This window comes from Spinacia oleracea, chromosome 1 (genome assembly GCF_020520425.1).
Source record: "Spinacia oleracea cultivar Varoflay chromosome 1, BTI_SOV_V1, whole genome shotgun sequence".
Taxonomy (NCBI): Eukaryota; Viridiplantae; Streptophyta; class Magnoliopsida; order Caryophyllales; family Amaranthaceae; genus Spinacia; species Spinacia oleracea.
This window is the reverse complement of record NC_079487.1, coordinates 136,276,431-136,420,609: the sequence shown is the minus strand read 5'-3', so window position 1 is coordinate 136,420,609 and position 144,179 is coordinate 136,276,431. Positions and strand designations below refer to the sequence as shown.

Genomic DNA, 144,179 nt, shown 5'->3' with positions numbered 1-144,179 from the left:
ATCAATGACGATGATACAAAGCATCAAATTTCCCTAATTCTTATGGGAAAGCTCCTAACAAATAAGCCTTTTAATATGGAGGCAATGAAGAGGTCCTTAATCTCAATTTGAAGGTCGAAGGAGAACATATTCATTCGAATGATCGAACTCAACTTGTTCATATTCCAATTCGTTTCTGACGTTGATAAAGAACGAGTTATTGATGGGTCACCGTGGTTCTTTGATAATAAGTTGTTATTGTCGAAGGAAATCCAAGGGAATGAACAACCCTTTGAAGTAGTGGTCACGCATACTCTTTTCTGAGTGCAATTGAATGATGTTCCTTTTAATAGGAGGAACTCGGTTGTGGCATATGATGTCGGAGAAAGTATGGGTGGTTTCATAGATTTTGATGATGCAGACCCGTTGGGTTGGGACGAGGTGATGAGAATAAAAGTTATGCTTGACCTAAATAAGCCCCTTAGGCGAAGGGTGAAAATAGTGACCAGTAAGACGTCTTTCAAAGGAGTAGGAGTTCAATACTAACACCTAGCTGACTTTTGTTTCTATTGTGGTCGCTTGGGTCATGTAGACAGGGACTGCCAATTTTTCAAACCAAGCAATGACAACCAGGCGCAAATGGTGTATAAGTACGGGTCGTGGCTCCATGGCTCGCCGATCAAACGTTCCCGTATGTCTTATGCGGAGAGGGAAAAGGAGAAAGCAAACTTAGACAAGCTGAAAGGGAAGCGTATGTACCGCCCTCCGGGCTACAATGATCCTTACGTCGTGAAACTTGGCCCTCCAAGTGTTGCTCGCAAGCTGCTATTTGGTACCCCAAAATCGTCTTTTAAAAAGCTCATCCAGGAGGAGGATGGGCCACAATTAATTGAGGTGCATACGGATCAAGACGGGTGTAACACCCCGACTTTTCGGCTCCTTAATTATCGGTAATAAACCGCACTTAATTGATCATTAGCAGCGAAATTAGGCTTAATTAATCCTGGGACCTGTGGGTATGGGCCCACAAACAAAATAATCCTTAATAAAATTCCATAAATAATACAACTTTCCCAAAAATAAATATAAATCAATATTCTTATAACAACCTCAGTAACAGGATTTCCATAATAAATAATTTCTCATATCGATGTCTCCATAGTAAAATATTGACTAGTAATAACTTTCGTCTTGAGTAACTCTAGCTCCTTAACTGAACCTGTACATCATCATAAAAATAGAAAACAGTAAAAACATAGAAAAATAAAAAAAATGAGTGGAAAACTCAGTAATATTACTCCAGCCCGTCAAAACGGTTTTATTTTCAAAAATCATTTGACACATATAACTCATTAGCATTTATTGTTCGGAAATAACTAATTTAATCTCGTTATCTTAAAAACTGTGTCGGCAAGGAATCATTTCCTTTACAGCTCATTGGCAAGTACAAGCTTTGGCGGGACTTTTCTTACATCTTTTCAGGGGGGAAATGTTTCCCAAACTTCAACTTTGATTTTAACTTGCCTCCACCTGTAACTTGCCCATTTACTAGTTCAGTTCACTTTTCCAGGCCGACAAAAGCAACATCGTCTTTCTTTTAAAATAACTTTATAAATATCATTGTTATTTCCGAACAACGTCTTTAACATCATAACAACATGATCATAATCATAAACATATATCATATCATTTATCACATAAAACACATAATAAACATATAATAAACATATAATCACATAATAGTCACACATTTCATATACGGGCATATAAACTTAAGTGCTGAACATGAAAATTACAATAACATAATATAATACTTTTATATAAATATAATTGCTGGACATAAGTATTACCTCAATAGCTTAACCAATCAGCTTAATCCTTAAATATCATCATGACAAAATTTCCAAATGCATCGTACTTGGGCTCATTCTCCATGATCAACCATAATAAACCCAACATTAGACATGTAATACTCTTTAAAAATAATACTCGAACTTAGAACCAAGTTAACAAAATATGGAGTACTTACTTTTCCCATAAAATTATTGCCTCAAATAGCAAAACACACGGTCAACCATTGTAATTGATGCTAATGCCCCTAAAAAAAAAACCACTCATATTGGCCCACTTATATTTAGGAAATTCAAATCATCTTTGGTCAACAAATCAGTAAGAAAATAAAGGAGAAGCTGTATCATTTCAAGTGAGGAGTACAGCGGAAGCAGAGTAGCAGCTTTGACAATCGAGACAACGGGCGGTGCGGTAGGGAAGGCCGAGAAGGGTGGCTGGCTAGGCGGAAAGGGGTGGCGGCAGAAGCAAGATGACGGAATCCGGTAGTGGCGTGATGGCCAGAAAAGTTGTGGCGCGATGGTCGAAACAGAGATTTAATGGAGGAGAAAGCTTTGAGCTATAACAATGGAGTTTTATCTCATGTTTGAGCTTGGTTTTGGTGTTGCAAACAACCCAACAAAATAAACTATTTATAGGGGTTAATGATATGCGTGTTTTATATAGTGTTTTACCCCTGTCCCTTAGTACTTTTATGTGTCAAATGAGCTCTTAGGAGCCATTTTTAGTACTAATATGCGTTATTGAGTGTGCCTTGAATTTCAGGTTTGATTATGAGAAATTGGTCTTTTTAGACCCGTTTCATGGTGATTTAGGCCACTACACGAGCCCGAGGAAGTTCGGGACCTTTATCGTCGACTTTCGGGAGCCTTAGATGCTTATGGTTGAGCCCCGAGAGTTAGACTCGGTGATATGGGCGAAGGATATTGAAGATTGCAAATCGCCCTGTGAGCTGAGGGAGAAACGCGACCATCGGGCGGAAGGACGAAGAATTGAAGCCATCCATACGCGCCCGATCGGGCGCACTTCGCCGGTTCGGATCGGGCGGCCAAACAAAGACGTATTCTGGGTTTTCGCAAACTACTCCCACAATTCACGGCTCTCCTTTATTTTCTCTCCCCTTTATTCGCTCTCCTCTTCTATTTTTACAACTCCTCTACCCTCCTTTATTCTCTCTCCTCGATGATTGTGTTGTTTTGATTCATCTACAAATTGTATTACTTTGATTTGTCCTCTATGATCTAGAGAATTTGGATTTGTGACTTTCTCAAGCAAAAAGATTAACGGATATGATCTCGGCAGTCGTCAAATTACCGTCAACGAGGCCCATCTCGCAGCGACGGAGGCGACGGTGGACACCAGAGGACAATTGAGCCTAGTAAGCAGATCTATAGATTTGTGGTTAAGATTACTTTGATTTTTTTTTTTTTTTGGGATTTGAGGACATAATTCAGATTACGAACATATGAGTTATTTTTTCTTTTGAGTTTTGTATTTTTCTTTTTTCTTCTTGGTGTAATTTGAAGGAAATAATGCCCTTGGTCCAAGTATGCATTCAATGTTAAGTCTAATAAATGCGGTTCAGTATTAATTAACAAGTGAATAATTCAGTGAGATCAAGTGAGCTGAATGCCTAGCTAGAGGCCGCTTCAGTTCAAGTGGAATTAATGATATTAATCCACAGCTTACTCTTGACTGAACCCGTAGGGTCACACGAATAGTACGTAAACGGATCAAGTATTTAATGGCATTAAATACTCCATCTATGGATATTCGAAATCGACGGATCTTGGTTTCAGTGGGAGCTGAGATCGTCACAGGCAAGAAATGAATACTCCGGAAACGATGATATTGTCGGAAACGGAAATATGGATCGTATCAGGAAATATAAATATTATCCAAGTCGTAGATGTTGCCGGAAACGGAAACATGGTACGTATCGGAAAATATTATCGGAAATGGAAATATTGCCGGAATCGGAAATATTGTCAGAATCGGAAATATTGCCGGAAACGGAAATATTGTCAGAATCGGAAATCTTATCGGAATCGGAAAATAATTCCGGAAACGGAAATATTAAATATTTGTTCGAAACGGAAATTGATTCCGGAATCGGAAATGTTGAATATTGTTCGTATCGGAAATGAATTCCGGAATCGGGAAATTAATCGGAAGCGTATCGTACGAATTAGCATCGGACGAGGCCTGCCAGACGAAGGCCCAGCACGAAGCCGGGCCATCGCCCAGCAAGCCAGCGTGCCACAAACGCACCAGCCAAGGCTGCGCCAGGCCCACCGCAAGGCAGGCTCAGCGCGCGCCAAGGCTACGGCAGCGAGTGGGCTTGCGGCAGTGGGCTGCGAGCTCGCGGGCTGCGCACGAGCGCATGGCGCCCCTCGTGGGCTGCTGCGCGTGCGTGTGTGTTTGTGTGCTACTCGAATCCTAAAGCTACCGGGATTTGTCATATGATTAAATCTAATCCTAAAAGATTTAGTTTATTTAATTAGAGTCCTAGTAGGATTATAATTAAATAAATTAGTATCCTAATAGGATTCCAAATCCTTTTCCATAACTCTATAAATAGGTGCCTAGGGTCACATATTTACATAGAGCATTCAAGTATTCAAAGTGAGTTTTTGAGAGCAAAATTCAGTCATACAATTGCCTATAAAGTGCCGAAAATTCAGAGTACCTTAAGGGCGATTCTAGTTGGTCAATCTTAAGGCGGATCCGGACGTGCTGTGGACTATCTACGGAGGGACGACACTTGGAGTCCTAAAGACTTGTTTTTGTTCGGTTCGGGCGCAACTAGGGAAGGCACGCAACAAAGAGTATGCATCTAAACTATGCTAAATGATTATGTGTAAATAATATGTTTTCCTGGCTTTATGGTTTTTCCGCATGATTTATGAATTGTCATATGTATCATAACCTAACAGTGGTATCACGAGCCTCTTATTATTTTCATAATCTAAAATTGCATGAACATGGTTAAATATTACAAATTTGCAAGAATTAAAAGGGGTGATTAATTTTCGTAATTGTTAATTAATTGCAAATTGCGTTTATTTAATTATACGTACGCAGTTTTTCGGCAGTTTCTTCGTTACTCATCCAAATCGAGTGATTTTTGTGTCAATTCCGCATGTAAAAGGCATTCTAAAATTTTGACAAAAAGAGTATTTTTCTGCCGAACCCAGAATTCTCAAATTCGAAGCCTAACTATGACTTTTCGGAGGTTTTAGTTTTTCGAATGCAAAATTTCGTAAATTTAAGATGTTAAATTAAATATTTGCGATTCTTGTTGATAAATCTTGAATTTTTGATTGACCTACTGTATATGTTTAACAAGTTTGAATGCCTAGCCTTGTTAATTATGCAATCTAATTTGTAATTATGATTAATTTGTTGAAAATTAGAATAATTTAGAATTAATTTGATTTTCATAATTAATTATAATTTAATTAGATACCTATGATTAAAAACCACCATAAAAATTGTAAATTTATGTTAAATTTTAAATATTTATGACCTAGACTTGAATCCATGTTAATCGGAAATCAATTGAATAATAAATTTTCGATTTTTTCGCCCTAAAATTATGAAATTAATATTATTTATTAATTTGTCATTAATTTTAAATATAAATTTTTTAAATTTTATGCGATTCGCTCATATAACTTGCACGCACAAAGCAATGGACACTACGTTTTACCCTTAAGGGGTGTTGTATAGTGCGGGCATGTGACGACGAGCAAGGGAGCTCGTCGCCCATGCGGCACGAATGCAATGAGCAAGGCCATGGTGCACGAGCACAAGGCAGCAGCCCTGCCTTGTGTCGTGGGCTGTGAGCAATGGACGAATGGGCGAGGGCGAAAGCAAGGCACAGCAGTCGCGTGTGGGCAGCAAGCGAGCTGCGCCACAGCGCGCACTGCCTCGCGCGCAGCGAGCGCAAGCTCGCGTGCCACGGGTGCTACGCCCAGCGTCGATGCCTCGCGCAGCGAGCGATGGCTCGCAGGATCGAGCGCAGGCAAGCGCGCGCAGCGAGCGCTGGCGAGCGCGCGCAGCGAGCAATGGCCCGCATAAAGCGAGCGCTGGCGAGCGCGCGCATCGAGCGCTAGCTCGCATGAAGCGAGCGCTGGCGAGCGAGCGCTGGCGAGCGAGCGCAGCGAGCGATGGCTCGCGTGCATCGTGTGCTGGCGCGCGCAGCGAGCACCAGCTCGTGTAATGCCTTGCGAAGGGAAGCAGCAGCAGCGATGCGACGCAGCGCATGGGCTGCACGCACATGGCCAGCGATGGCTGTGTGCGTGTGGCCCATGGGCGTACGTTGCGTGGGGTTGTTGCGTTGCGATTAGATCGTTTTGAAATTTTAATTTGAAATTTTTAGTTTACGTAATTTTAATTAATTTTAAAATTAATAATTTAAATTATTTTCTTGGATTTTAATTTTGAATATTGTAATTATAATAAATTTTATTTATTCTAATTATTTTACTAAAATTAAAATCATGAATTAATTTAAATACGACTGAAATTAAATTAAACTTTTTGGATTCAATTATAAATTTATATGAGCTTTAAATTTTAATTAAATTTGTATGTTTCCGGTTAGACTAGAAATACATTTTTATGTTTAAAATTAGTAAAGCATATGAATTTATTGGTTTAAGTGGGAGCCCTTTTAGTCATAAACTCTTGATTAGGTCTACAAATCCTTAAGGTTAAAACAACTTGATTACAATTAATAAGGACTGAATAATTGGTAGATTATTGGTGCCCTTGATTAATTGCTGCAAATGTTTACGTGATGCATAATGTGTTTTACTAACCAGCTATGTGGGCCATTCATGATAATGAATGGGTGAATGGTATATATTGTATATGTACTGTTTTGCAGGTTATGAAGTGACTAGTATGGCCCAAATAGGATAGAAAATATGGTCTGCGTACCATTAATTTGAATGTAATTGGTCTAAAGTACCAAAGTTGTTTTTCAATTCAAATATGGTCTGCGTACCATCAAATAGTTGTAATTAGTTTTAATTATAGCTTATTCTATTTGAAGAAAATGGTGCCTCCCACGGAGATTTTCAAGACGGACTTTGAAGTTAAAGCTTCAAGATGAAGTCGGGCCATACTAGATCACATTTATCTTATGCATGTTTTAAGTTATTTATTGCTTTTAAATATGTCTTAAAATGCATGAGATCAAAAGCTTGATTATGTTGCATGATTAAGGATTTTAGTTCACTTAAAATCTAACCAACATAGTAAGAGCCTTAAGTTCCAAACTTAAAAATTAAGTTAAAAGGTGCCATGCCAAAATATACACTTGCTTGGATATCCTTTACATCATTCTAGTAATAGTTTTAGCTCAGCGAGGTGTTACTTATTGGTCCTAAAGGGGCAAGGTACACAAATAATTGTGAGTACATGTTAGTTTTGGTGAAACTCAACGATATAAGTAAGGAGTCCTTTTATGTCGTGGAAAAATCGATAGGTTTACCTAATAAGTTCTTAGACGTACCTATCAACCAAGAATAGTTTCTAGACTATTAGCAAAAGGCTTTTGCTTACCTAAGATGTTTTAGGATTACGTCGACAAACTGTGCTTAGTTCTTCAATGATTTTAGGATCTTGGAATCATTTTATTCACACCTGCCGGAACACATAACTTGAATAAAATGCTTAATAAACATTGAATTATGCATGTATGCTAGAATTTAAGTTTATTAAGAGAAACTGTGAATGGTTATTTATTTGTTTATTCTTTTCGATTGTAGTTTTTAAATATGGCAAACAACAATCAAAACATCATCATAGGTTCTGAGCTTATGGTCAAGCTGAACCTGGCAAATTTTCTTGAATGGGAAGCTAAGCTAGTTGAAATAGTCAAACTCAATGGACTTGAGTATGTACTGTCACATCCCATGCCAAGCTACTATGCCAGAGACATGACCCCTGAGAGATTTTACGCCTGGGATGCGGATCTCAAAAAGGTTATGAGTCTCATGCTGAACAATATCCCTGATGATTGGGCTAGAAGGTTTGTAGCCTATGAACCTTTTACGCTCATCAAGAATCTGAGGGATATCTGTCGTGGAAGCACGGAGGACAGGGACCTGAACGTCCATGAGTTGATTGAATCAATGTCTGGTCTAAAGGTTAGTTCTCCCAACAGGTGTTATAGGATGGAGGTCCAAGAAACACATGTTCAGCTCCTTCGCACTAAACAGAGGGTAGGCGTCCCACTGAGGTTTCATGTGGATCTTATGCGTTCATACTTTGATCTCCTAAGTCTACTAGGAACACCAATAAGCGAAAGGATGGCAGTCTCTATCTTGCTCAATTCACTACACAGTGGGTTTGGTCGCTTCAAGCAACTATACCTAAGTGAACCAAGAGAAGAAACAGTTGCAGAATTTGTTCACCTTGTCAGAAAGGCTGAAATAATACTGGACTGTGAAGCCAAAGATTTACTCAAGGCTAGAAGGAGACCGTTCAAGAAAGGTGGAAAGTCCAAGGGCAATGCTAAATCAAAGCAGGACAAGTCCACATCAAGCTGTCTTTATTGTGATGGAATAGGCCATTACACACTACTACAAAAATGGGCAAAGAGACCCGTCCAAAATAGCCGAAGAGACCTCCTTAAAGGGGGTCTCTAGATGGGGGGGTCTCTTTTTAAAAGAGACCCCCTCTCCTAGAGGGGGTCTGTTTGTTAAAAGCTAGAGACCCCTTACGTAAGAAAAGGGGTCTCTTATATAAAGTTTGTCAAAAATATTTTAGAGGGGAAAGAGACCCCTTTTTAGAGATATGGGATCTTTTTGTTAAAAATATTCAGACCCCATAGGTAAGATAGGGGGTCTCTTTGAATTTCTTTAATTTTTTTATTCACGAATTAAGACCCCATATCTCAGATATGGGGTCTCTTTGAAATTTTTTAGTATTATAACTAGAGAGCTCTTTTTATACATAACGGGTCTTTTTTCATTTATATTTTTTAAAAACACATTAGATAATAGCAGGTATAAACCTGTAGTTTACTTAAACCTGATGCTATTAAACTTTAAACCTGCTGTTAAACGTGTTTACACCTGCTGCATTCAGAAGTCGTGTTAAACTTGTAACTTACACCTGCTGCTATACCATTTCGTATTAATTCATTAACAATTCCATAATAATCCATATTATTACCAAAAATATATTTCCAATAAATAATGTTCAAAACGCAAAAGTTTTACATTAACTGTAGTTTCCATAAACGTAAAAGCTTGACATCATAATTTCCAAAAACGTAAAACAAAAGGTTCTAAAATCTAATCATTCACACCAATTTACCAATAACTGGAATCGAAACTCATGGAGTTATTTCCATACCAACATCTTTGTTTTCTTCGTCTTCGTCTTCATCTTGCTTGAGAAAATACTCGACCCACACGTCTCTAACCTCATCCACATTTTCCGATGAATAAGTTTCTTGAGAAAACTGTAAATAAGTAAAAATAATTAGTACTATTATTTAAGCAAATGCATAGTTAGTATTTGTTTGAAACTATATCAAATATATAATTTTTACAGTCTGATAATAATCTTAATCATATATTGCGCATTGAGCTAACACAGTTTAATAGAAAATTGAGTTAAACCATTAATTAAGTGATTAGAAGCTAGCTACAAGCGCAAACTTAGTCAAATTTGACAAAATACAGTTTAGTGCAATGAAGTCGGACTACTGATATAAGAAGAAGAAGAAGAAGAAACACCAGAGATAGCGCAAGTGAGGAGAGGAAGTGGAATAGAAGAATTTTATAATTCAAACTTATCAAACACTAAAAAATAATATGAATACAAAGTACATTATTTAAAACACAAAAAAATTGCAATAGGGTATTAAAATAAACCTATGATAAGAAAATATGTTATGCTGAAATCTTGGATTATAGTATATAGCTTAAGATTGGTCTCTATATAAGATTGTAAAGGGATGAGATGAGAACAAAATAGACAAGTCTTTGGGTTTTGACTACAAAGTATTCAGTGAGCAGATAAAACCAACACATAAACTGGACGACAAAATAATAAGCGAGAGAATAAGTGAAGCTTTCGAGGTGAAAGAACGTCGTGGTGAGTGTAAGTGTATCTCACCTTTATGTGTTTGGAAGGGAGCAAAATTTGGTGTCTTGTCTTTGTGTTTACTTGGATTTGGTGTCTCGTCTTGTCTTCTGTATCCTTTGTAGCTGCTGAGTAAGTTAATTTGCTCATTCAGCTTATCAAAAGAAAGAAAATACGTCTTTGGATGATGAGGTATGGTGTTTGCCACACATCACAAAGAATGGACAGTCTTACAAGAAGTTGAAGGGAAAGGAATCAAGTATGTGAAGTGTACCATGCTGCAGATGCAATTCACTTAAACAAGTGAGAAAAAACCTTCTCTTATCAGGAGCTTACATTGTATCAGATCTAATGATGCATGATGATCTCACTAAATTGTTGTTGGTTTAAACACTTTTCCTCAACCTAATCCATATCCGGCTCCCACAAACTAAAAGTGGATAGCTGATCAGATGCAAGGAGATCAGAAGTAAAAATACCTGGAAGATCCCAAGGGTGAATCACAGAAGATGACTTCTCCACTATTGAAGGGATTTCACTCTCCACAAAATAGATAGCAGTAGAAACAGGAACTTGCACAACCTGTGAAACAAGACTTGAGCAATCAATCAACCACAACACAAACATACAAATACTAATAAACAACTATGACCAATAACTAAAGGGCTAAAATATTATAACCTTGTCTTCTCCACGGCTGCCGATCTTATTCTTTGAAGTACCATGCCCACCCCATCGTCCATTTTGCAAATTAGCCACAAGGATATCATCTATAATGAATGAATTAATTGTTCCATGACCTAACACTACTACAAAAAAGGGCAAAGAGACCCTTCCAAAATGGCTTAAGAGATCTCCTTTCAAGGGGTCTCTATCTCACAGGTCTCTTTGATAAAGAGACCCCCTCATCGAGAGGGGGTCTGTTTGTTAAAATCTAGAGACCCCCCACGTAAGAAAGAGGGTCTCTTATGTAAAAGCTGGTGAAAATAATTTAGAAGGGAAAGAGACCTCTTATTAGAGATGGGAGATCTGTTTTTTAAATTGTTCAGACCCCATAAGTAGGATAGGAGGTCTCTTTGAATATTTTTATTTTTGTTTATTAAAGCAGTTAAGACCTCATATATAGATAGGGGGTCTCTTTGTTATTTTTTTTTTTTTTTTTTTACAAACTAAGACCTAATATCTTAGATATGGGGTCTCTTTGAATTTTTTATTATTATAACTAGAGAGCCTTTATTACACCTGACGGGTCTCTTTGCAACCCCCTTTTTTTTTTTTAAATAGAAAAACGATAATAGTTAATTACCACAGCAATTGATTACACCTCTAAAACCAGCAGGCACCGATTAATATATACAATACACCTGCGTTTACACCTCTGTAAGTACCGGCCAGCCGACATCAAACGCACAAAACCACACCTGCTATAATAAATAATTTGTAATAATTCGAGAACAACTCCATAATCCATATATTACAAAAAAAAAAAATTTCCAACAAGTAATGCTCAAAACGCAAGCTTTACATAAACTGTGATTTGCATAAGCGTCAAACTTTACATCGCAATTTCCAAAAACGTAAAACAAAAATCAATTCCCAAATATAATCATTCACCTCAATTTACCAACAATTAGAACCGAAACTCATGGAGTAATTTCCATACCATCAACTTTGTTTTCTTGATCCGCTTTTTGCTTGAGCAAATATTCGACCCACATGTCTCTAACCTCATCCACATTTTCCGATGAATAAGTTTCTTCAGAAAACTGTAATAAGTAGCATAATTATGAATTAGTAGTTAAACAAAGCAAAACAAAAACAAAAACAAATCATACTAATTATTCCATTAAGCACTTAACCAAAAACAAAATAATCAAACTACAATCAATCACACCAGGAAAAGCAACTCAAATGCAATGGCATTACCCATGTAAGACATTAATTCAATGACATTCCATTGCGTATGTTAATCCAATATGATATGTTAGCCTATAGTAACAACAGAAAAATAGTGATAAACATTTGATGGCATCTGCATAACTCAACTGCGCACAACTCAACTGCGCACACTCAATCGATCACCTTTATTTTGCTTATCTGCTCAGAGAAAACAAATCATAACCAGCCCCTTTAGCTAGACTGCACTCTTCGTACTCCATATAGCTTAGTATTCCTACGAGCCCCTTTAGCTAGACTGCACTCTTCGTTCTTCTAGTCATGGCTAGGATAAAGTAGCATATTGGAATTTCAGGTTATATGCAGCACACCAAAGGAAGCCACCACTGCTGTATACGTATGCAAGAAGGAGAAGGCAACCAACAACAGCAGGGGGCAGCACACCACAAGTTAGTGGGTAGCTACATCAAGTCCAAGAATATTTTGGCAGAGTGTGACAGTAATCTGCCAGCCTGTAGGAAGCAATTAAAGAGTGTACTGTGAGAATTGTAAATAAAAGAGGGAAGGGTGTGTAGTAGTAATTTATGTTTGAAGTCTAAAGTGAAATACTTGGGAGAGAGAGAGCACTCTCGAATTGTTCTCATTTGTATTGCTGTTCAAGCTCCAAGCTTTATTTATCCAAAAAAACCAACCTCTCTCTATTTGTGTCTGTTTATATAATTTCTGGGTTAGCTGTGTGTTGGTTGCTGATTTCAGGTGTGCTGCATTATACTGGGTTAAGCTTTGGATAACTAGAGCTAGGGTGGAAGCTTTAACCAAGATATTTCAGATGGTTATACTGGGTTAAGTTTTCCAGTTTTATATGTCTTTCACTATTGAGTTTAATTTTGTGGTTAATTAAATTAGGTTGGTGATTGCAATTAGGATGCGGATTTTGCAATTTGTACTACGGAGTAGTAAAAATCAAGATGGCAGAAGGTGACTTGAAAACGGAGGAGTGTTGTTTAGAGAACATACAATCAGCTGCTGCTTCGAGTTCATCAGTTACTGAGTATTAAGGCACCAAGAAAACTCGAAAAAAAACAGCAGGAGATAATACAAAACCAACACTCGAGAACACATCATTTAGCAATTACCACCAGGAGTAGTGACTTAGTATTTAGAACCCATGGACACCACAATATATCATCAACAATACGCCTAAACCCAACAATGCAACGAAGCAAACAGGGATATTACAGAAAAAATCTGACAGTTTGTTACCAGTACATCCAACAACACCAACCAACTGAAATTCGGCAAGAGAGTAATCTGGGAATAAAAGCAAGAAATGCATACAATTTGCTAGTATTGATAAATGATACCTGTTCAGGAATCCATAATTCTCTTTTTTCTAAAATCTCGATCATATAGCGGCAGACATAGTATCCAGAGTCGTTGATATTTTGAGGTTGACGAGGACACTACAACATGAGTAATTAAAGAAATACAACATCAGTTAAGTCAATCAAAGACGCTTTTTACTTCAACCAGGCACTTATTCAGAGACTGCTCACTACAACATGAGTACAAATGAAATACCTGTGGTTGCTTCCACCCAATTTTTGGATTCTTTTTTATTTTCTTAAGATCTGTTCGATAGATTTTGCTAAATTTTTTAATTGCCCTGCATAAATTTTGACAATGTTAGATAATAAATAAAGTAAATTTGTCAAAAAAAACCTTACTTTTCAATCTTACTATCACAAAAAAAAAAAAATTGATATGAGGAAGGTACATAGACAGACACGGAAGGTATGGGGTTATGTCAGACGCTAAGGAAAATGAAAATACTTAGGTTTTATACATACTCATTGATGACCGTTTTAGTGAACTCGGGGATCTCCTTCCCTGCTCCGGCCGGATCCAACCAATAAACTACTGCTTTCCAAGGGCTAATGGCTGCTAACATCCAGTTGCGACTACACACAAATAATAAGACAAAATAATAACATATCGATAAAATTCAACAACTTCAACTATCTTCAAGATCCAAAGAAAAGAAAATTAGAAAACACACAGTGCACCTACTTCTCATTATAAGGTGCAAAGAATAGTTGATTACGATTCTTTCCCTCATTGCACCCGAATACACGAACTAAATATTCAGATCTATCTTCCTCTTCCACTGTTGGATTGAGCCGGGATAGAACATTACTATCACAAAATCCATACATACCGGAAACTCCTTCGTCTTGACATCGTTCTTTCAAGTGTCTTACCACATCAAAAATCGAACATAAAACAAGTTAATCAACAAAGAAATTCTAAACAAAAGTAGAAACTTAAAAAAGAAAATGCACTTACTTCATGAAAATATTCAAGTGGGCTGCTCCAATCTCTTTTTGGAAACACCAATCAAGCATGTCTTCATAGTCTAGTGAAACATCTACAGCATGTTCATTAAGAAATACACTTTTTGGGATACTCAAGTAGACGGATTCACCCTTTTTTCTCATTCCCATAGCTTGATCTTTCAAAATTTGCAACCATCTAGTAGATACCTTTTCAAGATCATCGGCAGTGATAATATACTTATGAGTAGTTGATGCTTGGGATGATGCCGATCGTGGCGATGGAATGGTCACCTCTCTTTCTGGTTGCACATTGGCCTTTTTCATATGAACAAAATATATCAAATGAATAAATGAGATATGCCCATATAGATAGCCACAAAAGACAATAGTCATACATCAGTAATTATAAGGTTAGTAAAAGTTAATACCTTTTTTGGAAGAATCAAGTGAGCTGGCCAAACAGTAAAACTCTTCACAGCTTGGCAGACAAATTCTAATTCATCGTTTGCACATGGCAAGCGAGCAGTCGGCACAATACTTTCTGTGATAGTGACTCGATGATGACCAGGGGGAGCTATTTGTCCATGATTATTGATCACTTCTGTTGTCTTTTGTATGAAGACCTGCCCATTAGCAACAATTACAAGCCCTTTGTCTTCACCCACAATAGCCAGACAGCAATCACTCCAACCCTCGGGAAAAGTATGTTCGCTTGTGATATCCAAATGACTATTCTGATGCGCATGGCTTGTTGTACGCCCAGGTTGACTAGTAGGCTGATTATCAGGTTCATTAATATGGTGTGTCTGAACAATGTACGGCTCGGGCTCGGGCTCGGGCTCGACCTGTACTCTTTGGAGATGAACCTGTTGCACGTGTTGACTTGTTGTTTGTTTAGCTTGTTGAGATTGAGCCTCTGAAGAAAGGTGGGTGAACCCTTGTCCTCCAACACCTCCAGTTAACAGTTGTGTCAATGAACAATTGAGTAATTCCTGATCATCTAAGTTATTTAATTGGGCAGCACTTAACATATTTCCACCAAGAACACCAACAGACCCATTGCCATCAAGACCACCAGACCCATTGCAACGAACACCAACAGAAACAGCTTGATCAGACCCATTACAACGAACACCAACAGAAACAGCTTGATCAGACCCATTGCTACCTAAACTAATCTGACCCTGCCCACCATTATCATAACCTTGACTTCCCTGCCCACCAAAACCACCAAAACCACCAAACTGCCCACCAAAACCATGACCAAACTGCCCACCAAAACCATGACCAAACTGCCCACCAAAACTACCAAATGGAAACGACTTCAGTTGCTCCGGGGTTAAGAATGACATCATGAAAGACATAAATAAATTTTGATTATTTTTCATAGTCCCCATCTCTGATCTCATTCTGTTCATTTCAGCGTGCAATTGGCTGGGTGCAGTTGGTTTGTTAAACCCAAAGTACTCTTTGTTTGTGATGCCTGATCCAACGGCCCTCACTGAACCACCATGTTCAGGCTTATTCAATGCTCTTGCTAATATATCATCTCGACCATTAGCAACGATTTCACCTCTTTGAACTTGAGCTTCCAATGTCATCTGCAATTTGAGAATTGAACGAGTTTTATGAGGCATTCCAGGAATTATTCGAAAAATAAGCAGGTTTTGGAAGTCTTAAGTTAGATATCTTACTATTGTGTCATAAATTTCCTTATCGATTGGATTATCGAAAGTTACAACTCCATCTTTTTCATGGGAATGAGCTTTAATCCAAGTGAGATGTCGAGGCACGTGCGACACATGGACTCCCTGCTTTTCAAGATCTTTTTCCTAACATTGTAGAAAATTAATTTAGATTTTTGTTGTTAGTATCTGGTGAGAAAGTTGAACACCCCAAAATATATTCTTAGTAATATATACCATATAAAATAAACTTACTATCTGTTCTTCAAAATGTTGATAGCCAAGTCGACCTCCTCGATACTTTGAGGTCTTCTTCTTTGCCTTCTCACGATTCATTTCACTCAAAGCCTACAAATTTAATCAACAATTAAAGTTATTACATATGCATAAATGCAATATATTATTACCTTAACATTTTTTAAAAGATATCGATTGGATTATCATTTTTTTGCAGAAAATACTATAGAAGTTTCATTATCCTTAATATGGTTGTGGTCTTTAGTTATGGTCATTATCCTTAATACTATAGAAGTTTCATTATCCTTAATATGTTACTGGATCAAAAAAGGATCAACCAGACGCTTCCAAGGATCAAAAAAGGATCATAGTCAAAAAGTTTTTAGTTGTAGTTGCAAGCTTATTGTGGCTGACTGTTAAGGCAAGTGTTTGCACTCAGAATTCGAAGCTTATTGTGGCTGACTGTTAAGGGAAGTATTTTATATTGGGAATTTGAAAATTTTCTCGATATGTTTATTTTGTGACAGAGGTTATGAACTCGTATATTTCCTGCCTGAAAAAGAATCTAATGTTTTTCCGAACATCTTTTCGTCAAAAATTAAAATCAACACAATCCAAGGCCTACATAACTAGAAAAATAAGATGGTTGGAATATCTGAAAGCACTAAATGATGGAAGTATTATGTTCAAGTGAAGACCCACTGGGGATAATCAGCAGCTAGCACTACGTAGTGAAGGTTTTATGAGAGAGCACCTTAACAGTTTCTGAAAACTGGAAAATTTATTCCAAACATCATGTTCTATAGAATGAAAGACAATATGGTTAGAAAGTGATGAAACAATATTACCTTGAACTCCTCAGAAGTGCAGTAGTCCACGAACTTATCCCAATCAGGTTTAAGTATCCAAGAATATTTCCATGGTGGTTGTTGTCTTATCGTTCCATCTTCTAAATACATCCATTGAAGTCTTAATCTAGTCTTAAAAGCTTTCCATCGCTTTGCAGCTTTTGAAAGTACCCAACCTTTGCGATTCTCAATGACAAAAAAACCCCTCTGCATTGATACAAAAGAAAATTAGCTTTAGACTGTTTTTACTACATTGGTAACATCACAATAGCAAATTAGCAGTCATGGATTATCCCAGTACCAGAAGCTTCAGTACAGATTGGAGGAGGACTACAGCTTCACTACCTACTTCACAGATCAAACACAAACTACAGAATATTTTAAGTTTATTAATCAAGCATGCACTCGTTATATCCGGTTTTCACCTGATATGTTCAGTACAAAAGACACAAGCAACTCAGTTCGGTGCAAAGACTATATCAACCAAATAAACGGATTCAATATAAGCTTATACAGCTTAAGCATTAGTGAAATAATAGTCTAATAGAGCAGCAGTAATAGCAAATAAACATCAAACAACACACAAAGATACGAACCAATACACAAGCATTTCAAGCTACTCAGAGTCTTGATTCTCTCTGGGACCAGAATTAGAGCTCTTCCGGAACAAGTAGGGGAACTGATGTTTCTGACATACCTAGGATTAAGGGCCACAAATGTAAAAGCAATTCCAGAAACCATCAGAAACCTGCAAAAGTGATCTGGAGACTGTGTTGAAATGGCTAAACCTAGAGCCTAAACAACTTGTTTGTGGTTTGGTGCATAGGCCAAGTGAAAGAATCGCACATGGATGCGACACAAGGCATCTCAGCAACTATAAGATGACTGAGACAAGTCACTGGAGTTCCAAAACTACTCCAGGGATTAAAAAACAGACCGAAACAAGCAATTCATTATGAAACTAGGAATTCTGGTGACAAGAACTGTATTAAAATCAACACATTGCATATTAGAAGATCACATATGTTTCATAAGATTCGATTAAAACTAATAACATCATACCCTAATGATCTCTGGACAACTTAACTAAAAACAATAATATCGTACCAAATAAAACTTCAATCATGCTGCAAAACTAATTCAGAAATGTATATACTACTGGTTTGTGGTTTAGTGCGTATGCCAAGTGAGTACAAAGACCGATTCATGCTGCAAGGTTCAGAATTTATAGCTCATACAGAAGGCAAGTCACTGGAGTTTCCCTGGTGAAGTGTGTAACAAAGATGAGTGTGTTTGCTTACCGTGATAGAATTGTACAATTCATCTAGGAGTCCTTTTGGAACTTCAGACCACTCCTTATAGGTGATGTTAACTCTTTCACGCACAACAACACCAATGTAGGTAGAAAAATGAGATCGGTGAACTCCAATAGGAAGTCTTTTTACTGGATGCCATTCCAAACGGAGTTTGCTGCCAGCCATTATTGCTTTTCCCACCAGATTAAGTACAGTACGACCCCTCTCATCCTCACGCCTCGTTTTCTCAGAATTTTCAGGATCCAATGAGGCATCATCATTGGATGGACATACTTGCTTTTTCTTTCTGGCCATCAACCTACAAAAAAATCCATAAATTAAACTCAGTTGGTTAATTTAAAAGGAAAAACGGAAACTTAAAGGGAAAAACAGAAACTTAAAGGGAAAAACAGAAAGAAAAAAAAACAAACAAAAAATATATTGTATATGCATTATATTTACATGTTTACTAGAACGCTTCCGCTTGACTCCCTTTTTTTTCGTTTTTCCTTCAACCCATGTACCCTCATTATGGTCATCTCTCACATACACCGAGGAATCATCAACATTATCATCATCCTGAACTTGTACCTTTCTTGTCAAAGAACTAGCCTCCAACATAGTATCATCAAAATAGTCATCAGTGGCATCGATGCCAAGTCGAGACCTTGGTGTTATAACTGCTGACCTTCTCTTATCAGAGGGGTCAGTGATATAAAAAATTTGTTTAGATTGATTAGCTAGTATAAAAGGATCCTCCATGTGACCGGTCTTTTTAAGATTAACCAATATTTGCCCTAAGTTAGTTTCTTCAACTCCTTTACTGTCAACCCATTGGCATTTGAAAACAGGAATAAAGAACCTAGAGTAATGCAACTCGCAAATCTCCTCAATGACTCCATAGTATCGCATAGTAGCACACACCGGATTATTATCTTTCGCACTAGCAAAATGAATAGCTTCAGCTTCCAAAGTAACCCCACTGTTTTGCATAGTACTAATTTCATCTTGGAACCTCGTGTAAAAAGTGCAACCATTAATAACATATCCAGAATAATAAGTTGCACTGAAGCTGGGTCCATATGCTAAACTCTTAAGTCGATCAGAAATTATTGTTGAAGGGTCTTCAAGTTCCCTGGTTACTTCATCTTGGAACCAAGAAATGAATGACTTGCTGTGTTTTTCGGCTAATGCTTTTTGGTTCGCCCGTGGATTATACTTCTTCAAGTATCTCATGTGTCTTTCAACATATGGTGCAACTTCATCCTCATTATGCAGAATATATGAATGTGCCTTGTGCCAGTTTTCATAAGACATATCAAGTTGTTTACGACCTAGGGTCCCCTGACCATCCAATCTTCCACTATGCCGAGATACTGGGAGTCCTATCTTCATTGCATTTACCACAAATTCACTAGCATACGCGAGTACTTCTTCATAAAAAAGTCGTTCTGCAATACAACCTTCAGGTCGATAAGCATTTGTGACATATCCCTGGTATGTTCTCATTTGCCTTTCAAAAGCCCATTGAGCTCTCAAATATACCGGACCACAAAACCTTATCTCTCTTACTAAGTGAACTGTCAAATGAACCATGATATCGAAAAACGATGGAGGAAAGTACATCTCTAATTGGCATAGAATTATAATAATTTCATCCTCCAAAGCTTTCAAATCTTTAGGATCAATAACTTTACTATAAATCGCATTAAAAAATAAACACAGTCTGATAATGGCATGTCGAACATTTTTAGGCAGAATTGAACGAATAGCCACAGGTAATAATTGTTGCATTAAGACATGACAATCATGAGACTTAAGGCCCACAAGCTTCAAGGTTTCCATGTTTACAAGGTTGCGAATGTTAGAAGAATACCCCTGTGGCACTTTAACTCCCGCCAAGCTCTCACATAACTCGATTTTCTCTTTCCTGGACAGTGTATAGGCAGCAGGAGGCAAGTATTTCCGACCCCTCTCCTTCTCAACAACATGGAGTTCCTCTCTGATCCCCAAGTTCTTTAAGTCAGCTCTAGCTTTTGGTCCATCTTTAGTCTTCCCAGGGATGTTCAATAATGTACCAATTATACTATCACACACATTCTTCTCAATATGCATCACATCAAGCGAGTGCCTCACAAAAAGATATCTCCAATATGGCAAGCTCCACAATTTTGAACACTTCTTAAACCCCTGCTTAGGAAGAAATTTTCGATGTTTCTTCCCAAATATGATCTGGATATCTTTTATCTTTTCAAACACCTCTAAACCGGACATGATCTTAGGACGCCCTCTAAATTCTTGTTCCCCATTGAAGGCCTTTTTCATGTTTCGATAGTGATGATCACATGGCAGAAATACACGATTTTTATCAAACACATGTTTTCCTGATCCGTACAACCATTGTCCCTTGAATTGCTCCATGCATATGGGGCATGCTGCTTCCCCGTAAACTGTATAACCAGAAAGATTACCATATGCTGGAAAATCTTGAATTGTGCAGAACAACATTGCTTTCAAGTTGAATTTCTCATTTCGATGTGCATCGAACACTTCTACACCTGTTTCCCAGAGCATCTTCAAATCATCGATTAGAGGAGCCAAATACACGTCGATATCATTACCAGGCTGCCTTGGACCAGAAATCAACAATGATAACATCATATACCTTCTTTTCATGCAAAGTGTGGGAGATAAGTTGTAGGTAATCAAAACAACAGGCCAAGTACTGTAAGTGCTACTCAAGGAGCCAAATGGATTGAACCCATCAGTAGACAAAGCAAGGCGTAGATTACGCTTTTCTTTGGCAAACTCGGGGAATTTCCCATCAATAAACTTCCATTGTGGGGAGTCAGCTGGGTGTTTAAGCATTCCATCATCTTCTAGACCATCAAAATGCCATGTCAACTTCTCGGCATCTCCAGCATTAGAAAATAGCCTTTTAAACTTGGGTATTAATGGAAAATACCACAATACCTTTGCCGGGACCCGTCCTTCCTCTTTCTTGTACCTCGAGGCATTACAAACTGAGCAACAATGTAACGACTCATTCTCATTTCTATACAACATGCAATCGTTAGGGCAAGCATGAATTTTCTCATAAGGTAAACCCATAATGCTTAAGGACTTTTTTGCCTCATATGTACGACATGGAAGGACGTTATCATCCGGAAGCATATCTTTGAACACGTCCAATATCATATCAAAGCTTACATCAGTCAACCCATTACCAGCTTTCACGTTATACAACCTAATTAATGCAGACAACTTCGTATACTTAGTGCAACCTTTATACAAAGGTTTTTCAGAGTCATTTAGCAAACTCTCAAATTTGGAAGGATCTTCATCAAAATTTTCCTCGGCCAAATGGAGCATTTCCTCTAACCTATCTCCCTCACTACGACCTTCACAAACATTAGTCGCAGAGTTACCGACAGAAGCTTTATCCTGGCATTCGCCGTGCCAAACCCAACATGTATATGTTTTATCAAATCCCCATCTATCTAAATGATTCAGTATCTCCTCGGGTCTCTTATGCATGAAATTATGGCACATGAAACAAGGACAAGGTAGCTTGGAGCGGCCTCCGCCATTCTTAACTGCAAACTTAATGAATTCCCTTACACCTGCCTGATATTCTGGGTCACCCGGATTTTTCATTGATATCCAACTCCGGTCCATTTCTATTTACTACACACCAACAAATGGAATTGAAAACATATTGCATAAAATATTCATAAATGTTGACTAGCTCAAAAAAACACACTTATTGTACCGTACTAGGTGAACAGAAAATTCAAAAAGTAATTTGGCACATAAAACAATTTGTGAAACTACAAAAGGTATTAAATATATAATCTAGAAACTCACACATAAGAAAGTGATATTAAATTAGAATGGAAGAGGAGAATGACAGTCGGGAGATTATGCTCACCTAGTAGAAGAATTCACGCCTTGATAGGATAAATGGATGATTTGATTCTTGAAACTAGCAATACCAGCAAACTAAAAGGGGACCTGAAAACAAAAACAAACAAAATCGATTAATTAATAAATATTATTGCTGCAAACAAGTTCAACAAAAAAATGTCAGATTATACAAATAAAATTAACATAAACAAATACATAATCCAAAAAAACAAAAGAGACGTAACTTCATCGTGAACAAGACTGTTTCACAAATTGAACAAAAAATTTATAAATATTTTAGCTTTAAGAACTACAAATACATGCAACCAAAATTTTCGATGAGATCCCAATCGAAACTGGGTCCCTTCTGCGAGCACGCATGGAAGAAACATGGGCTGCAATATCTGGCAGTGATGTACAAAACACGCTGCAATACAGCACTAGACCAGCTAGGCGGGAGGTTTACATCTGTTGGCTCGCTCCACCACTAAATTGGATTACTTTGAATACAGATGGGGCTGCCAAAGGAACCCCGGGGGAAGCTGGTGACAGTAGGGGTGTATTCATCAGGGGATTTGCAGCCAACCTGGGAGTGTGCAATGCATACAAGGCTGAATTGTTGGCGGAAGAATTGGGACTAGAGATGGCAGTTAACTGGGGCATTCAAAAGCTAATTCTACAGATGGACAATCAGGCCTGTTTTGAAGGTATGAAGAATACAATACACAGTAACACAAAAACCCATTCTGAGAATTTGGTGATGACCAGATTTGGTGTTCCAATTTCTCATCACAATCTGAAGTTCATTCTCCCAAGACTCAGGCCTTCTGCGTATACCCAACCATCTCAACAGAAAAAGCCACACACTGCTAGAAAATTCACACTTCAAAAACATGTGACTAATGGTCTCGTTCTCCTTCTGACACAAGGCACATAATTGGTCACAATGAATACCAATTTTTAGGAGATTATCACAAGTGACCAATCTTCCCAGAATAGTCAACCAAACAATGAAATTTTTTGCAAAGAACAAAATTGGAAAAATTGCCACTCAAGAAAACCATTTTCCCAGAAAAACTCAAAAAAAAACAAACTTATGGCCATTTTGCAGAGTAGAAAAACTCAAAAAAAAACTCAAAAAAAAACTCAAACTTATGGCCATTTTGCAGAGTAGAAAACCATTTTGCAGAGTAGAAAAACTCAAAAAAAAACAAACTTATGTTTCTCTTCGCATTTACCCAGAAATTTTATCGAAACTTATGGCCACCAAAGTCCCCAAATTTTGGGAGAATTCAACATGATTAAGGATAAACTTATGGCCACCAAAATCTCACAGCAGAGGCTCAAACACCATTAAACATCAATACTAGCTTAATTAAAATTGAAAATTTCAGAAAAAAAACTTACTTTCTAGCAGATATTACAAATTAACTCGAAAAAACCCACAAGAAATTCAGAAATTCAAAACAAAAATTAAAGAAAAGAAAGAGTCGTGATGAGAATAAATACCTGTTTGTAGTTCGCTAGTCGTGACCTCGCCGTTGGTAGAGAACGCTGGTGGTTAGGTCGCCGTTGATGGTGAACGCTGGTGGTGAGGTCGCCGTTGATGGTGAACGCTGGTGGTGAGGTCGCCGTTGATGGTGAACGTCAATGGAACAGAACCCTAACCTTTAACGAGGAAGAAGAAAGAAGCAGAGTGAATGGTATGTTACGTGGGGGAGCGCGGGATAAAACAGGAAATTGGAGACCTGTTATTTTAAACAACGGATCTCTAGCTTGCATGAATTAATTATTTTTTCAGAAAATGTGGCGGGCCATGACACATGTGAGAGACCCGGTTAGTTAAACAAAGGTCTTTTTTTCTCTTATTTTATTTTGTACGGGAAATAAAGTGGGCTTTTTTAACAACCTAGAGACCCGTTAATTTAAATATTGGATCTCTTTTTTTTTCCCTCCAAATTTAAAGTGGGTCATTTAATACATAAGAGATCTGTTATCTCTAATAAGAGATCTTTTTCATTAAAGAGACCCATTATGTCGATCAAAGGGTCTTTTCTTAGAGATCTCTTTGGCCATTTTTGTAGTAGTGTAAAATACAGCAATAGCAGATACATAGAATACGATGTTAATCACATCACCGCCTTTTCACCTGTAAAATAAGGGGAATATAGATTGTGTTATCGGTAAAACTATGATTCCTATTAGAAGGTGATCACCATTAAAAGTGAAATCACTAATCATTCTGAAATCAAGTTAGAGTCAAACCCACCATCAGGCTTGCCATACCGATCAGTTCAACTACGTCACAAACTTCCATTCCCACTTCCACTGTCACCTCCCTTAACATGCAATCTAAACCGGTCAGCCATTCTACGCTCTTGAAATAAAATTATAGTAAATTAGAATGAAAGAGGAGAACGAAGGTCAGAAGATTTTGCTCACCTAAGCTAGTTAAAGAAATCACACCTTGATAGGTAAAATGGATGATTGGATTCAAGAAACTAGCAATACCAGCAAACTGAAAGGATCCTAACAACAAAACAAACTCAATATGAAATCTGAGCCTGAGAGAGTTTCTTCATAGCCATAATATAATGATGTAGTGCTTCATGTTATATGTGAATGAATAAATTAAACAAGTCCCTGTTGGTATCCTTGCGATATACTTCATATGAAGTATTGAGCATCCGGAAGAAAAACAAAAACCTTGAGAAAAATACATTTGACATAGAAAAGGAAAAAGAATTTCAAACATAATAGGGAAATACATCGAGCAAGCTCTGTTTTCAATCTAGGAAAGCCTCCAAGTAGTACTCATCTCCAAATGATTCAAATTTACAGCAAAGCGCAAACAAGAACGTAAGAATAAAGATAACAATACTATTTTAAATATGATCTGAGAATCCAACAAGCAGCTTATATGTGGAAAAGAAACACGAAGCACATAAGACAGTTAAATATCATACGATTTAACTACTAGAGCTAAGCCTTGCATTATTCCACAGATTCCTCCAAGCTTTTTGCCACTGGACACATTAGTCCTCAAAAACCTATTCATGCAATTAACTCCTAAGCAAGCTAAATCAACAAACAACAACATCAGGTAAAGATGTTCTTTCTTAATCTAAATTTCATTTTAGGATCTTCTTACACTTAAACGTCACAACTCACAACATAAATATATAGCAAATCTTATATTTTAACAAGTTTTGAAACACAGGAATGGACCTCCTGAGCTTGTTCATTTAAATTCAATTTCATATGCATATAACAAATAGAATTATATCACCAATTAACTCAGCTAAGAGGGGTTTATAGATCAGTGAAATGCACACTGAAGGGAAGAATTTTATACTTTGTCAACGACTCAACGTCGAAAAGCCTATCACCACATTCATCTACATTACATCCATCTAAAGCAGGCACTACTCTAGCCACACATCACACGCTAATCACCCTTATTGGCAGCCAATTCTTCTTAGATAAGTAAAAGAAACAATCTGCAAGTTTCTCAAACAACAAGAAACTACCTTATGATTGTAGCCTTTTGCCGAACGAGACAGATTGGTACTATCTTCTGTTGTCAGCGCCTTTTAAGATTTTCTCATATTCAGCCTTTTCTATTGAAGTAACCTGAGTATGATAGGAAAAATATAAGTTATATATCAAGCAACCATGGAAACGGAAAACAAACACATAGCAGAGAGACTATCAACTGCCTATATTAGTAAGAAGCAACAATGGGAACACAAATACGTAGCAGTGTTATTATCGACTGCCTATAATGCAGCAACAACGGAAACACTTCCAGAATACAAACACATAGCAGATCTACTATCGACTACTCATAACAGTAAGCAGCAACCAAGGAAATTAAAACAGATCCAATGGTATTAACCTACACTTGTCCCCACATCTCAATCATACATATTTCAAGTTATATTTTCATTTTCATAATGAGCCAAAAAAGAAGATAACTCCAGGGGAAAGGATGAGAAAAGAAGATAGCCTCACTGTGTCACATGTATATGCTTGTCAGTACAGAGTCCATATGATAGATTACAATCGGAAAAAGTCATAAACTGCAAAATTACATAAACAGAATGCCAAAGAACAAAACTTTGATCTGACAACAGCTGAAAAATAGACACAAGAAAAGGTTTAACTGAACTTCAAAGACAGTGTTCGAACTTTTTTTTTAAGGGAATGACAGTGTTTGAACTTAGCAATGCCAAAATTTCTTCCTGGCACATTTCAACAGAAAAACACAGTAGCAAACAACTAAACTCAAATCATACAACACATTTGAACCAATTAGATCAAAATGGACATGGAATTGCATCTCAACAATGAACACATATTATTGGCCACTGCCACAACAATAGACTATCAGATCAGGTCGAAGAAGACAAATTAAAATCAACAAAGTTCAATGTTGTAAAAAAAAGAAAAGAAAAGAAGGAAGACAGGGCTCTATGCTGAAACTCTCAACCCCGAGCTCTATGCTTTTTTTCCTAAAAGATAAAAGACGAGTATGTTTTCTTACCGTAATAGAATCATACAATTAATCTAGGTTTACACATGTTGAAGCCATATTATTGTTTTTCAAAGGGAAAATACAATAGATAATGTAATTTGGAGAAAACATAAGAACTTATTCAGTCTATCAACTGCAATACTCTTTCTCATTCGACTCTTTTTTTTAATCTTACTGGGAAAAGGAGAAGAGGAACAGAACAAGCATTCTGCAGTCTGTACAACAAAAGCATTTTCCCAGAAACATATTGCTGATCAAAATGTCCCCGTGTAGAACAAGTATGTAAACATGACAAGGTGGAAATCATATTTTCCCGTGAAACTGGAAAAATCCTAACCCACAATTGCAATTACATGAACATTTAAACACAAAATTTCAGGAATTGAAATTTCACAAATTCAGGGGGGGAAAACCCAACTTCGTAGGAGAAATTGAAGTTGAAAAATTCAGAAGAAAAAAACCCCAATCTTGTAGCAGAAATTACAAATTGAAATCGAAAATCGAATAAACCCACAAGGTATTCAGAAATTCAAAAAATAAAATTAAAGAGAAGAAGAGAATGAAGAGAGTGTTGAGAAAAAAAAAACCTAAATTTGTAGTTCGCTAGCAACGATGGTGAGGTCGCCGATGGTACGGTAGTTCTCCGGTGGTAGTGCAATTCGCCGGTGGTGGTGAGTTCGTCCATGAGTTCGCCAATGGTTGTCTTTCCTGAAACCTAGCTCTTGAATCTAAGGAAGAAGAAAGAGGCAAACACAATAGGGTGAATTTTGGTTTAGCAGTTTAGCGAAGGTTTGGGGGGCAAATGAATGAAAGTGGAGACCCGTTGGATTAAACGACGGGTCTTTCCGCATTTTACTTTTTTTTTTAATTATTATTTTACTTTAATTTGTATGGGAGGTGGGTCATATGATATATAAGAGACCCATTTTGTTAAATCAAGGGTCTCTGGTGTTTTTCATTTTTTTTTCACGTAAAAAAAGGACCTTTTTTATACATTAGAGACCCATTAATTCAGATGACGGGTCTCTTTATTTTTCCCTCTAATTTTAAGTGGGCCCTTTAACTCATAAGAGACCCGTTATATATAATATTAGATCTCTCATATTAAAAAGACCCGTTATGTCGATCAACGGGTCTTTTGCTAAGGGTCTCTTTGCCCATTTTTGTAGTAGTGACAAAAGAGAATGTCCAAAGCTAAAGGAAGATCAGAAGAACGGAACAGTCGTTCCATCTTCAAGTATTTTCGTTATAGACTGTATACTTGCTAATTCAACTTCTTGGGTATTAGATACAGGTTGTGGCTCACACTTATGTTCCAATCCACAGGGACTAAGAAGAAGTAGAAAGTTAAGCAAGGGTGAAGTCGACCTACGAGTGGGAAATGGAGCACGGATTGCTGCATTAGCTGTAGGAACTTACTATTTGTCGTTGCCCTCCGGGCTAGTTTTGGAACTGGAAGAATGTTTCCATGTTCCAAGTCTTACTAAAAACATCATTTCAGTTTCTTGCTTAGATGCTAAGGGATTTTCCTTTTTAATAAAAGACAATAGTTGTTCGTTTTATTTTAAAGAGATGTTTTATGGATCTGCTAGATTAGTCAATGGACTTTATTTATTAGATCACGACAAACAAGTATATAACATAAATACCAAAAGGGCCAAAAAGGATGATTCAGATCTCACCTATCTGTGGCATTGTCGATTAGGCCATATAAACTTGAAACGCTTAGAAAGACTTCAAAAGGAAGGAATTCTAGAACCATTTAACTTAGAGGATTATGGTAAATGCGAATCATGTTTACTTGGCAAAATGACAAAGCAACCTTTCTCTAAAGTTGGAGAAAGAGCAAATGAACTATTGGGTTTAATCCATTCAGATGTATGTGGACCAATGAGTACAAATGCTAGAGGTGGTTTCAGCTACTTTATCACTTTCACTGATGACTTCAGTAGATATGGTTATGTCTACCTAATGAAGCATAAGTCTGAATCCTTTGACAAATTCAAGGAATTTCAGAGTGAAGTAGAGAATCAATTAGGCAAGAAGATTAAGGCACTGCGGTCTGATAGAGGCGGTGAATATCTGAGCTATGAATTTGATGACCATCTGAAAGAATGTGGAATTCTATCAGAATTGACTCCTCCTGGAACACCACAATGGAACGGTGTGTCGGAACGGAGGAATAGAACCTTGCTAGACATGGTCAGGTCAATGATGGGTCAGGCCAAACTTCCATTAGAATTTTGGGGACATGCACTAAATACAGCTGCACTCACTATAAATAGAGCTCCGTCTAAAGCTGTCGAAAAGACTCCATATGAATTATGGTTTGGAAAGCCTCCAAATGTGTCTTTTCTGAAGATTTGGGGATGTGAAGTATACGTCAAACGATTGATTTCAGACAAACTTCATCCAAAATCTGACAAATGTATCCTTGTGGGCTATCCAAAGGAAACAAAGGGGTATTACTTCTACAATACATCTGAGAACAAGGTGTTTGTTGCTCGAGATGGTGTCTTTTTGGAGAAAGATCACATTTCCAAAATGACAAGTGGGAGAAAAGTAGACCTCGAAGAAATTCGAGTCGAACAACAAACTCTAGAGAATGCTCAAGATGACATTCAGGATGAAACTCAGAGATCTTTAGAAGAATCTGGTGAGAATCATGGTCAAACTAGAAATGTTACCCCGCGTAGATCGCAAAGATATAGATCTCAACCGGAAAGGTACTTAGGTATTTTGACGAACGAGAGCTATGACGTTCTATTACTTGAAAGTGATGAACCTGCGACTTACAAACAAGCTATGACGAGCCCTAGCTCCAAGCAATGGCAAGAAGCCATGCAATCTGAATTAGACTCCATGTCTGAAAACCAAGTATGGGATTTGGTCGATTTGCCAGATGGCTACCAAGCCATTGGAAGCAAATGGGTTTTCAAACTGAAAAAGGACAAAGATGGGAAACTTGAAGTTTTCAAAGCTAGATTGGTTGCAAAAGGTTACAGGCAAGTCCACGGTGTGGATTACGATGAAACCTTTTCACCAGTTGCAATGCTAAAGTCTATTCGGGTAATGTTAGCAATCGCTGCATATTACGATTACGAAATATGGCAGATGGATGTCAAAACTGCTTTCTTAAACGGCATTTTAACAGAAACTGTGTTTATGACACAGCCTGAAGGTTTTGAGGATCCAAAGAATGCTAAAAAGGTATGCAAGCTAAAGAAGTCAATCTACGGATTGAAGCAGGCATCCAGGAGCTGGAATATACGTTTTGATGAAGCAGTCAGTGACTTTGGTTTCATCAAGAACGCAGACGAATCTTGTGTATACAAGAAGGTCAGTGGGAGAAAAATTGCTTTCCTAGTATTATATGTCGACGACATATTACTTATCGGAAATGACATTCCTATGTTGAACTCTGTCAAGATTTGGCTTGGGAAATATTTTTCGATGAAAGATCTAGGAGAAGCACAGTACATATTGGGCATCAAGATTTACAGAGATAGATCTAAAAGGATGATTGGACTTAGTCAAAGCACTTATATCAATAAGGTGCTTGATAGGTTCAAGATGGCGGACTCCAAGCGAGGCTACCTACCCATGTCTCATGGAATGACTCTAAGCAAGAATCAGTGCCCAAAAACACTTGATGAGCGTAGACGAATGAATGGGATTCCATATGCATCATTGATTGGTTCAATAATGTATGCTATGATATGTACACGCCCGGATGTTGCGTACGCACTCAGTGCTACGAGCAGATACCAGTCAGACCCAGGAGAGGCGCATTGGACTGCTGCCAAGAATATTCTGAAGTACCTGAAAAGGCACAAAGATGACTTCCTGGTCTATGGTGGAGATGATGAATTAATTGTTAAAGGCTATACGGACGCAAGTTTCCAAACCGACAAAGATGATTTCAGATCACAGTCTGGGTTTGTCTTCTGCCTCAACGGAGGTGCAGTAAGCTGGAAAAGTGCTAAGCAAAGCACCATTGCGGATTCTACAACTGAAGCGGAGTACATTGCTGCACATGAAGCAGCAAAGGAAACAATATGGCTAAGGAAGTTCATAGGTGAACTTGGTGTAGTCCCCTCCATTAAAGGACCAATAGCCCTGTATTGTGATAATAACGGAGCTATTGCACAGGCAAAGGAGCCTAGACACCACCAGAGAGTCAAGCATGTACTTCGTAGATTTCACCTTCTACGAGAGTTCGTTGAAAGAAAAGAAGTCGAGATAAACAAGATTGGAACTGATGACAACATATCAGATCCATTGACTAAACCTCTGCCGCAGGCGAAGCACAACTCGCACACTGCAGCTATGGGAATCAAGCATATTGGAGAATGGCTTTGATATCCCTGTTTAATGTTTTAAAGTTTTAGAGTTTAAATCTTTGTAAAACATTATTGGTTAATCATTCACAATAAATGAAAGAATTCATTTTTCCATTTAATTTGTGGTTTATTAAATGATGAGTCCCTTCAATTTGACGATATATTCAAGATAGACTGTCAGGACTAAGAAATGTCTATCAAGTGAACTTGAATGTCAAAGGTTGAAAATGGTCCCTAGTCGGAGTTTTCTATAAAATTGGACGCATAGAAAACGTTAGACGACTAGAATGCAAGATGACTAGTAGTTCTGTTTCTTGAACTATGTGGACATGGCAATGTCATAATCATTTGCATAGATACTTACTTTGGGAAGACTAGTATCGGACAAGACCTATGAAACTTTACTGTAAGAGATGAAAATCTGTCATAAGTAAATTTCATTAAAATTATTAGACACTAAATCCTCAATACCTGAGTGATTTGAGATTACTTGTTTGAGAACTGGTTGCTTTGACGTTGACCAACCGTCGCACCGTAAAAGGAGGCTATAAAGGCAACGCTCAGGTAATCACCTATCAAACGAAGTTTAATCTCAAGATCGCAAGATTGGGATTGTCCTCCCATAAATTGGGATGAGATGCTTAAAAGTTGTACAAGGCCACTCGGAGAGCTAGAAACTGTGAAATGCATGGCCGTGCTCAGATGAATCATAGGCTATGATTATCTGTTTATTTGATCAGTTGAACTCTGAAACCGAGGAACACCTCTGGACATAATAAGGATGACAACTCTTACCTTATGTTCAAGAGCAAGCATCGAGCGACAAAGGAATTAGGAAATGCACACTTGTCCCTAAGGACAAGTGGGAGACTGAAGGAAATAATGCCCTTGGTCCAAGTATGCATTCAATGTTAAGTCTAATAAATGCGGTTCAAAGCTATGCTTTTGGATTGAGAGGCGGTCAATCGGGGCCAAATTGGCGTATTACCAAACCATGGGCCACCATTCTCTTTCTTTCTTCAATCGTTCCGGCCCTGGATGGGGGTGTTGGCATTTAGATCGGTCAACCCGGCTAGTATGGATCGTACATGGATAGTAGTTGGAGTCGGCGGGAAGTTTCGCCAGAAGCAAGCAAGACGAGGTCGCTCTGCTCGGAATTTTAGCACCGATTAGCAAAGGACCCGAGCGGGGGTCGCTAGGTCAGAAAAGCGAGAACTATAAATTCTCCCCCACTCTATAGGGCTCGTTGACTTGAGCTTGGTTTTCTCGAAGCCTCTTGCTCATATCTCTCATCAAAAGGCATCGGGCAACAGCGGTTCTGCCTGACCCTACTAAAGCAACTAAATTAATTAACAAGTTAATAATTCAGTGAGATCAAGTGAGCTGAATGCCTAGCTAGAGGCCGCTTCAGTTCAAGTGGAATTAATGATATTAATCCACAGCTTACTCTTGACTGAACCCGTAGGGTCACACGAATAGTACGTAAACGGATCAAGTATTTAATGGCATTAAATACTCCATCTATGGATATTCGGAATCGACGGATCTTGGTTTCAGTGGGAGCTGAGATCGTCACAGGCAAGAAATGAATACTCCGGAAACGATGATATTACCGGAAACGGAAATATGGATCGTATCAGGAAATATAAATATTATCCAAGTCGTAGATGTTGCCGGAAACGGAAACATGGTACGTATCGGAAAATATTATCGGAAATGGAAATATTGGCGGAATCGGAAATATTGCCGGAAACGGAAATATTGTCAGAATCGGAAATATTGCCGGAAACGGAAATATTGTCAGAATCGGAAATATTATCGGAATCGGAAAATAATTCCGGAAACGGAAATATTAAATATTTGTTCGAAACGGAAATTGATTCCGGAATCGGAAATGTTGAATATTGTTCGTATCGGAAATGAATTCCGGAATCGGGAAATTAATCGGAAGCGTATCGTACGAATTAGCATCGGACGAGGCCTGCCAGACGAAGGCCCAACACGAAGCCGGGCCATCGCCCAGCAAGCCAGCGCGCCACAAACGCACCAGCCAAGGCTGCGCCAGGCCCACCGCAAGGCAGGCCCAGCGCGCGCCAAGGCTACGGCAGCGAGTGGGCTTGCGGCAGTGGGCTGCGAGCTCGCGGGCTGCGCGCGCGCGCATGGCGCCCCTCGTGGGCTGCTGTGCGTGCGTGTGTGTTTGTGTGCTACTCGAATCCTAAAGCTACCGGGATTTGTCATATGATTAAATCTAATCCTAAAAGATTTAGTTTATTTAATTAGAGTCCTAGTAGGATTATAATTAAATAAATTAGTATCCTAATAGGATTCCAAATCCTTTTCCATAACTCTATAAATAGGTGCCTAGGGTCACATATTTACATAGAGCATTCAAGTATTCAAAGTGAGTTTTTGAGAGCAAAATTCAGTCATACAATTGCCTATAAAGTGCCGAAAATTCAGAGTACCTTAAGGGCGATTCTAGTTGGTCAATCTTAAGGCGGATCCGGACGTGCTGTGGACTATCTACGGAGGGACGATACTTGGAGTCCTAAAGACTTGTTCTTGTTCGGTTCGGGCGCAGCTAGGGAAGGCACGCAACAAAGAGTATGCATCTAAACTATGCTAAATGATTATGTGTAAATAATATGTTTTCCTGGCTTTATGGTTTTTCCGCATGATTTATGAATTGTCATATGTATCATAACCTAACATAATTATTTATTTTCAGTTTCAATGTTGTAATTTTTTTGTTTTTTTGTTGGTTATGTAAGATTTAAATGGTTGGAAATTATTATGACGAAGGAAATCAAATTTTTTTTTGAGATGAACTGCAATACTTGATAAACAGGTCCAACCGGACAAAATCCGGTATGGTTCGGAATAATCAGGACCGGGCCGGTCTTGTCCGGAATTATTCCGGTCCGGTCTCCGGATCAGGAAAAAGTTGAATTCCGGTTCCGGTCCATTCCGGTTCCGGTTTTGGACCGGTGTACACCCCTAGTGGTCAGGTTTAAAATGTAGTAGTAGCGCCAAAGTTAGTTGAGGATGGAAACAACAAGGTGGTTACGAAGAATGGTGTAGTGGATGAAGGATCTATTATTGTAAGTTCTCTACACGTTTCGAATAAAGGGTGTGAAGCAAATGTAATCTCTTCTACGGAGAAGGCTGGAAGGGCGGGACAAACTACACAATGTCATGTGGGTAAAGGAAAAGGCATGGAGGAGAAGGGGTGGAAGGGAATGGCTAGAAAAGGGGGAACATACTGTGTGGAGATGAGGATGGAGGAAGTAAATGTTATGGGGTCAGTAAGGGTGGGAGGGAACAAGAGAAGTGGGGGAGATGATATAGTGATGGGTGAACATGAGAAACGTACCAAGGTGATAGAAATTCCTGCTACAGGTGACTGTTTAAATCAAGTAGGTGGTAGTGGCCGATGCCATACCACCGAACAACAATGAAAATTATGAGTTGGAACTGTCAGGGACTTGGCAATCCCTGGACAGTAAGATCCCTCTGCGACTGGTGTTGGAGGGGAACGACCAGATATAGTCTTTATAATGGAGACTATGATTGAGAGTAGTATCTTGGAGAAGATTAAGGGTAGGTGTGGTTTTGTTAATGGGATGTGTTTTAGTAGTGTTGGTAACTCGGGAGGGATGGATTTTTGGTGGAGAGATGTATCTGTGGCTACGGTGTCGTATTCAACTCACCACTTTGCCGCAGATATTCTAGATCATGAGGGGAGACCGATCTGGAGATCTATAGGCATGTATGGATGGCTGGAGGCCACTAATAAACATAAAACATGGGAGATTTTATGCTCACTTAAGGCTGCATGTGTGTTACCGTGTACTGTGTTTGGTGATTTTAATGAGATTTTAAGTCAATCGGAAAAGGAGGGTGAAGCAGCTCGGAATGAAAGATGTACGATGCGTTCATGGAAGCTATTGATAAATGTGGTCTTCGTGATTTGGGATGCAAAGGGAGCACCTTTACTTGGCATAGGGGTAAGTCACCTTCAACTTACGTTCGAGAAAGGTTGGATCGCTTTCTTGCGGACGATGGATGGTGCTTATAACTGCCAAATTATTCAATTCGTCATTTTCCTATTTATAACTCATACTCCCTCTGTCCCAGAATAGTTGTTACACTTTTCTGGGCACACAGTTTAATGCGATAAGTAGTAGTGTGGTTATCAATTATTATTTTATTAAAAAAGTAGATGTGATAGAAGTTAGTGGGATATTTTTTTAATTGAATGAGAGAGGGTGTGGGGACAAAAAAAGATTTAGTGGGAAGAGAGAGACAATATAATAATTGTGGGGCCATTCCTAATTTAGAAGTGTAACAACTAATTTGGGACGCACGAAAAAGGAAAGTGTAACAACTAATATGGGACGGAGGGAGTACCATGCTCCTCTCCTTTTAGAAGCTGTAAAGACCTTTGAGAGGGGTCGGAGGGACCATTTATTTCGTTTTGAGGCCTTATGGTTGTCAAGTGATGAGTGTGGGGAGGTGGTCAATAAGGCGTGGAATGAGAGGGCTGGGGTTGAGCCTCACATTCGCATTGCAGGCTGCGCAGAGGACTTACCGAAATAGGCACCATCAACATTTGGGTGTATATAAAAAAAAGTAAGGTGACGGAGAAGGCTCTAAAAGAGGCACAAATAGGTAGAACTCCCACAAAGGTCTAGAGAGGGAACCACATTAGATTTTATCATTTGGGCGTCGTCCTTGGGAATTTTGACAGTTTATTCGGTAATAAAGAAAGACCTTTTTTATAAATAAACAAAATTGTGGAATTTTTTTTTAAGAAAAATTGCGGAAGTACAAAAAAGAGAAAGAAAACAACAAAGATAATGAATGAAAATCTTTTTGTAATTTTAGATTTTTTTTTTGGAAAAACAGGAAAAGGAAAAAGTAAGAACAAAAATTAAGAAAAATAAAACTCTAATGGTGAAAATCTGTTAGTCAATTTGGATTTTGAGAATTGGGAGCGATCAACCACCAAGGACATCAATCAAGCATAAACTAATCACCACAAACATAAATGATATGTTAATATTTTATAGTGTGTTTACCCCCGCCCCTTAGTACTTTTTGATCTCAAATGAGCTCTTCGGAGCGATTTTTAGTACTAATGTGCTCCTTGTAGTGTGTTTGTAGTTTCAGGTTCATCATTGTAGGAATTAGCATATTTTTGTGCATTTCCTACTCATTTGAATCAATAAAAGAGATTATGTACTTTCGAGAGCACACACATTGAGTTGGAAGAGTTTTCGAGCAAAGCGGATAGTGAAAGAAGTAGAAAACCGACACTCGTCTACTATTTTGATCATAACTTACGTTATACAACTCCAAATTAAGTGATTTCAATTGGGTTGGATTCTAGACTTCAATAGCTTTCCAACGAGTGGTCACTCGCCTAATTCCGACAAATAACAAAGGAGATATGGCGTTTTAAAGATAGAGGATCGTGCAGTTTGTACGCGCGCCCGGCGGGCGAATGGCTGCCCGACGGGCGAACGTCTGCCCGACGGGCGGGAGCTGCCCGATCGGGCGTGTGCCGATGATTTCCAGAATTTCTCCCTCCGCCCGGCGGGCAGACCTGCGCCCGACGGGCGGGTTACGAGCTGGTCGCCCGACGGGCGGAAGGCTGCCCGACCGGGCGACGACAACCCAGGAGCCTTTTAGCGCGCGGTTTACTTTAGTATTTCCGGTTTTTGTTGGGCTTTTTGGGAAAAACTATAAATATAGCCCTTAGTTAATTTAGTTGGACTTCATTATCTCATATCCTAGTGTTAAAATACTTAGTTTTATTTCTCTAAGCTTAATTTTCTCTCTCTAATTTGTTCTAAACACTTAGTTTATTTTCAATAAAAAAATCGAAGCTTTCATTTGCCATTGTTCTTCAATTAGGTATTATTCCTTATTTCAATTCTTTGTTTAAGCTTTAATTATGTTTTCAATCATGCCAATTGCTTTGCTTATTGTTAATATGTGTGAGTAGTTGATTTTCTAGGGTTTTGGGAATCCATGAACGAATGTGAAAGGATGATTAATTGTTGTTGATTGTTGGTTTAGCTGTTAATTCCTATTGATTGCCCTTATCTACTTTGCAATTAGATTTGCGCAGGTTTGATTGTATTAGTTTCGCAATATCAAATTAAGATTCGAGAGATGCAATTTGATGTTTAGGCTTGTTTCAATAGGTAGAATTGGGATTAATACGTAGCGAGAGCCCGTTAATTCTAAGTCTATGATTAGTATCGATTCGATAGAGCATGCTAGTCTAATTAACTGTTTTATTGATTATTATCGATTGTTGTCATCCTGGAATGTTGTTCATCGGTGAACCTGTGCCCTAGACCTTTTAATATCTGATTTTTCCCTATTTTATTATCATCCTAGTTTCATTATACAAATCAACCTATATTCTTGTTTCCCAATAGTCTAGAATTGCCGATTAATAGTAGAAATAACATTGTTTCCCTGTGGATACGATCCTTGCTTCCCTTGCTATATTTTTAGTTGGTGAACGTTAGGTTTATCTTTGATAGGAGTGCGATTTAGCCTGTCAATAAACCTACCATACTCATGACAAGTAACACCGACAACCATCAACAAACTCCAACGAGCAACACCGATAACCAACAACCAACACCAGCAACCATCAACAAACACCAACAAACAATAACAACAACCAACAACCGCTATCCCTTCCAACCCACCACATGCTCCCAAATCAACCTTCCCCCAAGACAACCCTTTGCTCGTCCTCGAGCAACATAATCTAATCAAGGCACAAATATGGGGGGGGGGAGGGCTCAAGCATCGTCCATACGGTCCTCACTTTCCTCTTGCGAAGGAGGTTGGTAAGGATAAAAGATGCCCGAGGGATCATATGGACTAACATAATCGGACGGGGTGGGGGTGAAATTGTATTGGCCATCTACATCGGACCCGGAGGTGGTGGTGTAGAGTGGCCAATCATATCTAGGGGCGGTGGGACAAACCGTCATTGATGGTGCTTGGTATGTTCCCCAACATGCCCCCCAATTTTCAGAACGGGGAGGATAAGCATCGGGGCATGCCAGGTCATACGCAAAGTCCGCACCGCCCGGCCTAGTCCAATCATAGGGAGGGGGAGGGGCAATTCTCTCATCGGGGGGAACATGACCACTATAATATTGTAACACCTTGATAATTCCTTATATTTATAATTCCTTTTTCCGACTAATATAAAAGAATTACAAGGATATTACCGCCACCGTGATAACGGCTAAGGTTATTTACCAGAATTACGCAGCGAAAATAACTAACTTTCAAATCATAATAAATATAGTTAATGGTGTGACTACAAAGTCGGATCCGTTACGCCAAAACAAAAAACGTTAAAATCCAGTAACTAATGATTAAATAATTTGCTTAGTCATGACTATAAATTAAAATAGAGTTTATAACATACGGAAGTAGGAAAACATAAACTCTCATCACAATCCCATGATAACTTCTTCCACAAGTTATCTCTAACAACCTGTTTATTCGAAATCTACTCCCCAACAATGCAAACGCAATGGTGGATCATCATAGGGTCATTAAGGCGAAGGCCATGACCGAAAGACATGAAGCACGAAGTCAGCAAAAGCTGAGTACGAACAACCTAGAATAACATTCTATCCTAACATGATTCACTCGAATTAATAACAATAATCCCATGCAAAAGCAATTTAATAGACAAGTAATCATGGAGACAAGACTAGACACTTGACACGACTCTTGACTCACAGATTAATAAGAATTAGCTTCGAACGGGTAAAAGAAAATATCCACAAAGGGAAAGATAAAGGTGTTGGGAGCCCTCCAAACACCAAATAAATAAAAGTCGGACTTTTTACCGACAGTCAGGCCATACCGACGGAATTCCAGTGCATAAAAGCATAAAAATAAAAAGAATGAAACAACGTCTTGTATCATTCAAGGATTACAAGTTTTCCGGCAAGACTCCCCCCATTGTTCATACTCAAGGTATATACGTTCCAAGAGTTTTGAAGCTCATTCGGTTTACACTTTACGTTAATTAATATGTTATGTTCAAGCCGACTCAAGATTCAACACAAAGCATCACATACAAACAATTAAACAACGACACTTTAATTTAATCCTTTAAGACTTGTGATCAAACATAGGACTCAAGTGATATTACTCCCATTGTTCTTTCTCAAACACCGTTGAGATAACTCGACATTGCCAGTTAACAAGCGGGGTGTGCCCATAGCACGAATAGTCCTTAGTTCAATTCACATAAACTTCCTAAACATATTCTCCTCGGCGGTAGAATACATAATGCACTGCGGCATATCCACTAGACTCAAAGTATGCTAACTAGACATCCCGTACAATAGCATAACCATAAAAACTTGCATGTGAAAAGGTAATAGTATGCTAGTTAGAAAAGGTCATTTTAATTGGTATCGAGTATGTTTTAATCATAAAACTAATGATTGTTAGGTGGATAAGAGATGACACTAATGTATTTGATTATTATTTTTGTTGGGTTTGGATGGTTAAACCATCAAATAAATATGATGATCTTGCTTTATTTTTATGCAAATGGATTTTCTGAAACAGTTTTTTTCGTGATGCAAATTGTTTTAATATTCTTTTTCTTTTGAAAAATTGGGGTCAAACAAATAAACGGATGAGATTCAATCTTTATCATCGAACGGTTTAGATTTAATATAACTATAGTGATTAAATGACTACCACTTTATTATAGTCATTGAAAAGTCTTCGGTGGGGGTATATATTTGTTGTTTTGCTCTAAAATGCCAAAAATGACCCTATTCAACTTTGACGTGAATTGATCTGTACTCCGTATTAGGAATGGAAAGGTGATGTCAAACATTTTCTTTCTTATTACCGAGTTTCAATCAAGTAAGCGGGGTAGGTGAAAAGAAAGTCAGCATTGCGTGTATCTGCGGTGATGGCACTCCGAAATGCGAGTCTGTTCTCCAAATCGGCGTCAGTGCCGTTGGCGGATAATCGATTCCAAGTAAAATTGGATGCTTGTTCTCCCTGCCGCTTCTCTTTTCCGGCAAAAGTCTTATCTTTTCCGGTAAAAGTGGGTTACAAGCAGAGGCAGTTAGCGGTGAGAGCTGTAGATCACAAGAGCAACGGCGGTGGCGGAGATGCCAAGAAGGGTGCAGTCCCCAACTCTAATTACGTGGTACCACTCGATAAATCTGCATCCTGCATCACTCGTCCACTTGCCGAGATCCTCCGAGATCTCAACAAGAGAATTCCTGATAACATCCTCAAACCCAACTCCAAAATTATTCCATGGTCTGCTAATTCCCTCTCCACCTTTTGTGTTACGGATGTACTTCATATTTAGATCTGCTTATTGATTTCATATTGTTAACATGCTGTCATCAGGTACCACGCTAATCGAATGTTGAGTTTCTATGCTCCAGGTGCCGTACCCTAATACTTTCTAGTTTCTCATTTTGTTATTTACCATTTTGTTCATACCATTATTATAGTATAGTACTGGGATTAGGATATTATTATTAGGAAAATATATTACTACTTTGTTTGTAATCTAGATGTCTTGCTTATGATGTGATATAATGTGTGTTAGTTTGATTACTAATAAGCTCAGATAAGTATGGTAAGCTTAGGTTAGAGATAAATCTTTTGGGAATAAGGTTTTTCATTTAAAGCGTATGGAACATTACAATAAGAATGGCTGAGCTGGTAAGGGCTACCAAGTTCATTTCACATGTAATTATCGATTCATTTCAGCCCATTCAGTTAAAGGTCTAATAAGGGGTTGAAATGAAGGAAGCCTTCGTACATAGGAATTAGGCTATTGTTTTTCTTTTTCAAGTATACAAAAGTAGTTCAATGCAAAATTATAAAAAAAAGAGAGCAATGGGGTGATGAAAAACAAACTTCAACTTAACCATATGTTGTCAGTGTCACTAGGATGAAACTTTGCATTCCCTAAATGTATAAAAAAAGGGCGGAGGGGGATACGAAAAACAAACTTCAACTTCACCATATGTTCTCACTACGATGAACTTTGCATTCAATGCAAAATTATAATAAAAAAGAACAAGGGGGAGACGAAAAACAAACTTCAACTTAACCATATGTTGTCACTAGGATGAAACTTTGCATTCCCCAAATGTATAAAAAAGGGCGGAGGGGGGATACGAAAATCAAACTTCAACTTAACCACATGTTGTCACTACGATAAACTTTGCATTCCCCAAAATATATGAGTTGGTTTCCATATAGGAATAACAAGCATTTTTAGCTGGCCTCCTCCAATTACCACATTACATTCACTACCATCGCTACCACTTTTGTATGTACCACCTAGTGGCTCATTTTTTTGGTAATTATATACCCCTCAGTATTTGTATTGGTTTTGGATGATCTCCCCTTGTCTTCCTACATATCTTAGCCTCACCATGTGTACAATCCTAACGTTCAGTGAAACTAGATCTCTTTCACTTCATCTGATCAATCTATGTCTTTCTCTATTTTATTTTTCTTCCCTTACTAGTTAGGGGTGTGCACGGTCCAGTCCGGTCCGGACCGAAAATTTGACCGAAAATTGGACCGGAACCAGACCTGAATAGGACAGGACCGGACCGAACCAAATCAATGGGTTCCGGTCCTCAGTCCTTGAAAATATGCGATTCCATTCTGGTCCGGTCAAAACCCGAAATTTCCGGTTTGGCCCGGTGACCCAAAATATAATTTTAAAAATAAAAATTTAGATCGAAGAGCCTAACTTGTAGCCCACGTACATTAATCTCCCTAACACAAAAAAAGAATTTGGATATTTTTTATATTTCCGTTTCTTCTCATGAGATAACGATTGTAACACCCCCACAAATTTTGGACCTTTTTGTGCAATCAACAATGTCTGTTTTTATTTCATAAACCATTGTCCAAACCTTTGGAGTGGCTCTGCATAGAAAATAAATGCAAAGAAAAATAACCATTTAAAAACCATTAACGTCAAATTAACTTAGTTGTCTTAAAGGTGGCCAATAAGAGATTACCCCCAATTCCCATAACTAAAATAACAAAATCCAACTTATACTGAAATAGAAATTGTTTCTTGACTAAGTGATTATTCTAAGCTCCTCTTCACCCGGAGCCACGTCCCATTACCCACCATCTAAAATAAAGAGAGACAAACTCCCTCCCAAAATCAGATAAACTGAGTATTTTCAATTCCATCTTGTAACTTGAAAACATTTTTGAGCACATAAGACATGTACGCATGAAGAAACCCAAATTAATAGTTTCATTATTATTAATGACCATAACAAATCACCTAAATTATTATACGGCAGAACTATACGGGAGAACTGGGGAAGAGAGAGGAAGAGAACGACAATAGGTTTTTGTATGTGCACCCTACTTATATTGGTAGTTACCCTAAGAAATTGTCATGAATCAAATTTACAAAGTGTCCCTTGTGTCCATAAGAGGAAGATTAAACAGAAAGTTGAAAGAACTACTAGAAGCCTATTGGGCTTAAACATTAGTGCACTTATAGAACAACATCTAGCTGAGAGTTGAAATAGATAACCTAGCCTACTAGAAACCTATCGGGTCTTTACAAAAGTGCACCGATAAAACAATATCTAGGAGGGTAACCTAGTAGTACAAAAACAATCCCAAAAACATAGTCCATTATTAATTTACTACAATCCATTGGTCATCAGTCTTTAACTCTACACACGACTTACTCATAGGACATACGAGCTATCCAATGCTATGTTACTCAAACTCGGACACCCATATCGGGCACGGGTACGTGTTCGTGTGTCCGACACAACTATTTTATGGAAATTTGCATGATTTTGGTCCAAAATGAAGTGTCGAAGTATCCATACCCATGTCCGAGTGTCGAAGTTTCGACAAGTGTATTTGAGCTAGAATGAAGAGTCCGGGTAATAGAGATCCTATGGTCTAACATGATACATTAATACCAATACCATAATACCAACATTAAGATTAACCATCCTATTTATAAAACCAAATCACTTTCATGTAGTATCAAAAATATACTCCCTCCGCCCAATTTAATTGTCGCACTAAGTTTTTCACGGAGTTTTATGCGATAAGTTGTTGTAGGCTTATCAATTATAGTTTAATAGAAAAGTAGGTGTAGTGGGAGATAGTGGAAGAACTTTTTAATTGAATGTGAGAGGAAATAGGGTCATAATTTTGGGTAGTGGAAAGAGAGATAATAAAATATTAGTGGGTCTATGCCATAAAAGAAATTGTGACAATTAAATTGGGACGGACGTAAATGGAAAGTGTGACAATTACATTGGGACGGAGGGAGTATTTCTTTTGTAAAATATACATAACAGACATAAGCGAGGAGTGTGACCGCATAGGGTCAAGTCTGGGAGGGGGCCCAAATCGGCAAAATGCTGACTTATCCACTAAATAATTCTTATACATATATTATAAAACGCGAAATTATCAATGGGAGATTAACTTGGTGTAGTGGTTAATGTTGCGCGCTCACCTGTATTCATCGCGGCTTCGAACCTTATTAACAACAAAGTTTTTATTTACTTTTTTATCTTTTAATTTCGTTGTGTTTCTTTTTTTAAAGAAAATTTCTTTCTGTTTCTACCCAGAAGATAAGGTGTGTTATAATTAATTCTCATTTTATGTGAATGTCTTCTATTAACACATGGTATTTAATTTATTTTCTAGTGAGCTGATTTCAATATCAAAATATGTACTAGTAGTAGTAGTAAATATTTTCTTGAACAAAATATCGTGATTACATTAGTTGTTTACACTTTTAACCTTAATAGGATTGTATTAATTGAAGAGATTCATATAGTATAAGAGTAAGTTGATTGTAAAAATAAAATAAATTTATATGAGTAGCATATTTTTTTTGTAAATAGTACTTCGTACTCCCTATTATTTGGTTGATTAACGTAATTAAACATAGTATGCATATCTTTATTGGAAAATAAATTAAAAATTAGGGAAATCTTGTTGGTAGTAATGAACTCTTGCAAATTCTCGGTGATTGAATTTTTTTAGATAGGGGCCTTTCCTTCTTGTTTTGCCTAGGGCCCAAAAAATATCAGGACCGGGCCTGATACATAATAGTTAAAAAAGTCAATAATGGTATCACGTAATATTCATCCAATCACATATAAATAGTATTGTAAGTCACATACCACATCAAAATATTTTTGTAACGGGATTCCAAAAGCTACGGTGCTACGGGGTTCCTATGTGATCCAAGCATGCCCCAAAGATTGAAGGGAAAATTTTACCGCACGACTATTCGTCCGTCTTTGTTATACGACACAGAATGCTGGGCAGTGAAACATTGTCACGTGCTTAAGTTGAATGTGGCGGAGATGCGCATGTTACGTTGGATGTGTGGGCATACAAGAAAGGATCGTTTGAGGAATGAGATTATTAGGAAGAAAGTAGGGGTTGCATCGATTGAGTTTAAGATGATGGAAAATGGTTTAAGATGCTTTGGACATGTAAGTAGAAGATCAAGTGATGCCTCGGTTAGGAGGATAGAAGGGTGGCAAAGTGGTAGAATTGCAAGGGGTAGGAAAAGACCTAAGAAAACTTGGAGGAAGGTGATTGAACATGATATGAGCTTTCTTGGTTTTGAGGAAAATATGGCGTTGGATAGGACAGAGTGGAGGGAAAGAATATACATTGATGACTTCATTTGACTTATACAACTTCCATTTTTCTGTTTCTTTTTATTTATTTTTCTTTTTTTAATTCTTTAATTTTTTAAATTAAATAAATAAATTTTACATGCTATTTTAAAATGTACTTATTTTACTTATTCATTTATTTTAAACTTTACTTATTTTTATTATCTCTTATAATATTTTTTCTATAATATATATATATACACACACACACATTTCCCTTTTATCTTACTTTCATCAATTCCACTTTCTCTTGTTTTTTATTTTTTAACTCCCCGCTCCTTTTTGGTTTAATTGGTGACAATGGCGATCTCCTACGACGATTCATGTTAGCTGACCCTAAAACATTTTTGGACTAAGGCTTTGTTGTTGTTGTATTCCAAAAGCTATGGACATTTAAAACTACATTGCGCGCGGGTACTCGAAACTAGTAGTTTTCTTGTGTGTTCCCTTTGTATCCCTCGTCTACAAATAATCGTATAAATAAATCCAAAATTAGTCTATGGTAGTCACAATCACATAATTATTACATAATTATTAGAGATTAGATCTGTCAAATGGGTCGGTCGGGTTGGATTATGAAAAAATGCTTTCGGGTTAATTCCGGTAAGTCACTTTTGGGTTCGGGTTTACAAATACTTGAAGACCCATAACTTTCGGGTTCGGGTCGACCCAACGGGTTTGAGAGATTTTAAAACGCGTATTATATTTTCATTGATTTGGGTAATAAAAATATAAAATATGCGCAAAAATTAACAAATTTTCATACACAAGTTTATATTTAGTAAAATTCAACCGTAAAATGGGATATAATTCAAATCAAAATCATGTTACACTCTAACAATAGTAACAACAACGTGTCGTTTATTATGCTTAAAATTCCTCACAATTTCATTTATTACTGTAAATACAAAGATTTTCAATCGGTCGGGTAAAAAACGGGTACAATCGAGTTTTGACACATTTTTTTTTCGGGTTGTTCGGGTTCAGATGAAATCGGGTTACGGGTCACAAACTCAATATTTTCTGGTCGGCTTCGAGTCGGGTCGATTTTTGTCAGGTCTAGTAGAGATCATTCATTATCATTACCCTATTGCCTCAAAGAGGCTCCCAAAAGAAGCGGGGTAAGGGGGGGTCGAGTGTACGCAACCTTACCCCTGCAATTCAGAGAGGTTGTTTCCAATTGACCCAAAAGCGATAACGGGACGACAACGGGACGACCATCTTCTACTTCATGGAAAGGAAGCAAAGAGGTTTTAAGAGCCATTTTGATTTAGTCCATTACATCCCACATCCAAAAGAACAAATGAATCTTTGACTCCATCGGAAATAGACCTTAGGTCTAGTAGAGATATATACAACAAATGCTCTACTTCTATTTGCAAGGCCGAATTGCAGTGAACTAAGTCAAAGTTTTCTTTTCTAAAGTAAAATAACATGTATTAGAGCACCATTGGTCCTTTGCAAAACCATAACCATTCATATGCAAATTAAGTCCCTGTAAGTTCAACAAGGAGAGCGAAATAAACAATTCGTAGTGGAAACAAGAACAAAGGAGTATAGTGTTGTTGGCTAGGTCCGGGAGAAGGAGTCGACATCCTAGCATTACGGTTCATTTTGGTAGGAATTGCGACAGCGGTTTACAAGATAATCTCATTTGGTATGGATGGAGGTGGCATTATTTGGCATGCGACCAATATATATATGGGGAAATTAATCTAAAATTTAGACCTACTTTTATGACAAATAAACTAAACTAAAAAAACCATATAATTGAATAATGAGCCAAGATAGCCCGTTAATTAACTAACACAACTTGGGAATTCAAGACCCCATAACTAATAATATATGTAAAAAATTAAAAGATAATAAAACTTGATGAAGTTGTTGAGTGCTAATAAAAATAACCCAACTAAGCAACTAAGAATAACCAATTCAATAGTGTGAATAATTATCATATTCTAACTAATGTAAGTGAAGAAAATCATGGATTAAAAGCACCTAGACACCTAGAGCTAAGTGTCACCACTAGCATGGAATGGCTTATGTGAAGAAAAATCTCTACCCAAGTAAATGTTCACAAGGAAAGATACCACCTAGATAATAAAGCTTGTTCCTATGGGATCATGCAATTCAAAGACATTAAACACATAACAATCCGTTCCGCGTATTCCCATGGAGAAATTCATGTCCTCAATTGTAACATCTAAAACATTAAGATGTAATTTCCATTGCATTTGAAACACACAGATTCATACAAATTGTCCCTAATCTAGTATCGGTAATTAGTGCAATTAAATTAAGTAAAAACAAAACATTCTAATAGAAAAGGGGGTTCGGGGATGAATCACACGTTGATCATGACTAGGGTTTCACTCGATCATAAATTAACGGAATGCTCACTCATATCTAAAGTAATAAAGCAAATAATTGAATTAGTAAAAGACATTGTAATAATAATTAAAGAGATATAGAGGAGAAAGGAAGTTGTAAATAAAATCCTCATTAGCATTCAAAACTTCTAGAATTTAGTAGCTCTTGCTTTGTGAAAACGGGGGTGGCACGGATGTGGCGTGAGTGGGTTGAGATGAGTTTACCAATTCAGTGGCTACTGATCTTGGAAAATGGTGGTAACACCTCAGGTATCAACTTCCAAAATCATATCCGAAGCTGCTGATGTAGTAAAAATGGCAGAGATGTGCTCCATACGCAATTACAAATCAGAAGTAAACCAGTGGCTTCTGCCTCCAAAAAGAGGGTCCTACACGGACATGCTTCCTAACTGCTTCCAAATCCTTTTGTAATTCCTTGCGCTGGGCCTTTTTGCAAACCTGTGGTGCATCTTAATCATCATCAACAACAATATGTGAAGCATCAATGGGACTCAAGTAAGCCCAAAACATGCATAAAATTCCTGATTGCTCCAAAACTACGTTAAATGAGACTAGAATTGCATTTAAATCTAAAATATGTTCAGATTATGAATCATCAAAACTCACTAGTATAACCCCTACTTTTAAGAGTAAGGTAAACCCAAGACAACTCCTAAATAAAGCAGCAAATATACTTTGTAGTAATAAGAAGGGGTCTTCATATGTGTCAGGATGACAATAAATACCTTAGCGAATCTGGTATTTCTAGTGATTATCATATAACTTGGGACACCTAACACTATATGATTGGTTCTACGTGTATTGGGGCTTTTTCGGCCGCAACATGATCTTAGGGCTTTGACCTCTTTTCAAAATGCGCGGGGCCCTTACGACTCTACCTTTCCATATGTTATTTGCAAGCTTCATGCATTCCACTGTTGCACTTTTCTTGTTCCCTTACACGGACTGATATCAAATTCTATCTACTCGTTACAGCCCTCTTTCACCTATAACCTTGTTTTCTAGATTTCCTTAGCTCATCTCTCGGTGGATTCAGATCAATATGCAAAGGCCAATAAAAGATTACAAATCAACATTTGCCGATGATTTCTCCTTTGGCCGATGATTTTTTCCATTTGCTTGGCCTTATTAATTATTGTTCCAATCACATCATCCAAGACCCCACTTTCTATGTCTGAGGTGAAGTGAGAGTACAAAACACTAATATGTTTAGTATATTAATTTCCTAGAATTATATTATATTAGGGCTCTAGATCTCCCAAATGTAACATTCATCCTTTCTCTAGCATCTTCTCTGTAGATCATGATCATGATCACTGGTGGTTTATAATTTTCAACTGAGTCATTATCCTTCACATGATTGACTTACTCAGTTGCACCAAGATAGTAAGGTATTTAAGGGGCACAAAACTAATGTGTGATTTATACTATCCTTCAGTAGTTTAGATTTTTTGACCACTAACATCCTCTCCAGAGATCAAAAAGCATTATACCAGCCTCCAATTATTTCATACTAACATCCAGAGAAGTAATGGGTTTTCAAATATATTTCTCTAATTGTTCCATTATTATCGAGTATCCATATTAGACTAGTTAATCAATTGGACTTAATTCAATATGTGGTTTGTTTTTGTCCAAGATGTCATTTGAACAATTTGGCATGAAGTGCATGCAAAATAGAAAAATGAAGAATTTCAACACTATTAAATTTTAAGTCATGGTGTAAATTCCGCAGGAAAAATAATGAATCTAAGAGTTCTTTTGTATATTATCAAAGAAGTATAGAACATAACAATCGTTCTTAAGGCCGTGATGTGAAGTTTCCCCTATTGTAGGGAGGATAGTAATCTTCTGAGGTTCGTGTCTTTCTGGAGAGAGAAGAGGTATAAAGAATTTTCTTGGTCTGATTGTGAATGTTATTTAGAGTTTTTTTTTTATAATCATTCTGGAATATGACTTTAGGAGTTCCTTCCTTTGAGAATGCATGGTTACCATCTGAATTTGTGCATGAGAAACTTACAAATTTACAGTAACTATCACCTTGTGTTGATTGAATTGGTTATGATAGTAGGATCAGGAACGAAGCATACACTCTTTTTCTCCACAATCTCCCCCCCCCCCCTCCTTTTCTCATATATGCATGTTCAACCAATTTCTTTATATTATATTTTTCTCCTCTCATCATTTTAGCATTTTATTGGTTGGTTCTTACTTGTTGGTTACCCTCCTCAATATAATAAGTCCACTAAGTTGTTTTTCGTAGGCCGAAAGGAGTGACTTTAATGGTTGATCACCCATTTTTCTTGTGACATGTCAAATTGGCTATTAGTCCAGCAATGAATAGTCGGTTATCATGGAGATCATGAAAATGACAAGGCTGATTTAAAAGGTCCTTAATATGCTCTTAAAGCATGCAGAGTCCTAGGGTATCTTACTGTTTCTAGTTGATGGATGGAGCTCACCATTAGCATGACTGAAGATTGTTGTTGCCTACAGGTCTTCTACAATTTTCTTCTTGGGATAATTTATGAAATAGTATGCCTTTTGTTGTCTCCAGGTCCTCTACTAGTTTCTGTGGTTCTTCTAGTTCATGAAATAGGGTGCTTTTCTTTGACCGACGATAGTATGAAATAATTGGAGGCTGTATAATGCTTTTTGATGCTGCTAATATGGCCGTATTTTAGTGAAAGGTGCTAATGGGTTTTGGATTTTTATTTTATTAATGAGATTTTAGCTTTATGGCTTGTTTGCGTTCATATTTGCATAGATATTCTGCTTTGATTATATAACTTGCTTTTGAGCCTGTTCATTATATAGTGGTTGTTAAGTGGGAATATATGATTATATAAAGGTGAAATATGAAAGTTAAAAAAATATACATAAATTAGATTGGTGAATTAATATTGAATGTTAAAGAGTAGGATGGAGTGGAAGAGGTTGAATGAATATGAATTAAATGGTGAATTGATATATGTTGATGAGGAAGATGAAGTGGAAGAGGTGTTGAACCTGTAAAATAATCCATATAACAAACAACAAAAGGAAAAAAAATTGAAAAAAACAAAACAAAAACAAATGTGTAGAGGAAAGATGGGGTGACACATGTCATCTAATCAGCTATGGTTTTCTTTTTTAAATATTAGGTATAGACTAGGTATAGATTTCTTACATTATATAGGTATTTAGGCAATGAGTGAGGAAAGGTATATTAATGCTGCATATGCTTCTGTTCTTTTTTTTACCAGTATAATTCTTTTAGTTTAGGATGGCTTAGTCTGAGCAGAAAGTCCTTTGGTTTGCCTATTATACCTTTCAATTCAGTTCATTTCTTGCAGTCTGATGCTTGATTTTACTGCTTTTATTTTTCTCGTTCTCCATTATATAAGATTTTCTACAGATTATTTGCAGGCAGTAACTTTAGTTTCTTTGGTGCAGTCAATTAATATTTCCTCTGTACAAAAATAAAAGCAACAATTTGACTTTCACACATGTCGACTCACGATGTTGATCATCAATATCTTATTTGTACGGAGTATGTTAGTAAAAAATATAAAAAATTGATATTTTTAAGATCGAAAATGATAAAGGTCGCAACATGCGACATTTAAGCCGTGTTACAATGATGACATGACATGCTTATGTGTCATGATTTAAATTGAAAACTAAAATATTTAACTTATATAACTTATTATATATGTTTCAAAAAAGGTAGGAAATCTTAATATTCTAATTTGTTTATTTCTTTATAACTACTACCTTATTTACATATTTTCATAGTAAAAATATTGCATTGATAGTAAAAATATTCCGATGACGCATAGCCTACGTGGCGGCTATATATAACAATTAAACTCCGACATATAAGCTTGCGGCAACTAAATATTGTCGCAACTTGCGACCTTTATCATCACCCAAAATCGAAAATATACTCCGTACTTATATACATAAAGACTAATCGAACTACATTTTACATCACAACACTTCTTTTGATATATTATTAAAAAATAAGGTCAAAGTTAGTGTATGAATAGTGTAAAAATCAAATGGTTGCATTTATTTTGGAACCGAGGAAGTAGTTTCTTTTTGTACATTTGGTAAAATTAGTAATCAACTAGGAGAAGATGATTTGACTCTTAGTATGACTAATGACCAGAGAATGTCAAAATAATCAAAGATCATGTGAATATGTGATAACAGGCTTAAACCTTTTTGTTGATTCGTAGAACCGACGACTCTGTAAATGACTTGAGATTGGTATTATCTTGAAGTCCTCGTGTTAAATAACCTGAGTATTCTAGTTTGTAGAGGACTCAATGCTTGACAAGAGTAATATTATTCCAATGTCTTTAAAGAGGCTTCTGTCCACATGCAAGGAGCTCAGTTGAATGCTACTTTACCCTTGTGAGGAATGAAAGGTTGTTTCCATTAGTTCCTTGTTCAGAAATGCAAAGACCTTCACTACTTGGTAATAAATAGTGTAGATTATTTAAGGAAAATCTATCGTTTATAATCCAACCTTTATCCATTCTTCTAAAAACAGTGCCAAGTTTGAGTTATTCGGGAATAGTCCAACATTTAGGGGTGTCACACTGTAATTGGGCTAAAATTGATTTTATATTTTACTTTTAATTTATAAAAAACCCTCCCTTTCTCTCTCCTCCCCTCCAACAGCCTTCATGCCCCTTTGTCTCTCCACTCATCTACCGTCCGTTCTCTCTCATCCTCTCTTCCTTCACTGTTCTACTAACCCACTCAACAACGCTTTGCAGACTTTGCTGGGAAAACGTATTATGAGCAAGGTTGGGGTCTAGGGAGTTTCCAACCAAGATTGTTGGGGTTGGGATCCTAATTTGGTCCAATAAGGGTTTAATATCAGATGACCGTTGACCCCTATTAGACAACATTTGTCAAATAATGCTAAGATTTCTAACAAAAGTATGATACAAGACACATCAAGAAAGGATAAAGTTCAAACTTAACAATATGATGTTATTACTAAGTAACTAAAATACATCACTTTGAAACATCTGTACCAAATACAGGAACAAGAACGCATAAACCTTTCTGAAATCTTATGATTCTTGTCATACTATTATAATCCTTCGGAGAATCCAGTCATTGTTCAGTACTTGATCTAGATTTAAATCCATTATGCCACTTAAAATCCTTTGGGGTCCCAATAACTATTTCCCCCAATCAAATCATTCAACATGTAAGAGCATGTAGATGAAAGGGATAGGTCTTCACAGATTTCACCGTTGCGGATGGTGGAGGAGAGGTGGAGTGGGTCTTGTTTGTCGGAGGTAGAGGAGTGGTAGTTGTCTGTTGGAGATATTGTCCGATGACTTTTGTTTGATTGCATGGTGGTAGCGGTGGTGGAGAGAGAAAGTAAATTGGGAGAGGAGAGAGAGAGGGGGAAATGGTGTAGATAAATTCGACAAAGAGTGGAGAGAAAGTGGAGATAAAATTAAAATCAGATAAATTTAGACCAATAAGAAATGGCATTTGTTATATTTACTTATTATTCCGGTTACCAACAGGTCAATGCCTATTTTGGGAAGATACCCCTAAACGTTGGATTGTTCCTATAACTCAAAGGTGAGACTGTTTTTAAACGGACAAAGATTGGATTCTAAACGACAAATTTTCCATTACTTAATGAGTCATTTAGATTTAGTCCCAATATAATCCAAAGCTAAAGAATATCTTTTGGCTTCAATAAGAATGAATTTGCCTCAATGCTATATGCTGAAGTAAATATGACTGAAATCTTGAAACTGCTTGTAGGAAGTGTTCCCTAACATAAGATTTTTAGTTTCCCACTCAACCCCTTGTCTCCATCAAAGTTGATGTTCATAGTTATGTGTAGGCTGGTGTGGAGAAGTACGTGATGCTATCTTCTCTGATGATGGAAGTGTAACAGTTGTCTACCGTGTCACTATAAGAGGATCTGATGGAGAGGTGGGTTTCTATCCTTGTTGTGCTGCATTTTCTTTGTTTACTCATTCATAATCGTGCAAGTTCAAGGTTCTTTTCATATATATTTATCCTATCGGCTCTTGGCATTTCTATATGGGTAATATCGGATATGATGTACTGATTCTGACTGCATTTTGTGCATGGTACTGATTCTTTACCTACTTTGGTGGACCAGAATAAATGTTAACCTTCTTCTATTGTCCTTGTTGCATATGGAGCTTTATAGCTATAAAAATGATTAAGTTGCTGGGGAAAACTTAGGATAACAGGCTTAAAAGTTTTTATTATCAGGTTCTGGTAGAATTATTTCCAACGAAGAAATCTTTTGTGTTTTTCAATTTTTGCTGTTTCCTTTTGTTTCAATTTCTTCTTGAAAAATGGATTTCTCCGTATGACATTACTTGTTTTTTCCTAATGTCTTTCTCGCCAAGCCGAAACTCATTTCCTTGGTTTTCTACTCACTCTATGCTAATTCATTATAGGAGACCTTATGGGGATTGCATAAGAATGTGTTATCTTTTTGCTCTTAATATCACTTGTGTCCACTAAGTTTAATGGTCTTCTCATGACTGGCTTCTTGCTGGTACCTTTACATAATTACATGGCCTGTTTGATTATTTCCCAACACTAAAAGCTATCTAAGCACATTGCTAGTAGTTTATTGATGTTTCTTGTCCAAGTGTTTTAGGCTGATTCACCAGTTGTTCTGATTATGATTTTTCTGTGTTTATACTAGGCATATCGTGAAGCTACTGGAACAATATTGTCTAATGACCCAAGTACTGCCGACCCAGTTGCTGCCGCAGAAGAGATTGCTTTTGTCAGGGCCTGTGCTCGTTTTGGGCTTGGCTTGTATTTATATCACGAGGAGTAAAATCCATTCTCCCCCTGTCTATTTTGGATTTTGATGTACATACAATCATGTCTACGTAAGGACCTGCACATGACATATTATTCGTGTGGACATTGAATGAGTATCAGGTTAACGCTTGATGCCTTTGAAAGTAAAGCCAAGCAATGAGTTCATGATAAGTACAAGTTAGTTAGTATTCCCGTTTTTGGGAGATATCAGAGGTTATATTGTCAAATGACATTTTCGGAAGTAGTTTGGTTGGATAGACTTACCCTTGTTTATTTAAAAACTTGTTTTCTTCCCCTAAACTACCGCAGTATTTATTTTCGAGCACCAAATTGCCAATATGAACTTTAACTAAAAAATAATCGTAGCCTTAAATAATACTTCCTCCGTTCTTTTTTAAATGACACAATTATTTAGACACGTTTGTCAATATACGATTTCAAACACTAATATCTTCAATTATGGATAAGAAAAAATTATAAAAAGTTGATATTTAAAAAATATTTATTGAGACGAATCTAATAAGATCGTGACTATGTTTTTTCTTAAGTATAAATCACAAAATGAAGTCAAAGGCGCTTGTATGAATAGTGTCAATAACCCAATTGGGTCATGTAAATAAGAACAGAGGAAGTAGATTTTAATTGCATATAAATATATACCACCAACAACAATAATAATAATAATAATAATAATAATAATAATAATAAACATAGTGTCTGTAACGTTTTGGTGTTTTCCCATAATAATAATAATAATAATAATAATAATAATAATAATAATCCTGATCTAATTTGATTTGAACTTATTTTTTCTGATCTGATCTAATATGAACTTATTTTTTCTGATCTGATTAAATCTGAAATAAGTAATAAGGTCCTGAAATAAGGTGAACTAAACAGGACCTTTAACTGAAATCCAAATTTGTTACGTTATTAATTGTACCCCAATAACCCTGCTAAGCCAATAAACTAAGCTAATACAAGTATACAACAATAAACATTATTAAAGCAAATATAAAAGATAGAAAATGAGGTTTAAACTTTTAGAAGGGTATCAAGTTTTTAATTATGGACATTTGGGATTAAGAGGTTAGTCTATCTAAAAACTTTTAACCTAAACCCGTTTTATTAAGGGAAACTAGGTTTTTGGTCCGTTTTACGCACGGGCTTTTTTTTTTAAGGAAAATAACTAAAAGTACAGATAGTAAATACTCATATAAAGTATTATACGGAGTACTACATAATTATAATAATTTTATTACGCCTGGTAGCTAGTAAAAAAAAATCAATTACCACACTTACATTGATATAGATGGTAATTAAAATGCGTTCCTCCAAATTGATCATGAAGTAAAAACTATTACTCCGTAGTGAATACTCACCCCATAAAAAAGAGCAAAATTCCCACTAAATAGAGAATGAAGTGAGAAAAAGTTCGGATAAATATCGAATAAAAGTTGTATGATGTATGAGTAGCTTTTTAAAAATAATTTGAATACATCGTACATGAACAACTCAAATTCTAACAGTTTGAGATTTCTCTCCTTATATCGGAGTAGCTCAAAATTAATAGATTAATGGTTTGTATAGTAAATGTGGTGAATCATTCTAATTTATTTAAAGAAGGTTTTATTTAAGTTAGCGTAAGTTTTTTTTTTTTTTTTTCCTCTATTCACAGACCCAAGTCAAGCATAATTTCAAATATAAAAATGAAACACACACATAAAAAATAATTAAAAGATGCAATATTGATAGAAACATCTTAATACATAAAGAATATACGTAATGCTACAATATGATTTTCCCCATGGTATAATGATAAACATCATCGCAGGTAATTTAGCAACATAGTTGCTTCGGCACATAAACTAAGCAAAAAGAACACTATTTTAGTAACATGATTTTTTAATTATTTTAAAATAGCATAATCTCAGGTCAAGCATATTATCTTGACGGGAGCTTCAGAGTGATACCAACCCCATTAGACTTCCATCTACCGAAAGACGTGGATTCAGACTAACACTCTTTTGAGGGTGATTGTGGTGCCTCCGGGTTGTATGTTATACCCCGCTTTTCGGATGCCGAGTTATAGTAAGTTGGAAAACAATTCCAGTTGGTAAATGCCACATCGACGGAAGTGAGAGTAGCATGGTGCATGTATTATATACATAGCTGCAATTTATTGGCAAATCAACAAATCAATTAATAAAGGAATTATGAATTAATACTCCGTAGTACGTTATTTAACCTGTAAATTCTAACATTTTGAAATTCCTCCTCTTTTTAAAGTATCAATAAAGGCTTTTAATTGATTACCAATGGTGAAGTTCAAGGAAATTATATACGGAGTATAAAAGATTGAAGATGAAGGGGGGAGTTGTGGAAGTCGAGCAGATTGACGTTTCCTTGGCAAAAAGTGATTATGGCTTGATTTACTCCGTATTTAATTATTTAATTCCTTTAAGTTTAAACCAAAAAATTATGAAAGGAGAATGACATGTGGCACTATGAGTGAAGAGAGTGACAAGTGGCATTAAAAAAATATGGAAGGAGAATGACATGTGGCATTGTTGTGTTTATGGTGTGTGTTTTTAAAGACTAGGTATAGATTCCCACTAGTACATTTGTACTATTGGCTTATGCCAATGATACACTCAATATCAATTGATTTGCCAATAGTACACTTATATTGTTATTATGATGAATTTTTCCATTAGGTAGTTTAACTGCAATTAACCATTACTTTAAAAAAAAAAAAAAAACAATTTGATTTGTAAGCAGAACCCTAAAAGCAGTGTCTCCCTCTTTTCTTCATTTCTTCTTCCCATGTCATCTAAAAGCCTAAACAAAACTTTAGAAATCCCTTATCAAATGCCATTTTTTTTGGGTTTCTTGAGGAAGAAGACTGAAATTTTTTGACACTCTTCTTGCAACAAGCACTCGAGCAGTGCATTGGAATGAAAGTGAACTCAAATTTTTTGTGTTTAGTTGGGATTGGAGAATTCATATGGAATTTATTTTTACATGATTTTCAGAGTGATAAGTCTTAAGTGACTCCCAAATTTTGGTATTTCGTATTGAGTGTTTTATGATGGTTGTGGGCTGAAGTGCAGATGAGCTTGTTGATGCTGTCGATGTTGATGTTGTGTTGGCTTTGTCAAAACATCCCAACTTCTCAAATAAACTCCACTTCCCTTATTGCAACCCAACCACCAAAACTTATTAACAATGGGACTATTTTCTTCAAAATGATTTGGGGATTTTAAAAACAAATAAAATATAGTTACCCGGATTCGTTGACTTTATTAGAGTGAGTCTTCTAGCTTGAGATAACAAAATGGAGTTCCAAGAATTTAATTTCTTGTCGATTGGTTTTTGAAATGTGTTCTTATACGGCTCACACAGGTTAACCCCATTATGTAGAGAAGAATATCAGCAAAAATTAGAATCGGTAAAGCTTTTTAATTTTTAACCCAGTTAACCACAATTGAATGTTTAATGGAATGTAAGTCATGGTAATAAGTAAGGAAGTCAATACCTTAAGTGTACCATTGGCAATATAATTTGAATAAGACAATAGTACAAGTGTACTAATCAAAATTTTCCTATTACATTTGTTCTTTTGGGGACTACCTTTTTATTTTTATTTTTTTGAATGTAAAATCAATTCATTAATAGAAAGTGAAACGACATCTACAACAGAAATCGAATTTAACAAATACATAACAAATTGAATCAAAAAGAGGTATTCCTTCATCAAAACTACCATTGTTGGGAAGATCTTGCACTGTGGGACATCTCTCGCACATATCGCTGGAACATACAGCCTTTTCGGAGAGACGGTCTAACAATTTGTTGTAGCAGCGAGGATGGTTTCCATCCGATTTATCTAAGTCATTTGAAATTTTGATAACTGGTTCAATCTCGTATATTTCTTTATCAACGAACCGAATTCACGACGATACTCCACCAAAACTATTCTAATACTAAGACCCAAATACTCAACTAATCCCACCAAAGGAGGAACTTACTACACTCACTAATCCCACCATAGGGGAACTCACTACACTCAAACGATTTAGTTTAATTGAATCTGAAGACAAACACATGAATAATTAAACAAAAAGGGCCAGAAATAGCCAAATTTCCGGCCTAGAAACCCTTTGAATTTTGTAAAACCTAGAGATAAAAAAGGAGAAGGATTTTGTTTGATGGCTAGGGTTTTTGCTTTGTAGAAATATTTTGAGGACTAACCTTTTATCACGGGGACTAAACTTTCAGATTTATAAATAAGGTCTTTAGGGGTGAAAAGTGGCAAAGCTGATTACTCCAAAATTACTGGAGATAGTAAGGTCCACAGAATGGCGACTCTGAAGATGATGATGGCATTCCTGTGCCTGTTGTTGACAATTGTTAGTAGTAACAGGGTTACGGAAAACCCGAAACCGACGGCATGGCCCGAGCAATTCCACTCAGTGTTGGTGATGAATAACACAAAGACGAAAGAATTGCAGGTGGTGGATTTATGGTACGATTGGCCCAATGGCCGCAATTTGAACCTAATTCAACACCAACTGGGCAAGCTTCTGTACGATGTAGAGTGGAACAATGGCTCCTCTTACTACTATACACGCGGCGGCGGCGGTGGCGATTCTGAATGCCGTACCGTTCTCTTCGAGGTGGGAATTCTAAGACCTAATTGGCTGGAAGGAGCCACCTATTTGGGGCAGCAACACATTGATGGCTTTCTCTGCAATGTATGGCAGAAGGTGGACTTCATTTGGTACTATGAGGATGTTCTAACCCACAGGCCCGTCCAATGGCTCTTCTATACGGGTACTTATAATTTTCTTAGTCACCTCTATATCTCAATTTTGTTTTGTGCTGTTTAATCATGATGCGTATCCTGCTATTAGTTTGTTTGATTATCTCAATTTCCTGAATTTAATCATGATGCATATCCTGCTATTAGTTTGACTGATTATCTCAATTTTCTGAATTTAATCATGCGTGATCCTGCTATTAGTTTGTTTGATTATCTCAATTTTATGACTTTAATCATGAGGTGTATCTGCTATTAGTTTGACAGAGACTATCTCAATTTTCTGAATTGAATCATGAGGCGTATGAGCGTATCCTGCTATCAGTTTGATTGATTATCTCAATTTTCTGAATTTAATCATGATGAATATCCTGCTTGATTGTTGATGCTCCACTACTTAAAAGAACATGTTTCTTACATTCTCCTCTTGTGAAATTGCAAATCCCCCAATTCAATTTACAATTCGGCAGGCAGAGCCTTTCATGTGATGACCTTTGAGGTGGGTGCTGTGCTGGAGGACTCCGAGTGGCAGGCTCCGGCTTACTGCTTTAACAAAGAGGAGGAGCACCAAACTCTTCAACACCCACTCCATTTCATGAGAGATTCGGTGCCACTGGCTCTCATATGATCCTCCTTTAGTTTTACCTTTTATTTCACTTGTGGACTTTTACTTTCTCTGGCAATGCTTTTCAATAAAAAAGATTTACTAATTCTATGGGTTTCAAATTTTAATCGAACTTCAAATTAGTCAAAGTAGATAGCTGTTATGCCCCACTCTGAAGACTGAAGAGAAGTACCTATTGGTGGTCTTTTGAAATTGCCTCCCTCTGATGTTCGAGTCATTTACTGAATATTGAGATGAGAGAAAATGATGTGAATTCTAGTGAGTGAGACCTCGGGATTGCCCGAAGTCCTGTCATACCACATGTAGGCAGGGCATTCAGTTGGGTTTTCAGCTTTAACCTGCCTGGCTTAAACTAAGGGCACCAGTATGAAATCAAGGGTGACTGTTCCTAAAGGCATATTGCTTGTAGGCATGAAATTTTCTATTAAATAGGATTGTCGCAGACTCACTGTCAACATTCCTTAGATTCTCCAGAAGTCTCAGTACTCGTTAAAAAATATCCAATATGGATAAGTTTATGTATCTCCATATTTTAAACTGTTGGGTACATGCGTAACACAAGTGGAGAGTTGGAGCTACAAAGATTACATATGTAACAACTGTATTCATATGAGTTAACTGGTAGATACTTACCTGCTTCGGCATGAATGCATGATCGAACTTTGTGGAAACAGGAGCCGTTCTAGCTCCTTGTTCATGGTTGGACTGCTACTGGTAGCTGCCATAGAGCTGTAAAAATTATTGCTGCAACACCGATTTCAATTGGTACTTGAATTATTGAACCTGGCAATGAGGAGGTTGGGGGAGCAGAGGAACTGGAAGCTTGGCTTGTGGTGAACATGCTATTAAAGTAATGGAAAAGTAAAGTTCTTGCCTGGTTCTTAAGGCTTATAATTACTTGCCCTTGTCAGGGCCATGGAAAGAGAGAGAAGTTGGTGTGCCTGTGATGCCTCCATGGTGACTGTGATTGAAGCAGGCAAAGCCACGACAAAAACAATTACTATTAGTACGATCAAATGTTTTGGTGGTTAGTTTTGGATGAGAATCTCCATCAGAACTTTGGATAAGTTCAGGATGTAGAGCAGTCTGTATATCTGAGTCATCTGACTGGAAGCGGACATGAGAGAAATGGGAGAGTTTTACACTCTCCGTTCATTGCTAATGGCAATACCTTGCCTGACGCAAATTTTAGGAGTTTTATTTACTTCTTAGTTTATTTTTGGTAGGTTATAGCAAAGATTTTTTTTCCTCGTCATAGTTAGTGACTTAGTGGGAGCGGCGTAGATCGTTCTAAAATAATCAGGTTTTGCGTTGAGATGCTTATAGTTTGCAATTTATAGATGTAGATATAGGTCTGCAGTCTGCACTCTATCACCAGCTGATATCTATTTTTGTGGTTTCAAGATGACAGAGTGAACATTATGGGAGCACCTTGACAGTATGTCCAACTACACCCAAAAAGTATCATGTACGTAGACACTGCAAAAAATAGGTATTTTGTAGAACCGGCTATTTGGAGTGGGCGAGCCATGTGGGTATTTTGGAGGGACACACTAGTCTACTTCCTACTTACGAGTAATATGTAGAATGTTTGCTTTACTTGCACCTAGCTTCCGGTCAATTGTTGCCGACTTGCTAGAGTTTCTACCATAAAAAATTCAGAAACTGCTTCACCATAGTCTAGTAGGACCTAAGGGATATCTGTTGACATAACCAAGTAATATGTTCTTCATTTGTAATTTTATTGGTGTAACTAGGGATGCACCTGTTTGATGTTTTGTTCAAAGGCTGCAGAAATGCAGTATAATAATATCAGGATTAAATAATTCAAAATTTCACTGGTAAACCAATCTGATTGAACAAAAAAATAAAGTCGTTGCAGATATAGGGTTGAGTAGGATGCTCATGTCATCTATTATTGTCCCGCTTGGACTGTTCTGTATTTGTATCTGCAGGCTGCATAGAGGAAGCCACAGAAATTGATGATACTGAAACCCGTAAGAAGCCAGTATAAATAATCAAATCTTCCAGTGTTGATATTTTGGGATAACCAAGAATGGTTCCTGTGCTCGTTATCTGCGGTGGCAGATTTAATAATATTGTTCAAGATGGTTGCTGCAAAGCAACCCAAACCCCCTGCAACTGCTGCATAAGCAGATCCTATGCTTCTCATGGCATCAGGAGCCTCCTCATATAAGAACTCCAGCAATCCCACGATGCAGAAAACTTCAGCTATTCCGATGAGGCAGTACTGTATTAGCAGCCAGAAAGCACTCAGATCCGGCATCGGGGAGAGAAAGCTAGCCTGATAACCATGTGTTATGGCATAATTTCTCCTGAACCTCTCAAATACACCAGCCCATGCCACTGAGAGGATAGAGATTCCCAAACCGATGCCAACCCTTTGAAGCTGAGAGGCTCCATGAGGATGTCCTGTAATGCGTCTTGATATTGGGACAAATATGTAGTAATAAAGGGAGAGCACAAAGAATATGCTTAGGGCAGGAAACACAGGCATGCATGTCACCGGTACTTTGAGATGACCTATGTGGGTATTTAAAGTGTATGCTTGTTGGACGGACAGAGTCAAGAACTCAGTTAAAATGACACTCAGCATAATGGTGCTGGCTGGTATAGGCAGGAGTTTTAGCAGTATTTTGACTTCCTCCACTTGGGTAACTGTGCAAAGTTTCCAAGGGTTTGGATCTAGGCCATCTTCCGGCAACTTTAGGGCTGCTTTGTCCAAACACCTACATACGTACATCATCAAGCATTCAAGCATAAGCCATGTGGGAAGACGAATTAAATTAAAAGTGGGAGGGTGGGATGTTTACCTGAAATCATCAGTGTGAGCAATTTTTGCACTACCTTTAATAGCAGATCTTTTTCCTGCAAGCTCATACAGGCCAACCATCTCACTGCTGGAAAATGAAGCATTTCTTTTTCGGAAGGCTGCAACCAAGACTTGTGCAATACGTGTCAAAGGGCTACCCCCAGGCAACCTATGCCGGTAAGCAGGAGTCCCGATAAAGAAAAGCACGTTAGAAATGCCCATTCCCAAAGCTAACGAACCAAATGCGGCTCCCCATCCATGTTGCATTTGTATATAGACAACTGCAGTGAATGCTATGATAGCCCCAACAGTGACAGACAGGTAGAACACGTTGAAAAATTTATCCAGGTGAGCCTTGTAGTCTCTACTCCTTTCATCAAATTGATCGGCTCCGAATGAAGAGACACACGGTCTTATGCCTGCTGCTCCAAACCCTGTTATATAGAGAACTGTGTTGAGGTAAAGCAACTGCCATGGCTTTGCAGGCTCGCAGTTTCCTAGAAGGAGTGCTATCTGATCACATTGTTCTTGGTTTGGCAAAAACATTTTCATTGTTGCACATAATGTTATCCCTGTCAACCCCTTCAATTCAATTCAATTCAGTATATGCATACAAATCAGAGTTAAAATTAAGTGCTTTGATTGCAAATTGATGGAGCTAGAATAAATAAGTTGTTTACCACAAGATAGATGGTCGTAAAAATTGCAATAGTCCAATATCGACCAAGATAGGCATCAGCTAGAAAGCCACCGAGCACAGACGAAACTTGTGATATTCCCAGGAAATTATTAACGGCGTTGGCGGAACTGGAGAAGGGACGATGCATAACATAGAACATAAAAGCAACCATGTTGACTGATAGACCAAAGTATGCCATTCTCTCAGCCATCTCGTTACCTACAAACAATTAACTTGTTAAATGGATTTCAATTGGAAAATACTTAGTGAAAAAGAATAACCCTACCAAAGATGAAAAATGCCGAAATCCAACCACCAGTCTTGGAGAGATCAGCTTCAGACATTGGTTTCTTGTGAATGTTAACTGGAGTACTCCCTACAGTATAACCTCCACCAAGTGCTCTACGCCTATCATCGGACTCAATGAAATACATTCCAAGCTTTATTCTCTTAGCCGTGTCGGTAGGAGTGGATGTTCCAAGGACTTGATCTTCAGCCGACCTGATTTCTCTACTACCCATTTCAACTGCTAACTTCTCACTTCTCACTTCTCACTTCTCACTTCTCACTTCTCACTTCTCACTCACTGTACACGTAACACAACTCACTGATATTGCCTCCTGTGTTGTGAAACTTGTCATTACCAACTTTATAGAGTTGGGAATGTTAGGATCATATTTTCATATTCAAGCCAAACTGAATTTGTGCTATGTTGATATGTGGTATAAAATATGTCAGGCTTCAGCATAGGTCTCTCCTCTACAAGATCCATCTCATTAATGTCGAGATATCAAGGACTGTTAAGTTGGTGGTTGATGGAGATATTTCATTCTATTTATCATTTTTTTTTCATTTTTCTTTTTTTTTTAATATATTACTTCTGTTCTTTTTTATTCTTCCCGTTTAGAATCAGAGATGGAATTAAGGAAACTGACTCTTGCATTCATTGAAGGAGGGAGAAAATATTAAAGTAATGACATTCTACTTTTTGCACTAAATGAAGGAATGCAATTACATCAATAAAACAATAAGACAATAGTTGTGGAAATTAAGAGATAAAGTTGGTTGAGAAATCATAAAATAAGAATACGTCGGGTAAATATATGGATTAACATAAAGTAGGTATTATAAGTTTGGGAAAATAGTATTTTGGAATATATATTTGCAAAAGTGTAATAATGTCAAATGGGACGAAAAAAAAAAATTACCAAACCGAGAAATGAGAAGAATTTTGTGAGTCCTTTAGTTAAAATTAAGTGCTATATAACTCTCATGCAATAATCATATTTTTTAATTAAATAAAGTTAATAATAGAATAGTATGATATGCTCAAATCAACTTGTTTAACGGTTTAATTAAGCTAAATGACCATTTTGAAAGAACACACCTCAAAATCAGGACCGCTATAGAATGATAAAAATATTGGGACTTTTTAACGTGAAGTGGACATAATTTAGACGGTTAGTATCCATTTTTTTTCCCAATTTTTTTTTTTTAGTTGGTTGGCGGCATTTACGATCCAACTGCAAGAACATTTATATTGCGTTGTATACTTTCGGAAATACAGATAATTGTTTTCCCTGCATTTTGACTTGTGTTGAAACTTTGACCACCACCTTATTAAAGTACGCAGTACTTTCTTATTCTTAGCTATGCGGTGGGGATTCTACCGTTCTACGTTCCTTTACCCTTGTGTTCTTCCACAACTTCAAGGGTATTGCGCGATGATTTGATCGGGTTAATATACTTCGTATTTGTGTAAGGTTATGGATTACTAGGGAGCCTTGTCCTTAAATACCTTAAAAACACCCCTCGCTAAATTAATTTCCTCATTTTTGCGGATTAAACATTTATTATACAAATGTTCTACCAAATTTCGATAGCTACCTATTTTCTTTCTTTTTAGTGCTATCTTTTTTTTACAATTACCAATTGAGTTTGCTCCATAGAGTGATTAAGGGTCTCGAGTTCGAGTCTTGAGTAAGGAAAAAATCTCAACTATGAGTGTTGCTGCCCATCGAGATACCCATGCAAACTCCCGCGGGAGATTAATCTACTCTCCGACGGCTGTGGGAACTCGTCGTAGTAGAATAAAAAAAATGTATATATTTCTTTTTACAAAAGTAATTTTTTCAAGTTAGAAAAATAAGTTACCCCCACCCTAGACATTTACTCCCTCTGTCCCAGAATAGTTGTTACACTTTTCTGGACACACAGTTTAATGCGATAAGTAGTAGTGTGGTTATCAATTATTATTTTATTAAAAAAAATAGATGTGATAGAAGTTAGTGGAGTATTTTTTTAATTGAATGAGAGAGGGTGTGGGGACAAAAAAGATTTAGTGGGAAGAGAGAGACAATATAATAATTGTGGGACCATTCCTAATTTAGAAGTGTAACAACTAATCTGGGACGCACGAAAAAGGAAAGTGTAACAACTAATCTGGGACGGAGGGAGTACTATCTCGAAATAAGTAAAGTTATAAAAGTTTGATATGTGCGAAGTATATGTCGATAGGAATTTCCCAAAATCTCACATGACTAAATTTTTTTTTTATGTAAATCAAAAAAATTGGTCAAATGTCATGGTGTTTGTGTGTGTGTGTGTGTGTGTTGGGGGGGGGGGGGGGGGGTGGGGGTGGGGGGGATGAGTCACAAAGAGCATTATAAATTACAAATCGAGGCGGGAGGATTTGAACCCGAGACCTATAGTACGCAGTTGGTCAAACGTCACAATGTGAAATTGTGAATGGTACAAAAATCCAAATAGTGCGATATTTGAAAAAAAGAGAAGAGTGCGCAAGTTTTGAGAAATAGGGCAAAATATATGAAGGGCCCACATTTTTTTGATAGTAAAAGTTACTCCCTCCGTATTTATTTAAGAGATACACTTGGCCGGGCACGTGTATTAAGAAAAAGAATTGAATGAATTAAAATAATAAAGCAAGTGGGGTTGGGTAGATATTTTAATGAGTAAACAAGTGGGGACCATGTCATTTTGGGGGTGGGAGGTGGGGTGGGTAAATTAGATGTATTATTTAATTAGATGGTGGGGTTGATAAATTACTAAAATTGGCAAGTGTATCTCTTAAATAAATACGGCCGGAAAAGGCAAGTGTATCTCTTAAATAAATACGGAGGGAGTATTCATTAATAAAAAGTCATACGACGTCTACAAAAGAAATTGGAATCTAAAAAATACATAACAAATCGAATCAAATAAAAGTATCATTTATCAAATCAACGGTTGTTAAGTAGATCGTGCACTGTTTGGGACATCTCTAGCATATATCGTTTGAATATACAACTTTTTCAGAGGGACGATGCAACGATTTATTGTAGTCGAGAGGGTGATTTTCATTTGATTCGCCTGATTACATTCGACAAATTGATAACTTTTGCAATCCGGCATTAAATCTGCAATCCTAGACAATAGAAAAAACAAAAAAGTCTCCCTCGAAGGGAGAAGAAGAAAACCTTGTGTTTTGAGGGAGAAAAGATCCTCACAAAGGAGGAAGCATTATTGAAAACATAAAAACAAGGATTTTTTGGTATTTACTACCTTAAAAATACACCACTTTTGTATTTACTACCTTATGAAAATTTTATTTTAATTACTACTCCCTCCGTCCCGGAATACTCGACCCGGTTTGACCGGCACAGAGTTTAAGGGACTTGAATTGACTTATTTAATTTAATAGGTAGTAGTTGATAGTGGGGTATTATTTTAATGTAGTTAGTAGGAAATGTGTAAAGGGGTGGGGTTGGGGAGAGTAGGGGTTGAATTTTTAATTATTTTTTGTATGGAGTAGGGGGTAGGTGGGTTAGTAGGGGTGGAGTGAGAAATGATATAATATTGTTAGAATATTTCCATTTTTAGAAACAGGTCAAGTATTAAGGGACGGCCCGATAAGGAAAACAGGTCAAGTATTCCGGGACGGAGGGAGTACCTTAAAGTTTCATTTTTTTTTGTATTTACTACCACTTTACAGTTTTTTCATTTTAAAATTGAGATATCTCTTTTGTTTCTTAATCATTTTAAGTAATTCAAAATCCATTTTTCTCATTTATGTGTAAGGATTTCATAGGGTTCTTACTTTTAACATTTAGTAAAAGGTAAAACAAATTAAAAATTATTTGTAAAATTTTAAAATATATATGAATTATCAAACGAATTGTTTTGAAACGTCGTTCTCAATAAAATACCTAAAGAAAAAGGAAAATAAAGAACTTTGAATCACTTTAAACGATTAAGAAACGAAAGAGGTATCTTAATTTTAAAATGAGAAAACTGTAAAGTGATATTAAATAATAAAAATTTGGAACTTTAAGGTAATAATTTTAAATAAAAATCTTATAAGGTACTCCCTCCGTCCCTTAATACTCGCACCGGTTTAACCGGTGCGGAGTTTAAGACATTTAAATTGACTTATTAATTTAATGGGTGTTAATTGATAGTGGGATATTTTTTTAATATAGTTAGTGGAAAATGGGTAAGAGGTGGAGAGTGGTGAGTGGGGGTGTGAATTTTTAAATGATTTTTTGTAGAGAATAGGGGTGTAGGTGGGGTTAGTAAGTAAGTGTGAGAAATAATATAATATTGGTATAAATTTCCATTTATAGAAGCGGTGCAAGTATTAAGGGACGGCCCGAAAAGGAAAGCGGTGCGAGTATTAAGGGACGGAGGGAGTAGTAATTACAAAAGTGGTGTATTTTTAAGGCGGTAAATACCAAAATTTCCTAAAAACAAACAAAACATAAGGAAAAGAAACAAAAGAAAAAGATTGAGGCTTTCCGCAAGTAAAGACCGATAGAAACCCCTTAAAAATTAGCAAGGGAGGCTAGGATTTGAGAGAGAGAGAGAGGAGGGAGGGAGAAAAGAAACAGCAACTAAGATTTTAACATACTGGGCATAAGTTAACCTAACCAATTAGCAATGAATAATTGAATATACGAGTATTGAAGGGACCAATAATCAATGAGAATTAGTGAACTACCCACAAAATCCAAGAGTGTAAACAGAAACGAAATGTCCAACTGTTTGATCTTAAGTTGATAATATAAAAATCATACTGGGTCAAATGCCATGCCATGCCATGCCACAACTGACAGACGGCAAATCCACCTAGCACTTATGCGACCCAGCCACTTTTATTCAAGTCTCTAACAACATATATATTTGTTAAAATACAAATGCATAAAACCCGATCAGTTATACACTCATTAAAATACATCATTTATTTTAAAACCCTCTGATTCATAGAATTATAGGTTAACCAAATTCAGGGAGTTTGCTTTCTCTTGCAGGGTATCAAGCAGGCTGTCAAAGCTCTTCTTGAAAGACTCCACTCCTTCGACTTCCAGCTGAGAGCCGACCTGGTTCCAATCGATTCCCAACTTTTCAAGTGCACTATATATGCCTTCAGCCTCAGAGACATTTCTATCTATTGTCCTAGATACTGTTCCATGGTCAATAAATGCTTCAAGGGCCTGATCCGGCATGGTTGAAACCTGTAAAAAGGCGATCCAAAAAGTTGAATCACTTCCACCAAGTACCTGGTCATTTCTAAACACCTAAAGAAAATCCAGAATTGTAATACACTTACAGTATCAGGTCCAATCAGTGGGTCAACATAGAGAGTATCTGGGTAGGATGGATTCTTTACACTTGTAGAAGCCCACAGTACCCTCTGCTTCTTTGCACCTTTTTTAACCAACACCTCCCACCTTGGACCAGAAAATTTCTTCTGATAAAGTTGGTATGCCAAAGTTGCTTGGGCCACAGCAGCCTGAATTAGCATATAGGTCATTAACGAGATATTGTATATGAATATTCAGAATCCACAATGTCACAAGCTAATGAAAATTGCCAGCTTAACTATTTAAAATAAGTAAAGGCAATCTGGTTACCTTCCCACGGAGATCAAGAGCTTCTGGCGTTCCTATCTTTTCAAGCAACTTATCAATCAAGGAGTCAACCCTACTAACAAAAAAGGAAGCCACACTTGTCACTCTGGAGAGGTCATCGAGACCAGATGCCTCCAGCCCATCTAAGTATGCATCTATCACAGCCTCGTACCTTGAAAGAGAGAAAATGAGCTGCGCATTCGCACAGAGTCTCACGGTTAACATGCCATGATAATATTACGGAGTATATGATATTCTCAACAATGTGAACATAAACTCTGGTCTTTATACAGGATAGAAAATCTAGCCAAATCAAGTGTTGCTAGCCCCCTGCTACTGAAAGCCAGAGAACATCAAAATAAAAGGCACAACCAATGTATCAGACTTCAGTACCTTCACTCTGTTCTTTTTTATCTATCACTTTGTCATGTGGTTGGAGCTTTAATTTTTTGTTTAGGTTAAAAGGAAGAATTGCAGGGTCAGCGAGCTAGGCCCTTTGGGAGTGGGACGGGATCCCCACCCCAAAAGTGCCCGCCAGTGGGATTGAACCCCAAACCTCAACTCCTCGAGGTTGAAAGGTACAATCTTTACCACTGAGCCTAACTTAGTTGTGGTTGCAGCTTTGAAGTGCATACACTATCTCCATGCCTATAAAACCCAAATGAGCACACACCAAAATTACAAGGATGTTTGGCACGATAACATTGCAGGCGAGTCAACCGGAGTAGTACTCGAGCGAGGCGCAGGTTGCTGATCCGGATATCCGGTGGTGGTTCAGGCCTACAGGGTTCTTCGCCGGAATAGATTTCGGTAGTGAATCTGGTTTACCAGAAATGTTACGACGTTGTAGCTCATGCAGAAGTATCAAGTATGAGTGTGCTCAGGACTTCAGGGTTGTGGAGTTCAAGGAGAAGCCACAGGTGGTGGTGGTGGTGGTGGTATGACCAAAGATTGTGAAGTTGGTGGAGGTTGAACCAACAACCGCCTGTTGGGGAAAATTCAATCTACATATTCTGGTGGAGGTTGGGGATTTGTGAAGAGGGATGTTGCAGCGAGTGGTTCTGTAGATGGTCTAGGTGTTATTGCGAGTGGTTGCTCTGGTGGTAGGACTTCGTGGTGAAATACACAGGCGATATAGGGAGGAACTTCCAGAGTACTAGAGAAGCTTCAATGAAGCATTTGTTCACTTGGAGAGATGGTTGATTCCAGAAGCAGTTACTCATAAGGCTTAGAGAATGTCATGCAAGGGCCACATACTTTGGATCACGACAATGATTTGGGCTACCCACGCAGTCAAGACTCAAGAGGAAGGTAAGATAGGGTATGTCTTAGTTATAACAATTAGGGATGGGGCCTGGATTGATAATCAACTGTTCTACTCAGATTTAAAAACACATCTATTATACTCCCCATTTTTACTCCAACCCCCACACTTAAGGGAAATGATACTCGAGCGGGTTTGATTGCCAGTTACAAGACCCAAGCTTTTCAAATGAGTGGGTAACCCCTATTTCTCTACCCTACAACCCACAAACTCACTCCTTCATAATTTCAGACCTTCACACCAAACTCTCTTTCAATTCCCTCCAATTTGCAAACTTCCCATCTCCATTCCAATGCTACCAACTCTCCTAAAACTTTACACTAAGCTGCTGAGTTTTTCTTCCATGAGTCTTCCATGCTAATGACCACTGTTGCTGAGTTTTTGCACACTTTCCCATATCCATTCCAATACTAACCAATTCACCTAAAACCTGACACTCTAAGCTGCTGAGTTTTTCTGCCATGGTATGCCGTGAATAAAGATATCAACACTCAACAAAGAGGATCTTAAACGACAATGCAATCACTGTTCAGGAGATGGTAGTGACCACTGTGGCCGGCCACGGGAATCGGGAGCAAATTTATATCAACCTTGGGCCTTGGGGACAAGGTGGAAGTTTGGGAGGCCGGTAATGCTAAACATCAATATTTAGGGGGAGGGGTAATTTAGGTAGTAGAATTATAATTAACTTGTCAGTAGCTTGAAGAATAAGATAGTTAATTTGTTAGAGGAAAAACTTTATATATAGAGCATATTAGAGAGAGAGAGAGATGCTGAATACTACGGGAGATTATTGCTAATTAGGTTTACATTTTGGGAGAGAACAAGCCTCTCAAATGCTTGTAACTATCATCTACTATTGTTGTTTTCCAAAATTAAGCAATCAAACTTCATCTTCTTCTTCAATTCTCACATTTCATCTCCAAATTCAGTTCAAAGGTAAACTAATTATTAGCTCAGAACAATTACTAAAAAATATCTTATCTTTGTTATTTTTGAAGACACCTAAACAATAGTGGTCCCAAACATTTGTTTTGACTATCTTATTCTCTAAAGAATGAATTCATCCGGAACAAACACTCACAAGGGGTTTACCAAAATAATCCTTAGTTTTAAAAGGCACGAGGCAACACCAAGGCACAAAAGTCCCTGGAGCCTAGGTGCAAGGCCTTTCGTAGGCAAGGGGCACATTTTTAATAAAAATTATGTGGTATTTTTTTCTGAAAAAAATCAAAATCAAAATAGTATTACTTGTTGTCACAAAGGGGTAAAATAGTGATTAAAGTAAAATTAAAAGCCTTTTTGAGAAAAAAAAGAAAACTGAAAGGGACTAAGGAAGGTAAACGTAACTTTTTGTCACCGACTCTTTAGATACTAAGAACAAGTGCACCACACCTTACATAATACAATTATTTTAAAATAAAAAAGGAGGGTTTACATGACATTGTTGTCTGACCGAGACAAGAGAAAATGGAGAAAATTTGGGGTTTTCTCTCTCCTCTTTTCATATTATAGTGAATTCTAACTATTCATGAGCCATTAAAGTCACGTGTTCGGCCTTTTTAAAGAATAATATTACTTGTCAACAATTGGAACCTTATACCATAAGGCACGCACCTTAGGTGCCAACTGCGCCTTGACTCTTGAGCCTAGGTAAACCTTTTAAAACTAAGATATTATAGACTAGGAAAAGGTGGAAGTTAGCGGAAATTGGATCCATCTTTTAACTTTTTGGGTAGGACATGAAAAAGTTATTTAGAGACATAAGTATTATTTAATAGTTTAAGTGCACTCACGTGGTGGTGCCAAGTGAGGGTAAAGGAGAGATTATCTTTGCCAAAATAGGAATAAAGAAAAAGTAAAAAGAAAAAGCGGGAAGGTACTTGGAAAACAGACTTAAACGGAAAGTTAAGTTTTTGAAAAACTGAGGAAGTGCAATATTTGCATGCATAAAAAAGCATTTTCGAGTACTTTTGATAATTTAAAATTATTTTAAAATGTTGAATAATAATCATCCAAGTATAGTTCATTGTGCATGTATCGTTATTGTTAGGCAACAATACAACCTTGGTGTTAGTAAGATAGTGTCACTGTCTTCTCCAGGTATAGGTATTGTGTGTCTGATGTGTGTCGGATACGATACGGGTACCTAAGTGGGAGGTGTGTCAATATTTCCTAGAATAGCTTTAATGCATCAACAAAGTGGAAGTCTTTTACAGAATGACTATTACATTAGAACATGACCTTACTCACACAACATTTATTGTTAAGCTGATGGTTCAACGTGTAGCCATTTCAAGTTCAGTTCAGCAGAATAATGGAAGGAATGTCGACTGTATATGACTTAGAGCATGTTTGGTACTCCGTATGATTTATTAAAGGGCAAATAACGACTTCAGTAAAGAAAATCCGTTTTGCACTGTTTGGGTTATGGGTTTGGGTAAAACTTACCGTTTCTTAGCTGTAGTTTAATCCGCTCGTCCATTACCTCTCCTAACCCAGCGGTTACAGATTGTTACCTGCTCAATTTCTGAAAATTGTAGTTCTTCCATCTCTCTATCCCGTTCTCTCCTCTTCAATCTTTCCCAATCTCTATTTGTTTTATTTGTTCTTTGTTCTTCAGTATAAGATTCAAGTTCCTCTACTTCTTAGATAATAATAGCAAAGTAGTCATGAACTTACAAAGGTGTATGTCAGTAGTAAAATTCATGTTCTGGGATTTTGGTGCTAAGGTTCTTGAAATTGAAATTATATTTTGCAATTATGCAGAACCAGGCTCTCATTTCTTTATTTTGTGTCATAATTTCCACTTTCTTGTCTTCCAGTAATTTTTCCTCAACCTTTGATTGTTAAAGTGATTTAATTCCGGAGTTAGAAACCAAACAATCTATAACAGTAATGGTTGTTGTTACCTTTCCCCTCTCTTATTTGATGGAGATTAACCGAACAGGTTTGAATCCAGAAAACACAAATCAGAGGATTTGGTGCTCATTAGTACTACATTTAACATACAATTCAGTTCCAAAATAAATTCATCTAATGGGATATTAGACAGCATAAGCAGTAAAGAGAAAGTGACTTACAGTAACATTGACACTTATACCGTTGGCGATAGTTTCCTTTATTGAAGGGATGCAGGGAGCAGTAGCCGGAATTTTTATGTAAACATTTGGGCGGTTAACAACTCTATGAAGCCACTTGCCAGCTTCCACGGTGCCTTTGGTGTCATCAGCAAGTCTAGGAGAAACTTCAACCGAAACATAACCATCAGCTCCGTCTGTTTGATCATATATTGGCTCAAAAAGTTTGCATGCATCTTGAATGTCCTTGATTACCAGCTCCCAGTAAGCACTCTCAATATCTTTCCCAGATTTTATAAGTTCCCTGAAGAAATATTATGATCAAGGATAACATTTCACCAAATCTTCCTCCATTTTTTTAGGGTATGAATTAGTTTGAGATACTAACATAGATAAATTGGTACCTGAATTGATCGTTGTAAGCATCTGAAGAGGATATAGCTTTCTGAAAAATCTGCAAAAAACCGGAATGATTGGGGGTAAATCAAGAGACAATTTGTTAATTAGATGGAATTAATTAATTTATTTTTTTAAAAGAAAAAGTGTAAGTACCGCAGGGTTGCTGGTGACACCTCTAACACCATTAGCAATGTAAGGGAGCAGATCAGTGACAGGTCGGCAGAGATTATCATACCAGGGACTCTGCCCCTCCTTCTCGTAGAGCTCATGCAAAGTTGTCCTTTTTACAGGGCTTCCATTTCCAGTGGACTGTGAGCATTTCACACTGCCATATAATTTCATTAATCAGATCCGGAGGCAGACGCGGAGGGATCAATCAATCAATTAATTAATCTTAAAATAACTGAAGAAAGAAACTTACAGGAAGGGAAAGGATGAAGCGCGATTAGCAGACAAAGAAAAGCGAGATGATTTGAAGGGCGATTTGGAGTTAAAATCTAGAATAAAACAACGCTGAGAAGTCGAAGATCTAGTGTTGTTGAACCCTGTTGATGATGATCCCGCTGCGACTGGGTTCGATATCTTTGATAGGGTCGCCATCTAAACTCTGGGAATGAAAGGAAACGAAATGCAATGCAATGAAATGGGTTAGGGTTTTAGAGCTCTGGAGGACGACGATGAATATTATAGATTATTTGAATATAGAAATTTCACCAACCTACCTTCTTTCTTTAATGGAAAAGAAAACCAGGTTGCCTCTTTGATGAGGCCACGGGGTGGGTCGTGGGTTGGTGGAGGTCAAAATGGGAAACATACACAAACACAATTCACTGAATCAGCCTCAATAACTACGTCACTTATCTATTACTATATCTATTTTACTTATATACTAAAAGCGACATCAGGAATGACACATGTCAATTCCTGATGCGATTTTTTCCCGCAAAAAAACTCTTTCCTAAAAAAATATTTACTTTATTCTATTTTTATTTTCTCTCCTTTTGTATAAATGTTTATAAATAGAAAAAATTATAGGATTATTAAATATGAAATTATTAGACAATTTTGGTAATATTTAGTCGGATAGTCATATCAATAATAAAAAATATTCTTACTCAATATTTTGTTCATATTAAGCATATCAAATATTTAACGGATATTTCATGAAATGCCCCTGAATTTTGGTGTAATTCACCAAATGCCCATCAAGTTCCAATAATTCACCAAATACCCCTGACAAATCGAACAATATCATCAAATGCCCACACAGTTAACGGTTCGTTAGTCCGTCGTTAGCCTAGTTTCATAATTCACCAAATGCCCCTTTTTTTAAACTTATTTCACCAAATACCCTTATTATTAAACTTATTTCACCAAATGCCCAAAACTTATAAATAGGTATTCTGATGTTCCAACGGCTAGTTTTTGTCATTTGAAAAGTAGCCGTTGGTCTTGCTTGGCTATAAAAACCCATTTTCTGAATGTTTCTTGTCATAATTTAGATGTTGTTTTGCTTTGCTTTGCTAATTTCGTTACATTTGTGTCATGAGTTTTGTTTCCAAATCAACATCCACACACAATGACTCCACATACATTATAGTACCTAACAAAGTTTGTTATTGTGGTAGGAAATTTTTCATCCGAAGCTCCGATACAACGCTCAATCCACAAAGGTTGTACTACAAGTGTGATCCTTGCAACAATCTAAGATGGTGAAAGGGAGTAGTTGAGCAAGAAAACAGGGGGCAGCAGCATGAAGGACAACAAAGGGGAAGCTTAGACGAAGGAGAAAGTGCTGCAAACAGGGGAAGCCATAAGATGGAAGAGGAATTGAAGCAAATGAAGAAAAAGCTAAAACATCAACAAAAAGTAGTCAACGTTGTAATACAAATAGGGATATTGATGTTTGTAATCCTACTATTTGTAATCATGAAGTAAACACAATTAATGAGAAATAATATCACATTTCATAAACTATTGTTATTGCAAAATATGCACAAAATACCTAAATGGGAAGCAATTCTGTTTTAGCTTCAAGTACAAAACATTGCACCAACTAACTTTAATGTTGTTTTTAGCTTCAACTACAAAAATTTGCACCAACTTACATTATAAAACATTCAATATTTGCAAGATCAAAACATTTGTGCAAAAAACTACCCAAAAAAACATATGTGCTGACAGATCATTTTCCCCCTCAGGCTTGCTTGGATTTCTTGCCCTTTGGTGCTGCCTTGGAAGTGCTTGCACCATCAGAGGTTGTTTTCCTCTTATTTGTTGCAGCTCTCTGTTTTGGTGGTGCCTTGGAAATGCCTGCACCAGACTTGCAGGTCCTTGCATTGTGGCCCATTTCCTTGCATTTGCTACACTTAACAGCTGAAGTGTGCCTCTTCCTCTTCCTAGCTTCCATGGCACCCCTCCTTCTTTGTTTTTGTGGTCTTCCAGCACTCCTCTTGATCCCAGGAGGTTTAATGGTGGGCAGTGTGGATCCAGGCCACTGAGTAGGGTCAGCCATTGGGTGCATATGCTCTGCATATGCCTGTGTATAAGCAACACCCTTGAAATAATTGGAAACAAAGTCCACAGGGTCAAGTCTCTGGTTGTAGATGACCCTCAAGCCATGTTTGCAGGGCATACCTGACACCTGCCATACTCCACACCCACGGGTTTTGGTGTGTAGCTTGACTGGGAACTTCACATTGCCATCCTTCACCCCAAACTCCCCACCACCACATGCAGTAGAGTAACAAAATCTGGATTCAGCACTTCTCAACTCCATTTCATTTTTGGCATAGTCTGTTAAGTGGTTAGGCTCCATGTTTGCTTCTTTATCAAACCTGGCCCCAATTCTCTCCATGGACCACTCCGTTATAGCTGCAAATAAACACATAAGAAGTTAATATAAGAACAGTCACTAATACTTTGACAGAAATAGCAAATGAGAAGAAAAACAAAAGACTTTACCTTCAAATAGTGACTTTACCTTCAAAAACTAGCCGCTGGAACATCAGAATACCTATTTATAAGTTTTGGGCATTTGGTGAAATAAGTTTAATAATAGGGGTATTTGGTGAAATAAGTTTAAAAAAAGGGGCATTTGGTGAATTATGAAACTAGGCTAACGGCGGACTAACGGACCGTTAACTGTGTGGGCATTTGATGATATTGTTCGATTTGTCAGGGGTATTTGGTGAATTATTGGAACTTGATGGGCATTTGGTGAATTACATCAAAACTCAGGGGCATTTCATGAAATATCCGAATATTTAATTTGGTCAAATCATCATATTAAACGTATAAAATATATAATACGTAATAGAGCGAAAATTGTATATTACTTCGTACTACTCCGTATATGATAAAATGAGTATGTTCGAGATTTATTAATTACGCAATAGATTTAAGGGTTAAATATTTCAGTTAAAAAAGATGGTCAATTAATAATTTTTAAATAACCGTGCGTGCACGGGACCTAATCTAGTAAGATGAATGTACCACGGTACCAGGGATCCTCTCATTGACCTCATTACTCTAGCTACCTACCAAACATATTATTTTCGGCAACTTTTGTGTAACACCATCCTATCGGAAATACCATCTTATCGGAAACACCATTTTGATTGGTTAACTAAGTTGTTACACTACTTAACTAATTTATTTCATTGCTTAATTAACTAGTTAGAGTGCCTAACTAATTAGTTCAACGGTTTAACTAATTGATTTCAGTATTTAACTAATTACTTTCGTGATTAACTAATTAGTTCCAATGATAACTTATATGACACCAATGACCAATGTGGTCTTTTGTATAAGACCACCTATATAACAATTTGTATACTCCGTATTATTTTCAAGTTGAATTTTTGAAACTCACCAGGTCAAAAACTTAAGTACGTAGTTATTATACGTAGTAGACTCATCACTTTCTGCTTCAAAGAATTAGTTAAAATGTTTTTTTTACATTGGCTATAAGAACGAAAAACTAAAACGTAGTACTAAACGAAAGACCTTCTTTCCTACACCTATTTGCTATTTGGTGTGCCTTGCTCACTTCTGTCTTGTTCACCTTCATGATTGTGCAGATGCTGAAACTTTGTGCCATTCTTCGTATTTCTTTGAGAATCCAGTGAATTTGGATCTCATGATTGGAATTTGGTTGTAAAGATGTAATCAGCGTTGTGCAGTCGGTTAATATTAGAATCTTGGTGATATTTCCTGATTTAGCCCATTCAAGTCCGTGTAGGCAAGCTTGTTGTCACGTGCTGGCTATTTTGCCTAGTCCCTTGGCCTAGTCACGCACCGTGCGCCACTCTCCAAGCCTCGATGCTTAGACGAGTCAGGCTTCCCCAACGATGGCACAAATCCTAGTGCCTAAGTTTACCTCGTAGCACGACTCCTTTGTGCTAGAGATAGCAACGATTAGCTATGCACTCACCCTTGGTGCCTAGCTAGTTGATTACGACGCCCCTCGGTCGTAGCACAATGAACACACAAGCTTGTCCCTCACTTGTATGCCCACACACTCGATTGACACTCTAAGTGCCTTGGATTTCCTTACTACTCTCTAAGTGTAGAAGGAAGGTTGAGTTGGAAGAGAACACGAGTGTTCTTGGAATGCTTTCTTGTATTGAACTCTCAACTTGAATGTACAAATGAGCCTTGGTGCCTATTTATAGGCATCCATCCCCTAAGTCTAGAATATTCACACTCTAGAATATTCTATACAATTCCTACAAGAAAATGCCTATAAGTTTCTAGAACGTTCCCACCTCCAAGGAAACTTCCTATACAAGGAGGTACCTAGACCCTTCTAGATACTTACACAAATATACAAGATAGTTCTAGAATATACCTATCTAGAACCTTCAAGCTCCACCCATGCTAGAATGCTCAAGAACACCGTAGAACATTCTAGAACCTTCCGGGCCCATCCGCTATTGTTTTGCTGTGTGTGGGACTTTATGGGCCTGATATGGAAAAATCCGGCCAAACCATCATCTTTATTGGCCCAAAACTGGTGGCACCCCCAAGTTTCAGCCCAAACGGTTATCGTTTGGCCCACCAAATGGCCCATGCGATGGTGAGAGAGACGATCCGTGACATTCTCCCCCACCCAAATTCTTGACGCCCTCGTCAAGACGCCTTTTTGCTCGTGCCCGCGACCCGTCCGACTTGTCCTTGCTGCTGACGTCCCTCTGCCGCTGCACGACCCCAACCATGGGCACCATACCCATGCGATAGGCAGCCTGCCTATCTCCCTTGTTCCGCCCACAGAACTTCTGATGATGCCTTGCCCCCAACATCGATTTTTCGACCCATCCTCGGACCGAACCTTGACGCTTTTCCCGTAGCGCCCATGTTTCTCTCAAGGAAGAGATTCTTGCGCCCACTTCCTTGTCTTGTGCGAGACGAATTTCGTACTCGCTCCCCTTGTGTGTGATGGATAACACACCATCACCCACCTTGAAAGGCTCTATGGTGCGAAGGAACTCCATGCCCAGCACCACATCCTCACCCTCAATGCCGACCACCAAGAAGTCGACTTTTCCCGTCCATTTTCCCAAGCGGATTGGAACATTCCACGCTCTTCCATACACCGGCGTGGTCCCCGAGTTGATGACCTTCATCTTGCCATCGACTTTGGTGAAATTCACCCCTAACTTCTTCGCTTCCCGCCGCGCAAGAAAGTTGTGAGATGCCCCCCGTATCCACGAGCACTCGACTCGGTTCCTCGTTCACCACTCCATTTACGACCATCAAGTTTCCACCTCGCTTGATGCCCGTTCTCTGATTCGACGTGGGTGCCTGACAGGCTTAAGTCGTATCGCCTAATCAAAGAAAAGCCTAATATCACTAGCTAGGTAGCAAGGGAAGTCAGGATCGAATCCACAGGGAAACAACGTTCTTTCTATTATTAATTAACTAATTAATTCTAGACTACTGGTAACAAAGAGTTGGATTGGTTTGTATATTAAACTAAGGCAAATAATCAAATTGGAATATGACAATATTAAGGGAATATAGGGCAGCGGTTCACCATAAATGCAGACCGGGATTGGACAACGGACAATAACAATCAATTAACAATCATAACTAGGAAAACATGCATCTCTCGAATCTTATGAATTCCTTAGGATAAAACAACTAGCAGGCTCTCGCTATGTACTAGAAATAATTCCTATCTAATAGCCACAGACCAAAAACATCAGATTTATACCTCTCGACGCATAATCTAAGGTTAATCAAACTCAAATCAAAATAGTCCGGCCGAACAGAATTGACGAGCAATAATAATAAGCTATAGATATTATAATCAATCAATAATTAATCAAGTCCACATATAATCCCAATCATGCATTCATGGATCCCCTAAACCCTAGAAATTAAACTACTCACTCATGATAATAAATAACAAAGCAATTAACATAATGGAAAACATGATTAAAGAAATAAAATAAATTAAAGTAAGAAGTAATACCGAATTGAAGAACAAATAAATAATAAAGCTTGAATTTTTACTTGGAATTAAAAACTAAGTATTTGAACAATTAGAGAGAAAACTAGAAATAAACTAAGTACTGAAAACTAGAACGAAAGATGGCACTAAAAATAAAAGAGCTAAGTATATATAGTTTGCCTAAAATAATACTAAAAAACGGAATTAAACCACGCGAAAATCTGCTGGAGGTTGGCGTCGCCCGATCGGGCGATGTGCTCGATAGTCGGCCCGATCGGGCCAAATTCCGCCCGATCGGGCGGTTTGCGAAGGGCACCCAGTAGCTCCCAGATGGCCGCCAGATCCGGACCGGGTGAAGTGCGCCCGATCGGGCGCGCATGGAAAGATTCAGCTCCCTTTTCTTTCGCCCGATCTTCGCGCTTCGCCCTCAGCTCACAGGGCAATTTGCAATCATCAACATTCTTCGCCCATATCACCGAGTCTAACTCCCGGGGCTCAACCATAAGCATTTAAGGCTCTCCAAAGTCGACGATAAAGGTCCCGAACTTCCTCGGGCTCGTGTAGTGGCCTAAATCACCATGAAACGGGTCTAAAAAGACCAACTTCTCATAATCGAACCTGAAACTCAAGGCACACTCAATAACGCATATTAGTACTAAAAATGGCTCCTAAGAGCTCATTTGACACATAAAAGTACTAAGGGACGGGGGTAAAACACTATATAAAACACACATATCAATGCCATCTCCCGTGACACGACGTCGACCATCTTTTTAGGACTACTGTCCACGCCCTCATCATTTGTCGTGGGTGCCAACTCCCGTGGCACGACCTTCTCCCGAGGCCTTCTGTCCACGACCCCCATTATTGTCGAGGGTGCCTCCTTGTACGGCCCATCCTGGACCCCATCATTGAGGAGTCTAACATTTGCGACCTGAGCCTCCTCGCCCAAGTGAATCGCCCATTGCCGTCCCTCGGCTAATGACTCCTCCCCCGTTGTGGCTTTGATGACACTCAATATTTGTCGATGTGGGCAAGCCTTAGCCATGTGCGACCCTTCGCAAATGAAATACTTCATTGGCTTGAAAGACTTACCTCCGTTGCGACCATCCCCATTGGACTGGGCTAGGTCCTTGCCATGAGCCACGTGGTTAGCCCTCTTTTGGCGAACCCCCTCGCCGTATTGGTCACCTTCCTCGACCTGTTTCCCTTTGTGCTTGGACGACTTCTTAACCTCGCTTCTCGGTCCTTCTCTTGTGACACCTCTCGCCACTGCCGCCTTGCACAACATTACATCCGCCTTCACCGACTCCACTTCGGTACGGATGTCCTTGATTTGCTTCAGCAAGTCGTCCATCATTTTCGCGACTTCCTCGCGAATGGTTTCCGCTACGCAGTTTAACACCCCAAGAATATCTTTCTTTAGATATTGGGAAGTGTCGTCAACCTTAGTTCCGAATTCCCCCACGGAATCCGAGAGTTGCGCTACATCATCGCGCATGTTCGCAATAGCAATTTCCATCCTTGCTAAGCGGGGTTCCCAATGACTTGTCTAAACCTCCATTTCGATATCCATACTTATATCCAACAATAAGAATGGAGAGACAAAGTAAAAACGTACCTTGTTGCTTAGCTACAGTCCGTCGTAGCCTCGGCCAGTAACCACACCTCTGTTAGCGATATCGCGTACCCAACGATCGTCGCTTGCTCTGATATCACGTGTCACGTGCTGACTATTTTCCTTAGTCTTACACGCTGCCTACTAGCGTCTCACACCCATCGGACTAACTAGTCAAGGCACTTCGATGCTTGCTCGATGCTAAGTGATGCTACGAAAGCTTTTGTGTGGAAAATGCTAAGGCACAAAGTGTATGGCTTTTAAAGAATGCTTTGTATTTCTTGAGAGAGAATTACAAGTGTTTGATGCTTTGTACAAATGAATGCCAAGGCCTATTTATAGTGCCTTGGTGGCCTAGAGACTTCTACTCTAGAATATTCTACAAGGCTCTCTCTAAGGAGCTCTCTACACATGTCTAGAATGTTCCTCCCTCCTAAGGAACCAGAAAATACATGGAGGGTTCTAGAAAATACTCACATGTATGTACAAGGATGTTCTAGAGCCATCCATGCTAGAATGCTCTAGAGAAATCCAAGCTAGAATGCCCAAGAGCATTCTAGAGCCTTTCGGAGGCATTCCAAAGACCTTGCTGCACCATCGGGCCCAAGCGGGCCTCGAAACCCAATTCTGGCCCAACCATTGTCTTCATTGGGCCAAAATATGTGGGACCCCCAAGTTTGAGCCCAATCCAAGTTCATTTGGCCCACCAAACATCCCATTATTATGTTACTGTCATATGGGTGTTCACTGGCAGTTTATGGCTAATTCAAAATAATCCTCTATAGGGGGTGGGTGCTCCTCCCTGCTGCCAGCGCCCATGGGTGCCCATGTGGCCCATGTTGCTGCCTCGCTGCCCATCGATGCACCATAGCGATGCCTTCAGATGCCTTGTTGCCTTGGTGAGGGACTTTTAGAGATGGCTCGTGACATTGTGCTTCTGCTTGTAGAGCTGATTTTGCAGAGCCATAACCTCCCTTCCCTTCGCCAAATTTGTATGCTCATCCGTAACCTGCAGATGTCGTAGTTTTTTCCCACGATCCATCTACCAGCAAAACAAAGTTAGCAAAATCGTTTTTTGAAATCCCCAATTGCACCTGCCAAAAACCTGGTGGGATTTGTTCACCATCCAGGTTTTCCTCCGTATTTTGGTAGGGCTTCTTGTAAAAAATCTCCAATTGTTGCATTCCTAACTTAGCCTGTTGTAGAATCATTCTAGTATGCGCTCCTGATTCCCTAAAGACTCTCGCATTAAATTTATTCAAATACATAAATTTAGGCATTAAATTTTTATACGATTTTCCTCCTTTTCTTTTTTGTTGTTTTAGGGTTATATTGTTGGAGTGATGGATAAAACTTAGTAATTAACATAAAAAAATGTCATAGGTTCAAGGATGGGTAGCAACATTTTTTTTTGTGAGTACACAATAAAAATCATGTAAGTATATGACATGGCATTCCTTTGCCAAGTCATCGTGATACGTGGAGAGTTGTCATGGATTGGCTTGGAGATTTAATAATATATATAGATAGATATAGATGTATCACTAGTTCACTACCTTATGACTGCACATGTTGGCCATGTTTGATAGATAGAGTATTAAGGTGATTGTAGAGGTTTGAACCACTTTTAAAAGTTTGACTAAAACTTTAAGGGGGTGTTTGGTTTGCAGATTCTACACATGGTATTAAGAATCAAGTTCCAAACTCACAACACCTAGATATCATTCCTGATTCGAACCAAACACGGAAACACCCCCTAAAACTCTAAAAGTGGTGTTTGGTAAAGTGAGTATTTAGAAAGAGGTTTAGGCTATAACCTTTTGTTTGAAAACTGCTGCTAAGTGCAACGTTTTTAGCAGAGGATTGCAATAACATTTTCGGAAACCAGAAACGTAGAGATGTAAGCTACATGAGGGCAATCCTTGGATAATTAAGGAGTCGGAAGAAAAACAGGAAATAGGGCTAATGCTTAAATACCAGCATCAGGCTGGGGCCTTGTAGAGGAGCTATTAGTATTACTGATGGTGGTGGAAAAGCTCTGAAAGTCCCATTCTTCATACCGGGGGGTTGCCTGATTTGCCGCAGAAGATGAAGGTGAAGGTTGAGACGCCAATGTCGTAGAAGAGTAGTTGCTAATAGTAGTCTCTGGATAAAGGCTTGTCATGAAATTGGAGAAGTTGACTTCATTACTAGAAAGAAGTTGTGCATACTGCACAAGATGTGGATACGTATTATTACTAGTAGTATCATCAACAGTAGCCCTAGTAGCAGTAGCAGCAGCAGCAGCAGCAGCAGTTGTCTCACTTGTCTGATTGTGATAGTGGTAGTGATTCTGATTGTGATTGTGATTGTGATTGTGATTGTGATTGTGATTGTGATTTTGACGATGAGCATGAATAACCCTCTCAGGAAAGTTGAGCTTGGCTTTCGTCCCTTTGAATTTCAAGGCTGCTTCATCGTAGGCGATGGCAGCTGCCTCAGCACTCTCAAATGTACCCAACCAAACTCGGGCTGCTTTCTTAGGGTCTCTGATTTCTGCTGCCCATTTCCCCCACGGCCTTTGTCTCACTCCTCTATAATGCCTTTTCTTTCCACCTACTACAAAATACAATTATACAAATACAAATATGTGTTAGTTTATTTTGTTTTCCACAAGTAAGTAATATGGCAAAAAAGTACAAGGCATAAAATTCATACGGAGTAGTATATTAATTGGTAACTTCTTTTATCAAATAAAAAAGTATACTCAACACAAGAATGGAGCTGAGGAGTAATTTGAGACATTTCAAAATAAAAAAACCAGATGATAATTGATACGGAGTTTGTTAGTTGGGTTGTATATATATACCGATATACGGAGTATGATAGTAGCTAGTACGTGGTCAAGGAAGGCGTGGCGACAACATCTGATAATTCGATCTACACATAGATCAACTGATCGATCTGATGAGTTCACATTATATGTGCCTTAGATATTTAAGTTGCAATAATAGATCGAGCATATAAATAAATATATTCATAACCTAGGCATATATGATTATATATGCATTTGCAGCATGCAGATGAGAACAATTAATTCAAGTTGAGTAATAATAGAATTGAAGCATTAATATGTAAGCAATATACTGACTTATACTACTATAAAGATTGTTGCTAGTCCTATACTTGGTATATTATATGCTAGAATCCTACGTGTCAAAAGCATAAACATAACCTGAAGATCGATCGAGCTAGATAATCAATACAGATTAATTAATTAGGATAAAAACGTTCTAAGCGTTGTTGCATCGATCAGCTGTCTCATTAAGCTAGGAGATTAGAACTAACATTATACTTTTTGTTTCTCTTACTATGAAGACTAAAATATACTAATCCTTTTGACATTTTATCAATTCAAACATATATGTACCTCAATTTATTTTGTAGAACTTTCTTGAGCCAAACATTAAAGCTTCCAAATGAATACACGTGGATTTATCAAAACAAAGGTAAGGATATAATAAGAAGACATATAGAATAAGAAGATAGACTTGTTCAAACAAAGCAAAGTGTAAAATCATAAGCAATCATTTCAAATAAATCATACTCATTAATAATATAATAAATTGACGTCGGTAAATAACTTAAGCCGAAACAAAAAGGGGGAAGAAAGAGAATTCCCTTACGCAAAGTATAACGAACGAAGGATCATTCATTCCTAATTCCTAATTCCTAATTCCTAAATAGTACTCCGTAGTACTTTTTTGTCTTAAAATCTTAATTAGCTAGCTTATATTTGTTTTAATACTCCACCTTTTTCTTCTTGGATGTTTTTCTTTTGTATTTCTTCACAATGGCAAATATAGAGCTATTAAGGATAATATAGTAAAGACAAAAGAACATAAAAGATCGAAGGAAGAAAGTAGTCCGTTATTTATTTAACATAGTACGTTGTAGATTTATACTTGGCAATATGGTTAGGAATTAAAAATTAAAAATTAAAAATTAAAAATTAAAAACTGATCAAGATCGATTGATCTCATCCGCTATTTAATTCCATTATAAAAAAGAAAAATGATATTACTACTACAAGTATAGGTAATTAGTAAGTAAACGTAACTGAGAAAAATGGAAAACGTAGAGTTGAAAGTTGAGATCCTAGTATATTAATAATTTAATACTCCTAATCCTAGCTAATTAAGTAAGCATGGGAATTATGTTGAAATTAAGGCACGTACCAGTAGCAGTGGCAGCTGGTTGGTCTTCTGACTGCTGTTGACTCATGTTGATGTTGTCTAATTGAGAAGAATCTGAGGCCATGACTTGGGCAAGGGCTGAAACCATATAGCTAGCTAGCTAGCTTTAATTTGATCTGATAAAAGATCGATCTGTTTGTTAATTAGCAAATTGTATGCATGTATGAATGTGTATGCAAGATTACTTTGCTAAGCTCCGGATCGACTCCAGTTGAAGTAGTGAGATGCAACTTGGTAAATGAGCACATGCACATAATTAAGCCAAGTTGCAGGAAGGAAGGAAGGAAGGAAGGAAGGAAGGGTCAAATCGAGGGTGGGGGCACTTTATCTAGTACGAATTACTTCGTATCTATCTATCTATCTAGCTAGCACTGCTACTAGTCGATCTACTACTTGTGGTCCAGTTGCTTAATTCTGCTCACTCCTGATTTATGTTATCACAAATTATAGGGTTTACACTTTTTTCCCTCTTATATACAGACAGACTAGGGATTTTATTTTTATTTTTATTTTTATTTTTATTTTTTATCTTGCTATGACTAACGCTTTCTTTGACAACTCATTTAGCCTCTTTAAGCTATCTTAAATGATTAGTCTTCTTTGTTAATTAAATTATACGGAGTACTTGGTATACATGAGCAGAAACAGCAAGCAATCAAAATAATGAATAGCAACTTTAAGCAACGTACGTACGTACCTAAAACTCCATTGTCCTAGCTAGCTAATTTCTAACAGCTCACTCTCTAGTTTTTCGGTTTCCATTTCTCCGGTGCTTATACGATACGATGGTACCGTGCTTCTTGTACTGCTTGCTCGGTGTGGCACCGTCCACGTTCCAACTTTCAATGCCCCTGCTCTAAGACATTTTCGACAGTGAGAGAGAATGAATGGGTCAATAAGTCACAATATGAGTCAAATTTAATATGTTGATACTATTACTAGCTACTCAAACACAAGGACCGGGGGTTGAGGCCTAGATATAATTAATCCCTAACTATCCTTGGTCAAAGAGTGACCCGATACATTTGAATATACATTTACGAAATGCAATCTTCTCAAAACCACTCCCCCCCCCCCCCCCCCCCCCCCCATTTGTCCTCGAGGTTTATAAAACAAGAAAGGCTTGAACAATCACATGACACATGATATCAATTACCACACATTAAAAATCGCAAATACGATCACCCCTGTCTCGGAAACTAATTTTGGTATACCATTTACGGAGTATTGATTTTGATGTGCCAAAATCATTGCCCTTTGTTTACCCAATATTATCTACTCAAGTCAAGGGAATTGAATAAGGGGATTATACAAAAGTCACATTCCCTGGACACATTATCATATAAGGACAACGATCTATCCAATGATGGCATTGGTATTTGGTAGTACAATTTTTCTAGTGAACAAATAGTTTTTTAAAAAGTCCAACATTTCCCACATGTAACACTGATGCTTTTTTTAGACAAATACACAATGACGAGAAAATGACCATAAATCGTAATGTACTGCACCTAGTCCCTTGTCACAGAAAATACACCTTTTTCACCACCAGCATTTATAGAAATGTGTTGCTAGTTGCTACATATTACTTTGGGTAAAGAATGTCATAGTGGCCTGGACGATAAAGCAGGGTTATGTAAGGATTGATCTCCAAGCCACTGCTTCCATCATTCGACAGGGAACAAGGTACGAAATCATGATGATTCACACTAACACCACCAGTGTCACAAGAGCTATTATCCAGGTATACCACCCGAACTGGCACACCTAATGCATCTGATAGAGCAGTAATGTGGACATGATCACTTTCTTCACCCATAGGCTCCACAGATGATTTGCAAAACTACACATGACAAACAATATGAAAATACTAAACCATGTGAGAAGAGAAATGAACTCATGGATCGATCACTCAAGGATAGTGAATGAATGCTAACAAATTTAGGAAGTTACGAACAATTCAAAACGTCAACTTCTAATTCCTAAGGCTACCCAAGTAACTTCATAGTATGTAATAAAGGAAAGTGATCTCCAATAAAATAAATGCAATTCATGCATCAGAGAAGACCCTAGGCACTGTAGTATGTCATACCAAGCTGACCCCAAGAAGCAATATATAATTCCAAGACAACACCAACTAATCAAGAAATTATCAGTTTTAATTCAAAAGGACGAAACAAGGGGCAGAAGTCACGGGGTAAAAATATATATTTCTCCTACCACCTAGTAACCTGGTTCAGTTATTAGAACAATTTAAAGATTGAAAATTTCAGTTTTTGCTTTATTTAGCTGCTTCACATTAATTGTATATATCCAAACACGTCCTGTTCAGTTATCAAACTCTTTTAGGATATGGATGCCAAAAGGGCAAGCCAGGGGAAGCTGTCAACAAGGTATGCCACTGTCAAAGAGATATAGGGGGGGGGGGGGGTGCAGAGAAGAAGATGAGGTTCCCATGGTTGATTGCGTGCAAATGGGACATCCAGAAAGTACCAAATGGAGGTAGCACTGTAGCAGCCAAAGCTAACTAAATTTATTTAGGTGTCAATATGGTAACAATTACCTTATGTGTTTATTGCATGATGGATAGTTACTGGTGGTCAGAGTATGTCAGACTCATAGTTTACCCTTAAGTCTTAGAATTTGTAATTTTTGACAACGATAATCCCCACCCCTAACTATCTTCTCCACATTATTCTCCGCCTGAAAAATCAATGCTTCTGGAAGCTTTTCGTCTTCCCTATCCACCGAGCAATGTTAGCTGTGATGATGCAAAAGGGGAGCTGCATCTTGTTTGGGTGACTATAAGGAGAGGATTGGTGTGGTGGTGGAGAGGGGTGGGTGGGTGCGTTTTTCCCGCGCTACAGCAGGATTTGTGTCAGCAAATGGTGATTGGGCCTTCTTCAGCTAAAACATTTATGAAAACTTCATCCACAAATTGTAGTCTTCTTGTGGTATTGCGGGAGTGCACTTAACTTGTAAGTGATATAGCACAATAGAAAAGTAGCAGGTCCTTTTTAAGCAGCTATTGTTCATTTGAAGAATTTCGCTTCAGCTGATGATAAATTGTTTCCGAAGTTTTAAATCAAAATTTAAATTCATGTTTTCTACTGAATAATATTCTTCTTTTAAGTGCACTTCATTCTCTTCCCTCTTTTTCACATTTTCTTTAGTACTTGACCCATTTTCTGTTTATATTTTCTTACATAAAATATTAAAATTAGATACGAAGCAGGAGTATAAAATTATTATATAACTGTTCTGTGTTTAGGTGTTTTTAAGTGCTTAATTTTTTTCCTATAATATTCATTTTTATAGAAAGACCCAAGGGCCTTCCTGGCTCCCTGAACTATTATGGACTTATTTCTTTCCCTGAACTATTATGGACTTTTTTCTTTTAGTTTGTACTCTCTAGTTTTTATGCTATTCAAACTGAATACAAACTTTGAAGGGAAAAAACAGGCAAGGGGGGGAGCAGGGAAGTATATGTGGAGGAATGACGGAACAGTAAAAGTTAAGTAGGGAAAAGTAAGGAGGAAAGAGAGAAGGCAAAAGAAAGAAAACCAAATACTTACCCGTTTGACCAGTTATAAGTCACGCCATAAATTTTGGGAAGGTATCCTCAATAGTTTGGATTATTACGAAAATAATCCATGGTTTGAATTATTTTGGGAAGACCGCTGATAATGTGAATGTTCATGTACATTTTCCTTAGGGTTTTGATCTTAGTTGGTTCCTTATTCATGTTTCTTCCCCCCTGTTTATTTCCAGTTGCTTGAGTCTAGGATTATGTTTCTTAATTATTGCAGTCACAGTTGCTTCATCAGAGAATAAATTTGGTGCTTCTACAACACATCAGGGGTGGCATTCAGAGAGACTATGTAAACGTTCCTAGAAACCCAAATTGGTGCCCATGTAAAGGGAATTCCAACATGGTGGCAAACCCTCATTGATAAACAATTTGGGAATATTTTGATTTTATTGCACCTAGAAAATGACAAAGAAAGCATAAAATTATTCAAACCCATGAATTTTTCCTTCCTTTCCCTTCACTGGGTTAATAAGGATCAACCAAAGCATAGTTTTAGAACAGAAAGAATTGTATTTGATTGAATGAGCTTTAGTCTACAATTTTCCACGCAACAGCACCTTAAAATCTCGTGCTCTCCATCAGCCAACCATAACCAATGCTAGCTCAAAATGGGAAAGAAGATGTTCAGCACACCTCCTACTTGCCTACCAAGACTATCTTTTATTCCACATTCACATAATTGAAAACATTCCAAACCACATATTTAAAGACTAAAATCTACATGCACTTCCCAGAGAGGCCTTCTTTATACATTCAAAAGCTGGATATACAATCTAACAAAGTAAACCCCACAAAAAGTATTATTTTTGTTGACCTATCATACATCCCTCTAGGGCCACTCCCAGACATGGCCTGCTTGCCCTTTGCTATTTTGCACTACGAAGTCTATTAATTGTTAGGTGAAGAAGGACTACTCCAGATTCCATAATCATTTTTCTTGCAGGTTGCTAATCCTACATTCCTACCTAATCATTTTCTAAGCAATTAAACTAACTCCTGCACTTGTTATCCAACAAACAAATAATAACAAAAAGGACCTAAATTTACCTTTTTGGCTATTTGCACACTAGCAAGCTCGACCTTGAGTTCAAGGCTCAGCTCGAGACTTAAATTAGAAAACCAGAGATCATTTGGAAAGATTCATGGCCAGGCTCGATTACTTATCAAATTAAATTGTGAATTATGATTTTGTAATAATGTTGTAACAATATAGAGTACAATTTTTTTGTTAATAAGTTGGTTCGGCTCACAAGAACCCCTAGGGTCAACCTATTCTATTCTTGACTCATTTATCATCACTGAAGCCTATTCCTTCTACTCAAAAATGAATCCTAGAGATACATGCCATATGAGACAGAAATTTACTCAATGATTCATTGTTGCAGCAACAATAACTACAACAACAACAACAACAAAATGGTTGATAAATGCAATTGTCTAACTTCCAATTTCAAAGCTCACACAAACCTGATCAACTGTGGCATTTGTCAGTCCCAGTATGAAGGGCTCAAAGAACTCCGAACGCTTTCGTATCTCCCCAGACGTGACAAATCTAAAGAACATTACAACTAACCAACAAATACGTCAATGAATATAGCAAGAAAAGAAAGTCAATATTAAACGTCCAACATGTAATATAACCCACCATAATCAGATATTGATTGATCCCGACTCCTCTCAACAAGCTCGTCATGACTGATGGAAAAAAATAAGCAAAATGAGATCGCGCTAGCATTAGTTTATAGGAGGGGAGATCTATCAAATCAACATGAGACAAAAGCAACCAGCAAGGAGAACCTTATTGAAGCATCCGCCCCTTGAACAACACTTTCCAGCTGCTCAAGAAATAACTGAAAAAATCCCCCACAAAAAGTGTTACAACTATGGCGTAGTGGAAAAAAGGCACACGAACTAATTTTTCTTCGAGACAAAAGGTAATGTGGTAGGACTTGGAATAAAGGAAATACACGAATTCAGACTACAGGAAAAATCAATAGTTAAGTTGAATGATGAGTAGCCTATGCGAGTATGCAGAAAGAAAGAAAAAGTGCATTCACCGCAAAAAAATCTTCAAAGGTAAAGTCTGCATAGCCAAGACTCTGGAGTGTCTTCCGGCATTCTTCAACATTAACCTTAACACGATCTATCTCAGCCTTGTCTTGAGTTTCTAGGATATGCTCCTTGAGTAAAATTTTAAGAAAAAAGTTAGAACCCAAAAGAGAGTGAAGTGGATAAAGAAAAAACAGGTTGGTTACTTATAACGAACTCAGAAAACCAGCAGAGATAGTGGGTAGTGGGTACCAAGTATGAGAACATGAAACTTCTAAAAAAGCAATTTCCATCTCCTCGAGTTCGCCGAATTGCACAGTATTTTTCATCTAGAAGCTGCTCTCAGCCGATAAGAGAGTTATAACGCGTTGAAGATGAAACACAGTATTACTAAAACAAAACAAAAAAAAAGTGTGATAATAAAGACCTTAATCTTTTCAAGCAAGATAGAACTCCCAGATTGATATTCTGCAGCTAAAGCAGAGAGAGGTTCCTGCAAATGGATTCAAACAACAGTAGACTGAACTAATGAAAATACAGAAGATGAATTAATCAACATCAAACAGATAAAGGAAGTCGGACATACAATGATGATACAATTTCAATTAGCATTTCAACAAACAATGATCATTCGTTCAAGATTAGAATGATTGATGACCTAATTAACATTTGACGTACAATGATGATTCAATTTCCCTGGTATTCAAGATTTCGAAAAAATTGATGACCTAATTTAGTTGTAAATAAGAGTATTGATTAAAGAATCTAGGGTTTTGAGTTGGGAAAGAAATGGAAAAACCTTGTCGCCAAGAAAAAGGATTTTGTGGGCTTGCTCGTCGCGAATAGCAGAATGTTGAAGCATGATGTCGTCGTCCCTGAAATTCTCCCAATCAGCACCCGGATTCGAGTTGATTTCCTCCTGTTTCTCCATATCCTCCGATTGATTCCTAACAATTACAGTAATGTAGTATTGTGTATTTGTGTGTAAATGTGTACTCGTCCGTCCCACTTCCACTCTTCCACTGCTACAGTGCTACTATCTATTTCAATTTTCAAGTTGAAACTGCAACCCTCCGTCCAATCCTTTTTTTTATTGTTGTGAAAACTGGGAAAACTCTTTTTTTTCTTTTTTTTAAGTACAGTTTTTATTTTATTTTAATGTAAAATCAATTCATTAATATTTAAAAAAAAAAAACAATTCATTAATAGAGTGATACGACATCTACAACAGAAATCGAATTTAACAAAGGAAAAATTACTTTAAATAATCCAACCTTTTGACCATTTTCCGTTAATAATCCAACCTTTTGATTATTATCTAATAATCTAACCTTTATACCCTATTAATTTTTATTGCACCTAAACCACTTGCAACCGGCACAACAAGTCATCACCTTTATTTATTTATTTTTATTTATTCTAAAAAGAACCCATCCTTCCTCAAAACTGATTGCTGTATTTTTTTCCTTTTTGATGGAATTATTTTATTTATATTTCTTAAAATTAATTTTACCTTTATGTAACAAAAAATTTCTCTCCATCCTTTTATTGTCTGTACCGCACCACCACCACAACCACTACCCAACCAATTAAACCAACCATCTTTCTCCTTCACCTCTCCTCCCCACCGTCTATTCTTCACCACCAACAAACAATCACTAACACCCAAAATCAACCACCACTGCTAATACCCCTCACCTCGGAATGTCCCTAGCTCTGTCACCACCATCAAAACCATCTACAAAGTGGGGCGGCAAAATCTAGCAGATATATAACCACACCCTCATCAAGATCTACAAATCCGTTTCCTCATACTAAAATTTCAATTGAAATTCTCTTTAGTTATTTGAGTAATCCTTCATTAATTTTTTTACTAATCATAAAAAAAAAATCAATAGAAATTTCACTAGTTGAAGAGGCATAACTTGTTGGTGATTGACAAAAAGAATAAAGAAGGAATGATGATGAAGCGGAAGAGGAGGAGTTGCGGTGGTGGATATAGGAGATGAGGAAGTTTTTTTTTTTTTAATGTAATTCAAAGAAATAATATTAAAAATGAAAAAAATGGTTTTTATAATGGATTTGGTTAAGGGTTAGAGTTGTGGTGGAGGCCGCGACTAAACAAGGAGGAAGGGTAAAGAAAAGAAGAAAGAAAAAAACTAGAAAAAGGAAGAAGGTAAAGGGAAAAAAAAAATATATTAATTATTTTCTAATATAAAAATAACAAATGGTTACATGACACGTATATAGGTGACCTGCTATACCGGGTTGGTGACTTGTTAGGTGCAATGAAAGTTAATGGGGTGCAAAGGTTAGATTATTAGATAATAATCCAAAGGTCGGATTATTAACAGAAAATCGTCGAAAGGTTGGATTATTTAAAGTAATTTTTCCTTTAACAAATACATAACAAATTGAATCAAAAAGAGGTATTCCTTCATCAAAACTACCATCGTTGGTAAGATCTTGCACTGTGGGACATCACTCGCACATATCGCTGGAACATACAGCCTTTTCGGAGAGACGGTCTAACGATTTGTTGTAGCCGCGAGGACGGTTTCCATCCGATTCATCTAAGTCAATTTGAAAATTTGATAACTGGTTCAATCTCGTATAATTCTTTATCAACGAACCGAATTCACGACGATAATCCACCAAAACTATACTAATACTAAAACCAAAATACTCAACTAATCCCACCATAGGGGAACTTACTACACTCACTAATCCCACCATAGGGGAACTTACTACACTCAAACGATGTAGTTTTATTGAATCTGAAGACAAACACATGAATAATTAAACCAAAAGGGCCGAAAATTTGACTATTTCCGGCCTAGAAACCCTTTGAAATTTGTAAACCCTAGAGAGAAAAAAAAAAGGGAGGAGGACGGCTAGACCTTTTCTCAAACTTTGCACTATCAATTGTTTAGTACTTTTAAGTTGATTTTGTAATATAGTGTATCGTTATTTGACGTCTGCGTGCGCTAAAATCCCACGCGTTTTTTACATAAAAATACGGTTTTATCCTTATAAGCTGGTATTGTTGGTCCTGGTCGAGTATTTGAGGATGTGTTGAGTCTATTTAGTAGAACGGTGGAGTATGACATTCTGAGTAACCCTAGTGAGGTCGTTGCCCCTAAACTCATGAAGAAATTGGCAAGTATATATTTCACAAAGGTTACTGTATTTGCAGAATCCACTTTCACTACTACAAAAACACCTTTTGGAGTCGCCTCTTAACCACCTATAGAGTCGCCTCATGGGCGACTCCACAGGGGACGATTCTATAGGTACCCCCTTTATGTGTCGCTTGTGACCCGACACTGTAGGTCAGTTTATGTGTCGCCTCTTATGTTAGAGGCGACTCCTAAGAGGAAATCTTTGTATTTGTATGTACTTTTCTAAGTCGCCTAATTCGTTTTAGGCGACGCATATGGTGCCCTATCGTGTCGCCCACTTCGTTTGAGGCGATTCAAAGGGACTCTAAGGTGTCGCCTGCTTATGTTGAGGCGATTCAAATGTACTCTATGGTGTCGCCTATTTATATAGAGTCGACCCATATGGTACTCTTTAGAGTCGCCTATTTTGTTGAGGCGATGTATATGATACTCTATGGTGTCGCCTCCATAGTTCGAGGGGATGCATATGGTACTCTATGGTGTCGCCTCCTTTATTGGAGGCGATGTATATGATACTCTATAGTGTCGCCTACTTCATTTGAGGTGATGTATATGGTACGCTATGGTGTCGCATGTTTTTTAAGAGGCCATGTATATAGTAATTTACGGTGTTTCCTGTATACATGAGAAGCGACGACGAAAATGGACGTCGACGATGTTGTAAATGCGCCACATTTTTTATCTAAATGGCCACATTCAGACCGATCGAAATTAAATGGCATAAATAAAAATTCAAACCACTGAAATATAATCTCAAAAATTGATAAAAGTCATACATAATACTTTTGTATTTTTACATATTAGAAAATCCTAGACACGAATTTGAGAAGTTTATGCCAACTAAGTGTCAAACTGAAATTAATTAACTATAAACAATTATCAATGAAAAATCCACACCATCTTTCACGAACATATATCGATAATTTCTTGAGTATATACCTCCAGAGTGAAATGCTACATACACAAAACGAAATGCATAGATATATTAGAATCGATGCAAGTACACTCAAACAATTAAGCAAGTGCAAATTTGAAGATAAAAAATTTGATACGTTAATTATCTTTTGAAAATCACGTTCCTTTTTCGATACAAGCGATACTATTTGATCCATATACTTCATGACATAATAGCCGGACTCAACTAGCCCAACTTGTTGAGAACGAGGACACTTAACCACATATAATAAAAAGAAATACCAACAATTAACGAACACTTAACCACATATACCTCTGGAACCAGACAACAGTTTCATTCAAAATACTCCATATATCGCACAACAAATACCAAAGGCCTTACCTGGGTACAGACAACTCGACAAGGGAGCACCTGTATACAATATGGAAAATCCAACCACGTCTTGACTGTATTCTAAAATATAACAAGAAACAAATGACACAAAGTGAACTAATGAGAACTGTTCCGCTATATGTTTAGATACCATGTACAGTCTTTGACATCTCTAACTTTATAAGTTAAGGTTCATATTCCTAGGAAATCTCTTTGTGCTGCAATTCACATGACTAGATTCCAGCCAATTAAGATATTTTCAAAAGGAACGTGAATATGATGCGTTAGTTACCTTTTGAAAATCACGTCATACTTAGGGAGTTCATCATAATATATATATATATATATATATATATATATATATATATATATATATATATATATATATATATATATATATATATATGTTTGCTAGAACAGGTTTAGAGAGAAATCAGAAAGATGAAGTTGTTGAATCATCTGGACAATGTAAGGATACACGAGGCAAGTGCTCTTATTTCATTACACAAACTTGCTCTGTATGTTTTTAGGTGAAAGAATGAAGTTTTTAACTTGCTAACTATCTGATCATAGGTTATCGGCTCAAAGACAAAGATTTACATAGTCATGGAATATGCAGCAGGACGACAACTCTCTGAAAAATTGGTAAGAACACTAGATAACTATAACTTGATCATATATTGTTTCTTGGAAGTTTGAAGGTTCTAGTTTATCTGAATCTATACTCGAATGTAAAGACTTACTTGGAGAAGTAAAGTGATGCAACAAAATACTTCCAGCAGTAGACTACTGCCATTCCAGAGGAGTGTATCACAGCGATTTATAGGTATTGTAAACAGCTGAAAGATGTAGCTATACTGAACTCTGAACTCCATTAGATTGCCCGATCCAAATAAGAACTCAAACCAGCTGACTGACCCAATCGACATGTTTCATTTACTATGCAGCCAGAAAACCTGCTTTTGCATAACCAAGGAAACCTCAAAGTACCAGACTTTGGACTCAGTGCATTGCAAAAGGTACATACTTATCATCAAAGTGAAATTCGTTTACCCAATGTTTCGCTTACTAATTTCTGAACTGATGCCTACAGCCTGGAAGTTTGTTGTTGACAGCATGTGGTTCTCCAAGCTATGTAGCACCTGAGGTAAGAGGAAACTGTTTTCAATCAAAAAAAAAGTCTGATAAGTGATAAGATACAATGGTCCGACATTGTTGAAACGAAAGAACTAACTTCAATATTGTCTAATTGACATGTACTGAACAAGAAAACTTACGACGGAGCAGTTGCAGATGTCTGGGCTTGTGGAGTGATCTTATTTGAGTTGTGTGCTGGTTAACTACCATTCATTGACCCAAATCTATTGAATTTGTACACAAAGGTATTTTTCCTCACAAAATAAACAGTAAAACACTTTTTATCATACAAAAGAACTCTTCATCTGGCAAAGTTTCCTCTGCATAGATATTGAGAGTTGAGTATGAATGTCCAAATTGGTTTACACCAAGTCAGAAGCAACTTATTGGCAGATTATTGAATCCCCATTCAAAAAAGGTATACGATTTAAATTCATATGAAAGTATAGGATCACTTAAAAACAACAGATTGATCTAACCATCCTCGACTTCTGTTTTCTGCAGAGAATTACAATAGAAGAATTTGTTGAAGATGAGTGGTTTCAGAGAGATTATAAGCCTGCTGCAGGAATTTACTTTCAAGGAAAGAGCTACACAGATGACGTTCGAGCAGTTTTTGAGCCTGAAAAGGTAATGACTAAACCTATACAAGAAACACGTGTTGTTCAAAGATGAACATGCTAAATAATTGCCAAGCCTTTTTTTAGGAAAGGTCAGAAAAAGAAATTGTCCCTGAAACTCAAGGATTTATCAATGCATTCCAACTGGTCGCAATATCTAGAGACCTTGATTTGTCAACCCTATTTGAAGAGCAGGCAAGTCTACAAACATGAAACCAAAATATGTTTTGCCCCTTAAATTTGATTAATGAGGATTCTCTAGTGATTTTCTCAAATTAAGTAGTAAATTTTACTAATAAGAACTGCACTCATTAGATTAATTGGTATCTTGAAAAACAGGACGACAAGAACAACATGATAATGCTGGGATCAAAATACACAATCACTGAAACTATAGAAAAGATAGAGAAAGCAGCAAGGGATGCAAGTCTTTCAGTTCAATGGATGAGTAACAGCACGATGCAAATACAACTAAAATCAAAGTTTCGTTCATCTTTTAACCTGTTGGATGAGATAATTGAAGTGGCACCAAAAAATTATGTTGTGGAAGTATCAAAACCTGCTAGAGAATCAGGAATATATAAAGAGATATATTCAGGATTCTACCCCTGATATTTTCTTACTCTTTTCTTTAAAATTTAAGATAAATGTTGAACTAGCTATTTTTTGTGTGTGATCTGAAACAGTTCTGCAGGAGTTTATCTCGATTGCTAATAGAAAAATCACATAAACAATGTAGATGAGATGTCAAACGATGATAACATCATTAAGCACAAGGTCAAAGGTATTGAGAATAGAAGACGGATCACTTGATATCGACTCTGAAAGATTATGGTTCTTCTTTCTTCTGCATTGTGACTAGAGAGACACACACACAGCTATATTATAGAGCTAAGCTTGAGGCAATTAATCCATATGATAACGGAGGGACATGATGTCTATTATAGATTTACCGGTTTTAAGCCTGAACAGGTAATCACTAAACCTATAAAGAAACACGGTTCAAAGATGAACATGGTAGCTAATTACCGAGGCTATTTACAGGAAATTTAAAAAGAAGATATTAAACCTAATTCGTTATGAATGTTTATGTATGAATAACACTAGCTCTCAATAAAACAGTATGTCTGATTTCTTATTTCGATAATTCTTATTTTTCAAGAATAATGCCGCAACCAAATCTAATGGGAGAATGGTTTTGTCACAATGTAAATGAAGTTCCACAAGTTCATAAGTTTTGAGTATCCCCAACAACAGTCAAAGGAAATTGGGTGAGCACAAACAACTCTACAACACAAAATGTGAAGAACTTATCATAACATTATATACGGCCTGACCACACTACTGAGTGAGAAGCTAAGACTCGTATGCAACTATTTTAACATTCTCCTGCAACTCATCAATTTTGAGCATTCCATCTTGTAAGATGGAAGGTCCAAACTATGTTGCAGAATCTGTAGGTGCGTATAAGAAATAGGATTTGAGTCATTTGACAATTTTCCTACAACTAAAAGATGCCAAACTCGATGGAGACAAAGTTGTGTAACCCTCTTAAACCTAATGAGTATATGACTTCACAGTACTCCAAACAAAAAGATGGACCTCTGAAAATTTAGATTATGACCTGTAAAAAATAACCTTTCTCGATAATTTGATGTCCATCTTACAAGATCAGCAATTTTAAATTAAAACCAGACAGCATCAGCAAGAGCTGCAGTAAATTTCCAGTCCAAAGCTAAGAAAACCTATGATGATCAATACCCAACCTTGTATTACTCATTTAGAGATCAAATAGACCATCTGCAAATATAATCACCAAAACAAATTCCTTGAAAGCACTGAACTTTGGCCCAACACGACACATGGAGAACTATGCCTATAAACATCCAAGAGAAATTAAGCACACACATCCAGAAACTCATAGAAAGCTGCAAGATCCCTGTGGCCACAATCCCTGTTAATTTCTAACTTTTATTTATTTAATATTATTCCTTAATCAATTTATTCAGCTGGACACGAGTTATTCAATAGTAAGAAACAGACTTCACACCCTTTCAGTAAGTCTGTCGTAAGAAACAGTAATGAACCAACGAACACAAATACAAAACTAGAAAAACTAAACCTCTGTTAAAGTAAGCAATTCGAACAAGACTTCATATCCTTTCGGAAAGACTGACGAATATGAATGCCATTTTATTCAGCAACTTATACTCTTGTGATCTCGTCTCCCCCATCCCATCACCCAATAGGGAAATACGTATCACACTATCACTCAAGTGCAAAGACTTCCAACCCAGCTAAACCAATTAGCAGATACAAAATTGTATAAACCCCCAAAACTCAACTCATCTACAAACGTATTCTATAAACTTTTTAAAGTCTACTACTATACTGTAAATAAAGATGGCTTGATTGGCTTCACCTTCAAGCAGGCCCCTATGAGCAACTTAGAAAAACATGGTCAAAATAATTTCCCCCCATAGAACCCACACTCCAACAAGCAAATATAGACATGGGCAATTTAGAAGAACAAGGCAAGATCGACTGCTCGAGTGAAGCAAATTCGATAAAACTCATAGATTTTTTCCGGTATTCAATAGCCATTGCAACAACGTTACATCAAACTCAAAGTTCACACACTTCATTCGTCATAAATCAAATAAACAAATAACCAATTAATAAGGTGCTTTGGATACAGCAATAACCATCGCCGTAGGGTTAATTAACCTCAGACTAAACTACCAAGTACATTAAAACACATAACATATTTTTAAAGCCTAAATCATCCAACAATGGTAATCATGTACACAATATAGGAACCCCTCAACTCTCATTAATCCATTTAAATTCAAAATTTGAAGCTTTAAGCAACAAATCATAAAATTGCTCCTCATTGTAAGCTATAAGAAGCAATAATGAACCAACTAACACAAAGACAAACCTAGAAACTAAACCAAATCACTAAATCAAATTACAAATAGAGAAGAGGAAGAGGACGAACCGAAGACGGTTTTGGAAGGGTACGTTCGCCGACTGCTTCGTGCGGTGCCTAAGTGATTGTGTCTGAAACTGTAATTTCGTTCTCAATTTGTTGATGGAGGTCTGGTTTCAATTTCTGGAGTATTTCGTGGGCGGAGGTTTTTCGCTGATGGAGGTTTTTTTTGCTGATGGAGGTTTTTCGCCATTGAGGGTTTAGGTTGATAGAGGATTTAGGTTGATAGAGGGTTTTCACTTTTTCGATAAGCCTTTTATTTGGTTTTTTATTTTGATTTATGGAGTCTTCTGAGTCGCCTGCTCTGTAACAGGGGACTCTAAAAGCTTATATGTCGCCTATTTGTTTGAGCGACTCGAAAAGTAGTGTTTCTCTTTATCTTCTCGACAGTCGGCATTGTGGAAATCCAGCAGGGAGATCACACCTCTGCTTGAATTCGTGCGGTGATAGGCTAAAGTCGTATCACCTAATCAAAAATAACCTAAGTCCACTAGCTAGGTAGCAAGGGAAGTCAGGATCGAATCCACAGGGAAACAGGTGTTCTTTCTACTATCAATTAATTAAACTAGACTATTGGGAACAAGATTTGGTTGATTGATTGTATGATAAGACTACGAACGACAATTAAACGATTATGAATCAATATATTAAGGAATCTAGGGCATAGGTTCACCAACAAATAACAATAAAGGACAACGAACAATCACGATAATCAACAAGGTAATTAATTAGACTAGCATGCTCTCTCGAATCGATAGTAATCATAGACTTAGAATTAACGTGCTCTCGCTACGTATTAATCCTAATTCCACCTATTGACACAAGCCTAAACATCAAATTGCATCTCTCGAATCTTAATTTGATATTGCATAACTACCACAATTAAACCTGCGCAAATCTAATCTAATATACATATATAAAGGAGGCATATTTGCTGAACTATTAGAGCGCCACCTAAGATTACTAATGGTTTCGGCCAATAAAAAATAAGATTTTTAATTTATTTTTGAATTAAAAAAATCGAGTGCCACGTAGATAATTAATTAGGTGCCACGTAGATATTTAAATTAATTAATTAATTATTAATATATACAATTCCATCCAAAATCAAACGTTCTAATAATTAAAAAATAAATCTAATATAAAATTCATCCAAAATCAAACATTAATCTAAAATAAAATTCAAACAAAAATCAAACATTAATCCAATATTAGAGAGCCACGTAGGAAATCTAATGGTTTCAGCCAATGAAAAATAAGACTTCAAAATTATTTTTGAATAAAAAAAGTCGAATGCCACGTAGATAAATAATTAGGTGCCACGTAAATATTTTTATTAAATAATTATTAATATTTCTTATATACAATTTCATCCAAAAGCAAACACTATAATAATTAAAAAATAAATCTAAAATGAAATTCAATCCAAAATAAAAAATCAATTTAATCTAATATATAAAATATAGCAGTTGATATATATAGGTGTTTTATTTTAACGTAACAATTTAATAGAAACCGTGCATCGCACGGGCTAAATTCTAGTTGTATAGTGAAATAAACCAATCAATAGGAATTAATTACAATGCCAACAATCACAATTATTCAATATCCCTTCATATTAATCATGGATCCCCAAACCCTAGAAATTAGACTACTCAAGCATATTAACCATAAACAAAACAATTAGCATGATTGAAAACATAATTAAGGCAAACCAAAAGATTGAAATAAAGAGCAATACCTAATTGAAGAACAATGGTAAAGGAAAGCTTGAATTTTGGATTGAAAATAAACTAAGTGTTTAGAACAATTTAGAGAGAAAAACTAAGCTTAAGGAAATAAAACTAAGTGTTTAATACTAGAATATGAGATAATAAGATGTTTTACTAAATTAACTAAGGGCTATATTTATAGTTTTGCCCAAAAATCATTAAGAAAAACCGGAAAAACTAAGTAAACCGCGCGCACAAGTAGCCCCAGGGTTGTCGTCGCCCGGTCGGGCGGCCAACCGCCTGACGGGCGACCAGCTCGAAATCCGCCCGACGGGCGCAGGGCTGCCCGGCGGGCGGAGGGAGAAACTTCTGAAACATCTGCACGCGCCCGGTCGGGCGCCACTCGCCCGTCGGGAGGAGGGAGAACTTGCTGCTGCTGCCTTTGATGGGCGTCCGATGGGCACCGGGCGAAGATCCGCCCGTCGGGCGCCTGCTGCCTGCTGCTCCTTTATGCTTGTTCGCCCGGTGGGCGAGGGGCAATCCACCGGGCGGAGGGCTAAGTGATCCGCCCTTCGTCCGCAACACCGAGTCTAACTTCCGGGGCTCGATCATGAACATCTAGGGCTCCCGTAAGTCGACAATAGTCGTCCCGAATCCCCTCGGGATCGTGTAGTGGCCTAAATCATCATGAAACGGGTCTAAAAAGACCAATTTCTCACTAAGTAGTCCTGAAACTCAAGGCACACTCAAATACACAGATTAGTACTAAAAACGGCTCCTAAGAGCTCATTTGACGCATAAAAGTACTAAGGGACGGGGGTGAAAACACTATATAAAACGCACATATCATGCGGTCCCATAGGATTACTAATGGTTTTGGCCAATGAAAAATAAGATTTCTAATTTATTTTTGAATTAAAAAAATTGATTGCCACGTAGATAATTATTAGGTGCCACGTAGATATTTTAATTAATTAATTACTAATATATACAACTCCATCAAAAATCAAACACTATAATAATTAAATAAAATAAATCTAAAATAAAATTTATCCAAAATAAAACACTAATCTGAAATAAAATAAATAAAATTCAATTTAAAATCAAACATTAATCCAATAGGCATATTTGTTGAATTCGTAGAGCGCCGCGTAGGATTACTAATGGTCCCGGCCAATGAAAAATAAGATTCCTAATTTATCTTTGGATTTAAAAAATCGATTGCCACATATATAACTAATTAGGTGCCACATAGATATTTTAATTAATTAATTACTAATAAATACAACTCCATCTAAAATCAAACACTCTAATAATTAAAAAATAAATCTAAAAGAAAATTCATCCAAAATCAAACACTAATCTGAAATAAAATCAATAAAAATAAATTTAAAATCAAACATTAATCCAATATTATAGCTCCACGTAGGAAATCTAATGGTTTCGGCCAATGAAAAATAAGATTTCAAAATTAATTTTGAATTAAAAAAGTCGAGTTCCACGTAGATAAATAATTAAGTGCCACGTAAATATTTTTATTAATTAATTATTAATATTACGCATATACAATTTCATTCAAAAACCAACACTCTCATAATTAAAAAAAAAATCTAAAATAACATTCAATGCAAAATCAAAAACTAATCTAATCTAATACGAAGTATATAAAATTAGTATATACATAGGAGTTTTATTTAAACTTAACGTTTTAATAAAATCCGTGCATCGCACGGGCTAAAATCTAGTTAGATATATGCAGGGCAATTCTATAGTTGATACTTATGAGACTTATGATATCAAGTTAAATTCATTGTTTTCCTGATGCTTTAATTGTTATTTTTTATTCCAAGGAGTAGTCCATAAGAAATAAAAAATTACATAAAGATTTAGTTGTATTAGACTTCATGTTCACCTGTATTTATAAATTAATGTTCATGGGTAAACAACAATTAGTGGTTGGTTAAGATGGTAATGAAAAGTTATTTTTCAAACTTGAGGTCGTGTGTTTGAACCACGCCTTTCAATATATTTAGTATGGATTCCTCTTGTATTTTGTCTAAAGTTGAGGCACAACATCAGAGCTATAAGAAGGAAAAAGGCATGAGACATAATTTCAATTAGCACTATAGTACTCTATAGGATTTTTAGATAGGAAAAGAAAAAAATATATTACAAATTTACTAAGACAAGTTTATGATTTTAAAATTGTCATTCACCTTAACTCTTTTGATCTATATTGCTATTTGCTACATTAATTGTTTTTAACTAAAAAACACGTATTTTTCTTAAATGAACCTGGTCTTACTGTGGACCAAGCCCAAAAGAAGAAGGTGAATATCTTACCCTTTTCATTCACACGTGTGAATAAAAAAAGCCCGATCGAATTTAGTTATCGATTCCCCATTCACTCGTACTTTTTTCTCTCCTCATTCACAGTCCAATATTTTTTCTCCCCTCATTCTCTCGAGCTTCATCGCAAAATTGTCTCTCGATCTTCTGCAATTCTACTTCTTCTTCTCTCGATTTGTTCTTCAATTTCTCACCTCACTTTCAAGCTTCAACTTCTCTCTCCTCCTGTAACACCCCGACTTCTAAACACCATTAATTAGGTTAATTATCTTTAATTAGCAGCGGAACCCTAATTTAGTCGGAGCGTCACTGCCGTATCTCCCTCGTGGGAAATACAAGGCGACATAACCTTTTTAAATTTACTGGCTACTGTTGAGTAACAGTAATTATACTTCACTTCGATTAATTCTTTAATATTTACATCGAAATCTAAATGAACTTTAATAAATATTCCTAACATTGATTAAACATAAATATTAAAATCCAATTCAATAATTGAAATTTGACTTAGAGTTTAATTAATATATCCATTATTACTAGTGAGACATAGTTATCTTTACTAAATATTGATCGTGAATTTGATGGTTGCATCCTCACTCTAAGGCATCACATGATCTTCTTCGTACCTAAAAAAAAAAAGCAACATCGTGAGCCGAGGCCCAGTAACATACTACCCTAACAACGTAAATTCATTTCAATTCATTTTATTTACTTTGCAAACAGGGAGAATAGAATATAGTAAATCACTTTCATAAAAGCATCATAATAAAACATCATTATAACTTGAAACTTTAATAGTTCCCATTATCTTTCATAAACATTCATTTTACTTGGTAACTGACAAGTTAGCCTTGCGGGACGTCTCCCACCTTGCGATAGTCCTCAAGGAGCACCCTCCCTTGTTGGACATACGCCCGTACCTAAATAGTTTCTCTTTTAGCTTGCGGTAACCCTCAATGAGCACTCTCCCTTGTTGGGTGTCCCGCGGTACGGCGGTACGTGCACGACCTAGAAATAGTAACCCCACTAACTGTCAGAACCTGTTACACTTTTATTTATCATGTTTCGTATCTTATTCATAACTCATAAACATCATCTTATAAAATCATTCATAAACATATTTAAATATCATCATTCATAAAACACACTTCATAAATACATTTCATATCCCATAATCCAATAAAAACACATCATTATAAACATATTTCATAATCTCATAAAACACTATAAACATATTTCATAATCTCATAAAACACAGTTCATAAGGGGATTGTGGGTGTTAGCAATAGATGTTACCTCAACCGTAGTTTATACTTCTTGTTCGATGGGCCGTTCTTCCTGAGCTCCGAGTCCAAATTCTTTCAAAGGATTATATAGTCGAATTAATATTAAATGATAAACAATTTAAAAATCGATACTTTCGAAATAATATATTTGTATATATATTTCTATTTCAAAAATCCATGAAATGTTATTTTAAATTCTATTTTTCTTTTTATTATTAGGCAAGGCTAATAACTTAAATGCAATTTTTCTTCTTAAAAATAATAAAATAATTTATTAGTACATAATTAAATTTATCAAACTTTATTTATTTAAAAACATGAGTATGATTAATTATGTGAAAATATATGAACATAAAAATCATATGCCACTTACCCCGAAGCCCAAATAAAAGCTTAAATGAATTTGGAAACCAAAGTTTCAATTGAAACTTGGTTCCTGGAATTGAAAGCGCAGCGCGCAGGGGATCAACGAGGGACAGGGGAGAACGAAGAGGACAGAGGGGGGGTGGTGGTGGCTGAAGGTTTGGACGGCGCCGCTGCACGGAAACGAGCCGTAGATGCGACTGTGGTGGTGTTTGAGTGGTGGCGGAACAGCAAGGAAAGGAAGGGGTGGTCGACAAAACAGGGGAAAAACAGGGGAGGGGCGTTTCTGGTCAAGCCTGGGCGGCGCAGCAGCAGCTCGCCGAGTTTTGTGAGGCGAAGGTGAGTATAGAAGGTGGTGCGGTGGCCGGGGTGTGGTGGTTTCATGGCTGGGTGGTGCGGCAGAGGCGAAGAAAGAGGGAGGCAGAGGTGTGCGTGAGGGGGAAGAGCAGGGAGGGGAGATACGGTGGGGTGCGGTGGTTCTGGGTGGATGCAGTGGTGGTGGTCTGAAGGTGGTGCAGCGAGGGGGTGCAACAAAGAAGAGAAATAAGGCGACAATGGTGTTGGTTATGGGTGGTGATTTCCAATTTTGTTTACTGGTTCTTGGTTGGAGAAAAGAAAAAAAATTGACAAGTTATTGTTTGTTTATATTGCTAAGTAAAGTGAAGAAGAAGCATTCACTCCTTGAGGACCAAGGCATGAATGTTGACTGAAATAAGGGGAAAGGGAGTTGAAAACATACGTGGAGAGGGAGGAAGAAGAAGAAGAATATTGTCATTTTTGCTCTTGGGGGTATTTTGGTAATTTCACTTAGTTAGGAAAAATTCTGAAATTCCTTTGCTATATTTAGGAATTGATATAAATAGGAATGTTTAATTATAATCATATTTTCAAATAATTCTTTATAAAGTATCGATAACATAAAATAAATTTAGTTTTGAAATAAAATAAGAACGTTCCAAAATTATTAAAATTTCGAAATAAATAAGATTTTAAAAGGTAGTTTAAGCTCGTAAAAATTAAATTATAAAATCTGAAAAATAAATCGTGTAACGATATTAAAACTCAATCGCAATAAAACTTCGTTAATTAAAATAAAGTTTGAAATTAGGATTTAAAACGGTTTTAAACTAAATAAAAATAATTTAGCATAATTAATCAAGTTTTTTTAAAAATTCGCGGTATTACACCTCCATTATCAATGGCGACAAATACTAGGGGAGGTACTTCAGTTGGAGGTCGAATAGGTCTCCATAATTCACCTACTCGAATCGAACATTCAGGTTTGTTTTTATTCTTCAATATCTTTTAGAATTTCTTAAACTTCAGTTCGCTAATTTTACCTCATGTTTCATGTATTTTTCTGTTAATATTTTCTCGCACTGCTGTTTTTTGTGATACTAGAGGTTTCTTAAGTTTTTGCTTGATTTGATGTTTTTCGGCCACAAATTAGGGTTTGCTTTACTAATTTTTAAATTAGGGTTTCTAAGTATTTTGTGCTGATTTTTGCGGTTTATTGGTCTGATAAGAGCTACTTGTTGTCAACATTCACAATTTGAAGTTTTGTGGCCACAAATTAGGGTTTAATTTTACTAATTTTCACATGGTATTCTATGCATTTTTTTGCTGAATTTTGGGATTTATTGGTCTAATACAAGGTATTCATTAACATTCACAATTTAAAGGTCACTATGCTACCGTTTTTAGTCTTATAATGTAGAATTGAGGAAATTATAACTGGTATAATTATATGGGTTACTATACTATCTGTAATGGTCACGCTATGGAGTGGAGTAGTGTTTTGGAATGTTTATTATCATCACTGATTTCTACTCATGTATTGTGTAGATAATGATCAGCATGAAGCAGGGAATCCACCCTTGAAAAGGAAGCAAAAGGATGTGAAAGTTCAGGAAGAGGCCACCACGTCTGGTGCCATCGTTATTTCTACAACAAGCGCAAGCGAGGTGGTGATGGTGGCCTGTTCAAGCTAATGCGCCTACTGAAGTTGGTGATCTTGAAACAAAAAAAGCTGATGCAGAGACGTAAGTTAATACATCTCGTTATTGCTTTTCTAGTACATGCATGGTGTCCTTTATTTGTTATATAGTATTGTTTGTGTTGACTTGTGGAGTTCTTGTTCTTTAATCTTTAAATGAACTATTCTTGTTGTTGCATCTACGGTTTGGCTATTGAGTGGTGCGTGTTTGCTATTTTTGGTGTGTGGTTGTGCAATTGTTGTTGTTGTCTCTGTGTGTGCGGAAGTGTTGCTATAGGCTACCAGTAACAGGTCTCGTTTCCTCATTATCATTGCATTACTTGAGTTGTTAATTACTTGTTATTACTTTAGGTAGAATAGAGATATTATGATTTAAAAAAGGGTGACTATATTATAAAAAGTGGTGTTTAGTTTGTTTAAGGGTCACTATGCGTAGAAAAGGATCACTATACATAAAAAAAGAGGGGTCGTGGTTTTGAGAATTGGGGATTTGTGTGTAAAATGGATTGTTAAGTGAAAATGAATTTCAAATAGTAAAGTCTATTAGCTCAACTGGTAGAGCTATGTGTTTTTTGCACATGATGTGGGTTCGAATCCTACATAGGTTGTTTATGTATAGCTAAGGAACAATATTTCTCAGCTTCCTATTAAATTTTCCAGAGAAACCCTGTGTATTGCAGTCTTGTAAAGATCTCAATTAGCCTCAGATTATACCATTTTGCCTCGCCTATTTTCTGAGTACTAATCATGGGCTGTTGCTGATCATGTCTTTTTTATTTATTGTTGGTGCTTTTTCGATGTTCATGTGCTTAGAGTTTATAGTTGTTGTAATGTTGTTTGTGAATGTCAATAACAATGAAGTTCACCCACAGGAGGTGGCCTCTTCCAGGCTTCCACCATCGTGTAGCTCAATAAAAGGCCCTCTCAGTTTCTCACCCTCCTTCCCTTTAATTAGAATAAGGAATAAATGCTATATATTTTAAAAAGGATTACAAAATCAAGAAATCAAAGCATGTTAGTCCTTAGCAGAATTTGGAGGTGAACTCCTTGAGCCTCAGCTTGCGCCTGGGCCTGTTTTTGCTACTCAAGTAACCGACTCATTCTGCCCGGTAATTGCTAGGCTTTTCTTTTCCCTCTCTTGATGTCACCCTGTGTCATGTCAAGGAGCATGCTCATTATTCCAAGCTCATGTGTTGTTGCTAGATAGTTTTGATCCTCTGGACAAAGATGTACTAAAATCACAGCAGCATTTTCTTTTGTTCCTCGGTGATCCATTAGCAATCACGTCTATCAAAACCGTTAATGCATCTGCTGATCCAATTGCACCCGAATGCCAATAACAATGAATTTCACCCATAGGAGGTGACTATTAGGTGTTCACGTTGTTGTTTGTTAAGTCAACTGCATGAAGTTGACTTCTTTAGGCTGCGTTTATTTTTGTGGAGTTTTACGTTGTTAAGGCTTGTTATAAGGTGTTTTTGGTTCCTTTTTTTGGGTTGTGCCTCCTAATTCTTTGTTAAACGATAACTATAACAATGGTAATTATATTTAAATATTGGTCACTATATGTTAAAAAATGTGATTAATTGATTATGTTTAAATAGGGTTACTATATTATGTAAAAGAAATGTCACTATATGTTAAAAGGGACACTATATGTTAGCCTATGTAGGACTTGAACCTACATCCTCTGTGCTCGTGAAAGTACACAGTGCTCGACCAATTGAGCTAATAGGCTTATGGACAACATGTCCCAACAAAAAAACTACCAATCACATATTGAGAAGATTTACATCTTAATAGATCAAGAGTATGAATACCGCATGTATTAATGCAAGTTCAAAAGTTAATACAAACCGACTACAGGAGGGTATTACCAATGTTTCCTCAATGACACAATGATCACCAACATCGAATGGATGCATAACAAATACAAACATAATTGCTTCAATATCGGATAAAATGCATGCCAAAATTTATCATATTTCAAATTGCAATGGAATGATTAACATGTGCAACTTTGCAAGTACAATTTACAAGTCATTGTAGTTGGTTTACTGAAAATCACCATTGGCGTTTGAGGCTTCAACCTATGACATAATTGGTTTGGGAGGCTCGTCCCTTGCAATTACAAAGGCTCGTACTTAAAATTAAAACAATAGTATTAGCGTGATCATCCCAAAACAATCTAGGAGCAAGGAACAACTGCCAATTTGTAAGTTTTCTATATTAAATAGGAACAGCAACATCAGACTCTATGTTTTGATCTTATGCTAGTTAGTGCAGTGGTGAGATCAGCGGGGGCAATAGAACTTAGAAAGCTTATTATAGTATTAGATTGTTAGATAGAATCTTGTTCTTGTACTTGTTCTGAAGCTTCTTGCTACAAAAAGGCTTCAAATGTACTCGTTCTGAAGCTTCTGGCGCATGGAAGGAGAATGAAATATTGACTAGCAAATAAGAAAGGGGCAGAAAAATTAGCTAACTGAGCTTGTAATGTTTATGGGGAGTATAATGGTTATGTTTAAAACCTGACTGTATCAGTGCCCTTTGCTGCTCTACAACCAACAACAAGTAATGCCTAATGAGTAATGATACAACTCTCTAGTCGAGTGTGAGGAGTGGTACATGTCATACCAGAAGGCCTATGCCTTCAATCACTTTCTTACTGAGGTCACTTTCCTTACATATATGGGTTTAACATGCATAGAAGCTAAAGAGAAGATTGGCCAAATTGTTAATACACGCATGAGACCTATTCCATCCAACGAAAACAATTTAAGATACCCAATATTTACCCCTATCAGTTGGGTAGCAGCCTAGCACAGCTTGGTTTGAATAAAGAAATCAAGTCCCACTATCCTGATCACACCCGACCTCCTTAGATTGTTTTGAAAAATTCTACAAAGTTTGTATTATCTACTAACCATTATTCAAATCTTATGTAACAGGACGATGATGAAGTAGCAGTAAACGTTTCTGACCAAGTCACTATAGGTGTTTATATGGTTTAAGGTCACTATACGAAGGAGAGGGTCACTATATAGGTAAAATAGTCACTATAAACAAATAGGTTTACTTTTGATTCAAAAAGGTGTTTATTTGTTGAAGAGTCACTATGACAGGAAGAAGGTCACTAGAGGAAGCATAAATATTATTTTGATTCAAAAGAGTGTATATTTTAAAGGGTCGCTATAAAAAAGAATAAGGTGTTTATATCTTGTATACGGGTCACTAAATATGTAAAAATGGTTACTATAGAAAGAATAAGGTTACTTTGATTAAAATGGGTGTTTATGTATTAATATGTGGTAGAATTAATAGCGCCTATGTAGGATTTGAACCTACATCATCATCAACGAATTCCCTAGCAACATAAGCTTGCTGAGTTTCATCAACCAGTATCTCATTTGGGACCAAACCAGAGAGTTTATTCCTCGAAAGATCAAGTGTGTAAAGTTCACTGTAATTCCCAAACTCAGCTAGAATAGTCCTAAAGGATCAAACTCCAGTTGCTCAATTTCGTCTAATTACTCTAGTATTTTTGTTTACAAGTTATAGTTACCTTTATTTGTTGCATAGTGCATCAATAATTGAACAATAAGTAATCAAAAAACAAACATGCCCAAAACAATCAAATATCACGAGATCTAGCATAATTAGTTTAATCCATCAAAGCTTAAGTAAAATATCACCATAATCGGCCAAAAAAATCAATCAAATATTGATATAATTGATTTCAGCAAAATGAAAAGAAAAAAAAAGCCCAAAAAGAAATTGAATTGAGGAAGCATGGCAACTGAATAACTAACAATGAAATCAAATTAACCACGAGAAGAACAAACAATGAAATCAAATTAACCACGAGAGAGAAATTAAGAAGGGAAGATATTATACCTGGGGATCGAAGTATCGAAAATTAGAGTTTCATATCAAAGACGATTTATGATATCTCTACCATAAAATTGCGATATCTTGAATGTCGTCGCTATTTTTCAAAAAAAAATTCAAGAATTAAGCAAGGTACCCTTCGATTTGATGAGTTTGATTAAAGATTTCAAATTTTCTTCCTTGAATTTAATTGCTCAGAAATTTGTCGTTCATTTTTTATCGAGGGAACAAAGAAACCAAGAAACTGAGAGTGTGAGACAGTGAGAGGCAGCCAAGAATGGGCTGGTAAGTCGGCACGTGTGACCTATAGGTCCACGCTAAGTTTAGTGTGGACCAGGTCCACACAAGATATTCCAAAGAACACAAAGTTAGTATATCCGCTACAATTTATGACCTCAACTAAAAATTTACAACCAAATTCATTAAAAGTTATACAAAAAAAAAACAGTACAATTAACCACTATAAAGTGAATCCTTAACCCTTTTAAAAGGACTTTCATTTTGGGACAGTGGAATTACTACCTAGTCCCTCAAATCCTTCTTTGAAAATTTTTCATAAAAATGGTGTTTTTACTGAATTATCCTTACATACTTCAATACTGTTAGCGTCAAGCTAGAAGTGATGGAATACGAACTGTGTTTTAGAAGACAAAATAACAATTGTTTTAGCGTAAAAATATGTCTGTTCTCTAGAGTTGTGGTGTATAAATCTATTTGTCGTTGTAGATAACGTATATCTGGTTATTGATGACTCTGTAAATAAAATAAATAAAGAACACGGACATTACGTTTCAATACTTTGCAAGCATAGTTTTTGTACAAAGCTTCTGATTTTGTCATTTTGATTACAGTGACAAAACCGTCTTTCCATGTCTCAAGTGACCGGGACATCTAAGGTACATTCCTCCACATTTTTCTCTGATTGGGAAGAGCACATAAGGAGAAATGTAACAGCGTCCATCAATAGGCAAAAAAGTTGAAAATGTCATTTTTATGCACCTAAGAATATGTATAAGTGACCAAGTTTGTGTTGATTATCAATTGAAAAACTTGTAGAACCATGCACAGAAACTCCTGATTACCAATTGAAATCATCAAATTTCCAATCACCATGGAGATATACGGCTACAAACCTTAATCACCATGGCGATATGCGGCTACAAACCTACAGGTATTGTAGCAGGTAGTGACGATGATCATAAAAAAGGATTTGCTTGCAAAAAGTTTAAAACATATGAGCGAGTAGGCAATCATTGGTATAGAAATTACAAGTATCAAGATATTGTAGCTCATGTGAGCAAGTCGCTGAAGAAAAAATGAAAAGATAAAATAAATAAATAAAAAACTTGTAATTAAATAAAGTATTACAGTTAGCTACAAGGTATTGTATCTAACTAATTAATGGGAAACTTTACAGCTGTGGTAATATCAACCAGGGCAATTTCTCTCTCATCGTTGCTCATTGCCGTTAGTCTGAAGTTCTCTGAAAATGCAGTCTCTCTTGCAGGCCGGACTAAATCACTTGCTTGCAGTGTTTGCATACAATAGACATGAATAATATAATACGGAGTCTTCAAGAATGCAAGCAAATACTAGGCAGAAATTGTACGAAACTGATGACTAAACTTTTCAAATTGGAAGAATTTATGGGACAATACTAGTGTATACCCTCAAATCCTCAATAAGGTTTATGACAAGAATGTTAACAAACAAAATAATTGAAAACAGGAAAATTAGTAAAAGAAGTTAATTCCAGGAATCCTTCTCCCAGCTGCAGTAAAGCTCTGTTCTATCTTCACCAGTTATATACACCTACGGAGTATATATTTACCAATAGTCGAATACACTCAACGCCAATCAAAATTTTGAAGCTCTGGTTGTCGCTCCATTTACTAACCCTCCTCATAGTTACATACTTACATGCACCCGAGAGTAAATTCTCTCAACGTGCGGTTAAATTACCATTTTTGACCATGCAGAGAGTGCATGACCAGCACCCTCACCTCACCTTCTGTGCACATCCTTTTCTTCATTTCTCCCTTTCGCATTCCTCCAAAAAACACTTATGAAATACAACTACTACTTTAAGGTTAGTTCACTGCTCAGTCTGAATCTTTTCCCGAACTTGAAGACGAGTCTCCACAAGAATAATCCTCTTTGCTGACCATATTCGGTAGGCTCTCTTGGTGGTTGTCCTCGTTATTGCTGGATCTCGATCTGCCAGGTCTAGATCGAATGTTAACACCCATGGGAAAAGGCACCTGTAATAAGGAATTTACCAGGAATCAGAGACAATAATATGGTTGTGGCATACCATATAACTAAATAACTAATGATGTATGCCATGTGTTACTACAACATCAGAATCAACTTCTATATTACCCCAACCCCCAATGCCTCCGAAGAGGCTCGTAGAATAGGACGAGTTCACTGCAATTCTACAATAGTAAAATGTGTGATATGGAATAGTATACTTCATATCTTATTTCCTCTTAATAACAAACCAAACACCATCATAAAAAAAAAAAATCAAGGAGTCAAGAGTTAGTAAAACGATTTGTTAATGATCGTCATGTGGTGGCTTGGTGTTGGTAATACTCATACCTGATCACCAGCATTGGTGCCATCACTATGGAAAAGAATAGGTCTGCATCTCTTGTCCTCATTCATTAAGCTAGAATTCTGAAAATGAGCAACAAGAGCAACTTTCCCTTGTATGCGAGCATAAGCAAGTGACGCAACCTTTTCACTGTTGAACTTTTCCCATTTCTTCCCATTTAATGTCTGTCAAGTTCAAATTTCTGGTCAAAAGTACCCTCAGGAAAGATAAACTAGGAAAAAAGTTGAATTTGCAGGTCAATAGTTAGAAGTTGGCAAGAAAGCAAACCTCATATAATGGAATGATATGGCTTGGATCAATCATATTAATAAAAGCATAACCCACATTGCACTTGTTCTGCATAATATGAGGATAGAGGTTTAAGAAAATCAGATACACAAGATAACAAAAGGTAAATGACTTTTTCAAGTCCTGTAGACTAGGCATAATTAGTCACCAGATAAAAGTAAACTTGCCTTAAAATCAATTGGTAAATAGATGAAGTCATAAGTTCCACGGTGGCGTTCGTCAATGGCAGACATAAGCATCTTGGATGTATACCTACAAACACGCAAAAGCAAGGTAGTGAGCAGGTCAATTAACCATGAAAATGACAGATAAACATCACCAACCAATTCACAGGATTGAAGTAGTCTATTCAATTTTGTGGTATATACCCAGCTATGGGCATATGAAATGGGCCTGGGAAAACCAATAAAGAGGAGGAGAGTTTGGTCAACTTATACTCCCAATAGAGATTCCACACTTAAACCAATTAGCAATAGTGGGAGTAACTCCTCAAGCTTATCAGTTGGTTTTGTATCTTCTCTTTCTCCAAAGGGGACAACTCACATGTGGGTAACATTGGGTTTCAACATAAAGTTTATTCAATTGGAAAGGATATTCTACGTACTTGTTCGGAATATTCTTTATCATAAGTGTGGTTCGACTGTCTTCCCCTTGTTTAATGTGGTCAAGATCCAGTTCATACTGTTTCTTGTTGTCAGGTTGAGCAGAACTGCCTTCACTTCTACGGCTCCTAGCGTGATCACCAGAATGTTCAAATGAGCCTACCATGTTCATCTGGCTCCTAGAGGGATAAATCACGCCTCTTTGCTGATGGGAATTTAGACCAACATTTCTAGAAGAGATTGGTTGATCCAGGCTGTTTCCAACAACATGAGGAAACAAATTATGAGAAACAAAATCCACGTGATGCAAAGGGCTGCCAGAAAGTCTCATATTCCCAAGTGGACCCTGGTGGAAGCTAGATACTTCAGGTGACGCTCCTGGATATGAATTTTGCCTATCCCAAAGCGAAGAATTAATAGCTGGTGCTGATCCCATATGATGAGGTAAAACTGAGTTCAACATATGAGATGGTGACCTAGTAAGTCCATGAAGCCGATGTTGGGTTTGAGGACTACTAAATCCATTCGAAAGCGAAGGGGAGTTTGGCCATACAAAAGCCGGTGGTTGGTGGTAGTTAGTATTACTCCACATGTAATAATGCCCAGGAAGAGAACCACTTCCAGATGTAGCAAAACCTAACAGAATAAAGGGAAAAGAATATGAAGTTTGGATTTTAATCAATGGAAGACCAAACATCTGTCGGAACCAAAAAAAAAAAAAGCACTGTATGTTTCATGCTCTACATGCCTAGTTTGACTAAGGATATTCACCAGAAAGATACACAAAGCTCAACTTCAATGATAAACACACGTACCATTGCAAGTTTCGACACTTGAGCTTATTCTGCCCAAGTAATTATTCTCTACCCTTTCCTGTGGCAGAGAATTAACAGCAACTGGCAGGTTACAATCAGAATTGCACGGAACACCATTGGCTAAACCATCACTATACTCAGGCAGTGAACCCGGATAAAGAGTCGGTAGGCCTCGATAATCATAATTTAATTGGCTGATTAACTTCCCTGTCTCATAGATCCCTGCCTGATTCCTGGCTGATTCAGCTCTGAGAAAGGATGGTAAGCCACTAGGGTCAGTAGAAGAGATTTTATTACATGCAGGACTATCAACGGATGGACCCAGAGTTGCCCGTATTCCGGCACGTGTATCACAACCAGTATCGCTTTCCACGCTAGTAGAACTGGTGGAACCATTTGAATACCCTGACAATAATGTTTTGAACATTTCAAGCAAGTGTTTCCCCCCTTCATATTTAATCAGCAAAGAAAAATTTACGTACCAGCACTACTTTGCTGTACATGAAGACCAGATTCCTCTTGTTCCATGTCTGAGGGTAGTGGTTGAATTGAACTGCATAAAGTGAAAAGATAAAGGAGGGAAGATAGAGAAGATGGTACAGGAAAAACCACTAATGGCCTGTTTGGTATGCAGTAATTAATGGTAGTAAACTAGTAATGGGAATGAATTTGTGTTGTAAATTTGTGAGTACTCATCTACCAATGCCCATGGTAATGCTAATTCATCTCAAGTACCGCATTTTCTTCATAAATCTCCATTACCACTTGGGGCATGCTTATTGAGGGTAATGGATTACTGGAAATAAAACTCAAACCATCTTAATAAAAGGAAAATAAAGGTAAATTAACGTGAATCACGTGATTGCAAAGAGGGTAATGTGGTGGTGTTATGATGAGAAGTAACGGTGTTGTGAGGACAAGGGAGGAAGGCAAAAGTTATTACCCCACAAATGAGGGTAATATCACCCTAGTGGGATGGTGGGTAACAATTAGCCCAATAATGAGGGTAACTCTTCCCCCTTTCTTTTCTTTTCTTTTCTTCTTATCAACACTAGCTATTCTCTTTACCACCCCTTCATCCCCTTATCATCACCTTCAATCGCCTTAATAGTTTGACTTTTATTACCCTTAATGCATTACCCTCAATCCAAGCATGCCTTTAGGTAATGGTGAGAACGAAAATTTATGAAGAGAAACAAAAGTTCGGAACGAGATTGCATTACCATGAGACATTATGATGTTACTTTCCTCGCCAAATTACACTCAGATTCATTCCTATTCCTACCATCTAATTACTGCTTACCAAACGAGTTATTACATGGGTAACAATCTGTAATAAATTTTTCTTTATTATATTGCCTTTGATTATATTTTATTTGAAAAAGATAACATGAAATATGACAACATCGTATAGCTTAGTGGATAAGTATTTAGTATTGAAATTTGAGGTCACGAGTGAGTTTTGTCCATGTTCCGAAATTTTTAAATGGGTACGCGAATGATATGAAATGAGACCCTTTAATGAGTGAGACTGTGAGAGTGTCGTGTGGTACATAGACTTGTTTGGGAACGATTTTAATATATTAGTATAGATACCTTCTTCTTGTACCCCCTGGACAACTTGGCTCAAGCTTTATCTGCTTCCCACCAATTTCACTTTGATTCAATGCACGGTAAGCTTCAGCAGCAGCTCTGACATCATAAAACTCTATAAACTTTTGGTTACTTCTGTGTGGAGTTACCCGTACCTGTGGTGCACAAAAAATAAATTAGCTATAGCTGTAAGCGGTATATGTGCAAAGGACATCAGACAAAATCCATCTAAAAGTGGTATCATGTACAAAGAATAACTGATTACATACCTCCTTAACCTCTCCATAAACACCAAAAATCTGGCAAAGATCATCATTTGAGACGGAACCATCGAGATTAAATACCACAAGAGTGCCTTGGTTTACATCTTGCTCTGAAGGATTGTCCTGGACATGGCAACAATGGGAAGAAGAAGCGTGAGCATCTACTTGACGTATGCAAAAAAGAAAGTGAATACTTTATACCTTTGGAATTGAATAGTGTATATCAAGCCTTCTTCGTCTCAAAGGTTTATTTTGAAGTGCCTTCATTGCATTACTGGCTGCTCTAATGTCAAAGTATGAAATCATTACAAAACCTCTGTGTTTGCAAGCTGTATACAGAGTACGAATATCTCCATATTGCTGCAAGTTTAGGACCAAACAATTAGTTTTACAAAACTCAATCAAATTACACTGCTGCAAAATCGAGGTAAGAACATTATAATTAATTTGACTACATTCCAATCTGATATGTGATCTAATCAGACAACAAAATCCTATAAATACCTCAAAGAGAGCTTGCAACTCCAGATCTTCAACGTTGCTATTAATGTTCCTCACAAACAAAGTGCGAGACGGGTGTTCACCGTAAGGATGTTCCCCGTTGAAAGAGATACTAGTTCCACTGAGTTGTCCATTGGAACTTCCTGAAAATTCAGAGTTCCTTTGTCCTACAGATGATGTATCATCTCCTAAATCCATCCCTCCAACACTACTAAAAAGGTCCAGATCTTCTACGTCATCCTGTCCACTTGGTTGAACTATATTTACAATCCCATCAGCAACTCCAGAGAGCAAGTCATCATCATCAGGAAGCAGGTTTCCTATGGTGTGGGCCTCAATCTCTTCAAGGGACTCAAAAGGTTCTTCCTCTTCATAGTGTGAAGCAACAGTATCAACAGAGTGACCATAGAAGTCGTTGTTTGAGGATAGTTGCACTAGATAAATGAATTAAGAAACACAATGAACGAATTAGCCATTCAGCAAACAAAACATGACAATCACCCAATAATAGTGTCACATATATTAAGCTAACAGAAGTAAATAAAAATTCATATTTTGGCGAAAAATCATACAAGAAAACAATTGGCTTCTACCCTCTTCTCGGCACTTACACTTTTGGGTAAACAGATCTGACATTGAACTTGAAAAGAGCCCATTTTCAAAGTGAGATGTTGTGTTATTCTTGTCCCATGACTGCTGCTGAGCCTGTTTTTGAACGTTAGGATTTGATTTTGCTACAGGATTGAGCTCCATTGAGCTCCACAGATTCAAGGACCGACTGAGAGCTCTCTCTGCTCCCACTGCATGTTTTTGCAAGCTGAAAGTGACCCTCTGTTCAGGATTTTCAAAACGCTTGGTCGCTAGAGAATCTACATGTGCTAATTTCTCTAGGGGCGATGCAATAACAGGCATCCCGCGCGAAGTGCCAGCGACTGCGTCAGTCTTCATGCCTACAAAATGATAACCAAAAATGCATCATTTCTGCAACGATGATTTCAGGAATTCAGGTTCCTGTCATACATTATACATAATAGATGGCAAAACAAGAATCGAAGAAAGCTAATTTAACTACAAGTTGAATCACATAGAGACAAGCAATCACATCCTACTTAGATGATTATATCCATGGATTTAAAAGTAACATTGGACTTGCGCATAAATAGCACATCGGACCGTGCAGTGGTTTGGTTTAAATGGGAACTTTACGTCTTATTTCCTTAAAAAGTATTTAACAATAATTGTTTGTTCATTATACAGTATCCTTACCAAAACTGGTTGTTCTACAATAAAAATTCCAACCTATTTCCTGAATCACCATTAACAATTTTTTTTTTGACGGGGAATCACCATTAACATATTTGTCCTAACTATACTTTTTATCTTTCGCTTAAATCCTGAGCTACTTTGCAAGTTGCAACTTACCAATAAAGGAAGATTACCTTGATCAAAGACATACAAAGGTAATATTGATGAAAGAAGGCACTATTTCTGAATTTTTGTATATGTCATGTTCATGTTCATGTATGATTACCTTTATTAGTTGCAACTTACCAATAAAGGAAGATTACCTTGATCAAAGACATATGGATCGTAAATTTGTCTTTGGTTTAATACTAATTTATTTGTTAGATAACATGGAATATTACAACTAAGTGCGCTGAGAAATTCCACGGAGATTATGGAGAAAGTTGTATCCTAATTTAACAATTACAGTAAGATAGAAAAATTATAATAATAATAAATATAAATTAAAAAAAAAAAGGAGTTACCATAGTTATTCCTGAAAGTGTCCATCTTCCAGAATCCAGATTGTCTGTCGCCAGGAAATTGAAATTGAAATTGAAATTGAAGGTCCCCTGGTATGTAAGGTCCCTGCTGATCAATCACTTGAGACGGCATTTGTTTTTAATTTTTGAAGCCTTTTCGGTTCTGCTCTCCTCCCCGCCAAAACAAAAAATAAAATGAATTATTTAATTATTTAATAGAGATGAGAGTCTGAGAGGAGCAGCAGCAGAGCACGCAGCGGTGTTTTAGATCGCAACTCCCAAAATTCAACAAAATCAATCTTGATGAGAGAGAATTGACAAATTGTATGAAGACGGAAGAGGAAGAAGAGATGATTGCAAGAATATAAATACAAAAAAAGAATAAATTACGGCATAAGGCAAGGAAAATTGATGAGAAATGCAGGATCTAATGATCTGTGGCGTGCAACAACCTCCAAAGCTTGGATGCTTCTCTTCTCTTCCTCCTCTTTACCCTGCATTGCACGCTTAAACAATACTTGGTGTTAATTAATTAATTAATTAATTAATTAATTGTCGGAATTAATGGCTGTTCTTCAGGCGGACTTGCTCGCCCGCCTGACTCCGGGAGAAAGAGAAAGGAAGAGATGCGGAGATATAACCACAGATCGCTCACCGATTTAAGAGAGGTGGAGATACATATTTTCCAATTATTTATACATCCCGAAATCACCGATTGGATCATGGGACACACAAATCATGTAAGAGAGAGAAACCTCACTATTTTTTTTTTACTTTTTTTTATTTTTTATTTTTTCTAAAACAGGTACGGAGTACTTCGTTCGGGAGAGATAACATTGCAATTTACAGTTTTACACATGATGGTTGATCTTTCTTTCTTTCAACAACGCTTCCTTGGGAAATAAGAGCATTTTCAATAGTAAGCTAATTTGACAATTAGCTTGTTACACATAAGATTTCAAGCTATTTTATTTTCTAATTAATTGCTCTAATAGATAGCAACTAGCTTGTTAATTAAATTAGTTTCACTTGTCCCACTTGTCAATTAATTATTTGACAACTTTGGGAGCTAGTTGCCAAGCAAATTAGCTTAAACTTAATATTTGCTTGGCCAAGCTAATTTAATATTTGCACTCTAATTGTCTAGCTATTAGCTTGAAACTTTTATAAATTTCAAGCTAGTCCCTAGCTACAACCATTGAAGATGCTCTAAAGGCGTGTTCGGCGGTAGCGTTTGAGGTAGCGGGTAGCATTTTGACCTAGTCAAGACGCTACTTGTAAAATTTGTAAATGTTTGGCCTTGTTCGGTAAAATTAGCGGTAGCGGGTAGCGGGTAGCGGTTGAGTAGCGGGTAACGGTACGAGTAGCGGGTAGCAGTGAATGGTAGTGGGTAACGGTTAGCTGTCAAAGTAGCGGCTAATTGATATGTGTGTTCGGTAAAAGTAGCGGTTGATATTTTAAAATAAAATAAAAGGTAGAATATTTTTTTTAAAATTTATTATAAATTTGTCAAAAGGTACCCGCTACCTTAAAAGCTACTAATTTTAACGTTTGACAAAAGCTACCCAAACGCTACCTCTACTGCTAACCGCTACCTAAACCGCTACCTTGCCAAACACTCACAAATTTTACAAGTAGCGTTTTAACTAGGTCAAAACGCTACCCGCTACCTCAAACGCTACTGCCGAACACGCCAATGACGGCATACGTGGTCCATTGTATTTTTCCACACAAATCCATAAATGGGCAGTTCCCGCCCTTATCGGTCATGCGTTTCAAAACTACTCGGCCATTCCCCCCACTTTTTATTTTAATAGAAAAGCAATTAATAATAATTAATTTAAAACCCTAAATAAATAGCAGTAGTCTGCTTTTGAGTCAAGTCGCGGTAGCAGCAGTCATCGCTAATCACTCAGGTAAAGACTGGAGTCAAGAGCAACCATGCATTCTCAACATTGCTAATTGGTACGAAGTATTTTTCAATTTTCTTTATTTACTGCAAATTTTAACCTCTCATCGATTTCGCTCTTCTGATACTGTAGTTGCTGCCTGAATTGAGTGGATTCCGACAGAAAGAGGTATTTTTGTTTGTAATCGGTAATTGGTACAATCCTTTTTCTCTTCAATCTTCCCGTCTTGATTCCGAACAATGTGTGTTGATTCCGAACAATGTGTGTTGCTTTGATTTGAATTTTGGGTTATGATTGTTATGCAGATTCATTTTCAACTATTTCATGGATTCTGGGAATTCAAATGGGGATTTTCGTAGGAGACTCAGTCCTAGACTCCATACCAATGTTGAATCTCATGATGCTGGTGGTTCGTCAAGATCCCGTCCCCGAATTCTTAATAACTCTCCACTTACTCAAATTGATTCATCTCCTGTCCAACCAAAGCTTAACCCTAAATCTCCCCAATTTCATACCCCCAACAGTTTTCAAAGAAGGATGAGCCCTAGGCTTCATGGGGAAAAAGACACCGTTTCTCTTGAGGTTAGCCCCGATGTGCATGTCATTTCTGTGCATCAAGCTCAGACAAGGCTTAGCCCCAGGCTTCACCCCAAAACACTCACCAATACCAATCAAAGGAGGATAAGCCCTAGAATTCACAATGACCAAATGCCGATGATGTCGATGAGATTAAGCCCTACAAATCACTGTGAGAATGACAATGAGAACAAGACTCTGCCAACGACTTCAATGCAAAGGAGATTAAGCCCTAGACTTCATATTCAGCAAAATCAGAATACTCAACCGGAGACTCCTGTTGGTGATAAGAGATCACTTAATGTTTCTCCTGCTAATAACAACACATTGAATGGTAAGAGAAGTAAACATGATCACAAGGACGATAAATGTAAAAAGGACTTTGAATATTCATTTGTGAATGGGATAACTGGTGCTTCTAATGGAGAAGCACCTCATCAGTTTAATATGGCGTTAAAGGCTTTGGCTAATGAAGCAAAGAAACAAGATACTTCTCCTGATGTTGCTGGAAGAAGTGATCATGCAAGGGTAAAAGAGACATTGAGAATCTTTAATACATACTACCTTCAATGTGTCCAGGTAACTTCGTCACATTATATCAATCTGGTTTATGGAGTGGCAAGAAAAAGTAACATTTTCATACTTACCAATTGCTATTTGCATTGGTTCATCTAGGAGGAACATGAGAGGTGCAAGCAAAGTAAGGCTGACAAGGAGAAGATAAATAAAACTTCGACATCTAAGGTGAAGATGTGTCTTCTCTTATTACTTTGCAATAAGGCTGATTTTATGTCATGGATATGTAGCAAAAATTTGGCAAAAAAGGCAATTCCTCGATGCATAACTGCTATCATGATTTTGACTGGAGCCATCATTAGTCGCTTCCTTTTCTTGCCACTTTTTATTTTATATTTTTGAGACTATTTTTTTTTATAATACACGGTAGATAGAAGAATACTAAAAGCTTAGTTCTTAATTGTTGCAAGTGAAGGAAATCAGGAAGTGAGGATTCGTATATATGTAGAACTTTAGAATAGCGTACTAGTTTGTATTTGAAGATCTTAGTGCGATTCTTTTATCAAGAACATTTACATTCTCTAGTCTCTATTCATTGACCGCTTTGACATGGAATTGACTTGTTTCCTTTATTTGCAGACGAAAGATGTTAAGGGGACTTCTAGTCGACCTGATCTCAAGGCTTTAAAGAAGGCAAGTATTTGCACTTACATAATCTACATTTCTATAGACCGTAACACTATGTTAATGTATCAACTTTGTGCTTGAAGTTATGGTTACATGGCATGTTAGGTTTCAATACGCTATTCTGGCTGTTACAATGGATTGGACTATATTCCTTAACAAAGAAGGTCTAAATTACTAGCCTTTTATCCTCTTCATAACCATAAGAGATGATAAGATCCCCCACATTTCTCTGCCAGGCTTTTTTTCACCTTGTAAGTTTTAATTACCGAGTTTCTCTGCCCTGAGGATGTGATTTGTCCTATTTATGATTCTAGTCCTGGCTTCCTTTCTGTCCCTTTCCTCTTGTACATATATTTTCACCTTGACTGTTGTCACATCAACAATATGTTCTTGCTTTGTCACTCCATACATTGGGACACATACCGTGTTGCGGGTGTGATGAAGTATATTTAAACGCTGTTCCTGCATTTTGATTCCTAGACCCTTCCTGCAGTAAAATCAATACAAGTTGTACTTACTTTTTCTGGTGACTTATTTTATAATGTGGTGGTGACAGATGAGACTGAAGAAGGAAATATTGAATCCTGAGAAAACAATTGGTCCCCTTCCTGGTTGGTGCATGTTACTCAAGCATAAACAGCTTCTTATTCCTCCAGTCTTGAATCTAACTTGTGTAGTGGAATGGACAGGGATTGATGTGGGGTATCAATTTTATTCTCGTGCTGAGATGGTTGCTGTTGGTTTTCATGGCCATTGGCTGAATGGAATTGATTATATTGGAAAGAGTAAAGGAGAAAAGGTAATGTCTTTCAGAGTTGACGGAGATAGATTTGAAGGACAGACTGGTCATAGTTTCCCTGTATCATTTGTTTCATGACTGTTTTACTTAGTTCATCACCTTCTTCTAATACCATTCATGTGTTCTATTATAACTTAATCCTCAAAATTAACATTAAGTTCTTTTCATCTACGGAAAAATTCTGAATAAGTTCAGGGGGACACGGGTTTTTTTGTTGAGGGATACATCAAGTTTAAGGATACAAGTATACAACTCAATAATATGATGCAAAAGAACCATATTTCTCAATAATATGTAGCGAATTATAGGTAGTTTTAACTTTTAAGTACTATTAAGTCCTGCATATTATTCACAGAATTAGAATACAATTTTGTTGTGGATTTAAGGGACTCTACAGATTTCTTAAATAGTCCGTAGGTTAGTCTTAGATGGAAAGCTCCGTTTTACTTCTCTTGCATAATACGTAGTACCTTTTCTACTGTAATGTACTCCCTCCGTATTTATTTAAGAGATACACTTGGCCGGACACGGGTATTAAGAAGAAAAATTTAATGAAATAAAGTATTAAAACAAGTGGGGTTGTGTAGATATTTTAATAAGTAAAACAAGTGGGGACCATGTCATTTTAGGAGGTGGAGGGTGGTGTATAGTTATGAAATTATTTGTTTAATAGGGTGGTGGGACATAAGATATATTAGATAGATTATTTAATTAGATGGTGGGTTGATAAGTTACTAAAAATGGCAAGTGTATCTCTTAAATAAATACGGCCGGAAAAGGCAACAGTATTCCTTAAATAAATACGGAGGGAGTAGATAGTAACATGCTTCTTCATACATGCTTCATTTTTTTGGATGATTCTGTTGACTTCTTCATACCATGCTTCTGTAAAAACTCCCTAAGATCCGTGCATCCAAAGGGTGTCCAACGACAAAGATCACCTACGAGTGCATTATTTTCATTCAAGAAAATGAAATGACAAGAGAATCATAGTTACTTTATCATATAGCTAGTTGTCTTAGTAAATGCGGAGTATTCTTTAGAGCTTGCTTAATTGCCTATTATATATGTATGCTGCTGCTTCGTCAAAGTCTTTTCTTTTGAGTTCTGGAGGGGTTGGGGTATTGGTCTGAGTCCAGATGACCCAAAAGGTATCTTTAAATGTATGGAAAATTATACATGATATAAATGATGGAAAATGTGAGATAGTTTGGAGAAACAACCCTAAATCATAGATAACAACTGGTTCAAATTCTTGATAAGAATTCTCTCTCAAAGGTTTAAGCTCAAGGCTAAACTCATATTCTCTTACATCATAAAGCCCCCCTCAATATATTACTCCCTACATCCTAATTTAGTATGCCCATGTTCCTTTTTCATTTCCAAGAACCCACTATTTCGTTTTCTTTTATTACTTTTCTCTTCCCAACACTAGAAGTTAGGTTGTCTTATACTCTCTTTCATCCGGTTTAAAGTACCTCAATCTCTTTTATCATATCTACTTTTCATTAAAATAATATATTAATATTTGATAACCAAACACTAAAAATACATGTTCTGTTAGAGCATTTCTAGTGGCAAGCTAATTGCCAAATTAGCTTGTCATGCCATATAGATTTCAAGCTACTTTCTTTTATAGCTACTTGTACCCCAATGGTTAACTTTTAGCTCGCTGATTAAATGTGTCCCACTTGTCAATCAACTTTTTAAGTTAAATTATTCCTCCTACTCTTGTCAACTTTTTGTCAAGCAAATTAGCTTGCCCAAGCTAATTTCCATTTCAACTCCAATGGTCAAGCGAGTAGTTTAGGAGTCCTAAAAATTGCAAGCAAACCCCTAGCTACAGCCATTGGAGATGCTCTTAAGCGGACACACTAATTTGGTATAGAGGGAGTACATCCAAAGGTTTTCTATAGCCAGAACAATAAAATAACCTATTTATGGAATATTAATTGGTGCTTGGAAAATAAATGTACTTAGGCAAAATCTGTGGATAAACACATAATAATTACCCATTACTTGAAAGATAAAAATCAATCAAACCACACGTAGTCTAAACGACTAAACCAAATCCCATATGCATCGTCCTTATAATTTGTGGAATAAACCAAAGCCATGTACTATCAGGTTTTCAGTTTTTTGTTTTAAACTGAAAACTACTTTCTACGGTTTCCACAACTTTTTGTTTTAAGTTTTTTATAAAACAGAAAAATGGAAACAAATAATGATTGACCCTTAACTTCTTGTTTTGTTTGCTATTCGTCTAAGATCAAAGTCCAAACCAACGCATAAGAATTTATGTGACAATTTTATCTCATGGAAGGTGGCTTTTTGGGACCCGTCATTGTACCTTAGTTTTAAAAAGCGCGCTTTTTTGCTCTTAAAGCCCTGGAAGCCAGAAGCTCACAGCAAAACGCTTCTACCAGCCGAAGCCTAGCGACATACGGCACAAGCCTGGGCACATCAGACCCTTTTTTTTTTATAAAAAATAAATCCACTTGACTCTAATCTTCTTTTCTAAAGTATCACGTGATTTCTTTTTTTAAAAAAGCGAATATTTGGGAAGTTTTTGAAAATCCTAGTGCAATTTTCCCCCGTAGCCGTATTTCTCTAGCCTTCTCGCCGGAATTGTCCCGTCGGATTCTGAATTTTTCTTTCATCGTTTTGATTTCTCTTTTTTCATCATCTTTTCTTTCCATATTTTCTCCATATTTTCTGAACTTTTGAAAATTTATTATTTCTTTCCGGGTGCGCTTCGCCTACGAAAAGCGTGCGCTTTCGTTTTGCGCTTAAGCTCCAGGGCCCTTTTGCGCTTCAGTGCGCTTCGCGCTTTTTAAAACTAAGCATTGTACCTTTCAAATTTTTTTTTTTTGCTTAACAAATTTTTTTTTTTGGGGCGAAATACTTAAACATTTGTTATATTAGTTGTTTGTTTTTCTTCTTTCCTTTCTCCTTATGTAGCCTTTGGAGCCTCAGTCCAGGCACTAAGTCTGTCTACGTCATCCCTTTCATTTTCCATCATGGCATCATCTTGGTATTGTTCTATCCAGATTAATAAAACCAGCAAAACAGCAATTGCATTATAAAGGAATGCAATTTGATTTGCCTTTGAATTTTGTGCAAAAGGTACATAAAAACTATGAATTGCCGATTGCTGTAGCAGTGGTAATGTCTGGCCAGTATGAGGATAATTTGGATAATGCGGACGACATCATTTATACTGGTGAGGGTGGGAATGACTTGCTTGGTAATAAACTACAATGTCAGGATCAAGTCTTGGTTCGAGGTAATCTTGCATTGAAGGTGGGTGACATGAAAATTATGTTCTTTTTCCTCTTCAAAAATATTACTTTGTATATCTTTTGAGATTATGTTTTATATGTAACTCTCCAGGAGATGATTTCTGTAGCTGATCTCTCTCCCAACTTTTTTACAAGCCATTTTGTTTTTACTTTTAAATTTTTTTAATAGGTTCTTGTTCTTTAAGTATTTTTTAATGATGCAGAATTGCAAGGATCAATCTGTTCCCATTAGAGTTATCCGTGGGCGTAAAAAAGATGACAGTTACTCTGGAAAAATTTACTCGTATGATGGATTGTACAAGGTAGATTACTTGTCAAATTCGTTGTTCTTTTTTTGGTGACAACTTTACTAAAGCAGGCCCGGGCTATAAAAAAATGTTTTCCCCAGTTTTGCTTCCTTTTTGGGAACGGGTTAGAGTTTGAGACCTCTATTGAAAAGTTCTGCAACTATCAGAGTGAAATTACTCAGAGTACTTGATCATAGGTTTTAGATCCCCTCTAAGGATGATATATACCCCCCCCCCCCCCCCACCTCAAAACCATACTTTGTTTCTGCAGTTCAGGGTTTTCGCTTACCAATGTCTTACTTTATCCAGTTACCTTGTGATTCTTATTCAATTATGATACGGATTCCTTATCCTATGTTTCTACCCCCCTTTTCACCATTATCTTTTTGGTTCTGCTGCTGCATCTTTGCAGGCTATGTATTATTAAGTATGGAACTATCACTGAAATTTTCTATCCTCTGTGCATTTTTTTTCTCCTTTATTCTTCTGGGTAAATTCATTTTTGTTTAACCAAAACTAGGGCAAACCTCATATCAACTTTCTAAATATCTAGTGAATAATATGAACCCATCTAAATATCTGATCCTCAGTTTAGTTTTTTGTTTCCGAGGAGGAAACCAGATTGCATCAACTTAAGTGGACATAGTTTCTCCTACCCCGCAAGGGTTGTAAGAGATCAACCTCCCAAAGGATTTATTTTCCCTGCTTAAATGTCTGCCAACATTAAGATCAAATTTCTGTTCCTTTGCTGTCTTATTGTTTTCCTTCCCCCGATGAAGGTTTCTAAGAGTTTTTATTCTCCATATTGTGTGGTTACTTCATAAAGTCATGTATTAAGTTTAATGAAGCCTAATCGTGGTTAGTGCTTAGTTTCAAGGCAATTTGTATTCAGTTAAAAACATGATACATTTGTTATTGTTACTACTTACAAGACAAGGTTTTATGATTGATTCATGCAGGTTGCTGATACTTGGGCCGATAAAGGATGTAGAGGACATGTTGTTTATAAGTACCGTTTGGAACGGCTTAAAGGACAACCAAAGCTGACTGCAAATCAGGTAGATATCAAAATTTACTTTTGTTGCTAAGTGATTTTATTGTTCTTTTTATGCAGTGAAGATATCTTACTGCTTTAAGTCTTCTTTAGGTACTATTCCCTGATTTTCCCCATGTCTGCCAGACAGACTGCATAGGGTCATATATTTTTTCTTCTGGCAGACTGCAGAAGATATAGGTTTTTTCTCTGACTAGCTATAGTCTATTAAGTTTAAAATAGTAGGAAGACACTAAATTTTTACTTATCAAAAGCCAATTAAATGATATGGACACCTTTTTTATGCGAATGTTTCTAATGTTTGCTATTACATGCTTAGTAAAAGCCAGTCATGCTCTGTCTGGTGATATGACCGAACAATTTACAGTGCTGAAGAGGCCTAAATAAGAATGGATTGATGAAGCTTTTCCAATCAGTGTTTTATGATCCTATTTATTTTTCTTTTCTTTTGTTGTTATTCCCTCTAGCAAGTTGGGGTTTACTTATCCTTGACGACAATTCAGCTTTTTGTTTGGCCTTCTTCACATTGAATTTTCTTAAACGGGTTTAGTAGTCATTGGAGCACCATTGGTTTTTGAACTGGGCTGTGAATGAGAGAGTCTGCAGTACCAAGTCTCTTTCACAGTCAGTTGCGTAGGAGGCTTCCTTTTCATGTCTTTTATAAAACCACTCTAAATTCTGATCCCAATTTTACCAAGCACAGGGATAAGAATCCTCCCACTGTATAGTCAATCCTTTTATTTTAGGTTCTTTCTCTATCAAATATCTGAAGTATAAAATGTACCAAAGCCCTCTGGAGGCCATAGCACACAACTTCAATTATAAGAAATATACTGCTGTTTCAAAGATAAATTACAGTGTATTTCTGAAAGTCAACAGTATTGTCCAGGCTGATAGCAATTAAAGGCATAGAAAGCGTTTGCTGAACCTTGACATGTTTAATATGTTCCTAAAGATAACTTGGTCTAGTTCAGTTATGGCTTATTTTATTTCATGTGACAAATTAATCGGAATAACAAGGAATATTTCTAGTAACTAAGTTTACATTCAAATGTCTCACGGAAATAAGAATGGCCAGTGGGTATGATTTGTTAGATTCTGAACCATAACCTCCCCAGTTGGAGCAGATATAGGTATGAATCTGGTGGATAGTGGGCAGGTGTACATGTCAAAATTCATATCCTCCTTTGGTAGTGAGTAAGGCTGTGGATTTGAAAGCTTAGATATGTTACATCCGCCTGCCATCCCAGATTATATACTTATCCCGTTCCCTAAATATTGCACCATGTAGAGTTTTACGATTTCTCAACGCATGACTTTGACACTTATGTATCAAATTATGCACCAAGTAAAAAGTGATTTTTAGAAAGTATATATCGATACGAGTGCTAACAAGATTCCACATGACTACATTTTTTCTTAGGTATAAATCACAAGATATGGTCAAAGGTCGTAGTGTGAATAGTGTAAAAGTCCACATGGTGCAATAATTGGGGGACATAGGAAGTATAACAGTACCTTTGACAAAATTTAAATTAAAAGTAATTTTAGATATGTACTCATCTGTGTATGAAACTATGAATGTTGGGTTTGTTCGCATCATGGGTGGTGGCCTGGTGGGTAGGTGGTGGATAGTGGATACTACAATCATAGGTGGATATGGGTGTGGGAAAGGGTGTATATGCATCTGACCCACCCGATTGCCATATTTGCATACAAAGCATGGAGATGATGGTGCGTGATGTGATATGTCTGCAAAAGCAACCATGTTGTTTATAGTGACCTAATCATCTTCATGCGTGCTGACCTCTATTTGTGGTAATAACAGCATGAGTATTTAGGGCATCAATAAGAGGAGTCTCTTAGATGAATCTTAAGGAGAGAGAAAAAATAAGAGCTAGCTCTTAGGTGTGTAATGGGGGTCTCTTATTTGTAAGAGAAAATTCTGAAATAAGAGCTAGCTCTTATAAATAAGAGCTAGTGCCACATCATTGTTTTTGTATAAAAATAAAATAAAAAATGAGGGCAAGAGAGTATAAGAGCTAGTGTTAAGAGTATGTCCATTTCCACAATTTTCAAGAGGAGGCTCTTATTTGGAGTTGGTGCTTAGGTGTCATAAGAAATTGATTAAGAGCCCCCTAAATAAGAGTCTCCCCTTATTGTTGCTCTTAGTTGATTAAATTAGAGCGTCCAAGTGCAACTTTTTCCAACTTGTATGAGTTGGGCCTCTACTTTCATTTTGTCTTATGTACCCATGTCTGACACTCAACAAATGACACAGGCATGAAATCCTTACTCGAGTCCAATTTTTTATATTAGTACCTTAATTACCTTGAATCACATACAGATTGAGAAAAATATGTTCAAGGGGAGGGAGTGAGTAAAAGAAAGAGCATGTGATACATGCTCATAAATGGGCTTAAGATCCAAATTTTTATAAAATCTAGTATGCTGGTCAACATACGATGTTTCATAAGCATTTATATCGTTAAAAGCACTGGCAAAGTGGCAAGTCTTTCAAAGTCAGAATTTTGTTTCATAAATGTCTTGTCTTCGCATCCATGTTTAATTTTAGGACGATATCCCATGTCAATATATCTCAGCCCTAACGTGTTTGACACTTGATTATGTACCCTGTACTTGAAATTTGTATATGTGTATGTGTACTATAGCTTGTACCAAATGAGCCTTTAGGAGCTTAGTCCAAAATCCCATGTCAATCTTGTGGAGGTGCTGAGCAGCTTCAGATTGCTGCCTGCTTCAAGAGCGAGTTCCTGTAGTTGTAACAATGTTTTATATCCTACTTTTTGCCAATGTTGAACAGTTTTTTTTCTCTAAGTATAGACTCGTGATAGGACCCTATCTTTTTTTTTTGGGGATGGGGTTAGTCTATCAGGCTATTCAGATAATTTATTGAAGTTAAAGCAATGCTTTGAATTTATAGATAATATGACAGAACGATTGTTCATTAATTGAAGTGAGGCCTGTTTTTTTTGTTTTTTTATTTTTTTTTATTTTGATGTGAAACTTGGATCCTGTAATTAAATTGTTCTAGTTTTAATTTGCTCTTTTTTAACTCAAACTTGGTACCTTTTAAACAAAGCTAGAGCTGGCTTCTTACTTTCTTAGTATATCCTCTTTTGCCTGTATGCGTGTAGGCCGCGTACAAGTTTTTGTAACAGATACTGAAAGTTGATATTATGCGATTGTACTTCATGTTTCTTGTCTGGCCCTGCTTTAAATATTCTAGTCACATGATATCGAATACCCATGAAATGAAAATATTATAGCTTTAGGTGTCAAGTAATGAGTTCTTGCTGCATGTATTTTGGAATTCTTCACTCGAACTTTCTTCTCAGGTTCAATTTGTTCGAGGATGTCCACTTAAGATTGATTCAAAATTGCCAGGGTAAGATTTTGCACATTAGTCTTAAAACTGTGACAGAAAGTTGGCATTTTCAAGATAACATGCTTGCTTGTTACAATACTTTTTTGGTGAAGGTTGGTCTGCGAAGATTTAAGCAACGGCATGGAAGATAATTGCATTCCTGTTACGAATTTAGTTGATGTCCCCCCTGTTTGCCCCCCAGGTAAGTTTGCTGTATTTTCTGTTTTGCATGTCTGTAGTTGGACCAGCTCATTTGTAACATTGCTTTCATCTACTCATTTTTGGTTGTTCAATTCAGTTAGGGGCGTCATGGCCCTTAAGTCTGTTCTCCTCACCTTATTTTCACAAAAAAAGAAGCTCAGTTAAGTTCAGGACTTCAGGGCCAGTAAGGATACACGAGTTCAATTCACAACTACAATAAATTCTACATGTTCACTTTTTCAGTTCTGGGCCAATAGGGTCAAATAAGTTATGTAGGGCTAAGAAGTTATGATAAGTGAAAATCAAGCAAAGAAGTTATGATAAAGTGAAAAACAAGCAAAGAAGATGCACCATAATTCTTGATCAGGAAGCCTTTTTATTGGAAAATTTTATTTGAACATAATTAAATGCAAGTGTAACTGTGTAACCAAAGGTGAGCAAGCAATCTCAAACAGAATCTAATACAAGAAAGTGGCCTACTAGTTGTGCTTTCCATCATCTAAAGGGAAGCCCATGAAAACCTCTGTGGAAATTCCGCCATCAGAATCAAGATATAAATCACTATCCTGCAAAACACCCAGATGAACATCTATTGCAGAAAATCTTACTGTTTCACTCTAGCCAGCTAACTGATAGCTCTTCTGTTATCATTCTTTTGTATAGGAAAAATGTGTTTCCTTATTGCTGAGACATTTTTTCACTGTAACTAGGATAAGGGCTAATGTTCACTACAGGATACATATTTCTTTTCCCCTTGTGTATGGGCGGGGTGGGGAGAATTAGCTTAATTTCTGTTCCTTCCTTTTCATTATCATTATTAGCTTTTACAAATAGGAAAAAACCCTCGAGGGCCTTGCATGTTATTCCTCAGGAATGAATGCATAATTTTCACTTCATTTTGGTTGCCAATGAAGTGTCGGATGGAAAACCATTTAAACTTTACCTTTTGATGTTATATTTGTAGAATTTACGTATATCAAGTCCATGGAAGTTACAAAAAGTGTGAAGCTGCCTCCAAACTCTACTGGATGCTCATGTAAGGGGAGTTGCACAAACCACAAAACTTGTGCTTGTGCAAAACTTAACGGAAAAGATTTCCCATATGTTCGTCGTGATGGTGGGAGGTGAGGTCTTTAGTATAGTTGTGATTTAACATTCATATATCTTTAGTGTGTGTGTGTGTGGATATAGCATAGGCACATTTGATGGACATTTTCTCTGTGGTATTCTTCTCTGCTTCAGTTTTGTGTAGATAGTTCTTTGGAGTCTTGCTGGTTTTGAACCTTTGATTGTGTTTGCCTTTTAATTATTTACAGCATTTTTCATTGATGCTGAGGGGGAAGTAGTATTGTGTCTGATTGACATCAGTTGGATCTTTGGCTTTGATTTTCGTTGATAATTATTTAGTTCCTGTACAATTTTTGTTTTGGAAATTTATTTATTTATTGAAACAATTATTGTTATGCAGGTTAATTGAAGCCAAGGATGTTGTCTTTGAATGTGGACCAAACTGTGGATGCGGCCCTGGGTGCCTTAACCGCACATCTCAAAGGAAAATGAAATACCGTCTCGAGGTTTTATACTCAGTAGCATTTTACAAGTATTTCTTTAATCATCATGTATCATACATTAATATTTCTTTCGTCTTTCGAGCAGGTTTACCGCACACCTGACAAGGGATGGGCTGTTAGGTCATGGGACTATATTCCTTCAGGTGCGCCAGTTTGTGAATACATTGGGGTGCTAAGAAGAAGTGATGAACTTGATAACATTTCTGGAAATGAGTCAAATGAATACATCTTTGAAATCGATTGTTTGCACACCATAAATGAGATAGAAGGAAGAGAGGTATTGTTACAATTTTCTTCAATTGTATGCTTTATTATGTTTACTAACTTGGTACAAGTACAACTTAAAATTGTATGCATCAGTTTCCATCAAAAAATAAAATAAAACTGTTTGCATCAGTAACATGAAAAGTGATGTGACAAATTTTCTTCAATTGAATGCATGTTGTTCACGAACAAGTTTGAAATCACAATGGTGTGCATTGTGCATATAGTGACGATAATTAAACAAAACAAGAACTGTGTTTGGATGCATCATCCTTAAGCAGCCTGGGATTTAAAGACCCTGCGTGTTGACTTGTCTCTTGTATGTCATGTTCTGGTCTGTTGCATTATCAGGTTACATTCTCATGGATTTTCTTTTTTTGTTTTTGTTCGTGTAAAGTAAGATGAAGGTCCCTACCAGGACGGAACCCTTCTCAGGTCAACCCGACCCGGGTTAGGGGGCTAGACACTCTTTGAGAGTGGAGGTGGTAAGGGGAAACCCTCCATCAAAGTGCCCCTAGTGGTGATTGAACCCCAACCTTGTGGTTGGAAAGTGGAATCCTTTCTACTAGGCCAATGCATTGCTTGGTCATTCTCATGGAATGAAGTGCATTTTTAAAGGACCCTAAAGGCTGGTGTGGAGGGATTGATGTCTGATATAATATCCATTTGTGGTGTCAACCAAATTCATGATTGCACATTGTTCTGTCTAGTGATGCCTAAGTTTAGATATAAATAAAAAAAGTTACTCTTATTTTTATTGGTTTAGACATAATTATATTGTTTATACTATATATAAACAAATATTACCAGTAGGCAATAACCATTATTCTCTCATTAAATTCATCACAAATTAACAATATGTGGCAATTTAATTTGGTTAGTTGGTAAAGATAGAGCAAATATCATCTAGACCACCAGTTTTATTTAGGAAACAAGTTATTCAACTCTCATCTCAAAATATCTCTGATTTCTCTTTCCAGAGACGCATGGGAAATGTACAGGTGTCTTCTGCAATTGGTATACCAAAAATTGATAAGAAGACATTAGATGGTACACCGGAATTTTGCATTGATGCAGGGTCCAGAGGAAACGTTGCTAGATTTATGAATCACAGTTGTGACCCTAATTTGTTTGTGCAATGTATTTTGAGCGCACACCATGACCTACGATTAGCTCGAATAGTGTTTATTGCAGCAGACAACATACCACCTATGCAGGTATTGTGCCTCCTTGGCCTATTTCTTTCCTGAGACGTCTTTTCGCTTAATTGAATGTGAAAATGCAACCATGGAAAATAGTTATGTAGACATGTTTATCTTTGTTTCGCGTTAATGATATGGCATCAGATAATTAAAATTATTGGAGTCAACTAGTCAAGTGACCTTGATTTGATATAAGGGAATGAACGGAAAGGATAATGGTTGTTAAAATATTGGTTCATGCAGCCGACACCATCACCGGGATTAAGGCTTTGTTGTTGTTGTTGTTGTTGTTGTTCACTTGTTTGGAGTAAAATCACAGTTCACCTCATATTCACTCCGGTTCCGCTGTCCTGTAGATTGTCAGCTATGACTGGACAGCAAGTAGATGCATTATCATTTAGTATTATTTCACAATTTAACCACCAAAACAAGCATTTTTCATCGGATCTATCACTTTTATGAGATTCTGATAGTTTTCTCTTGTCGTCACTGTTATTCTCGCTGAAGTCATTAAGTGCTACTAATACGTTAATAAGTTTTTTTCTTTTGTTTCCCTAAAAATTCAGTGAGACGTTTGTGACTGAAAGCTGATGTCTATTTGTTGGAACTTGGAACAGGAGCTAACATACGATTATGGGTATGCACTAAACAGTGTTATAGGCGCTGACGGAAAAATTAAAGTACTGCCATGTTTCTGCGGTACAGAAGAATGTCGTAAGCGTTTGTATTAGTTTACTCCAGCATAGTTACTCGTGGTAGTTACCTGATTCTGATTCGGATTCTGATTCTGATTCTGGTGCAAAAGTTCGTTTACCTTCTTGCACAACTGCAAGTTAATTGCCCCATTTTATTAATTCAATTGTTGCTCTTCAGCAGACTCAGACGAAGTAATATTTACGTTGTACATCAATTTTTAATATTGTAGTCAGTTCGTATCAAATAAAGGGTATTTTCTGGAATAGATCGTATATCATTTACACTGCCGGTTTTATTTAGTAATTAACTTCTAAAATCAGTACTAAGTAGCCCACTAATACACTATAAGGTCATTATAGCTAATATTTAGGCACTAACCTAGTGGTCCCCGATGAGAATATGACCTTTTACTAACTCTGTCCTTAATGACAACACCCTAATTTCGTTTAATGTTCATCTTTGGAGGCTTTCTTTAATTAACAATAAAATTAGAGGGCCATAAATAAATAAATAAAATAAAATAAAATAATAAGGTTTGTTTTATAAGAGACGATGGGAAATTGTTCAAGGACAAGGAATGACAAGGATAGGCAAATGTGAATAACTGGTGTCCCTCAGTGATCTACAAAGTCTTAATTCAAAACCAACAAAGGAGCCACTAATAAAGGGACACTCACACTAATGAGTATTTAGTAGATAATTATGCCGAATAATTTAATCAAGGATGAGGTGGAGAGAAGACATTGCATAGAGGAGAAGTCTTTCTTTTAGTGGTAGGGTAGCTTTCCCTTATCAAGTAAAAGGATCGGTTTGCAATCAACCTCATTATCCTCAAATTAATATTACTATTATGTGATTATATTCTCCAAGGTTTAGTTTAATTTTATTTACCACGGTCATATTCAAAATTATTAAATCTCATATATTATGGTGTATTCTATTGAAATACGGAGTACAAAATAATTTTAACTTAGTGTATTTGATTCAATAATTTTTTCTTTTCCCGTATAACAGTAATCACAAATTTCAATAAAATTTATTGTCCGTTGAAATTACATTCTATAATTTTTTATTTTTTAGTATGGTAGTAACGCATTAGTTTATTTTATATTCCAATTTTGAACTAGAGGTAGGTTAGAGCATCTCCAATTGGACAATTAGCTTGTTATGCCACATAAAATTTCAAGCTATTTCATTGTCTAGTTAATATGTGCTCCAATTGCTAGCAACTATCTTGTTATTTAAATTGGTCTCACTTATCCCACTTGTCAATTAATTATTTGAAAAATTTTTGGGAGCTACTCCCTCCGTTTCTTTTTGTTTTTTACGTTTGTTATTTTGCACGCGTTTTAACGACTAATTAATATGTATTGAGATTCTTCTAAGTTTTTCATGTAAACGAGGAAAATTATGTTTATTTATAATGTTTTCACTCTTATCAAAATTCTGATATTGGGAAAATGAGAAAAAAATAATGTCTTTATGGAAAAGTGTGAGGGACTAAATGACTCAATTGATTTAATTGGTTAATATAATAATTGGGTACAAATTTTGATAGTATATTAAATTATTTATGTGATAATATAAAAGGAAATGTAAAGAACATTTTGAAACACCCAAAAAGAAAAACGTAAAGAACAAAAAGAGACGGAGGGAGTAGTTGTCAATCAAATTAACATGTTTAAGCTACTCGGTCAAGCTAATTAAATATTTTGAATCTAATAGTTTAGCGAATCACTAGCTGTACGAGTTGGAGATGATGTTAGAGATTGAAAGCATGGAAAATGAGAATGAAGAATAAAACGAAATCAAGAGAAGATGTGGGAAATTAAGAGGGGGATATATGTTAATGAAGAAAGTAACCCCCCTTAGGTGTAGCCCCAAATATTAATATAATAATTAATTAATTACCGGAATATAATAAACAACCAATAAGGAGATGACAACTCCCTTCAATTCCATCCCACATAATCAACCAATTAATTATGGGAATCAAATTGTAGGAATGGAGAGTAATACGGTTATTAGGGGAAGAGATTAGGAAAGTTAATTAACAATATATATACCTAATACCTCCACCGCCCTACGGAGTACTTCCTTACTTCCTACTCCCTTAATCCCTAATTAGGAGCCTCAACAACCCTTCTGCCTTTCAAATTCAATATTACGTCACGTATTACGTAAAGGGGAATTGAATTGAATGGCTGAACAATTACTCCGGCATTCAGTGAACAACGATGACGACGACGATGATGTGGTTACGTTATCTGTCACGCCGCCTAAAGCCAATGACGTTGACGAAGGCGGCGGCGGAGGAGGAGGAGGAGGAGGGGGAAAGGCAGCGCGGTTGCCACGGTGGACGAGGCAAGAGATTCTAGTATTAATACAGGGTAAACGGGTTGCTGAGAATCGGGTAAGGAGGGGAAGAAGCGCGGCGGTGTGTGAAGGCGAAGGTCAACAACAACAACAACAACAACAAGTAGAACCAAAATGGGCGACGGTGTCATCCTATTGCAAGCGACATGGAGTAAACAGAGGACCCGTGCAGTGTAGAAAGAGATGGAGTAATTTAGCAGGTGATTTTAAGAAGATTAAGGAGTGGGATTCTCAAATAAAAGATGAGTCTGATTCATTCTGGCTAATGCGAAATGACTTGAGGAGAGAGAAGAAGTTACCAGGATTCTTCGATAAAGAGGTTTTTGACATACTGAATTCAAACAACAACAACAACAATAATAATTCATCGGATCATCTGAATCTGGAAGGTGATGAAACACTATTTGATAGTGGTAGGACTGCGGCGGCTGATGACGCTTTATTCGCCGAAGAGATTGATACTCCAATTTCTATTTCTCCTAATAAGGAAGTTGAATTAATAGTTGATAATTCTATGAAGCTTGAGATTGATAACCCGCCATTGCCATTGCCATTGCCATTGCCCTTGCCCTTGCCCTTGCCCTTGCCCTTGCCCTTGCCCTTGCCCTTGCTGTCTACGACTATTCCTACTACTCCTATTCCGGCTACTACTCCTATTCCGGCTCCTACTCCTATTTCTGGTATGCCGCCTCCTCTTCTTCAATAATATATTTTATTTTAATAAAATATATTTATTAATCATTGTTATTTCCTCTTTGTTCCTTTCTTTTATTTATATCCATCCCCACCTCTAACCTCCCACGGTCACACACACCCCCACAAATGCTGCTTTTTTTAAGTGTACAGTATTTTGGTAGTATTCCGTATTATTATACTCCGTAATTTATATTATACCAAATACTTTGTTCATTTTATCTTTAATTAATGTAAAAAATAGAGCTTGATTCTATTGACTTTAAAGACTCGATTTAAAAGGTTTATATCCATTTCAAAACGGTTAATAGGTAAGTCACCCTTACTTGATTTTTAATATTGATTATTGACCGGATATTGATATTTGATAATATGATATTAATACTCCTTCTGAGATTCATAGAGTTATTATGGAATTATATTCAAGGCATATACTTGTGATCTTTGTGCTATCTTCTGCTACACCTATGATTTCTGCAATTGTAATTATCATTTTAATTAAATTCGATCATTAAGAATTAGTCAGTATAGCAATTTAGTAGACACTGAATGAATTATTAATATTATTATTTCAGAGAAGCAGTATCAGCCTCAGACTGCAGAAGCCACGGCTCCAGGCAAGTAATTTCTCTCTTTTATTTTTTATATTGCAATTAAATTATGTAAGAACACACAACTAAATAAAATTGCAAAAATGTTGGTATGTAATTATATATATATATATATATATATATATATATATATATGCAGGAACAAGTAATGATGAGAAGGTGAACATTGAAATTGGATCAACATCTCATGAGGGACGAAAGAGGAGACGGTTTATGGAGGAAGAAGAAGATGATGATGTTGGTGAGGGAAAAGGAGAGGGAGAGGGAGAGCGAGAGGGAGAGGGAGGTAGGTTTCAGCAGGATGAATTAACCCAAGTGTTAGAGAGGAATGGTAGAATCCTAAGTGCTCAATTCGATGCTTATAACATTAATCTCAAATTGGATAGGGAAGAACGCAAAGATCATGCTACCAGTTTAGTTGCTGTTCTCGACAAGTTAGCTGATTCTTTGGGAAGGATTGCAGATAAGTTATAGCTACTTCAATTCAATGGCGACCATTTTCTATCATATTACGTGCATGTACGAGATCATATATATCTATATATGTAAATAACTGAATTATCATCTCAGATCGATCTTTTACACTTCTAAGTTAATTAATTAATTATAAGTTGCCGATAGATGATGGATATGATTATCGACCAGTATATCTACAGAGTACATCATCTTTTGATTCAAATATATCAAATACACCCGGCCTCTTTTCTTAGTTAATACTTAATACAATACTTTTCTATCAAAATTTATTTGCATGTCTTTCTGCTTCATATAGGTGTATACCACTCACAACCTAATTAACATATACCAAGTATAACACAATCACTAAAAATCCTCTCTAGTTTTCCACTCAAACAAGGAAACCCCAGAAGCCTAAACCTAGCCGCCACCGTCGTAGGCTCGTTGGTGACCGATTTCAAGGTTGCCGGCGAGACTGCCCAGCAATTCATCGGATCTTCCACCCTTTACTCAACAGTAGTTCAACCGGAAGAGAAGAGAAAGAAGGAGCCAAGTTTTCGCCCACGAAAGCTTTCCCTCCTGTTAGTGTGCCGCTCTTCTTACCGGGGTTTTATGTAATCCGATCAACAATGATTCACCAATTCGTATAGGGAGGTTAATCAGGCAAGATCAACAACTTGGGGCGTCTTTTCCGGATTCACCCCGAACGCTGCCGCCGTAAGATCGTCGATAAAGGTAGATTTTAGGTAGGGTGTCTAATTTGGGATTGGAAATGCTAAATTTGGTTTTGATCTGTTTATTGGGGGGTTTTTGGTTTTTTCATATCTCAAATCTTTGCTAATCGCCGCCATCTCGTAGTGTAGGATAACCCCGATCTTGACGATAAAGGTAAAGATTAGTAGAGGGATTATAATCGTCGCCGTCTCGTAGTGTCGTACAACCCCGATCTTGACGGTAAAGGTAAAGATTAGTAGAAGGTCTCTGTTTTGGGATCGAATTGACCATTTTCGATTTTGTTAGTTATCATACCTCTCTGCTTTGGTATTTTTGTTGGTTTTAGGTTGTAGTTTTTCTCTTAGTTGTGCTTGGGTTAGTGGTCCAAGTTTAAGCAGTTGTTTTCAATTACACGTGCTTGGTTTTAGTAGTCCAAGTTTTGGGTATGTTTGTTCTGTTTTGGTTGATTAACTTAGTAATCTGCTTAGGAGTTGGTTGTTTTCCTGGTGTTTATGTTGGTTTATATGCTTCCTTGGTGTGGATGCAAGTGGGCTTCTTGTTTGATTGTCCATTGTGGGTGCATCCGTTTACAAAGTTTTTAGGTGAAGTAATTTTGGGTGCAAGCCCTATGAATAGAGTGGTCAAGGGAAGAGATGCCCGACATTTCCCCAATGTCCGATGTCTTTGTTTTTGGGAAGTTATTGTCCTGGATGTTGTCAAAGATGACAACAGTAGCCTTGTTAGTGGTTTTGATGGGGTTTATGGGGGTCTATTTTATGTAGGTCTTCTATTTCTAGGTGTGGGACTATGTTGGGGGGAAGTTCGGTTTTCACGGGATTTGAGTGTTTGTTCCGATTTGGTTAATCGGAGGTCATTGGGACTGACTGTTAAGTCTCAGTTTAGGTTTGCGATGAGTTTCCTTCTCATTGCATTCAAATTTCATATATAAGCGTTCCTCCCCATTTTTTGAGGTTCATAGTATGCAACTTGATTGTTTTTTCCCCTTTAAAGGGAGGTTTCGTAGTTTGTTGCCCCGTGATGTTACTTTTCTTCTGTGTCTTGCATTATCTTTTGAGTGCCACATGTTATTGAGGATCATCTCAGTTTTTTTCACCCAAGCTTCACCCTTTGTGGAAAAGGAAAATTGGGAAGCATGTGTAGTGTAGGTTTTGGCACGCAAAGTTCAAAGTTGTGCTACCTACATCAAGAGTCCAACTGCCAAGGGCCAACTCGGAGAGCGATTACTTTAAGTTTGTCATTTCAAGTTTTTGATGTAAGAGCAACTAGTGGTCAGGTTGTTAATGTAGTTCATGTAAAGGTATATAAAGGCCTTAGCTTGTAGTGTTGTAAAACTCTTTCTTTCATGTATGATTAAGCCTATGTCAAAAAATATAGGTTATATACCGTATACCGTACATATAATGAAGCACACCGTACCAATATCCCGCTGTGTGTTGGGCTCTGCAAACAAGTCTAAAAAGCAGACAAGATATTAACCCCCTCACCGTTAATAATGAAGCCCTAGTGGCTGACTTCATCCTACCATCTAAAAAATGGGATACAAACAAGCTAATGAACATTCTACCTGAGATTTTAGTCCAGAAAATCAAAGGCATTCCTATCCCGTTATACGATAAACCTGACACCCCGACCTGGGGCTGCACAAACAACGGAGAATTCTCAGTAAAGTCAGCTAACTGGCTAGCCCATAACTTGCCGAATGATAGTCCTAAATGGAACTATATGTGGATGTGGAAGCTTGAAGTTCCTCCGAAGATTAAAATCTTCCTATGGCAAATCTACCATCTAAGCTTACCCTGCAGATAAATTCTTTTTAGCACGAAAATCATTCTCACCCCTATGTGCCCAAGATGCAACTCAAATATAGAGAATATAAACCATCTCTTCCTTCATTGTTACTGGGAGGCCCGTCTAAACATCAATTGGCTTGATTGTACGATCAAATTTCCTTATTTATTTACTGTATTAACCA

At 37.0% G+C, this 144,179-nt stretch overlaps 9 protein-coding genes and 3 long non-coding RNA genes across 23 annotated transcripts; 4 read left to right on the top strand and 8 right to left on the bottom strand.

The window, feature by feature from the left end:
* Window positions 1–24,244: 24,244 nt before the first annotated feature.
* Window positions 24,245–27,443, bottom strand: LOC130466238 (uncharacterized). Its single transcript, XR_008926246.1, has 3 exons — window positions 27,264–27,443; window positions 25,670–25,772; window positions 24,245–24,657 (listed from the first exon to the last, which is right to left on the bottom strand). It is a non-coding gene; the product is annotated as an uncharacterized lncRNA (long non-coding RNA).
* A 12,465-nt stretch (window positions 27,444–39,908) lies between these two features.
* Window positions 39,909–54,281, top strand: LOC110785780 (DNA repair RAD52-like protein 2, chloroplastic). The gene is made up of 4 exons (XM_021990298.2): window positions 39,909–40,364; window positions 40,458–40,495; window positions 53,030–53,121; window positions 53,876–54,281. Exons 1-4 carry the CDS (start codon window positions 40,006–40,008, stop codon window positions 54,011–54,013), a joined length of 627 nt encoding a protein of 208 aa, XP_021845990.2. The 5' UTR covers window positions 39,909–40,005; the 3' UTR covers window positions 54,014–54,281.
* Window positions 54,282–58,227: 3,946 nt separating this feature from the next.
* LOC110785779 (uncharacterized protein At4g14100) lies at window positions 58,228–59,532 on the top strand. Its single transcript, XM_021990296.2, has 2 exons — window positions 58,228–58,836; window positions 59,293–59,532. The coding sequence occupies exons 1-2, from the start codon at window positions 58,362–58,364 to the stop codon at window positions 59,448–59,450; spliced, it is 633 nt and encodes a 210-aa protein (XP_021845988.1). The 5' UTR covers window positions 58,228–58,361; the 3' UTR covers window positions 59,451–59,532.
* Window positions 59,533–61,170: 1,638 nt separating this feature from the next.
* LOC110785778 (protein NRT1/ PTR FAMILY 6.1) lies at window positions 61,171–63,849 on the bottom strand. Its single transcript, XM_021990295.2, has 4 exons — window positions 63,246–63,849; window positions 62,961–63,178; window positions 62,282–62,862; window positions 61,171–62,197 (listed from the first exon to the last, which is right to left on the bottom strand). Exons 1-4 carry the CDS (start codon window positions 63,478–63,480, stop codon window positions 61,363–61,365), a joined length of 1,869 nt encoding a protein of 622 aa, XP_021845987.1. The 5' UTR covers window positions 63,481–63,849; the 3' UTR covers window positions 61,171–61,362.
* Window positions 63,850–67,973: 4,124 nt separating this feature from the next.
* On the bottom strand, window positions 67,974–74,518 carry LOC110785777 (uncharacterized). The gene is made up of 7 exons (XM_021990293.2): window positions 74,090–74,518; window positions 73,822–73,993; window positions 73,674–73,723; window positions 73,273–73,573; window positions 68,869–69,057; window positions 68,565–68,747; window positions 67,974–68,469 (listed from the first exon to the last, which is right to left on the bottom strand). The coding sequence occupies exons 1-7, from the start codon at window positions 74,266–74,268 to the stop codon at window positions 68,224–68,226; spliced, it is 1,320 nt and encodes a 439-aa protein (XP_021845985.1). The 5' UTR covers window positions 74,269–74,518; the 3' UTR covers window positions 67,974–68,223.
* A 5,632-nt stretch (window positions 74,519–80,150) lies between these two features.
* LOC110785776 (ethylene-responsive transcription factor ERF113) lies at window positions 80,151–87,017 on the bottom strand. Its single transcript, XM_021990292.2, has 3 exons — window positions 86,676–87,017; window positions 85,961–86,094; window positions 80,151–84,341 (listed from the first exon to the last, which is right to left on the bottom strand). Exons 2-3 carry the CDS (start codon window positions 86,064–86,066, stop codon window positions 83,713–83,715), a joined length of 735 nt encoding a protein of 244 aa, XP_021845984.1. The 5' UTR covers window positions 86,067–86,094; window positions 86,676–87,017; the 3' UTR covers window positions 80,151–83,712.
* Window positions 87,018–87,284: 267 nt separating this feature from the next.
* LOC110785775 (OVARIAN TUMOR DOMAIN-containing deubiquitinating enzyme 1) lies at window positions 87,285–92,691 on the bottom strand. Its single transcript, XM_021990291.2, has 8 exons — window positions 92,419–92,691; window positions 92,047–92,112; window positions 91,872–91,955; window positions 91,628–91,750; window positions 91,368–91,420; window positions 91,216–91,265; window positions 91,038–91,138; window positions 87,285–87,821 (listed from the first exon to the last, which is right to left on the bottom strand). Exons 1-8 carry the CDS (start codon window positions 92,548–92,550, stop codon window positions 87,564–87,566), a joined length of 867 nt encoding a protein of 288 aa, XP_021845983.1. The 5' UTR covers window positions 92,551–92,691; the 3' UTR covers window positions 87,285–87,563.
* Window positions 92,692–95,542: 2,851 nt separating this feature from the next.
* Window positions 95,543–101,088, bottom strand: LOC110785774 (uncharacterized). Of its 3 annotated transcripts, XR_008923101.1 has the most exons (4): window positions 100,848–101,088; window positions 97,367–97,546; window positions 96,833–97,247; window positions 95,543–95,755 (listed from the first exon to the last, which is right to left on the bottom strand). It is a non-coding gene; the product is annotated as an uncharacterized lncRNA (long non-coding RNA). The 3 variants fall into 3 exon arrangements; XR_002532675.2 differs by having other exon boundaries at window positions 97,367–101,087; XR_008923099.1 differs by having other exon boundaries at window positions 96,833–97,231; window positions 97,367–101,087.
* Window positions 101,089–105,276: 4,188 nt separating this feature from the next.
* LOC130462570 (uncharacterized) lies at window positions 105,277–107,033 on the bottom strand. 2 transcript variants are annotated; one of them, XR_008923096.1, is made up of 3 exons: window positions 106,559–107,033; window positions 106,196–106,257; window positions 105,277–105,525 (listed from the first exon to the last, which is right to left on the bottom strand). It is a non-coding gene; the product is annotated as an uncharacterized lncRNA (long non-coding RNA). The 2 variants fall into 2 exon arrangements; XR_008923097.1 differs by lacking the exon at window positions 105,277–105,525 and adding an exon at window positions 105,636–105,907.
* A 6,732-nt stretch (window positions 107,034–113,765) lies between these two features.
* LOC110785773 (protein MEI2-like 4) lies at window positions 113,766–121,659 on the bottom strand. Its single transcript, XM_021990290.2, has 13 exons — window positions 120,887–121,659; window positions 119,729–120,067; window positions 119,121–119,551; window positions 118,818–118,976; window positions 118,623–118,739; window positions 118,357–118,508; window positions 117,243–117,313; window positions 116,761–117,165; window positions 115,948–116,581; window positions 115,511–115,595; window positions 115,323–115,391; window positions 115,040–115,219; window positions 113,766–114,696 (listed from the first exon to the last, which is right to left on the bottom strand). Exons 1-13 carry the CDS (start codon window positions 121,014–121,016, stop codon window positions 114,538–114,540), a joined length of 2,931 nt encoding a protein of 976 aa, XP_021845982.1. The 5' UTR covers window positions 121,017–121,659; the 3' UTR covers window positions 113,766–114,537.
* Window positions 121,660–122,656: 997 nt separating this feature from the next.
* LOC110785772 (histone-lysine N-methyltransferase, H3 lysine-9 specific SUVH4) lies at window positions 122,657–137,601 on the top strand. Of its 5 annotated transcripts, none has more exons than XM_021990285.2 (17): window positions 122,657–122,848; window positions 122,926–122,961; window positions 123,099–123,948; window positions 124,045–124,113; window positions 124,525–124,578; window positions 125,129–125,183; window positions 125,262–125,371; window positions 128,498–128,674; window positions 128,877–128,975; window positions 129,920–130,018; window positions 133,374–133,423; window positions 133,516–133,604; window positions 134,568–134,727; window positions 135,072–135,177; window positions 135,260–135,451; window positions 136,419–136,655; window positions 137,258–137,601. In XM_021990285.2, exons 3-17 carry the CDS (start codon window positions 123,118–123,120, stop codon window positions 137,369–137,371), a joined length of 2,442 nt encoding a protein of 813 aa, XP_021845977.2. In that variant the 5' UTR covers window positions 122,657–122,848; window positions 122,926–122,961; window positions 123,099–123,117; the 3' UTR covers window positions 137,372–137,601. The 5 variants fall into 5 exon arrangements, with proteins under 5 accessions (XP_021845977.2, XP_056687049.1, XP_021845979.2 ...); XM_056831071.1 differs by having other exon boundaries at window positions 122,698–122,799; XM_021990287.2 differs by having other exon boundaries at window positions 122,709–122,848; window positions 122,926–122,980.
* Window positions 137,602–139,343: 1,742 nt separating this feature from the next.
* Window positions 139,344–143,628, top strand: LOC110785770 (trihelix transcription factor ASR3). Of its 5 annotated transcripts, none has more exons than XR_008923094.1 (4): window positions 139,344–140,392; window positions 140,981–141,022; window positions 141,156–142,207; window positions 142,336–143,628. XR_008923094.1 is itself a non-coding variant. In XM_021990284.2 (3 exons), exons 1-3 carry the CDS (start codon window positions 139,537–139,539, stop codon window positions 141,488–141,490), a joined length of 1,233 nt encoding a protein of 410 aa, XP_021845976.2. In that variant the 5' UTR covers window positions 139,344–139,536; the 3' UTR covers window positions 141,491–143,628. The 5 variants fall into 5 exon arrangements, 1 of the variants encoding a protein (XP_021845976.2); XR_008923095.1 differs by having other exon boundaries at window positions 142,331–143,628; XR_008923090.1 differs by having other exon boundaries at window positions 141,156–142,218.
* Window positions 143,629–144,179: the final 551 nt, after the last annotated feature.

Coding starts and splice junctions, on each gene's coding strand:
- LOC110785780 (XM_021990298.2), top strand. CDS start 40,006: ATGGCACTCCGAAATGCGAGTCTGTTCTCCAAATCGGCGTCAGTGCCG. Junction 40,365..40,457: donor AACTCCAAAATTATTCCATG/GTCTGCTAATTC, acceptor TGCTGTCATCAG/GTACCACGCTAATCGAATGT. Junction 53,122..53,875: donor TAAGAGGATCTGATGGAGAG/GTGGGTTTCTAT, acceptor TGTTTATACTAG/GCATATCGTGAAGCTACTGG.
- LOC110785779 (XM_021990296.2), top strand. CDS start 58,362: ATGGCGACTCTGAAGATGATGATGGCATTCCTGTGCCTGTTGTTGACA. Junction 58,837..59,292: donor CCAATGGCTCTTCTATACGG/GTACTTATAATT, acceptor ACAATTCGGCAG/GCAGAGCCTTTCATGTGATG.
- LOC110785778 (XM_021990295.2), bottom strand. CDS start 63,480: ATGGGTAGTAGAGAAATCAGGTCGGCTGAAGATCAAGTCCTTGGAACA. Junction 63,179..63,245: donor TTCGGCATTTTTCATCTTTG/GTAGGGTTATTC, acceptor AATTGTTTGTAG/GTAACGAGATGGCTGAGAGA. Junction 62,198..62,281: donor GCTCACACTGATGATTTCAG/GTAAACATCCCA, acceptor GTACGTATGTAG/GTGTTTGGACAAAGCAGCCC.
- LOC110785777 (XM_021990293.2), bottom strand. CDS start 74,268: ATGGCGACCCTATCAAAGATATCGAACCCAGTCGCAGCGGGATCATCA. Junction 73,724..73,821: donor GTGTCACCAGCAACCCTGCG/GTACTTACACTT, acceptor GGTTTTTTGCAG/ATTTTTCAGAAAGCTATATC. Junction 68,748..68,868: donor CTCTTGATCTCCGTGGGAAG/GTAACCAGATTG, acceptor ATGCTAATTCAG/GCTGCTGTGGCCCAAGCAAC.
- LOC110785776 (XM_021990292.2), bottom strand. CDS start 86,066: ATGGTTTCAGCCCTTGCCCAAGTCATGGCCTCAGATTCTTCTCAATTA. Junction 84,342..85,960: donor ACCAGCTGCCACTGCTACTG/GTACGTGCCTTA, acceptor TGTATTTTGTAG/TAGGTGGAAAGAAAAGGCAT.
- LOC110785775 (XM_021990291.2), bottom strand. CDS start 92,550: ATGGAGAAACAGGAGGAAATCAACTCGAATCCGGGTGCTGATTGGGAG. Junction 91,956..92,046: donor TCTTGCTTGAAAAGATTAAG/GTCTTTATTATC, acceptor GGCTGAGAGCAG/CTTCTAGATGAAAAATACTG. Junction 91,266..91,367: donor GGGGCGGATGCTTCAATAAG/GTTCTCCTTGCT, acceptor TTTTTCCATCAG/TCATGACGAGCTTGTTGAGA.
- LOC110785773 (XM_021990290.2), bottom strand. CDS start 121,016: ATGCCGTCTCAAGTGATTGATCAGCAGGGACCTTACATACCAGGGGAC. Junction 120,068..120,886: donor CACTTTCAGGAATAACTATG/GTAACTCCTTTT, acceptor ATCATTTTGTAG/GCATGAAGACTGACGCAGTC. Junction 117,166..117,242: donor TGTACAGCAAAGTAGTGCTG/GTACGTAAATTT, acceptor CATTATTGTCAG/GGTATTCAAATGGTTCCACC.
- LOC110785772 (XM_021990285.2), top strand. CDS start 123,118: ATGGATTCTGGGAATTCAAATGGGGATTTTCGTAGGAGACTCAGTCCT. Junction 124,579..125,128: donor ATCTCAAGGCTTTAAAGAAG/GCAAGTATTTGC, acceptor TGGTGGTGACAG/ATGAGACTGAAGAAGGAAAT. Junction 133,605..134,567: donor CCCCCCTGTTTGCCCCCCAG/GTAAGTTTGCTG, acceptor TTATATTTGTAG/AATTTACGTATATCAAGTCC.
- LOC110785770 (XM_021990284.2), top strand. CDS start 139,537: ATGGCTGAACAATTACTCCGGCATTCAGTGAACAACGATGACGACGAC. Junction 140,393..140,980: donor GGCTCCTACTCCTATTTCTG/GTATGCCGCCTC, acceptor TTATTATTTCAG/AGAAGCAGTATCAGCCTCAG. Junction 141,023..141,155: donor TGCAGAAGCCACGGCTCCAG/GCAAGTAATTTC, acceptor ATATATATGCAG/GAACAAGTAATGATGAGAAG.